At 35.0% G+C, this 144,179-nt stretch overlaps 10 protein-coding genes, 1 non-coding gene and 2 pseudogenes across 35 annotated transcripts in view; 8 read left to right on the plus strand and 5 right to left on the minus strand.

Moving 5' to 3' along the window:
* The window catches only part of LOC114288649 (Met-10+ like family protein), a 7,200-nt gene extending 6,428 nt beyond the window's left edge, over window positions 1-772 (plus strand). Inside the window, exons 8-9 of the mRNA XM_082879983.1 lie at window positions 286-398; window positions 533-772. Coding sequence (XP_082736109.1) covers window positions 286-398; window positions 533-676 — 257 coding nt within the window. The 3' untranslated portion in view covers window positions 677-772. The remainder of the gene's footprint in view (window positions 1-285; window positions 399-532) is intronic.
* A 12,312-nt stretch (window positions 773-13,084) lies between these two features.
* LOC114288675 (uncharacterized) lies at window positions 13,085-15,163 on the plus strand. Its single transcript, XM_028232230.2, has 3 exons — window positions 13,085-13,732; window positions 13,806-13,961; window positions 14,644-15,163. Exons 1-3 carry the CDS (start codon window positions 13,232-13,234, stop codon window positions 14,914-14,916), a joined length of 930 nt encoding a protein of 309 aa, XP_028088031.2. The 5' UTR covers window positions 13,085-13,231; the 3' UTR covers window positions 14,917-15,163.
* Window positions 15,164-20,002: 4,839 nt separating this feature from the next.
* TRNAS-AGA (transfer RNA serine (anticodon AGA)) lies at window positions 20,003-20,084 on the minus strand. The gene has a single exon. It is a non-coding gene; the product is annotated as a tRNA-Ser (tRNA).
* Window positions 20,085-22,044: 1,960 nt separating this feature from the next.
* Window positions 22,045-28,030, plus strand: LOC114288651 (universal stress protein PHOS32). Of its 6 annotated transcripts, none has more exons than XR_003638348.2 (4): window positions 22,158-23,020; window positions 26,168-26,277; window positions 26,663-26,709; window positions 27,701-28,030. XR_003638348.2 is itself a non-coding variant. In XM_028232207.2 (3 exons), exons 1-2 carry the CDS (start codon window positions 22,324-22,326, stop codon window positions 26,668-26,670), a joined length of 705 nt encoding a protein of 234 aa, XP_028088008.2. In that variant the 5' UTR covers window positions 22,045-22,323; the 3' UTR covers window positions 26,671-26,709; window positions 27,765-28,030. The 6 variants fall into 6 exon arrangements, 3 of the variants coding, with proteins under 3 accessions (XP_028088008.2, XP_028088009.2, XP_028088010.2); XR_003638349.2 differs by having other exon boundaries at window positions 27,704-28,030; XR_003638347.2 differs by having other exon boundaries at window positions 27,765-28,030.
* A 3,926-nt stretch (window positions 28,031-31,956) lies between these two features.
* On the minus strand, window positions 31,957-32,316 carry LOC114288677 (calcium-binding protein KRP1). Its single transcript, XM_028232232.2, has one exon. The coding sequence runs from the start codon at window positions 32,314-32,316 to the stop codon at window positions 31,957-31,959; it is 360 nt and encodes a 119-aa protein (XP_028088033.1).
* Window positions 32,317-49,693: 17,377 nt separating this feature from the next.
* Window positions 49,694-65,294, plus strand: LOC114268622 (G-type lectin S-receptor-like serine/threonine-protein kinase At2g19130). 4 transcript variants are annotated; one of them, XM_082879985.1, is made up of 8 exons: window positions 49,847-49,965; window positions 50,091-50,952; window positions 51,739-51,873; window positions 52,141-52,338; window positions 63,163-63,373; window positions 63,490-63,724; window positions 63,826-63,971; window positions 64,733-65,294. In XM_082879985.1, exons 2-4 carry the CDS (start codon window positions 50,091-50,093, stop codon window positions 52,197-52,199), a joined length of 1,056 nt encoding a protein of 351 aa, XP_082736111.1. In that variant the 5' UTR covers window positions 49,847-49,965; the 3' UTR covers window positions 52,200-52,338; window positions 63,163-63,373; window positions 63,490-63,724; window positions 63,826-63,971; window positions 64,733-65,294. The 4 variants fall into 4 exon arrangements, with proteins under 4 accessions (XP_082736113.1, XP_082736111.1, XP_082736110.1 ...); XM_082879987.1 differs by lacking the exon at window positions 52,141-52,338 and having other exon boundaries at window positions 49,694-49,965; XM_082879984.1 differs by having other exon boundaries at window positions 49,953-50,952.
* Window positions 63,250-65,038, plus strand: LOC114268982 (G-type lectin S-receptor-like serine/threonine-protein kinase At1g11300 pseudogene; annotated as a pseudogene).
* A 1,874-nt stretch (window positions 65,295-67,168) lies between the features above and the next one.
* Window positions 67,169-70,725, plus strand: LOC114276991 (receptor-like serine/threonine-protein kinase SD1-8). The gene is made up of 7 exons (XM_082879988.1): window positions 67,169-68,603; window positions 68,709-68,813; window positions 68,987-69,165; window positions 69,381-69,591; window positions 69,700-69,934; window positions 70,039-70,186; window positions 70,297-70,725. The coding sequence occupies exons 1-7, from the start codon at window positions 67,295-67,297 to the stop codon at window positions 70,600-70,602; spliced, it is 2,493 nt and encodes an 830-aa protein (XP_082736114.1). The 5' UTR covers window positions 67,169-67,294; the 3' UTR covers window positions 70,603-70,725.
* A 25,059-nt stretch (window positions 70,726-95,784) lies between these two features.
* On the plus strand, window positions 95,785-97,156 carry LOC145796321 (G-type lectin S-receptor-like serine/threonine-protein kinase At4g27290 pseudogene; annotated as a pseudogene).
* A 101-nt stretch (window positions 97,157-97,257) lies between these two features.
* LOC145796322 (G-type lectin S-receptor-like serine/threonine-protein kinase SD1-1) lies at window positions 97,258-101,436 on the plus strand. The gene is made up of 6 exons (XM_082881408.1): window positions 97,258-97,298; window positions 97,416-97,566; window positions 97,668-97,857; window positions 97,971-98,208; window positions 98,284-98,434; window positions 101,128-101,436. The coding sequence occupies exons 1-6, from the start codon at window positions 97,258-97,260 to the stop codon at window positions 101,434-101,436; spliced, it is 1,080 nt and encodes a 359-aa protein (XP_082737534.1).
* Window positions 101,437-103,518: 2,082 nt separating this feature from the next.
* Window positions 103,519-104,530, minus strand: LOC145795479 (G-type lectin S-receptor-like serine/threonine-protein kinase SD1-1). Its single transcript, XM_082880006.1, has 3 exons — window positions 104,329-104,530; window positions 104,097-104,247; window positions 103,519-104,015 (listed from the first exon to the last, which is right to left on the minus strand). The coding sequence occupies exons 1-3, from the start codon at window positions 104,415-104,417 to the stop codon at window positions 103,710-103,712; spliced, it is 546 nt and encodes a 181-aa protein (XP_082736132.1). The 5' UTR covers window positions 104,418-104,530; the 3' UTR covers window positions 103,519-103,709.
* A 1,170-nt stretch (window positions 104,531-105,700) lies between these two features.
* Window positions 105,701-118,285, minus strand: LOC114295618 (uncharacterized). Of its 16 annotated transcripts, none has more exons than XM_082880001.1 (14): window positions 118,074-118,285; window positions 117,708-117,866; window positions 114,783-114,836; window positions 114,297-114,352; window positions 114,114-114,207; window positions 113,936-114,018; window positions 112,886-113,509; window positions 110,776-110,989; window positions 110,510-110,567; window positions 109,937-109,998; window positions 109,283-109,311; window positions 108,606-108,868; window positions 106,237-106,400; window positions 105,702-106,065 (listed from the first exon to the last, which is right to left on the minus strand). In XM_082880001.1, exons 12-14 carry the CDS (start codon window positions 108,760-108,762, stop codon window positions 105,910-105,912), a joined length of 477 nt encoding a protein of 158 aa, XP_082736127.1. In that variant the 5' UTR covers window positions 108,763-108,868; window positions 109,283-109,311; window positions 109,937-109,998; window positions 110,510-110,567; window positions 110,776-110,989; window positions 112,886-113,509; window positions 113,936-114,018; window positions 114,114-114,207; window positions 114,297-114,352; window positions 114,783-114,836; window positions 117,708-117,866; window positions 118,074-118,285; the 3' UTR covers window positions 105,702-105,909. The 16 variants fall into 16 exon arrangements, with proteins under 16 accessions (XP_082736117.1, XP_082736121.1, XP_082736120.1 ...); XM_082880000.1 differs by having other exon boundaries at window positions 105,704-106,065; window positions 108,606-108,854; XM_082879999.1 differs by having other exon boundaries at window positions 105,704-106,065; window positions 108,606-108,854; window positions 109,937-110,132.
* Window positions 118,286-120,486: 2,201 nt separating this feature from the next.
* Window positions 120,487-134,908, minus strand: LOC145788703 (G-type lectin S-receptor-like serine/threonine-protein kinase At4g27290). 2 transcript variants are annotated; one of them, XR_014336479.1, is made up of 3 exons: window positions 134,060-134,908; window positions 133,790-133,903; window positions 120,487-120,624 (listed from the first exon to the last, which is right to left on the minus strand). XR_014336479.1 is itself a non-coding variant. In XM_082879989.1 (2 exons), exons 1-2 carry the CDS (start codon window positions 123,695-123,697, stop codon window positions 120,497-120,499), a joined length of 1,386 nt encoding a protein of 461 aa, XP_082736115.1. In that variant the 5' UTR covers window positions 123,698-123,839; the 3' UTR covers window positions 120,491-120,496. The 2 variants fall into 2 exon arrangements, 1 of the variants encoding a protein (XP_082736115.1); XM_082879989.1 differs by lacking the exons at window positions 133,790-133,903; window positions 134,060-134,908 and adding an exon at window positions 122,440-123,839 and having other exon boundaries at window positions 120,491-120,624.
* Window positions 134,909-144,179: the final 9,271 nt, after the last annotated feature.

A 144,179-nucleotide genomic window follows, 5' to 3' on the forward strand; every position in this document is an offset into this window, starting at 1 on the left:
CAGTCTTCATCATGCATTTCTCTTAGGATTGTAAAAAGTTCAGTTCCATCAGCATGTGGCCCTTGGATGGCAACAGTTTAAAGATTCAAAGAAATCGCTATGATCAGTAATTTAGTCATTCAAAATTATTACCTGAATGTCATATAGAAAAGAGTGGAGAAGGTGTTGGAGTTATACAAGGAATGGAGTAGATAATGGAAACCACAGAATATGTTGTGATTTTCAAAATTGCAGACATTAGCATTCAATTGTTCTCTCTCTCAATATTTTGCCCAATTATTGCAGATGTATTCAGGGGAATATTTAGGACAAAGCCCAAGCAGAGAGAAATTACCTTGCCAAAGATCCATGTTTATGGATTCTCGAAAGCCCAAGATCCGGAGTTCGATTTTCATGAGGTATGTTTCCTCTCACAATATCATCATTAACTTTGGCCTTTCCCTGTGGACTTAGATATAGGGCTCAGATTTTGTCTCTTTCTTTCCCTCCTGATGGTGTACCATTTCATTCTGTGTTGGAACTCGTAATGCAGCGGATAAGAATTGCATTATCAGAAGTGGCATTTGAGGTAGAAATGCATAGAGTCCGTCTTGTTGCTCCGGGAAAGTGGATGTTGTGTGCATCATTCATTCTCCCCGAGAGTGTGGCATTCGCAAAAGCAACGTCAAATGTGTAAGTTACTTGGATTTGAAAGATGGAAGTGATCCTGAATTTTGTTATATAACATTTTCAATTTATAAATTAAAATTATATTCTTTCAATTTTTATTAAGGTGACAATGTAGCAATTTTTATGAAGTTTTTCATTGTGAAATCTGATTAAAAAATGAAAAATGTAAAATAAACAACAATGATGATGAGTACTAATAGCTGGAAAAACAATAGAGCCTTTGTTCAATTGCTGACCAGAAAGCTATAAAACCTTTAGCTCAAATTATCTTATCAGTTTCTTCAGACATTCGTGTTTCATGTTTGATCAATCCCCAATGCCCAAGTGAGTACAAATCTATAATTGGTGTATGTATATAATCATAAATGATCTTGGCCAGCAAAGAAGCTTGAGGTTGATTACCCTCCCAAAAAAAATAAAAAAATTAAGATTTGGGTCGTCTTACATTGTAAAAAAATCAAAACATGAGTAGTTTACCCATAGGTCATGCTCGCAAATAGGATAAGATGAGATAAGTCATTCAGCAACAAGACATGATGCGATGTTTGGAGACAAAAAAAACTAGCCATTTTGTGATGAAAGTCTTATTTTGGGATAACTTACCTGGAAGATGTTAATCTTACATGTGCGGGACAAACGAGCCCCGAAATAACTTATCCTGAGTCGTTAATTGTGAACCAAAAATGCCTGATAATTTCTATCTCAAAATAATCTTATCCCACTATTTATCATATGTGAAACATGGTAGAATTTTTAGCTTGTAGATAATATAGGCCTCTCTCATGTTAATGCCAAATGTTCACCAATTAAAAAAATGAAGTAGCAGAAACCCCTGTAGGCTGTGATCCCCAGAGAGGGGCCAGACATCTGTGGGACATATATCTTTGCTTTTGCAGGGGCAGAGGGACCTCTGAGGTTTTGTTATTTTCCATTTTTTTGGTGGTACAAACACATAAAGGATCAGTCTGACAGAGACTCCTTTTTGTTTGTTTGTATACATCCATAGTAGAAGAAGAAGAAGAAGGAGAAGAAGCAGCCAAATGTACGATCTTATAGAAACAAATAGTAGTAAATAGTAAATTGTTATTAAAGAAACCACTTGGATATACATGTGATAATAGTTCTCTCTGAATTCTCTGAAAGGCGTAGATTTATTCTGGGCGCTGCCTTATTTGATATTGTTTGCCCATAAAATGTTTGCTTGGGGTGTGTAGAACTTGTACGAGATAGTGGTCCAGAAGGTGTGAATGCTAAGATGTGTGTGTGTGTGTGTGTGTGTGTGAGAGAGAGAGAGAGAGAGAGAGAGAGAGGCATCAATGCAGTAGTGCCTGGAGGAGATTACTGTATAGATATGAATCTGAACTGAGATATGCTCTCTCTCTCTAAATCTGTATGTAGGTAGAAGAACAGACAAGAGGGGAAGAGGGGGTTGGGTGATATTTGGCAAGTTTGCTAGAAGTAGATAAGGTTTCACAGAAGTTGCATAAAGCCGAACTAACAGTTCCTCACATACCCTGGCTTCCTTTTAGCAACCACTAGGAGCCAACTATCTATTTTTTTTTATTTTTTTTTATTTTGTAAGGAAAATGATATTTTACTATTGGATAAATTTTGTTATCTTTTGTTATTGTATCTCATTTATAAATTCATATGATAAATGTCATGTGTATACATGACATTTTCTTGTGTGAATTTACAAAGGTGGAAAAAAAATAAAAATAAATAGTAAAGCTGACCTTGCGGTTTATAGCAACCTGTAGATTAATTTTGGTGGGCTTGATGACTTTGTGATTGCAATTGTGAAAGCATTTAGCATTATTGGGGCTAATTTCATTTGTTTGTTTCAGTATAACACTTATGGTGTGTTTGGTTGGGGGATTTAGGGAGGGATTTGGAAAAGGAAAGGGAAAAGGTGTGTGAAACTATGTGAAATATATACATATTTTATTCACATTTCACCTATCTTTTCCATTTCTCTTTCCAAATCCCTCCCCAAATCCCCCAACCAAACACAACATTAATGTTGTATTTGGTTGGAAAATTTGGAAAGAGAAAGGGTAAAAATAGGTGAAATGTAAATAAAATATATTTACATTTCATATAGTTTTACACATATTTTTCCTTTTTCATTTTAAAACCTTCTTCAAATTTATCAACCAAACACGACGTGAAAGAATGTACTTTTTTTTGTGTGTGTCCATTATGAAATATATTTTTCGTTAACTTTATTTTTTTTATTGTACCAAATACTAAAAAGAATGTAATTTTCTTTCCCTTTTTTTTTGTTCATGGAAACAATTAGAGCATGATACAGTATAATCCTGTAGACCATTTTGGTTAGACCCATGGTGTTGCTGTGTCTATGGCGCGAGAAAACTATTCAAGACCAGACAACACAAGGCATGGAGAGTATATCTACTAGCACTTGTGAAATGGTCCCCAACCCCTTATCTCTCTCTCTCTCTTACCGATAGGAATCAAAACACTTTCTAGGTGGTGGAGGTGGATGAGAGAGAGAGAGAGAGAGAGAGAGAGAGAATCAATGGGAAGGAGATCATCAATTTTGTATTTGCACAAATCCCAATCATTCTTCTGTAGGGCATGATCTCCCTCCCCAGCAACCCAGTATCTACCCATGTCTGCCTATAACCAGCACCCACACAAAACACCCATCTCTCCTCTCGAAAAATTTGAGACTCGTAGCTATGCTTGGTTGAGAGTTTTAAAAAATTAAAAATAAAAAGTAAATAAAATATGAATAAAATATATCTATATTTTATTTAGTTTCACACATTTTTTTTTCTTTCTATTTTCAAATCTTTTTCTAAATCTACTAACCAACACAATGAAAAAGATTTATTAAATGTTTCACAATAGAATTAACGTGCCAATAATATAGTGGAAAAATTTTAAGATTGAAACAATTTGTATCCATCTTTGTTAAGTAGTTAAAAAAAAAAAAAAAAAATGCTCACGGAAAATGTTTTGTAATTTTTCAATATGTCAACATAGTATATATAATTTTATGAGATTGCTTAATAATTTGAAATACTTACGCTCGTAATTTTTATAATTTGTCCATTTTGTCATTTGGGTCCCTGTATAATTCTAATTGCATCAATTTTATGTTTAAATTTTTATTATATAATTTTAATTTAGCCTAATTGGTGTGTTTTTCTACAATTTAAATTAAAATCAAAAGGTAAAAATAGTCTACTAACGCTCTTCAATGTGATTTAGTCGTCCGGGTTCAATTTGAATAGATTATTTTATGTTTAATTTGTGTCATATTTCTTAACAATGTTATCAATTTTGCGTAAGTAGGCACATTATGAAAAACAAAATTCATGAAATTATAATTATGAAGACAAAATTAGAAAACGAAAATGACAGTCAAATTATCAAGATCATATCAATTTTACCAGAGATCTTATGGTGTGCATACCATATATACCCTATCACAAAAAATTATAATTTTATTATAAAATTTCATAATATTAACTACAAAATGCATAATTTCGCTACAAATTAACATAATAAAACGTTTAAAATTTTGTAATTGCTATTGTAAAAATTTGTGATTTAGTTACAATATTTTTTATTACATCAATTTGTGAGAAAATTATACATTTTGTGATTAATATTATAAAATTTTGTAATAAAATTATATATTTTGTAATAGGATGAATATGGTATGCACCCCTAAAGGATGCAAATCATAATATTTTCCCAATTTTACCCTAGTAATTTTTCTTTACCAAAAAGCATATCACACGTAACACTCTGGTGTTTCAGAAAATTGAGTTAACTTTTTATAAAATTGAGTTTTATTTATTTATTTTATTTGTAGTCAAAAAATTATTATATTTTTTAGATTTACCTAATTTAGATAAACTTAAAAAGTATAATCTTTATAGAAATTTTTTTAAAAATTCATCAAATACAAAAAAAATATAAAAATTCAGTATATTTTTGTATTGTTGTGTATTTTTTAAAATTTTAAAATATTTTTCACAAATATTTTATTTTTTAAATGTATCTAAGTTATGTATATCTATAAAATAAAAATATTTATTTAAAATATTAAAAAAATTATTTAAAACAAAAAAATACAAAAAGTAAAAAACTTAAGGATGTGTTTGGAAGAGTTTTGGAACTTTAGTTTCACCCTTTATTTTGCATATGACGTTTGTTTGTAACTTTCAAAAGAAAAATGCTTGAGAGCACTAATTAGTGCTCCCACTAATTAGGTGGCAGTGAGTCCCGTCATTAATGATGTGATGTTTTGGTCTTGGAGTTGTGTTTTTTTTTTTTTTTTTTTACTTTTTTAATGCATTAGTGCTATTAGTGATGGTGTTTTTAGTGGGATGAATCATTGTTGCTTTCAAAAATTAATCCAAACTCACTTTTGAAAACTTGGTCGAATGCGAGAAAATTTGGGCTAATCGGTCGTCCGGCTAGTTGAACGGAACAGTACAAATTTTTTTTTTTTTTACAATTGACACATGTTAATTTTTAAATATTCGAAAAAATTATTTTCTGAAATTTTTAAATTTTTTTATGAGTTTTAATAGAATTTTGAGTTGTGTGTTTGGTTATGAGTTGTAAGTTTTTGTATCAAATATCATATGTCATATCAAAAATTTCTTACTCAATTCAAAACTTTTTCACCAAACAAATTTTTCACACTCAAATCATAATTTCAAAATTCATAAACTCAAAATACAACTCTTACTCTTAAATCATATTTAGAAAACTCAACCAAACACTATCTAAATTTTTTAAAAAATCAATTAAAATCAAACAAAAATACCATCCACGTCGATATTTAACCCCTGCCGCCTTATTTACAAACAATAGTGATTGGTACCACTAATTTGATACCACTAAACCACCACTAATGAGGTGGAAAAAAAAAAAAAAAAAAAAGGCACAACAAACACTGTGAGTTGATTAGTGACACCATTAGTGACACCACTAATTAGTGATCTTAAATATTATTGATTTACAAAACAGAGCAAAAACCCAATGTGGATCCCAAAGAATCACCACTAAGCCTTCATTTGAAATGTGAGTTGATTTTTTAATTTTTTTAATTTACAGTTAAAAATTTTGTTTGAGATGAATTTTTTTAACTTTTATGAATTTTGTGAGAAAAAAAATAAAATAATTATATTTTAGATATAACATTTTATCTTATTAACTTTTTAATTTATTTTAATTTTTTTACGACTAAAATAGCCAAAAAAAAATTTATGCCAAACATAGCCTTAATCCTATTTTAAGAAGTAGATTAAAAACTAAATTTTAAGTTTTTTTTTAAAAAAATATGCAAAAAAATGAAATAATATAATTCAAAAAAATCAAAACGTTAAAAAGCTAATTTCAATCCAGTTAACAAAATGAATAATATTACTAATTATGAAAAAATATCATAAAATATTTTATAAAAATTTTATTATTTTAATAAATGTATAATATTTTATTATATTTATAATTTAAAAATAAAAAATCTATCTTGATATTTTTTTCAAAATTCATAACGTTACTCTAGCAAAATAGGCCTTAAGATGGTCCCCAACATAAAAACATACCCCAGATGACGACGTCGTACGCGTCGTCCCCACACTTCCCTCTCATACACACTAACAAACAAGACATATATATGGAAAAGGTCTAGCCGAAACAATTTACGTGGCGGTTTACTAGTGGCTGGGATCGTCATGATCTTCATGCCTTCCAACCCAGGACGGCGCGATTACCGTACACCCTGGGCTCCATATTATGTTTGTTTCTCTCTCTCTATACGTATATCTGTTTCTCTCTCTCTCTCTCTCTCTCTAAAAAGATTATGGAGATGATTGTTGAGATCTTATAATCTTCGGTCTTTCTTCTTCTTCTTCTTCACCCAAATCGTATCGACAAAGGTGTTGTGTGTTGGGTGGATCACGCGGTTTTAATTATGTGCATTTATACGTTCGACTAATGAAATATTAATTTTGTTGGTATCATAAAATATTTTTATTATTAGTATTATTATTGTTATTATTTTTAGAACACGTTGCATCCTCTTATTCATTTAAAAGTTAAAAAAAGTTATGGAAATGATGGATAACATGAAGGACAAAGTGAATGAGTGGAAGGACATATGATAAGACAATGATGAAGATGGGAGAAATGGATAATTACTAAGTAGTTATTGCTGTATTTTTTCCTCTATAAAAAGCCATCAACGACTACATTGTAAAAGATTCAGAACTCAAATAAAAAATAATTGATTTCTATTTTTCTTATCATTTATATTTTCTGTATTTTATTTTATACACCCCATTTTCGAAGTATAGGAGTAGAGGTAAATTAATGGTTAGTTTAATTGTTCATTCAATCACCCGATTGTTCACTCAATCATCATTTTCCGTCTCCTTCATTATTCTTTTAATTTTTCTTTTCTCTACACTTGATAATTTTGAAGTCCTCTTCATTGAAGCAAAAGAACTGTCAACACAATCGCTTAATAATTGACTTGACTTTAATTTGTAAGGTTTTTTCAATCTTTACTGGCATGCTCACATTTATAGCATTTTCTTTCGTAGGAAAAATAAGCCAACAAATTTATTTAATATTTAGTAAAATTTTTAGAAGATAAAGCTAATTACCCGAAAAAGTCAAATTCACAAAATTCCTTCTTCAACATGTAGAAGATATGTTTAACAGTCATGCCAATACTTAACTGTTAAAAATGTATGTCTTCAAAGAAAAACAAAAAACAAAAAAAAAAAAAAACTGTTAAAAATGTAATAACAGTTGCAAATTTACATAAAATTTTTACAATTAATGACCAGCTCTTAAATTGCCCAGTCTATTTCAAAGCTGATTCACATCTTAATGACCAAATCTTACGCTATATGATTGCTATGCATATGTAACACTGTCCCATAATTTAATAAAATAAATTGACACATAATGGACTCAACCCTCCCATGATCAAGAAGGTGAGAATTATTTGTGGACTGTTATGTATTGATGTGCAATAATAATAAAGACACAGATTTAATTACACAACTTACTACAAAAAATATAAATTAATAATACTAAATGCATAAAATTAGGACTCATAATGTCCACAAAAAAATGAGTCGTAATTGAGAGGGTAATTTTTGGGAAAAATTGGGCCGAGCTGTGAGTTGGGCTTTGTGGCCCAAAGTACGAAGGACTGAGTAAAAAGGCCGTAATGATTACTCTGGCCCAATAAAAATGTAAAAGTTTACTCCGGCCCAGGAGAGGCAAGGTTACTCCGGCCCAGGAGAGGCAAAGTTACTCCGGCCAGGGAGGTAAAGTTACTTCGGCTCAGGGACTGTAAAGATACTTCGGTCCAGAACGATTTGGAGTTATGCCGGTCTTGGAGTCATACCGGCCGAAAATCATTGGTTCGGTCTAAGCCCGTACCATGGGTTCTACACGGAAAGCCGAGATAAGAAAGGGTAAACGTAAGAACCGAACTAAGAATAGTTCGGCCTACTCAGTGGCTTTGCATGGCCAAGCTTATTTCGGTCATATCGTAGTTCGGCCAAAGTAAAAATCATCCCACTTGGTTTAAGCAGTGGAGGTGTAAAAGGATAAGCATTATCCTTAGGAGTATGAATCCTAGGAGGACTCTGCATGGAGGAATAGAAGTCCTACTAGGATTGTGCCATTCGAAACATATAAAAGCTCACAAACATCACCTTGGAAGAGGTAACAGAACATAATTTTGCTTTCTGAGAACATTGAGTTTTGTGTATCTGTCAAGTTTTCTGACTTAGGCATCGGAGAGGTTTCCGGCACACACCCGCCGGCTAGCTCACGTTTGTGTTTTCAGGTGATAAAGCGACGTCGTACGGAGGAGCGTGGACTTGGTCAACAGGATTATACGAGAAGATATATTTCTTTCCCGTACAATCGTATAGTTAAAATTTATTTTGAATATCTAAGCGATATTTAAATAAATCTTAACCACACAGAAATTTTCCGTACACATTATGTATTCTAATTCTATGTCCCTAACACTGCTTAATATGTATTGAACAATGTCAATGAAACAAATTTTTTTGTGACTGATTGTATATAGTTTTTATTTGTATGATAAGCATTATTTATTAGAGACATAATAAATATCTTTAAAATAAGACCTTATTATTTATGATGTGACAGGAGGTGGAGGCTTATGTAGTTTGATTTTTAGAAATTTTAAGTTTTTTTTTTTTTTTTGTTCTTATTTTTTATGATCAATTTTGAGTTTATGTCTATAAAATTATTAATATATGCACAACTAACCATTTTGTTATATATAAAAAAAAAAAAATTGCATTAATTTAGAACTAATGATTTGTTACTAATTTTGCTACAGCTGACAGTGGGGCTACAATACGCCTACTTGCTTATTTTAGCAAAAATATATTTGATGAAAAATATGATTATTATTTTTTTTTTTTTGTAAATTTGAAAATTGTATAGGAGGACCATTTTCAAATATGAAAGACAAATGGAAAATTTGTATTAGCGAATAAATATATTTTACTATTTTATTTTGGGAAATTTTTTTTAAGGTCTTTCGTATTAAGATTATATAATATAAATGACATACAATATTTTCATAATGGTTGGGATCCCTCAACATTTTTCCAGAGAAATTTCGATTCAGAGAAATTTCTTTGGTTTGCTAAATTTCTCTGAGTTGAATTTTCTTTGATTTGCTCACAAATTTCTCTGTAGTTTGCTCACAATTTTCTCTGTGTATTTGACTAATTTTCTCTGATTTGCTCATAATTTTCTTTGTGTTTCAACCAAATTAGAGAAAATTGTGTCTTGTGACAGAGAAATTTCAGGCAACTTTCAACAAAAACATGCACAAAAAGAGATTGAGGATTGAAAATGCTCTTACTCAAATTTATGCTTGAATATGAGTTTATCCACTGGAGTAGTTAAATTGAGTATAATAAGCAAACTCATATGAACAAATATACATATATGACATAACTTTGGCAGTTGTGTGTGTGCGCGCGTGTATGCGTGTGCGTGTGCGAAATTTTCTTTGGCATTTGAAATTTCTCTTATCACATTAGACTCCAAAATTTGTATACGATAGCCAGAGAAATTTGTAAAAATGAAATTTTTCTAGCATGTTGATTTTCTCTGCAATTTATCTGGCATTAAGATATTTCTTTGAGATATGAAATTCTCTAGAATTTCCCTGTGCCTATTATAATTTTCTTTGGAATTTACTTACTGCTCCTCCTTTGAGTTTCTTCTTCAAGCTAGTCGTGTGTATATAATTTTCTCTAGTATATTGATTTTATTTGTCATGGAATTTCTTTTTTTTTTTTATAGTCAACATTTTGAAAGATTGAGATAAATTTCTATGTGATAACAAGAGAAATTTGATTTTTTCCCTTTGTTATGTTGATTTTCTTTAGCCAAGTCACACACTGTCACTTATAATTTTCTCTGGCTCAACTCAAAATCAATAAATAAGGAACACATCTGCTACAAATCAATTTGAAATCTATGTATATAATTTTCTTTGGCATATTGATTTTCTTTGTCATGAGATTTCTCTACCATTAGAATGAACATTTTAAAAAATTGGACTCAATTTCTCTGTGTGATGGCCAAAGAAGTTTGTTGATTTTTTCTGGCCAAATCATATACTCCTCTCTATGATTTTCTTTGGCTAAATCAACTCGAAATCAATGAACAACGAACATGTCTATTGCAAATCAACTCGAATAATGTTCCAAAAACAAAAATCTCAACAAGATTACAAGAACGTAATTTCCAAATCACAAATTAAAATAAAAAACCTAATGAGAACCACAAATCAGAATCAAAAATCTAATACGAAATCAGAATCTTTACACAAATCAAATCGAAATCAAAGAATCACTACAAGAAAAAATACTTTCCGTGACCAACATTTTGGTCGCCAAAAGTACCATATTTGGTCGCTAAAACCTTTTCGCGACCAAAATATGTTGGTCGCTAAAGCCTCGTCACAGATACTTTTCTGCGACCAAAAAAGCCTTTGGTCGCCAAAAGTCAGCGCCTTGACCCAAAAAAATTAATTCTTTTGTGCTCCTTAGGACTTGAACTCCTAACCAAGGAGTCACCATGCATCTAATCCACTCTGCCAATAACATACTTATTGTTCATATTTGGCAAAAAAAATATATAACCCATAAAAATTGGGTTATATATTATTTTATAAAACTTTTAATGCCTAAATAGAAAAATAGCATGTAATTACTGTAGTATCATTTTTTTTAAAATTTATCCCGCCATAGCTTTCCGCGACCAACTTTTTTTTTTTGGTCGCCAAAGGGTAATCTTCCGCGACAAAAAAAGCCTCTGGTCGCCAATAGTATACTTTCCGCGACCAACTTTTTTTTTTAGTCGCCAAAAGGTGATCTTCCGCGACCAAAAAAGCCTTTGGTCGCCAATAGCATACTTTCCGTGACCAACTTTTTTTTTTGGTCGCCAAAGGGTAATCTTCCGCGACCAAAAAAGCCTTTGGTCGCCAATAGTATACTTTCCGCAACCAACTTTTTTTTTGGTCGCCAAAGGGTATACTTTCAGTGACCAACTTTTTTTTTGGTCGCCAAAAGGTGATCTTCCGCGACCAAAAAAGCCTTTGGTCGCCAATAGTATACTTTCCGCGACCAACTTTTTTTTTTGGTCGCCAAAAGGTGATTTTCCGGGCCAAAAAATTGTGGTCGCCAAAAGTTAAATTTTAGTCGCAGAAAGTGAACAATTTGCGACAAAAAAAAATAGGTGGTCGCCAAAAGTATTTTTTCTTGTAGTGAATAAAGAACAAATGACAACTTGAAATCAACTCTACTAGAACAACAAACAACGAAATCATAGAAGCATGGCAATCTTGTTTTCGGTCAGAGGTTCTGAACCTTTGTCCATCCATAGAGCTATTGCTGCTTTGATTTTTTGCTTTGCTCTACAGAGAGAGAGAGAGAGAGAGAGAGAGAGAGAGAGTGAGTGTGTGTGTGTGTGTGTGTGTGTGTGTGTGTGTGTGTGTGTGTGTAGGTTTAGAAGAAATTTGATGTTTGTAATTACGGGTGATGGATCTGAGGCCCTTACACTATACAAAATATATTGTGGATCTCTCTTATTAGCAAAAGTTTGGGGTACTTACGTGTAGGTCCTCATAAGTGGACTTATTGTCTAATAGGACCTATGAGAAAAAATTGTCATAAAAAAAGTCACTAATTGTGAGTTTTAGCGACGATTTATAAAAATCATGATATAAAAAAGTCATTAATTGTTAATTTTTAGCGACATACATAAAAAATTATCACAAAAATTATTTTTAGCTACAATTTTACCAAGACTTATTTTCAATAGGATTTGATGGGAATTAAGTCTAACTATTAAGACTTATTTATAGTTTATTTTAAAAGTTAGAAAGGGATGTTAGACTAATTTTTATTTTTATTTTTATTTTTATATAGTGTGTATTCACACTATAATTTGCATATTTTTAGTCTTTAAAATATGTATCCTGTGTAATTTTCATCATAACATTTTGTTGTGTCAATTTTGTTTTCATTTAGGGTTTCACACTTTTTATAGGAGGTTAAAACATAAAAGGAGGATCTCTTCTGCCCAAAATTTGGATTGAAAGGTGTTACTTAAGCCTATAGAGTTCAACATGAGTCTCGTTTTGATAAATTGAATTATTCATTTATCGGATACTTTGTATATTTCATCCACAAAAAAATTTAAATCGATTCGATAATTTTAATTTGTTTAATTTATTGCGTTTGTCATAAAAAAAATATAGGATTTATTTTTAAAAAATAATTGTCATCCATTTATTTGGTAACAAAGATGGTAAAATGAATATGTTACGATTATCGAATCGATTTAATTTTTTTTGTGAATAAAATATACCAAATACCGGACAAAATGAATGATTTGAATCATTAAAATAATACCCGTGATGGGCTTCAAGGGTCCAAACAATACCCTCCCGTCTAGATTTTGGACCGGAGGAGATTTGCCTCCAAAATAAAAATAACTTAAAATAAAGAAAAATGTTATGAATCTCAAATAATTTATTAAATTTTTTACGAAATCTCTCACATAGGTGTGAGACTCATACAATCTCACATATGTGTGAGTCTCATACTCATATGATAAATTTGATAAAAATTTTAATAAAACATTTAGGTCTCTGGCACAACCTTAAAATAAAAAAATGTAAATGTCACTGTTTCAGAGTAACCCTCTAGACAAATAATCTCTCTTCGAGATTAGTCAAAAAAGGTGAGCAAATATCAATCAATGAATAATATTTAAAAAAACAAAAAAACAAAAATTTACTAATAATATATATATATATATATATATCAACTTGGAATAACACAAGCAGAGCTGCAGAGCACAGGCATAAGCCATGACTGGTATTTCTAGTTGGTTCTCAGCATAAACATACACTCCCTCTCTCTCTCTCTCTCTCTACATAATCAAACCCATTTTGCTCTCTCTAAAACCTATCTCTGCCTCTGAATGCATGGCTACCTCAGTTCTCATGGCTTCCGAGAAGAACTTGGCTGAGTTGGAAGACTTCTCTAGATCCGAGAACACGAAACAGAGTGGAAGAAGAAAGTCGAAATCTAACGAGTCAGTCCCAAAGAAGAAGAAACAACCACAGCGAGGAATGGGTGTGGCTCAGCTCGAGCGTCTCAGATTGCAAGACCAAGACCGCTGGAAGAAGATAACCCAAACAACAACAGCAAACCCACTTCCACAATCTCTCAATCCCTTCTTTCCACCATCTTCTTCGTTCCCCAATCCGATTTCATCCAATGGGTTAGCACAGTTGGGTCTCAACCAGGCTTTGATGCGTCAGAGGATTCGAAATGGATGCTTCTCTGGGACTGATTCGTATGGATTTGGAGGTCTGAATCTGGGTTTACAGAGTGGGTTCAATGTGGAAGAGCTCTCTTCAATCCCAAACTTAAGGTCATATAATTATTACTCTGATGATCAACACTGTGGTCTCTGCCACAAGGTAATGTTTCAAAATCAAAACCCATTTTTTTATTTTTTATTTTTTTTCCTAATCTTTTTGGGATTTGTTGCAGAAGAAGCGCGTTAATGGCGAAAACTTTGGGCTATCTCCCCCGATCAATGGCTGTGATTTTCTAGGATTGAATCTACGAAACAAGCGAATTGTCGATGGAGAGAATCAGGATCTTGGCATGGGAGCTCTGGGTTATGGCGGTGGCAATGTTGATCAGGTGAAGAAGAGGCCTTAAGCAGATGCAAGAGACTCAATATAGTGTTTTTTTTTGGATCAAGTTTAATTACTGAAAGTTGTGTAATGTGTTTGTTATGGAGAATTGTGATTGAAAAAAAAAATGATTTGAAAACTAAAATTTCATAGAGAAAAAAACCCACTAAAATGATGATGTAAAAACTTGATTTTATACAAAATTTTCATATTAATATTTTTGACAGGAATGATATGTTATTATGATAATAGCATTTTTAAAACTACACAGCATAATGATTTTGTTTTTGTTCTAAAGAAATAGAATCAAATTTTCAATATATTTTTGCACTTTAAAACTACAATGATCATGGTTATGGTTTTGTCCTAAACTGAAAGCTCCATACAAAAACATATTGTTTTGTGTGAAAGTTCTACTTACATAGTATTATCTTTTGAAATAATAAGAAATTTTGATGGGCTTTTTAATTTAAAATGGATGAATACAAAGTTAACACCATATCATTTTGTATAATTTTTGTGTCTTTAATTTATACATCATTACTATAAAAAAAAATACAAGCATAACAATTGATCACAAAATTAATCAAGGTCCTATGACATAATGTGAAACTCACCCTTTTTAAATATTTTATGATTAAATTGTGTGAGTTGATTTTGATTAGGTTTTTGTTTGATGAGTATTGTAGGAAGTGGAGGTTGTGGCTGTTCATAGGAAGGGAAGCTCAGGAGGAGGAGGTGGAAATGTATTCATGGAGTTTGAGTTCTTTCCAGGGAAAGATGGTGTCAGAGGCACTTCTTCCAAGGACTACATGGACTTAACAGGTGGCTCTTCTTCATCAGAAGCTTCAGTTGTTGTTGCTGCAGATCAAGGTTCTTGTTTCACTGCCCCAACAACAACATTCACTGGTTTTGATTCCTCCTCTACTTCTGTTGATTTGTCTCTCAAGCTTTCTTATTAGCAGCAATACACATGGGTCTTGTTTGTTTTTGTTTTTTGTCTTTTCACATTTGTGTGTAATGCATGTGATCCAAGCACCCAAACACAGCCTTTTCATTACCCTTTTCTTGTCAAACTACTTTCTACTTCCAAAATAGAGCAATACATGTTTTTGATTCTTGCCAATTCTCTCTCTCTCTCTCTCTCTCTCTCTCAGAATGTGTGTCAGTGATCTCTTGCTTTAATTTTCACTCAGATTTTGTGATCATGCAATTGGTTCTCATTTGATCTTCATTGTTTTGAAAGACTTGTGGTGGGTTTGGTAATACTTGTTTTATTATTCTATGATGAATCCATGATGCTAGTTTACTTGCCACACAAATATGTAGAAAGAAAGTAGTCCAAGAAAATAGAAAAAACTGCTGGGACAAGTAGACCATGGTCTAGATTAAAATTTAATATGGTATGTACTACATTTAAAATTAGTTTTGTATATACATTTTAAATTTGAGTACTTTCATGAGACATTGTTGTATTAATGAATGTGTTCATTGAATTTTTCACTATTGTGTTATTCACATTGATGTATTGTTATCACATTATTGAAGTAAAGCGAATTATGTTTAAATTTCAATTTTTTTTCTTTATTGCATGACGTAAATAAAAAAATTATAAAATTTATTAGTTTGTATAACATTTTCCATACGAATCATTGTAAAAGAAAATGTTTTAAGAGTTAAGTAGCTAGGATACATCAAATTAATTGTGTTTGTTTAGGTAACATGTTTTTCTCATAAGCTTTAATATATTATTTTTTTTCAAGAAACACTATCAACTGAAATGTCACAATAATATACCAGAATTGTATAATTTTAAAGATGCCCAACATGGTTAGCTCAAAAGTATATTAAGAACGTAATGCAAATATTTTCATATAGAATGATGTCGTGTTCACTCCTATACCTCATACTTTTCCAAATTTCTAAAACACCACCACCACATAATTTCAAATGAGTTTTCTATAAAAATTATGTTAGTGAATAACTTTACATTTATTATGCAGATTAGTATATTTATTTGGTATACTGAATTCTTTTTTTAAAAAAAAAGAAGCTACAAGGCAGAAATATATGTATAAATTAACATATTTGAAGAGAAAAAAGAGATCCGGCAGAAGAACTGGTAATACAGGTTGTGCAGTAGGAGCTTTTTCTGCAACCCTCATAACTCCATCTCTCTCTAGAATTTGTTTTTATTTGTTTCTGTTTTTGTTTTTATGTTTTTGCTTTGAAATTATAATAGAGAGAGAGAGAGAGAGAGAGAGAGAGAGAGAGAGAGAGATTACTGTTATAATGAAGCAGTTTACTCTGTTATGTTATGTGTGTGTGCTGAAACACAGGGAATGCCTTTGTGGGCTTTCTGTTTATGGGAGTCATCAAAACCCTTTTTGGACTACTGGTAAAGGGAAACCCTATACAAAATTACGTTAGGTTAAATACAAATATACAATACGTATTGACTAATTTTTAATTACATATAATTCTTCAATAACATATACATTAGCTAATTGAATAATGTTTTAGAGCACTAAATTGGGAGCTCTAGAGCATCACTAATGATGTGGCACAGTGGCCCCCACCAAAGTGATGTGATGTTTTGGCTTGAGTTTGTTTTTTTTTTTTTTGTTTTAAACTCAGTAGAGCTATTAGTGGTCCAAAAATTAGTGGGATGAATCACCACTCTTAGCTAATTATCGGGTAAAAAATAGCGCTGCTATATCACTGAGTATATGATAAAATGTTATTTTTGTAGCAATTTTATATCACTGAGTATATGATAAAATGTTATTTATTGTTTTCATTAATATCTTAATATTTATTTCTAAATAAAAGAACTAATTATAAAAGTCCATGTAATTGGTAATACAAAATAGCGATAAAAACCAGGTAACATACTTTGGCAATGGCTTTTTTTAGCTTTTTAGGTTAAAATTTACAAAATGACAAAATAAGATAAAATAGTTGATAAGATAAAATGTCATATCAAATGCATAATCATTTCATTTTTTTTTCTCACAAACATAGCATCCAACTTTAAAAATATCCAATTATTTTTCTAAACACAAAAATTTTAACTTATTAAAATAGTCAAAAATTAAAATAACTTACTAAAATAATAACTTCCCAAACACTTACACAGTATTTCTTGGTCAAAAACTCTTGGGTGGCTTAAAAAGGAGTGACACTTCTCATGTCTTACATATATTATAATTATCGAGCTAAACCCATCATCGCCTCAAAAGGAAACAAGGAATGTAATATTTACCATTAATTCACCCTTTGAACTTTGACTTGTAAGTCCTGATGAAACCTAGTTGGTTGCTTTTGAATTATTAATCACCAACTTATTTAAACATTTAAATTTTAATGTTATGTTTTGTTCATGAAATAGAATGATCATTTTATTAAAATGTTCATTTTCACATTTTAAACAGAATCGTGTTCACTAGTATAAGGAAATGGCCATTCTAAAATGAGGTTAAGAATGATCATTCAATTCTAATATATTTTTATTTCAATAAATCAAACATTACCTAAGAGAGAGAGAGGGATAACTTTATTATTTATATTATCAAAAAGTCTAGACATACTCTTCTCTATAAACTAGCAAAATACATGTAAATGGTGAGATTTAAAAACAAAATCTATTGCTAGTCCTAATATTAAATTGTTAACCGTCAAGTTATTAAAAAAATTAATCAGTGTGTTTGGTTTGAGTTTTTTGGATTAAATTTTTAAAAATTCAATTTTTTGGTTTTTGTTTTTTTTTTGTTTTTAGTGAATATTTTTAAAATTTTAAACATTTTTTTTTACTTTTTTAGATGCACCTTACATAAAAATATAAAAAATGTACTGAATTCTTGTATTTTTTTATATTTTTGGTATTTGATGAATTTTTAAAAGGTTTTATTCACAAATTTTTTATTTTTTAGATATATTTATGTTAGGTATGTCTAAAAAATAAAAAAAAATTACTTAAAATATTAAAAAAAATTAGTAAAAACAAGAAAAACAAGAAAATAAAATTTTCTGAAAAGTGTTTTTGAAAAAACACAACCAACCAAGCTGAATAAGGTTATTATTTATATTTCAACAGTAATGAACATAAAAAGAAGAGAGAGAGGGAGTCTATGGATCACTGCTTATTAGTTAGGAAGCTGCTAGTGGTTCCCAATTCACAGTTGCCACAGGCTGCTCTCAGCTAGCAGGCAACAGCAGCAGCACACAGTACAAAAATATGAGAGGAGAGAGCTTCCACTCTCCGCTTTTATCAACTCTCTTTCCATTGGGTGCTCAGTTTCTTCTTCTTTTTCATTATTGACTACCCTTCTATTTCTTCTAATTATATTGGATGGAGAATTCATATAGTTTAACATAAAGGCTAGAAATCATTCGTGTGTGTTTTCTAAGGAGAATGTTTAAGGATAACTCGCATTTCAAATGGATAGAAAAGAAAAAAAAAATCACTATGTTTGTTTTCAGTTTTTTGAAAATATTTATCAAAAAAATTTATTTTCTTGTTTTTAGTAATTTTTTTTTGTTTTTACTGAATTTTTTTTTTTTGTATTTTTAGACGCACTTAACATAAATATACTTAAAAAGTATAATTTTCATGAATTTTTTTTAAAAAAATTCATTAAATAACAAAAATATAAAAAAATATAAAAATTTAGTATATTTTTCGTATTTTTGTGTATTTATTAATTTTTTAAAATGTTTTTCACAAATATTTTACTTTTTAGATACATCTAAGTAAGCTACATCTAAAAAAGTAAAAAAAAATGCTTAAAATTTTAAAAATATTTACTAGAAACAAAAAAATAAAAAAAACAAAAAATTCAATTTTCAAAAAACTGAATTCAGAAAACTGAAACCAAACACATTGAATCTCATTTTCACGAGGTGTAGGTACTTTTTTATGTGTCAGATTTGTTCATATAATGTAATTATTTTGACATTGTTCCACAAAAATATTCAGTGTGTTTGGTTTGAATTTTTTGAATTAAGTTTTTTGAAAATTGAGTTTTTTAATTTTCGTGTTTTTTTATTTTTAATGAATATTTTTAAAATTTTAAACATTTTTATTTTTATTTTTTTAGATGCACATTACTTAGATGTATCTAAAAAGTAAAAAAATTATGAAAAAATATTTTAAAAAATTAATAAATACATAAAAATATAAAAAATGTACTGAATTCTTGTATTTTTGGTATTTAGTGAATTTTTAAAAGATTTTTTTTTACATTTTTTTTTTACATTTTAGGTATATTTATGTTAGGTGTGTTCAAAAAGTAAAAAAATTGCTTAAAATATTAAAAAAATTCAGTAAAAACAAAAAAATACGGAAAATAAAAAAGTAAAATTTTCTGAAAAGTGTTTTTGAAAAAATGGAACTAAGCAAGCTGATTATTTTTCTAATGTTTAATGGACTAGTTATGATCCAATAAAAAGTTAGAGATATCAAATGTATCATTGAAATATAGGCCTTGTTTGGCAAAGGCTAGAATAGCCAATTTTAGGCTAAAATTTATAAAAAGGTAAAATAAGCTAAAATAATTAAAAAGACAAAATATCACATCAAACTCATAATTATTTCTTTTTTTTTCTCACAAACATCACATGCAATTATAAAAAAATCCAACCGTCTTTCCAAACACATAAATTTTACCTTACTTTAGCCAACTTTCTAAACAAGGCCATAATATTAAAGTCTCACGCTAAAGTCTTAGAATATATGCGTAAATGTTTTTGTTTTTTGTTAATGAAAATGTGATTCTATATCATTTTTATTTATAAAAATTTATATGTTTAAAATTTTTAATTTTCCAAACACATAAATTTTAGTTTACTTTAACCAACTTTCTAAACAAGGCCATAATATTAAAGTCTCACGCTAAAGTCTTAGAATATATGCGGAAATGTTTTTGTTTTTTGTTAATGAAAATGTGATTCTATATCATTTTTATTTATGAAAATTTATATGTTTAAAATTTTTAATTTATTAATGAATGTAACATTTTTGAAAAAAGTAAAATAAAAACAGAGGAGCGTGGACGGCAGGATTCGAACCTGCGCGGGCAGAGCCCACATGATTTCTAGTCATGCCCGATAACCACTCCGGCACGTCCACTTGTTATGGAAGATTTTCAACAGTAATATTATTTAATATATATTAATCCAATATTGAAAAATAGGTTTCATATCATATGGTCTTCTTGCAAAGCCCAAGCCTCGCTTTTGAAGTAAAGGTTGTGGGTCAGCACATGATTTACCTAGCCCCAACTAATTTGGTTAATCAGGCCTCGTTTGAGAACATATTTTTTTAATAATTTTTTAATTTTTTGATTAAAATATAATATAAAAAAAATTAGTATGTTTGGGATGACTTTTTGATTTTTTACGAAAAGATGTGCAAAACGTAAAGAGAAAAGAGAATCTTTGACATTTTAGTATGAATTGTTAGCTTTTTTAGTTTTTTTAGTAATTTTTTGACTTTTTGACTAAAAAAGACAGTTGCCAAACGAGGCCTCAGTGTTAACAATCTTTAAAGTGGACAATTATTATTATTATTATTTTGTTGGTTTGACTATTATTATTATTATTATTATTATTATTATTATTATTATTATTTTATTTTAATCTAGAATCGGGTCTAAACCATAATCTTTTAGACTCACTTTAAAAATGTAAAGTTGAGGATAATAACACTCCTTTAATTGTATGGTTCGGACAACAGAAAGATCAATAAGAGTTAAATCTGAGTTGCATATGTGATGAATATATCCACTGACCAACTAAAGAATTGTTGGTTTGATTAATATATAAAATACAAACTTTTAAGAGTAAATCACTTAAAAATTGAATCCTCATAGTGACACTCATTTAATTGTATGATTCGGACAACAGAAAGATCAATAAGAGTTAAATCTGAGTTTGACATGTGATGATCAGATGAATATATCCACTGACCAATTAGAAAATTGTTGGTTTGATTAGTATATAATGAAATTTAATACAAACTTTTAAGAGTAAACCACTTAAAAATTGAATCCTCTAACTTCATGAGGCACCGCTAAAAAAAAATCAACAAAAAAATTAGATTATAAAAGAAATTAATAATTCTTACAATCCGAAGGCCAAGTTTGGCAACCCAAAAATAATCCATCTTTTTATCTTTTTTCTATCACATTACCTCTCTACTTTTCTGTATATCTTTTTATAAAAAGATAAAAAATACACTTATTTAAGTCATTCCAAACAATCTCGAAGTACCTTGATAATGAAGATCCTCTCAAGAGTCTGAAAAGCATAAAGTGTGCCTAAGTGCTTGAACACCTCAGTGCCTTTGTGTGGGGGAATTATGCATGTTCGTGAGAGGATGGTGGCTAAGAATTCATGTCTCAATTGTAACGCTTGCAGATTTTTTTTCTTCTATTCTCTTCCTTTAACTATTTAATTTTGTCTTCACATTTAAACATACCGAAATAAAAGTCATGCAGAAAAAGCATGTGTGTGCTTCCAATTATGATATTACTGTTGAACACGTTACTAAATCTTCATGAATCATAATATTTTCCTGATGTCTCTATTGATAAGAAACTTTATTCAATAATTTATAGAAGTTTTATTCAACCCTTCCATTTTCTTCTTTAAAATAAACATTAGTATAAGAGAGAAGAAAAAATAAAAAAGTTATTTACATAGAAACCTCTTAAATTATTAAAAAAGATTATTTTGACCTCTTAAATTATAAAATTTAATAAATAGACCCCTAAACTATTAAGAAGTATCACTTTGATCTCCTAAACTGTAAAAGCTTATGAATAGACCCCCCTAAATTGTACCAATTGGACTTCCTAATGAAGGGGTCAAAAGAAAACACGTCAATAGTTCAGAGAGTTTATTTGTATGATTTTATAATTTAGAGGGTGAAACGATACTTTACAATAGTTTAGGAGATCCATTTATATATTTTTTTATAGTTCAAGAGATCAAATAATATTTTAAAATAATTTGTGAGGTCTCCATGTAAATAACAAAAAATAAAAAGAAAACAACACAAAAGATAATGGGCTTTTACTTTAATTTACAATCCTCTTATCCAATCCACCAATTTCCTTAACCCATTCCACACATAGAAAGAAAAAGCCCAAACCAAGAAAACAAAAGGAATATAAAACCACTTCTTCTTTTGCCTACAAAAGGAAAAATTCCTCATTTTCTCAGTCACTTTTCACCGTCCTCCATCAAAGAAAACAAAGAAAAGTCCCCCCAAAACTCACACCACTGTCAACGATCAAACTCCCAAACACCAAAAAAAAAAAAAAAAAAAACCCTAATTTTCTCTCTCCTCCACCACCACCACCACCATGCAGCCGCCGCCGCCGCCGGATTCCGACCTCCCACTCCTCGCCGCCATCAAAGTCAAATCCTCCTCCCCACGCTTCACTCCCTCCGCCACCAACACCCCCACCGCCGGCGCCCAACGTCGCATCGGAATCGCCGTCGATCTCAGCGACGAGAGCGCCTTCGCTGTCAAATGGGCCGTCCACCACTATCTCCGCCCCGGCGACGCCGTGATCCTCCTCCACGTCCGCCCTACCTCCGTTCTATACGGCGCCGATTGGGGCTCCGTCGATCTCTCCATCGTCGACAACTCTAACGAAGCGTCTCAGCAGAAGCTCGAAGACGATTTCGATATGTTTACGAACACCAAAATTTCTGACCTAGCTCAGCCGATTGTTGAGGCTCAGATACCGTTTAAGATCCATATTGTGAAGGATCATGATATGAAGGAGAGGCTGTGTTTGGAGGTTGAGAGGCTAGGGCTGAGTACTGTGATTATGGGGAGCCGAGGGTTTGGTGCGACGAAGAGAGGGAACAATGGGAGGCTTGGGAGTGTTAGCGATTACTGTGTGAGGCACTGTGTTTGTCCGGTGGTGGTTGTTAGGTATCCGGATGAGAAAGATGGTGGGAATGACGGTGCTGAGCCTGTGGTTTCTGTGGCTTCTGCGGCGGAGGATGAGGATGAGCCCGAGTATCATGATGCTACCGATGATCGGAAAGGTTTGGTTTTTTTTTTTTTTTTTTTTTTTTTTTTTTTTTTCCTTTGCTTGGTTGTTTTAAGTGGTTGAATATGAAATTGAGCTGTTTAATTGCTTTGATTGAATGCTGCAATTGGCAATTGGGATTTGGAGTTTTGCCTCTCATGTTATCTATAACAGGTTTATTAAGAGAAAAGATGTTGCTTTGTTTATTCGGAGGTGATTAGTGCATTATACATAATTTCATAATAATTGTATGTTCTGAAAGATATCATATGTTCATTGTGAGAATGTTTTAGACATTTTCATATGAGAAGTTTGTGTTGATGTATGTTAGAATTCTATATTGCTTGAGTAAGAAAATCCACATATTGATCTGTGCATGAACCAATAAACAAAATCAAATGTATGACACATAGAAGCTTGAAAAAAATAACTGTTTAGCAGAATTGAGCATCTAGATTGGTGTGTACTTGTAGATCTATGGTGCTAAGTTCATTGTGATTTAGCGTGTTCGATGTAAATAAAGAAAGACACATTCTTTAAAATATCTTCGATTGACCCGAGTTAGTAGTGGCTTAGAGACTAAGGCAAGCTGTGCCCTTTCTTCCTATGGTTGTTGTTTTCCTAAAATCTGGAAGGGAAGATTGCAAAGGAAAGAAAGCCCTGCATTTATACTCAATGCAGAGCATCTGTTGTCTTGTTATTATGTAAATTTGCATTGAATTTCCCTAGATCTTAAAACTTTTGTGATAGAGATGTGGCTTTTTTCTCTAAAAATCTTTTTGTAGTAGTGAAGAATGTGCTTGATAATTTTGAAATTGGTTGTTGTATCATGCTTGACTTTGACTGGCTTGGTCAGAGGCAATATCAATCCTGGTCATTGAGGAATGTTGGTGACAACCACCTACAATGAGTGATAATTAAAAAATGACGTTAGTATTTTAATAAGCCTAGAATTTGAAGGTCAGGCCTAGTAGTTGTTTGTGTGCTTGTATCTTGATAGTTGTTGTAGTTCTACTGACTATTAGGTTTGAGTGAGAAGGGCAGCCCAAATAGTGGTGAGGTGTATTTCTATATTGAGAAAATAGTGCAAATTGTGCTGGTTTGGGTGAATTGATTCTAAGACGAGGGATGGTACTAACAACATCACCAGTCAATGTAGTCTGCATATGATTATTCAATGTTTAGACATAGAGGAGTACAATGAGTAACACGGTTAAATTTGCAATACTGCAAAGAGTAACTAGGTGTTGTCAAATAGCAATTGGATCGAATAACCTAAGTTCGTAGAGTGTATTGAGGTAGTGAAAATGACGCAGGGGCAACCTAGTATTTTTTGTATTCTGGAGTTGTGTTGCATTTCAAGGGAAAGTGGTGGGTTTAGTGAGAATAAGAATAGGGTTTGTAAATCTATGGATGGCAAGCTTTTGGTTCAGATTTTGAATATCAAAGTAATGCAAACGGATTTAAATTGGCAAGAATTTAGCAAATAATAAAGATAAATACAGAGATAATTACTTTACTCCACAAGGGCTATTTGAGGTTCACTCTGGAATTGCGAGAAGAGTTCAACACTCTATTCTTTAATCAAGGATTTTTTAATATTTTTTAAGCAACTCTAAATTTGAAATATAGCAAAGGCCCCTCCTTATAGAGGCTAGAAACCGCTAAAAACAATAAAAAAATCCTAAAAGTTGTCCCATCCAATATAAAAACCATACAGACTCAAAATTCAACAAAATAAGTAGTTTCTAAACCAAACCAAATGAAAACTAGACAACATAGAAATTATTAAGAATAAAAATTTCTAGGAAACATTGCTTTTTAAACTCTATAGCAACTTAACTAATCCAAAGTAAAAATAAGAATTAAATGACCCACAACCAAACAAGGAGCCCTAAGAGGAAATTAACTAAAATACCCCTATTCTAAAAACTAATTCATTTTGAACATGTTTCTCCTCGTTCGTGGATAATGTGGCTGCGAATGATGGTCTAATGATTTTAATGAAGTCGGGGTCAACTTTGTTGTGTATACACATACTTTGCATGTTTTAGCACTCTTATTGGTCTTTTGGTCCAAAATTCTTGTTGCAATTCATCATATTAGTAGAGACGTTTTCAGAAAACACAAACCATGTATAACCAATTACATGAGGGTTCGTTTTTTATTTGTTATTTATTATTTTTTTCATAGCACCTTGAAAATTAGCATGTTTGTTGGCTAGAGCAGGCTATTTAAATTTTGAGCTTAATTGGTGAAGCATTATGAGAAAGGCTAACCTAAGTGGTTAAATATCATGGAAAGGTTAAACCTGCCATCGCTAGTGTGTCCAATGATTTGATGCATGGATGTAACTTGTGAAGTTGAATGAGGTATTTGCATGGAAGGGCAGTAGCATTTTAAATTTCAGGCATCACTAGCTGGTAATGCATGTAAGGAGCAGCATATTGTTGGTAGGGTATGTGTTGATGAATATTAAGGGACTCTGCATTTGTGGTTATGGATTAGGATATGAGATACCCATTACTTAGGCATTTAATAGGCTGTACTTTCCAAAATATGAGGATACTAGTTCAGTATTTTCCTTGAGCAATCAGATCAACGACAGCATTTAAATGCATGGGGCACAGCATAGTTCAATAAGTTCAGACACTCACTTTGAAGCACTCCTGGGAATGTTGCTACACCTCTTGGATATGCGCACTGCTTAAAGATAAATTTCACAATTTTAATCCCTTGTCTAATATTTCTTTGACACTCCCATAGATATGATTGTTGATCAGTCAGCCCTCAAGAATTAATGACTCCTTTTCTTGTAGCACAAAATAAGAGTACTGTGTATAGTTCACTTTGTTGCAAATTGCATCATGAGATAAACTCTAGACTCGAGGTTACGGCATGATATCTTTCAGAAAATTTGTACTTTCAGTTATATAGGTTGAGTGACCATCATGTTCAAAGTAGAAGTTTGAGGGAATGGAGATGTGGGGAGTATCCATTGTTGAAATTAATGAAGTTCTTTTTCTATGTGTTGAAGAGTTCTTGAATTGCCAATATGAATCTTATTTATTTCTTTCAAAAATACAAATCTATACAAATCTACTTCTTGTTATTTACTGAATGTGCCATTTTACTAAGGATATTTTGCATCTTGGAATATTAGTTGTGAAAAGGTCTCCTTGCAATTATGCTTAACTGGAAGTCTGGGACTAAGGAGTGAAGACGAATCCACAGGAGTAACATATTTGCATGAATGCTAATGTATAATTAAAGGTTATTCTGCAAAACCCTGTTATTCTGTGTGGTTAACAGTTGTAGTAGTTTCATTTAATGTTTCCAAATGTTGACTAATTTGGGCAATTGAATTACTAAAACCAGAGGGTGGTTATTAGCCTAGTTTGGAGACCCTCCTTCTAGAGTGATCTGGGTGGCATGTTATATGAATATATATCATTATGGTATACAAATATATATACTCGAAGGAATATTCTTATCTCAAGTTGCATCGAATTAATATTTATAATATTACCAATAATTTACTCAGTTTGATATACCACTTTCTTCTTATACGGATTTTCATTTTGGAAGTAGATTTGGTCATTTTCTATTGGGTTTACCTGAAGTTGATTATTGAATAAATTGCATCTTTTAATGGCAGATACCTAGCTGGAACTAGGAGTCAGGGCTGGATTCCATTAACTGTCGGTATGATTCCCTTTCTTTCTTTTTTTTTATTTTTTGTAAATGCAATATGAGTTTTAATGTCACAAATTTCTTCTTGGCAAATTTCTTGTGCTTGTAACCATAGTTGTCAAATTGGGATTTGAATCGGGAATCGAAATGGTATTGTTCCAAATTGAGAATTGAATCAAATCGTAAATTGCAAAGATTCGGTCACCTTTTTTTAAAGTTACGTAGAAAAATATATCTACACACTTAGGTATTAAATGTATCTAATAAATATGAAATATTTAGACTTAATCAATGAAAATATTATTTTAAATGATGATCATGTGGTCTAGGTAAGAAGTTAACATGGGTTCCCATATTTACCACTTCACATTTTCCCCTTTAGATACCATTTCTTATCAATCATTTTTATTAAAAAAAGCAAATAAATACAAACTTTCAATTTTCAAGTAACAATAACTCAACAACAATGTTTTTTAACTTTTTACTAAGTTAAAAAATCAAAATCTTCAATTTTTTTTTTCTCTAAAATCTCACTTGATTCATTCAAAAAATTTATTTTGTAAATGCAAGTACTTGTATGAAATTGAATATGTAAGCTTATAATATTGTGGAGAGAGAGAGTTCATTTTTTTCGGCTAAGATTTGAGTATTTGAGAGTAAATAGGGAGAAAGTCAAAAGATGGCATATAGTAATCCTAAAGACCTTAAAAAGGTTGTGTGAACCCTTTTACAACAATAAAAAATTAAAAAAGAAAGTCAAATATCGATTTTAGTAATTCACGATTATTGATTCGGTTCACCGATTCATTTACGATTTATAGCTATTTGCTATTCACACAACCTGTTTGTATTGATTACCCATTGAATTGAATCGGACGATTCTAATAACAGAGCTTGTAATTGATCCAATGTTTAAGACATGCATGCATCCCTATGCTTACAACATTTTGTAGCCGCCTTCTTTTGTTTTTGTTTTGATTGATATACTTTCTTCTCCATGCAGCAGTTGTTTCTGTTGTTTCAGTGAATTTCTGACGTTTCTTCTTGCTTTTCTTTTGGTGATGTAGAAAGTGTAAAAGGCGTCTGAGTGACAAACTTAAGCTGAGTGGTTTGAGAATTAATTAGATGTTATTGATGGGTGGATCATGAGCCACGTAATTTGAATAGTGATTGTTCACTATGTCTCTCCTTCCCAACTAATTCTCATTTGTTAACTGAATTGTTGTATGGTTTGATGAGATTCTGGGTTTAGGACTACAAGAAACTATTATGTTCCGCACTTTCTGATGTATAAAAATTCAGCTTTTGCATGGTTGTAGGAAAATAAAAATCTGTTGCTCCTATATTTTTTGCTTTTAATTTGTTTTACATATGCATGATCAAGGATGTCTAATTGGTATGTCTGCTTTTCCTTTTATTTTTTTCCTTGGTAATCAATAGAAATGTGCATATCCTCGATGAGATTTTGGGTTTAGTTCTGATGTATAAAAATTCATTTTGCATGGTTGTAGGAAAATAAAAATCTGTTGCTCCTCTATTTTTTGCTTTTAATTTGTTTTACATAAGCATGATCAAGGATGTCTAATTGTTATGCTTTTCCTTTTATTTTTTTCCTTGGTAATTAATAGAAATGTTCATACACTCTTAGGTTTAGAGACCTTTAAGTAAATTTAGGTTTTCTGCCATGTTGCAGTAGTCTGACCTCCCCCTGCAACAGTATGGAACTCGTGAATGTTGTAACCAAACAAGGTTATAACTCTTTGCTGTCAAATGGTGAGAGCAAAGATTAAGGTCCAACCCATTCAACCTTACAGGTAACTATCAAGTTAAAGAGTCATCAATAGGAATTCAACACAAAGACTACTGAGTTTACGATTAGTAGATCTCAAGGGTTGGTCCCGGGTAACAAAAATGGTATCCAAGCTCGCTTAGCGAACTAAGCCCAGCAGGCTGCTTTTTCCAACTGGGTCGGGCTACACTGTTGGACAAAACTTTAGATGGACTCACAGGTAGGTGGCCGAGACAATGAGGCAGCACTTCAGGGATCAACAAGCCATCCCCACAGTTAGTGCCCGGACTTAGCCCAAATGGACCAAGATTTAAGTCATATATATATCCGTTTGTGTGTGCGTATGTATGAGGGCTGAGGTGGAGAAAGGGGTTGGGGTTTTTTTCTGTGGAGGCATGCGGTGGCAGAGAGGCAGGGATTTGCAGTGTAGAAGAGGCTGGGTGGAGAGGGCTTCAGTGGAGGTGGGGCCTGCTATGGAAACTGTGGTGGAGGGGCTGAGCTAAGGAGATGGGTAGTGGAGGCAGGGATAGAGAAAGATTATTTAAATAAGAAGAAAGAGAACATAGAACACGCTTGACCCTCACTCCAAAATTGAGAACCCACTTTTTTTAGGTAACTTTTAAAAAAATAAAAATCAGAGAGTATTGTCGGGGATATTCTTAATAGGTTGAACTAGAATACCGCATAGAGCTACTACCATAAAAGAAAACTTAAAAAAAAAAAAAAAACTGAATAGTGCATTAAATTTCTAATGTTTAGACAGACCACACACAAAAAAAAAAAAACAAAAAAAACTTTTAAGACGACTATTGATTAGCAGAGAATTAGTAGGGGAAAAGAAGAGGGAATTTGGTTAAAATCTCCCTACAATAAAATTTTCATGCATTTAGGACAAGTACAGAAAGTCTCTCTTGAAAAATTTAACACATATTATTATTATTAAAATATTAAATTTTAAAATAATATAGCTTTTGATGTAAATGTCAGTTTTTAATAAAATTAGTATTTTTAAAATTTTCTCATCAGGTTCTATCAAATTAGATTTATGTTGACTATGAAATTGTTAAAAAAAAGAAGTTATTACCATCGAAATTGATATAAACAGTAACATGTTACTTTGTTTAATAATTATTTTGCTTGACAGTAACATGTTATTCTGTATCACATTAGCATGTTACTTTATTTGATAATAATATGTTACTCTGACAATATTGCCTAAGAAAAAAAAAAAAAGAAGATATTTTATTTTGTCTTTATTCAGTTATGTGTTTTTTCCTTAAGAAGTTTATGAAGCAAAATAAATTGGATTGTCATTTTCACCAAATAAGAGTTTAATGGAGGGATTTTGGCTAAATTTCTAAAAAAAAAAAAAAAAAAAAAAAAAAAAAAAAACAACGAGCACCCACCAAATAAGCTATAAGAGAATACATGGAATATTAGTAGCGGGCAATCTATCCCAAGTTATTATCATTGTTTTGGAGGTAAACCACATTCTTACTTACATTACATGTATGCATTGTTTCTTTTTTATTTTTTTATTTTTTGATCGGCAAAAAAAAAAACTTTATCGATGTAATAGTAAAGAACAAGATGTAGAACAAATATATCAATAAAGAAAGAAAGTCCAAAAGTATCACGATGAGCTAATTCTTTTCTATTGATATGTAAATGTTGTAGGTCATGAAAAATTCACAAAATTAGAATACCACTGGTGACTTGTAATACCTACGTTATGAAATGATGATCTTAGTACAGATTTTAGAGTAAATGCACCAACAAAATATTGCAACTTTCATAAATACTTTATTTGATGGAGAGGTGACAAAATTCAATTTAATTCCTTAACACTGCATCATGAATTTGTGAAATAATTAATCAAAAAGAAGTTAATATTACTCCTCTTTATTTTTTTTTTTAATAATGAATCCCCACATTTTTTTCCTCCACAAATTAATCCGTCTATAAATATAGGTCTTGAACACAAGATAAATGTTTAATTTCAAATTGATTTGTTTTTGCAGAAGACAAAAATAAGAAAATAGTTTTATTCATTCTAAAGACCATTGTGGATCATAACCTCATCCCATGTTACAACAATGCTACTTTATAAATTTTATACAATAAAGAATGAATATCAAACAAAAAATATATATATACATAATTAGACGTATGGTTAGATCACATATTATGAAAAACTAATATGTGATCTAACTATGTGTCTCACGCCCTAAAATGGCACTTCCAACTAAAATGGCACTTCCAATTTCGGAACGTGAACGGTCCCAATTGAAGTTAGATTACATATTATGAAAGAATTAAAATGTTATATCTGTAAGTTTCTTCTCAAACAGGCCATATAAAGCCTTTTATATATGTAGTTCTTCAAAATGCAATATATAACATGAGTGAACAAAATAATAATCTTATATACAAGTATGTAACAACACAAATATAATGACCAATAAAACATTGTGACAATCCAATAATACTTACTTCAATTAGGCCAAAAAAAAAAGGGTGTTAAAAATTTTAACTCCAAACTGAATTATAATTGCTCGATAATAATTTGAATTAAACAATTGAAACTAATACTTAATTAAATTAAACAATTAAAATTGTAAAAGTTTTGAAACTCCTGAAAATGATTCCAACATTGCCTGCAACTAAATTTCGTGCTTAATGACTTCTAGGAAAATCTGAAATTGCAATGGCTATTCTTTGTAGGCATGTACAAAAAAAAAAAAAAAACATAAAAATCAAATTTATATAACTAAGATTTCTTTATAAGCACAAACATAATTATTTTAGTTTAAATTTACATTTTACGAGTATTATTGTCCTCAATTTATACAACCAAATTTATGTTCTAATCAATTAAATCCAAGTTGTTGCTATGTTTTGTTAGAATTAATTGAACTTTAATTGATTGATAATTAGAATTTTTTTTAAAATAGAAAAATCATAAAATGAAACTAAACCAAATTGATTTCTATAGTTTGGTTATATAACTTAAATGATTCAAATCTAGTTTCAAAGGTTCTAAGATCATAAAAATTAGTTCGGTCTCAGATCTAACTTAAAATCAGACCAATATATGATTTATGAACGCTATTAGTTCGTAGCTAAAAAGACATCTAAATAAATAAATACATCCATCTTTATTGAAATTTGTTGCATATAAAGAAAAGTTTTAGGGCGTTACAAAATCCAATAAGGACATTCTTATTAGATAAAAATCATGAAAGTAGACAAGAGATTTATCTAGTTTTATTTTCAGAATCTATTTTTTTTTTAAAAAGTACTAAAAATTAATTTAGTGACAAAATAATGAAAAATTTAAAACATTCATTATTATTATTATTTGATTTTTGTGGGAAAATAATTTTTAAAAATTCAAAAACATGTTTTTTCACTAAATTAATTTTTAAAACTTTTTAAGACACACATACTGAAAACCAAACCAAACAGAATTAATTTACGCCCATCTCTTCCATCCATCGCTTGGATCCATCCATCAAACCAGGACTCAATCTGAACATGAGAATGCAAAACTCCATCTGATTGAGAGCTCCATCACCATCCAAATCTCCTTCTGTCAACATGCATACGAGTTCATCGTCTCTCATGTCCTGCAGACCTAGCAGAAGAGTGTTTCTCTTCAAGCTCTCAAACGTTATGAGTCCCTTTTCCACGTCCATCAACAGCCGGAACCCATTACACAGCTCCCCCATGAACCCGTCCTCGCCCAACCGCTCAATCATCGATGGAAAATAATCTTCAAATAGAAATGGATCATCAGTTGCTAATTCCATTGTGGAGAGTAATGACATCTCTAAAGGGTTATTATTAGAGAGAGAGAGAGAGAGAGAGAGAGAGAGAGAGAGAGAGAGAGAGATAGAGATTAGACAATGAGAGATCAACTTAAGGGGTAGAGAGATATATAAAGAGAGAATTATTATGGTTGATATGAGCTTCATCTCTCTCTCTCTCTCTCTCTGAGTTTTAACTTTGAACTGGGGGAAAGTTCTCCTTCCTGGAAGTTGCATGGGATCAAAGGAGTGTTTTTTAGGTCTGTGTATACATATAATAAACCAGGTTTAGGGGGAGAATTACAATAAAACCAATGAGGATTACAGTGACAGTAATTAAAGGGCTGCTAAGGTTGAGTTTCTCTTGTGTTCATATTTAAGCTTGGGAGAATTTGAGGTGTCTATTTTGATAATTTAAATTATTCTTTTCGTAAAGTTTTTTTGTATATATAATTTATTAACAAAATTAAATTAATATGATAATTGTAATATTTTTATTTTATGGTACCTATCTAAAAACATAGTCTATTTTCATCAGTTCTTTTTCACCTTTTAAGTGAATTCATTAAAAAAACAAAAAAAATGGTTATAAGATGTTCATATATAACCTGTTGCTGAGAAACAAAAATGTATTTTTATTAGGTGAGTTTATTTATTTATTTTTTGTTAGTTGTTAGATTAGCTCGTAGAGAAGTTGAACTCCTAATTTCTCTTTTGCAAGTACCCAAGTGTTGTTTCCATGATATTTGAAAAATCTTGAAATCTCCTAAATATTGATTTGGGATTATGTATCAATTTTAATCAATAAATAACAATCTCAATCAAACAATCAAAGACAAATCAACACACCGACTTTACGTGAAAAAATCACAATTGGAGTGCCTCCAATTGTAATAAAAAACTATGGGCAAAAGCCACAAAATAATCTACTAAAAGACATAAAGAAATTACACAGGTATACTCTTAATTACTTAGCGAATCCACGCCCAAATTGAACCAACCCCTATATATCCCTTCTAGCCCCGTCTTCACCTTGGAATTGTCTTGCCCAACGTTGAATCCACAACGCCGATGTCGAATCACGAAGATGAGCTACTCCAGAATCCACTAAAGTTTCAGGCTCGAATTCTTCAGAATCTACTAAAGAACAATACTTTCTTTTGTATTTAATAAACGAACAATCTTTTGATGTATACTTCTTAAACCATGAGTTAAATACTCAATTAAACATCAAAGAAAACTAGTAAAATAGCCCAAGATATAAACCCTAATATCCAAGAAGAAGATCTAGAAGCGTTAACCCTAAAATCTGACTGAAACACATATTTATAGCAATCTGTTCTACGATCTCCGCTCTAGTGCCGGAATGGCCGCTCGAGCGGACCGATGCTCGAGCGCAGGAAATTCTGCTTGAGCGGGAAAAAACATCTCCCAGTATTTTTGCAGGCAATCAAACTTTTGGAACCAAGGATTCTCCGCTCGAGCGGACAAGCAACTTCGAATGCATTTTTACATTTTGTTTTGGGGCGCTGCCCCTCAACCCCGCCGTGGCGCTGCCTTGGACCCGCCAAGGGGTGTTGCCCCTTGGACTCCCGCGAGCTGACTGGGCAGCTCGATCCCCGTCATAGTTAGCGAAGTGGCAAACATGAAAAAATTATCTTCTGAAACTTCTCTGCAAGGCACAATTCAGATTGGATTCGCATCTAAGTATTCATAATCTTATTGAAATAAAAGAGCGCATAAAAATACAACTGAAAAAAGTTTTGTCAAACGAAATTGCTAAGAATAAAAACCTAACAATATTAAACCACAAGGCCATGAGATTGTCGCGTCATTTATTGAAAGCATAATGTATATAATGCAGATCTATCTAATACTCCAAAATTATTTATCAATAAAAACTCTAATACTCCAAAATTACGTAATGATTTTTCACGAAATGGAAACTATGGACAAGAGTAATAACTGTTCACTAATTGCAAGTAAAGAATTGGATCATCTTTCATCTTGTCATTATCCAGCACATGATCCAAAAGTCATGATTTAACGACTAATTATTATATTTTATTGCATTTAGATCAAGTAATGAATGATAACTGGACAAAAAATAAAATAAAATAAAATGTTGTGGAGGATCCTCACCCTTAAAATAGTGGTGAAACTTGGGTGTCAGTCCAAAAACCCTAAAATGAATAGGGTTGAATTTTGAAGTATTCATTTTTGGTGAATCAAATAAACAGTAGATATTTTGGCAAGTAATGGTTAAGTATCCTATGTTCATCTTCCTTGAAAAATTGTTGGCATCAACTCTCAGATAATAAGGAGATCAACGATGGTGCACTCTTCTTCTGACTTTAAAAGTGATGAACAAATCAATGGTTTTAGGAACCTTTTCATAGTTATGTTTTGTTGCTTACTGAAGAGTAGTGTAAATCTTGACAATTACTAGACATTAACGACTCGATTGTGGATATCAAATTGACAAGTCAGTTTTGGTATAAGGATATTTTTGTATTTTGTGTATTTGTAACTTGTAAGCCTAATATATGTAGGTGGGGTGACTATTTTTGTTTCTCTCGTTTGTAACGTTTCAAATTATAGTGAGTCATAGTAATTGTGAATGTAACCATAATTTTAAGATTAATCACATAAATTTCATTTTCATGTGTCGCAAGGGATGATTTTGAGGTAGGTTTCTACCAATATTCCAAATATCGGCTGATATATATGTTGAAATTTTGAACTGTCACTATTAATATTTATTGATATAGTTTAGTATTTTTTGATATTAGTCTATATATGACTTTATTATTGATAGAGATACATTTTTTTGACACCGTTACTCTTACAACTATCCACTAAACTTGCACATAAAATTTTCACATAAATTTGAACAAAAGAGAGACAATGGGTGAGGTGAATTGAGAAAAGGATGTGACCTGCACTCAAGAAAAAGTATATTGTATAACAAGTATACGATACTAGTTGCACATAAAATTAATTTTCAACAAAAACTTACACAAAAGATAGACAAGGTGTCCCATCCCTTAGCTCTGTTTGTTTGTTTGTTTGTTTTTGTTTTTTCAACAATGATAGAGGACCCTAATTTTTGTGGCTCAAATGGCTCGAATTTGTCAAAACGACGTTGTTTTGAGTACAAAACAACATCAAATTTGCCAAAACGACATCGTTTTGGCAAATTTGAGCCATTTGAGCCACAGAAATTAGGGCCCTCAAACATTTTCCTTATTTTTTTTTGTTTTTTTTGTGGTCAACATTGTAGGAAATTAGATTTGTTAGTTTGTTAATAAAAATAGTATACTAAAATGTACTACTTAAAGAGATCTCTACTGGTTTATCAGCTTGAACCCTTGACATTTTCCTTACTGCAATTACAAATCAACTTGCCACAAGGGTGTTGGCTTCCCTTATCTCTATCATGTGGTAGTTTCTATGGAAAATGTTTTTTTTGCAAATAGTACTATTACTCTGACTTGCCACAAGCGTGTTGGCATCCTTATCTCTATTATGTGGTAGTTTCTATGGAAAATGCTTTTTTTTGCAAATAGTACTATTACTCTAACAACACGGTGCATCTATGATACAAAGAAAATGTTAATGCCAGTCCTTTGCGCAGTCAATAACATTGATAAATGTGTAAAAAAATATATAAAAATTGTATATAATGTATAAAAGTAATTAAAATGCACAGTAAATAACATTGATAGATGTATAAAAAATACATTAAAATATATAAAAATTGTACATAATGTATAAAAGTTATTATAGTTTTAATTTTTTTACATTTTTTTCTTCTTATTGATAGTCCACCACTAGACAACATTTTCTCATGAGTATGGAAGATTGAGAAAAAAGTACGGAAATCCAAACCATTTATATTTTCCTTTACTATGAAAGTACTGTGAGAAATACTCTGTGATACACATTTTGAGGATAATGAAATGGAATGGACAGCATTGAAAGCCATGTGTGGATTTGTGGCTGTTTCTTCATTATATTCTCTTGTAAGGTCAAGTACACAATTAAAGGATATAGACAGTACATAACATTTCCTTTTGTTTTTTTTTCTTTGTGAATTCTAGTAGAAAACGATGTGATGGTGAAACATATGAGAACATTTTTCTTTGGATTTTGTTGCAGCTCTTTAAGAGAAGGAAATTTCATTGCACTTTCCTTGGTCAATTTATACTAATCACATTTTCACACAACCTTTTGCACTCCAATCCAACAAATGTTGAAAATCTTGTATCCCAAATTATTTTTTTAATTGAATATATAGTTGTAAGAAAAAAAAAAATTGATTAATTTGTATAATGTGATATTTTAATTTTTTATTTTGATTTTTTTTTTAAACCTTAAAACTATTTTAACTAAAAAATTACAAACGAGATGGGGCCTTAAGTTGTGCTAGGGGAGAGAGAGAGTGACATTGGGTAGTTTCAGCTAAATTTGAACGGTTCAATCACAGAAATTGACCTAAAATAGGCCCAAAAAGCACTAAACTAAACCTTCCAATCTAATTAGTGGACAGAAGTTTGTCATTTTATTTTGGTACAACACTTGGTTCATTTTTAATGGTTCTCATTAGCTCATTTTGATTTATTTTAGTTAATGGTATGGATAAACTGCAACGAGCCAGCCAATCTTACGCTTGTTTTGTGTAGTTTTATAGGATTTTTACTAACCGGTCTCAATAATTGAATTTATTATCCATTAGGTGTTAAGTTTCTATCTTATGCACCAAGAAGTCTTGTAATATTTTTTTTTATCCTGATTTTGCCCCTATTACTAGCTGGTAAAAATCCCTATTTAAATCATCTCAAACACTTTCTAAATCTTTAATTGTTATGATATTTATTACTCATTAATTTTTTCAATTTGTATTAACTTTTCTCTTGATCATTTTTTCAAAACTTTTCTTCTTTCTCATCTCTCTCTCTCTCTAGAAAATATCACCATTGTAGCTATGGCCATGGTCATGGCCATCCACTTACAACCACTATCGTCGTCCGTCATTAACCACCGCCACCTCCACTAGTCACCATTACCACCTTCGCCGGCCACTACCACCATCATTGTTCACCAACCATTTCCACCGTCGCCAATCTATACTTCACCATCTCTCAATCATTTGACTCGTTCGCCTAACATTGTCGTCTTCCTTTCTCTTTGCCATTACTGTCGCTCTTCCTCCATCCTTCATCTGCCATCACCGTCATTTTTCTTCAATCATTGATCTACCATCTTCAACGTCGAACTTCGCCAATGACTTCAAATCTAGTTGTTTTCAATGCCGATCTACCATCTTCGGCTCCAATCTGGTACTTTACATGGTCGCCGATGAGATCGACACTCTTTCTACAGTGTGTTGGTGAAGATCTATATTTGTAAAACATGTTGAACTAATTTGATGAATTTCTCACTTAATTCAGTGATAAATTTATCACTGATTTATTTAATAGGTTGTGGATTGCTACTGCTGGAATTTTGATATTAATACAATGATAAATTTATCACGGATTTCTGTTCATGTTATATTTATCACCTCTCTTTTCCTCACTCCATCTCTCTCTTTTTCTCTTAAACCAAATCTGCTGTATGAGTGATAAATGTATCACTGATAGATTTCTTTGAATCTTATGTTGATTTGTGAAGATGATGACGAGATTTTTTTATTTTATTTATAATCTTTTAACAAACAACTAGTAAGAAATTTATCAGTGAATGTGTTTATCACTGCTAAATTTATTACTGAATATGTCTTTGAATCTTGTATTAATTTGTGACGATGATGATGAGATTTTCTTTTTGTAAATTTCCAACAAATAGTCAGTAATAAATTTATCATTTTTGTCACTAGAAAGAGATGAATATGCTGTATGATTAATCTATTAGTGATAAATTTATCGTTGATTTGTTGAATATGTTGTATATTGTCGCTAATTTTTTATATTTATACAGTAATGAATTTATCACTGATTTGTCGTTGTAGATGTGAATATGTTGGATAGGTCAATCTATCAGTGATAAATTTATCAATGGAAAGAGGAGAAAGATTAGATGGTAAAGGCATCATTATGTTGATCTACGACATGGAGGCTAACAATTTTCTACTGAGGCATTTCCTTTTTCTTTTCCTCTTCATCCTCTCTCTCTCTCTCTCTCTCTCTCTCTCTCATTCTTCTTCTTCCTCTTCTTTTGTCGCCATCAAATCTTAGGAGATAATGACAGTAGTGAGCGCCGAAGGTTTTCAGAGGTGATCGTCGGCGGTTAAAAGTAGTCGTCTATGGCTAGAAGTGGGAAGTGGTAGGTCATGGCAGTGATTTGATGATTGAGTTGTTGAAGGAGGTGTATGAAGGGTATTTTGGCGATATTGAGAGGTGAAAAAATGAGCAAGATTTACAGGTAAATAAATCTGGTCAATAGGACTGACTCGTAAGTCCCCCTAGGTTTTTGTAAGGTAAAAATTGATACAAACCAAAATTACATTGGATTGTTTGCCATAGAATTTCAAAATAATAATAATAATAATAATAATCATAAAATTTGACCTTATAACAAATCAAATGTTTAAATTTTAATTTCTTCATATTAAAACCTAACTTTTAAATTAGGCATAATTCTAATAATTTAGAGTGATTCTATTTACACACCAGACTTTGTCTTAGTACACATCATTTATTTTGTTCGAATATTAATTTTAACAAAATATAAATGTTCAACTATTTACTGTCGAATAAAATATAAATGTTTGGATATCAATTATCGAATCAATTTTTTGTTTGAACAATTAATTTTTATTTAGAGGTGGATATTTGAATATTTTATTAATTTTTGTTAATGAAAACAAACATAAGACCATCTCCAATGGTTATTCAGACTTGTCATCAAATTTGAATTTGGTGAAAAATGACTATTTTTTCTACTCCAACGGTTTCATCAAATTGGTATCAAATCCAGTATTTCACTTTTCTTTCATCAAACTGAGGACCAATGTGACTTTCATCAAATCACTGTTCATATTCGTTTGATTTTCACTATCGATTGTCTCCCGAATAACTATTTCAAGGCAAAAATTTGTGAAAAAATTACATTGGCCGGTCGAATCCTCGATTGCCCCCCAGTCATCTATCTAGTTGACCCTCCGGATGACTACCTGAAGGCAAAATTTTGAGAAAACTTCACACTGGCCAGTCAACCGGCCGGACATCCGCTCGGTCAATCGGTGTTTTAATGAAATTTCAAAAACCTTCGTTATAGCACTTGATATCAAATAAAATTTTTACTCAAATTTGATGAAAATTTTGATGCACCGTTGGAGATGCTCTAGGAGAGATATTTTTGTAAATTCATCTACCTCTCTCTCTCTCCATCTTTTCATTCGCTCTCTAACTCGGATCAATCTAGCTCCTCTCATGGAGTCGATGAGCAATTCTTCCTAGCCCAAATCGATGGAGTTAATTTATAGCGGAGAGTACACTGCAATCAAGAGGAAATTGAAACAAAGAACATCTTTGAACTCAGAAGAATTCCATCTCCATTATCTTCATTAACCTCTGTCATCAAACCCATCTTTCCGTTTTCCAAACAAGCCCTAGTATTTCTATTTGCATGTTGATTATTTGAATGAAATCTCATCTGGATCTTTGCTACTAAGATGTTCATTTTGTATTTTTGCTTCATCATGGTAACAATTTGGTAGTAAACAAACACACTAGGAATGGAGGAAGAGAACAACAAATGGAGAGTGGCTGTGGAGATGGTGTAAAACCCAAGTTATGTGTTGAATTATTTTTTTGGATAGATTAATAATTAAAATAAATTGTATGGGTAATTTAGTAATTTTAAGAATTGGGTTATTAACCCTAAAATAAATATAAAAAGGGGGAGGGGTTTCACGTTATGTTGTGTCATAATTTTACACAGGGTTCAAGGGAGGCTACGATAGGAATTGAGGGTTACACGTTGGAGATATTCTGATACAACCATTGACTGGGGTAAGATTCTTCTTGTATCACCAGTTATTAAATTTCTATTGATAAATAATAAAAAAACAATCAAAGCTTTATGTAAACCTGTATGTGCCTAATTGGTTTTAAGAGCTTGGTGAATGGTCCCACGTGTGGAGTGTAGTCTAGGTAAAGAGTAGAAACAATGGAGCAGTTTGGGTGAGTGTGGTTTGACTTTTGAGTTTTACACATTGGGTAAGGTGTGTTTGGTTATTAAATTGGGTGGATTGATTTGGTGTCTCTTGGATTGTAAGCACTGCATATATATAATGGGTTCTTGTTGATGTGTGAAAGACATCGAAATATTAATTTATTTGAGGTTCTATTTATTAGGTTTGTTTGATTGAATTGGTGGAGCTGGGTGTTTGGAGTTAGTGTGGTGGAATATTATTTTAAGCGTTTGAGGTAAGTAACTCTCTATTACCGTTGGTTCATTTTTATTCCTATTGAATCGTTTGAAATTATAAATATTTATTTATAGTCTTCCTGTTCTCTTAAAATAAAATATGGGTCAAGTATAAAACAACATCAGATATTATTATGAAAATTATTTGAATATTTTGTGAAACAATTTTGAAAATTGTACAAAATGTTTATTCTGAAAATATCAAATATTTTATTTAAAAGTTGTGTACTGTTTGAATTTTGAACATCACTCTTGTCTGACTATTATTTGGACCCTAGCCAATGGGGGTTATTTATTGGCACAAAAGCTAGTTTCTTTTGGGGCTTTACTGCCGGCTTAGGTGTGCTTCTGGGCTTTGTCACGGGCTAAGTGACTGTAGTTACCAAGACTTAAGTTTTGCGAATCGAATCATTGAACCATCAATTTGAACAACGAAATTTCATCAAATTACCTCAGTGTCTTTTCTATTAAAATGTATTGCTATACTGTTTATTTTCAGCTATGAAACCATCTTACAAAATAATTGTTCATTTATTGAATTGTAGCAAAAATATATTTATTGGTTATCGACTATTTTTTTGTTTTATTTTATTTTTTTGTATACTTTATCTAACTAGCAGTGATGGTTGGTTGTTTGTTGGACTGTCTAGCTTACCCTTATTTTATTTTATTTTTAGATTCTAAGGAATAGAGCTGTATGGGTCTTGTACTTGTGGGAGTGCCGAGAGTAGGACTATGATTTGAAGTTACTTTTTTGTTAGTGGATTATATTAATGGACTTGGTGGACAATTTCATACGATAAGAATTATTTATTTTTATGGATTTTGGTTTTATGATAATTAAAGATTTAAATTGAGTATTTTATATTGTTGGTTTATTTGATTGGACTCTTAGCCTTGCATGCTCACTTGGATGAGTGTGCAGCGTTGTCACGGGGCTTGGGGCATGACAATTTTGTGGTATCAGATCCAGGTTGTAATTTTAAAGGCTAGTATAGAATAATGGTGAGGTTGGGTAGATGTAGGATTGGGAACGCTTATATTGTTAATTTTATTTATATGTTATAGGGATTTGAGAATGGAATAAGATGATGTTTTATTATTGATGCATATAGGTTGCAACGGAACATGAGGAGACATTGGCAAATATGGCTAGGAATACATGCTAGGGTCAAATGAATCGACGGACTAGTAATAACAACCGGTGAGGGAATGTGACTAATAATGGTAGTGGTTCTCAAGCAGTTGGATGAAATCAGGGGCAAGAGCTGGGACAACAAGAACAAGCTGCAATCCCCAATCCAGATGGGATGGTTCAAGTGCTTCAGACTTTGGATGGAGTGGTGCAACAACACACTACCATAGGGAATAACTTGACCTGACTTATGGAGCAACAACAACAGTTGCAGCCGGGAGTGCAGCCGGGAGTTGGGCCACAACTGAGGCCACGTTGTAACATTATTGAGTTTAAGAAGATAGCCTTGGCATTTGAGGGAGCCACAAACCCTTTGGAGGCTGAAAAATGGTTGACAGAAATGGAAAAGTTGTTTCTCATTTTTGAGTGTACGGATGATCAAAAGGTGACCTATGCCGTGTTTATGCTACAAGGGATAGCTAATGATTGGTGGCAAATGGAGAAGCGCATACATGAGCATGATGCCAATCCATATCTATGGGAAAGGTTTAAGAATGCATTCAATGAGAAATACTTCCCTAGGAGTGTTCGTTTACAAAAAAAAGAGGGAATTTTTTAAGTTGGAGCAAGGGAATAAGACGGTTGCAGAATATGAAGCTTAGTTTACGAAGTTGTCTAAATTTGCACCAACATTTGTAGCAGACGAGGATAGCAGAGCACAAAAGTTTGAAAGTGGGCTAAGAACGAACATTATGCAACATGAGGTTCTTTTCGAGTTACCTACTTTTGAAGCAGTGTTGAATAAGGCATTGTGGGTTAAGAGTGGCCTCACTAGAGCCTAAGAAGAGAAAGAAGAGAATTATAAGAAGAGACCTAGTTCTTCCAACTTCCAAACTAACAACAGCTTGAAGGGCAATGCTAAGAGACATCGGTTGGGAGTTGAGAAAGTCCAACTGTGGGTGGTAGTGTTGACAAGCAGAATATCGGGTATGGTGCACTAGATGTAATGGGTTCCATTGGGATAGTGAGTGTCGTTGGAATACTGGGGCTTGCTTTTCCTGCGGGCAACAGGGGCACAAGATAGCTGATTGCCTTAGCTAGAAGGGGCATGAGACTGAACATAAAGTATGGACAAAGAAATGAGTTTCAACAGAAAAAGTGTTTTCAGGAAATCAAAAGAAAAATGGAGGCCATAAGCCAAAGACTTAGGGTCGAGTGTACGCACTCACACAATAAGATGTTCAGACTTCCAACACGGTGGTGTTAGGTACTGTTTTAGCGTCTTCTGTCTATGTACATGTGTTATTTGATTCTGGAGCTACAAATTTATTTGTGTCTATGGGATTGTTAAGAAACATGGATGAAAATGTGTCTCTATAGAGATTGACTTATGTATTGAAACCCCAATAGGAGGTGTTATGGTTGCTGACTTAATTTGCAAATCTCGTGTGGTTAGTATAGATGGCAAAAAATTGCTTGTAGACTTGATTGTTTTAGATATGCGGGACTTTGATATAATTCTTGGAATGGATTGGTTGGCAACCAATTATGCTTTTATTCATTGCCAAGGCAAAAGGTAGTATTTCAGATTCCTGATCAACCAGAATTTTGTTTGGTGGGTAGTGGAGTTAACACTCATCCTCTGGTAATCTTAGCTTTGCAAGCTAGACGATTGTTGAGGAATGGTTGCACGGGTTATTTTTTTCTGTGAGAGATACCGGTAAAACTGAACTGAAGTTAGAGGATATTCTAGTTATGAAGGAATTTCCCGATGTTTTTCCTTAAGACTTACCGGGGTTGCCACCAGACAGAGAGATTGAGTTTGTTATCGAATTGATACCAGACACGAGTCCTATCTCCAAGGCTCCGTATCGGATGACCCCAGTAGAGTTGAAAGAGTAAGGAACAATTACAAGAGTTACTAGATAAGGGCTTTATTAGGCCTGGTGTTTCTCCTTGGGGTGTGCCCATTTTATTTATGAAAAAGAAGGATGGCAGTTTTCGCCTTTGCATTAATTATCGAGAGTTAAACAAGGTGACAATTCGAAATAAATATCCTTTGCCTAGAATAGATGACTTATTTGATCAGTTGCAAAGGAGCACAAGTCTTTTCTAAGATTGATTTTTGTTCTGGTTATCATCAGTTGGAGGTTAAGGCACAGGATATACCTAAGACAGCCTTCTGAACCAGGTATGGGCCTTATGAATTTTTAATGATGCCGTTTGGGTTGACCAATGTGCCTGCAACTTTTATGGATTTAATGAATAGAGTATTTAAACCCTTCTTAGATTAGTTTGTGGTAGTTTTTATTGATGACATTCTTGTGTACTCGAAGAGTAAAGAGCAGCACGAAGAGCATCTGAGAATAGTCTTGCAGATATTAAGGGAGAAGAAATTGTTTGCTAAATTAAAGACGTGTGAATTTTGGCTAGAGAGTGTATCATTTTTAGGTCATGTGATATCTAAAGATGGGGTGTCTGTTGACCCCAAGAAGTAGAGGTTGTGGTAGAGTGGAATAAGCCTACTAGTGTCACTGAAATTCATAGTTTTTTGGATTTAGCAGGTTATTATAGAAGGTTTGTTGAGAGATTTTCTCAAATTTCTATGCCTTTAACTCATTTAACACAGAAAGGGGTTAAATTTGTGTGGTCTGATGATTGTGAGAAGAGTTTGCAAGATCTAAAAAGTCGATTGGTGTCTACTCTAGTACTTATAGTTCCGTCTAGGGATGAAGGTTTTACCATCTGTAATGATGCATCGAAGATGGGCTTGGGTTATGTCCTGATGCAGAATGATAAGGTAGTGGCATATACATCTAGGCAGTTGAAGTCATATGAGTAGAATTATTCCACGCATGATTTGGCGTTGGTACAGTGATGTTTGTATTGAAAATCTGGAGGCACTATTTGTATGGGGTAAAATGTGAGATATTCACTGATCATAAAAGTTTGAAGTTTATTTTCACCCAAAAAGAATTGAATATAAGGCAAATACGATGGTTGGAGCTACTAAAGGACTATGATTTGACTATCAATTATCATCCGAGAAAAACCAATGCAGTGGCAGATGCCTTGAGTAGAAAGACCCCGAGTAATTCGGCTACCTTGATCATTGACCAAAAGAATATCTTGGAGGACTTGCGAAGGTTGAATATCGAGATTAGATGGAACAACCATAGAGTGCAGTTGGCAAACCTTAGAGTTCAACCCACGTTGATTGAAAGAATTAAAGATGCTCAGGGAAGAGATCCTCAGTTGTAAAAACTTAAGGCTGAAATGGAAATAGGGTCACAGATGGAATTTTGTATACATGAAGGTGAAACCTTGAGATTTGGAGAAAGGTTGTGTGCGCCTAATGATTTAGAGCTCAAGAGAGAAATCCTGAGAGAAGCTCACAGTTCAGGGTATATTGTATATCTAGGAAGCACTAAAATGTATAAAGACTGGAAGATGAACTTTTGGTGGAATCATATGAAGAGGGAAATTGCTCAGTATGTTGCTTAATGTTTGGTATGTCAACAAGTGAAAGTTGAACATCCGAGACCTACAGGTAAGTTACAACCCCTCCCTAATCCCGAGTGGAAGTGGGAGCATATTGCTATAGATTTTGTGACAGGGTTGCCTAGAACCCAAGGTGGTAACAATGCCATTTGGGTTATCGTTGATCGATTGACCAAATCTGTTCACTTTCTAGCTTTTAAGGTGGGGTTCTCCTTCGAGAGGTTTGCAAAATTGTATATCAAGGAGATTGTGAGGTTTGCATGGTATTCAAATGACCATAGTGTCTAACAGAGATAGCAGATTTGTATCTATGTTTTAGAGGAGTTTGCATGCAACTTTGGGTACTAAGTTGAATTTTAGCACTGCCTTTCATCCTTAGACTGATGAATAGTCAGAGAGAACTATTCAGACCCTTGAAGACATGTTGAGGGCTTGTGTTATTGATCTTGGAGGTTCTTGGGATAAGCATTTGGCCTTAATGGAATTCTCTTATAATAACAGTTATCATGTGAGCATTCAGATGGCACCATATGAGGCTTTGTATGGACGAAAGTGTAGATTACCTATTTGTTGGGATGATGTGGGCGAAAGGAAATTGTTAGGGCTTGAGATTGTGCAACAAACAGAGGACAAGATCAATCTTATTAGAGAGCAACTTCGCACTGCGCAGAGTAGACAGAAAAGTTATGCAGATAACAGGAGACGCGATTTGATGTTTAGGGTTGGAGACCATGTGTTCCTTAAGGTGTCTCCTATGAAAGGAGTAGTGAGGTATAGTGTTCGTGGTAAATTGAGTCCTAGATTTGTTGGGCCATTTGAGGTTTTAGATCGAATTGGAGAAGTAGCTTATAGACTACCACCTTTACTAGCTAGAGTTCATAATGTTTTTTATGTCTCAATGTTAAGGAAGTATATACCGGATCCTTGTCATGTGATTGATCATGCACCGTTGCATTTTAAGGAGGATTTGACATATGAGGAACACAATATACAAATTGTTGATAAGAAGGAACATGTTTTGAGGCATCGAGTCATCCACTACGTTAAGGTTCAATGGAGTAATCACTTGGAAATAGAAGCTACTTGGGAACTTGAGGATGAAATGAGACAAAAATATCCATAACTTTTGGAGACTCTAGGTATGTCAAATTTCGAGGACAAAATTTCTTTTAAGGAGGGGAGAATGTAAGACCCAAGTTATGTGTTGAATTATTTTTTTGGATAGATTAATAATTAAAATAAATTGTATGGGTAATTTAATAATTTTAAGAATTAGGCTAAAATAAAAAAAAGGGAGGGGGGGTTTCACGTTATGTTGTATCATAATTTTACAGAGGGTTCAAGGGAGGCTACAATAAGAATTGAGGGCAGCACGTTGGGGATATTCTGATACAACCATTGACTGGGGTAAGATTCTTCTTGTATCACCAGTTATTAATTTTCTATTGATAAATAATAATAAAAAACAGGTGAAGCTTTATGTAAACTTGAATGTGCCTACTTGGTTTTGAGAGCTTGGTGAATGGTCCCACGTGTGGAGTGTAGTCTAGGTAAAGAGTAGAAACAGTGGAGCAGTTTGGGTGGGTGTGGTTTGACATTTGAGATTTGTACATTTGGTAAGGAATGTTTGGCTATTAAATTGGGTGGATTGATTTGGTGTCTCTTGGATTTTAAGCACTGCATATATATAATGGGTTTTTGTTGATGTGTGAGAGACATCAAAATATTAATTTATTTGAGGATTTATTTATTAGGTTTGTGTGATTGAATTGGTGGAGGTGGGCGTTTGGAGTTAGTGTAATGGAATATTATTTTAAGCGTTTGAGGTAAGTAACCCTCTATTATTGTTGGTTCATTTTTTATTCCTATTGAATCGTTTGAAATTATAAATGTTTATTTATAGCCTTCCTGTTCTCTTAAAATAAAATATGGGTCAAGTATAAAACAACATCGGATATTATTATGAAAATTATTTGAATATTTTGTGAAACAATTTTGAAAATTGTACCAAATGTTTATTTTGAAAATATCGAATATTTTATTTAAAAGTTGTGTACTGTTTGAATTTTGAACATCACTCTAGTCTGACTATGATTTGGACCCTAGCTAATGGGGGTTATTTATTGGCACAGAAGCTAGTTTCTTTTGGGGTTTCACCACTGGCTTAGGTGTGGTTTTGGGCTTTGTCACGGGCTAAGTGACCGTAGTCACCAAGACTTGAGTTTTGTGAATCGAGTCATTGAACCATATGAATATTAAACCATCAATTTGAACAACGAATTACCTCATTGTCTTTTATATTAAAATGTATTGCTATACTGTTTATTTTCAGCTATGAAACCGTCTTACAAAATAATTGTTCATTTATTGAATTGTAGCAAAAATATATTTATTGGTTATCGACTATTTTTTTTTTTTTTTGTATACTTGATCCAACTAGTAATGATGGTTGATTATTTGCTAGGCTGTCTAACTTACCCTTATTTTTATTTTTTTTAAGATTATGAGGAGTAGAGCTGCGTGGGTTTTGTACTTATGTGAGTGTCGAGAGTAGGACTATGATTTTAAGTTACTATTTTGTAAGTGGATTATATTAGTGGACTTGGTGGACGATTTCATACGATAAGAATTATTTATTTTTATGGATTTTGGCTTTATGATAATTAAAGATTTAAATTGAGTATTTTATATTGTTAATTAATTTGATTGGACTCTTAGCCTTGCATGCTCACTTGGATGATTGTGCAGCGTTGTCACCGGGCTTGGGGCGTGACAGATGGAGAAGGGGAGGGGTCTTATCCACCATTGAAGTTGAGATAAGATTGAGATCAATAGCTTTTTCTCAATTAAGGTCTGCAATATATATGATTTTTAGGGTTTAGTTCATAAGAGTCTATTGTAGAAGGTTGGATTTAGCGATTAAAAAAGGTTTTTTTTTTTTTTTTTTTTTTTTTTTTTTTTTTTTTTTTAAGAAAAAAAGTTTAATATGTAATGAAAATTCCTCCATACAATCAAGAATTTTTAATTATTTTATAATGCTTTTATTTCGATAGGATGTATAATATGTGATATCTTAATCTGTTTGGTTGACTAGAAAATTGATGGTAAGAAGAAAAAAAGAAAGAGAGATTATAAAAATCTCCTAATCTAGTTTGTTTCCTGCTGTTTTTGTCTAAAATGGAGGAGGAGAAATCACCTAAGCCATTATAAATTGTTTTCAATAGACTCTTCTTTTGACTGGACTAATTATCTATTTCCTTTGGTTTTCTTGAGTACTTGTAATAGAAAAGATCTAAAATCTCTATGTTTTTGTTAGAAATTTGCCAATGTTTTCTCTGTATCCGATGAGGAGGGTTAAGGTCTCCAATATATTCATATCTGGATTGATTCCATGTTAATTCCTAAATTTTTTAGAATGTATGGTCTGCTTCTGCTCTCCATGACGCAAGCTTCTCAAACTGACAATTAGGGTTAATTATACTTTTAATCCTTTTAGTTTGACTCAATTTTTATTTTGGTCCATATAGTTTCAAATTAAACAATTTGATTCATACACTTTAAATTTAGTTTCAATTTGGTCCTTTTGTTCAAGTTGAAGGTTAAAGTTAACGATTTTAGGATTTTAGGACACTAATCAATCTCCTAAGGTGTCCTAGGAAAAATTAATGGAAATTTGGATGAAAGGACTAAATCAAAACTGGATTTAAAGTGCAGGGACCATATTATTCAATTTGAAATTATAGGGACCAAAGTGAAATTTTGGTCAAAATATAGGGGTTAAAAGTGTAATTAAACTCTAGGGGGCCTACATGTAGGTCCTAATAGATGAATTTATTATCCAATAAGTCCTGTGAGAATTAATGGCATTTTTTATTAAACATTATTAAAAAACGTCACTAATTGTTAATTTTTAGCGACAGTTTGAAAATTGCCACAAAAAATACACTAATCATAACTTTTAGTGATAGTTTAAAAAAGTTGTTACAAAAACAAAATCACTAATTTTCAACTTTCAGCAAAAGTTTAAAAAATTCGTTAAGTTTTAGTGACAATTTATAAAAACTATAATAAAAAGTAATTTTTAGCGACATACAAAAAATTGTCACAAAAAATTATTTTTAGCAATAATTTTATTATGACTTATTTTTAATAAGCCTTGATGGAGATTAAGTCAAACTATTAGGATCTATTTGTAGTTTTCTCCAAACTTCTATACTATTATATTCAAAGGAAAAGTTATGTGTAATACGTTTAAGTTAAGTTGGGTATATGTGGACTTACAAGGCAGAACATACTTTGTAGAAAAGTATTGACTATTATTATTCTACATTTTTTATTTTATTTTATAATTTGGATGTAGGCTTGTTCTGAGGAAAACTTACCTGGAGGAAAGGGTATCTGAAGGTCAAGATGACAGTAACGGTGTAGGAAAAATGACCATTAATAATTTTTTTGTTGTTGATAAATACCATTAACGACTTTAAATTGGAAGTCATTGAATTCCACTCATTGATTCAGCATTGTCAGGCTACCGGTTGTTTCAAAAGATTAAGCAATTAGAAAATGAGTTCACCATTGTATATCAAGAGCTAAAAAGTGTATGCTATTTATTTTATTCATTATGGAGTGCACGCTGAAAATCTAATGGTTAACATCAATAATTCTAGGATGAAAGTATTTACTCTTGTTTTCCTGTTGATTTCTTCATGTTCATTGTATGCAGATGCCTCAGAGCTTTGACTACCCTTCACATACTCTCTTGCCTGGAATGAAGCTTGGTTATGATAGGAGCAATGGAAAAATCTGGTCTTTGATATCCTGGAAAAGCAGGGAAGACCCTGGCCCTGGAGTTTTCTCTCCGGAACTTGATCCTCAAGGCACGAGCCAGTGCTTCATCATAAAGGGATATCAGAAGTATTGGACTAGTGGGGAATGGAATGGACAAAATTTCTCAACGGTCCCTGATTTGAATGCGCTCAATTTATTAGACATCGCCTATTTTTCCAGATCGAGTGGGAACTATTTCACTTATTCTGTTACTGATGCTTCCGTGACCAGTAGATTTGTGTTGGAAATATCAGGTAAACTCGAGCAGCTGTTATGGTCTGAAACTACCCATCGATGGGATTTGTTTTGGTATCAACCAAGCCAGCAGTGTGAGGTTTATGCCTACTGTGGGGTTTTTAGCAATTGCAGTCAAAAGGCCCGTCCATTTTGCCAATGTTTGCCAGGTTTTGAACCCCTTTCTGTAGGAAGTTGGAATGCAGGTGACATATCAGGAGGGTGTGCAAGGAAAGTCCCTTTGCAGTGTGGCAATGATAGTCAAGCCAATGGGCAGAATGACCAGTTTCTTTGGATATCCAAAGTAAGACTGCCTGCCAATCCTATAGTTTTGCAAGTTAGAAGTGCTGTTGACTCTGAGTCAGCTTGCTTTGGTAACTGCTCTTGCTCTGCTTATGTGTATGGCAGTGATGGGTGTTCAATATGGAGCGAAGATCTCTTTAATGTGGAGCAGCTGACAAATGATGACACTGATGGGAGAGATTTCTATCTAAAACTTGCTGCTTCTGAGTTTCTTAGTAATGGTAAGAATAATGGAATTGCCGCAGTTGTTTTGGTGGCATGGTGACAACAATTAGTTACATTGTTTTTGATGAAAAGTCTATTGTCAGAATCGTACGATTCGCAATTCATGCATAGATCAATACAAATTTATGAGTGAGTCTAATTTGGAATATAATCTATGGTAAATTGCACGATCACAATTGATTGATGCAATTCTTGAACTATCGTGTCCTAGAAATTGACTATGTTTATATTTTTTGTTTTTGTCTAAAAAAAAATGTTATAATATATCTTCTCAGCATGTTTAAAGTTAAAAGTAAAATAATTATGATTTAATGTAACATGGGTCAGGTCAGTCCCACAAGTGTCTCCTTTTTTTTTTTTTTTTTTTTTTTAAACTTCTTTTTTTTGAATAATAAGCATATAGTTTTTAAATTGTTTTTACGTTTTAAAATAAATAATTCCACTTAATTCTTTCTTCTTATTATAGGGTTTCTAAGTTCATTTTTCGAATATCAAGACAAATTATATTGTTTTTGAATAATTTTATAGTTAGTGGGATTTGAACCCACATTGCTTAATTAGATGGTGTAGTTATGTCCTTATATGACAAACTATTTTATAACATATGCCAAAATCAATCTTATTTCAGTTTTTTTTTTCATATATATGAGTGTATAGCATAATCTTTTATTAGTTTGTACTAAATCTTAGCAATTCTTCATTCAATTTACAATTCACATAATTAAGATTTCAATTCATGATGCAATTCTTAATTTGACAACTATGGAAAATCTTGAATTCAGTCCACCCAACTCTTTCTGCAAATTCAAGAAGCAAGAGGTGGAAATGGATTTTTCTAGCACTAGTAGTTTCTATGACTCTGTCGACTACAGCCTTGTTTTATTGTATGTGGAGGAGGAGAAAGCTACAAAAGAAAGGTATGGATTTCACTGTTGGAACATAAAACAAAAGAAAGCTATTTTTGTTCCTTTGTTTGTGATAGCAAGTTCATTTTGTTTGCATAGCATGCTGATTTTTAGTTTATATGGACATGTGTGCCAACTAAGTTTATTTTGGCAAATTTTATGTGCATGCGTGTGAGTGTATTATATTTAAACTCAAAATTAGCCATTGTGCTTCTATATAGTCCCAAATGCTCAAATATTATTCAAAAATCATAAGGACGTATATCTTTTACTAAACAGGGGAGGATTTGTTAAAATTAGAAATTGGCACGAGTGTTGGACCTGCCAACTGCACATGAAATGAAGCCAGTAAGAGTCTTATTGGTGGAAATAAGGAAGTTGATTTACTGTTGTTCAGTTTCACTAGTGTATCTGCTGCTACCGATAACTTCTCTAATGCAAATAAGCTCGGAGAGGGTGGCTTGACCTGTTTACAAGGTAACATTCAGCATCACACTTTTGGGATGTTGAACGCTATACAGAAATCATTCTGATCTAACCTGAAAATCCTACGTGATTTGTGATTAGATCAAGATTAACTAATTCCAAAACCCAATAAATTCAAAACACTTAACCTAAAATCATCAAACACTTACGAGAGTGATTTTAGTTTGTTTGTTTTTGAGAATAAACAATAAATCAACACAAACGATTTTTTACGTGGAAAAAACCACAATTGAAGAACCTTCAATTGTAATAAAAAACCACGGGCGAACCGCCACTATCAATCCACTACTGAAGAACGAAAAGATTACAAAGAAATCATACAAATTACCCAACCCTAGTCAATTTGTCTCTAAATCTTCTGTAACTCTTTTCACCACACCTTCATCACGGAATTGATCCTGAAGTTGATTCCACACCACAACTTCACTTGTCGAATTAACGACTACGTAGACTCAAACGCCTTTTGAATCCTACGCTTTGATCTTCGGAATCCACCGAAGAGAACTCACTTGAAACTTAAGAAGCAACCTCCTTGATGTATGAATCTCAATGCATAAGTTCAGAACACTCTCAAGAACATCAAGGAACACTATGAAAAATCTCCAAAGAAAACTTTAAACACAACCCTAGTTTGTTTAGATCAGATCTAGGAAAACATCCTTCACAGAAACACCCTTAACAGCTTTAAATAGGAATCTGGGTCCGCGATCTCCGCTCGAGCTCACCACATCCCGCTCGAGCGGACTGACCAAAACTGCGTGCGAAACAAACTGAGATGCGCTCGAGCGTAGGATAATCCGCTCGAGCGTAAAATCAGATCCACCAGTATATGTTGCTTACCCTGAAAAACTACTGAGACCTGCGAATCTACGCTCGAGCTCACAAGTATACGCTCGAGCGGACAGAACAAAAACACAAAAAATTACATTTGAACCAACACAATGTTTTGTCTCCGGATTTGACAACATAGGGACCTAACAATCTCCCCCTTTGTCAATTCCCGGACAAAACAGTTCTAAACAAATGTCCTTAAACACATGCACTAGACAAGATTAAAAACAAATACTAAAAACACTCAAAACAACTCTATAATCCAATCTTGCCATATATCGGTCCATCAATCCAATTCTTCATCCAACATTCACCTGTGAAAAGACTAGCAACATACCAGAAAAACCAAAACTTGTGGAACTATATAAGAATATATCAAAATGTATCCATCCAATAGAACCAAAGGAACAAAATATTCAAATGAACAAAATATCAAAATATCCATGTGTCATAACCAAGAGAACAAAACAAAATATAATCACCAGAGTACCATCAATACAATATACCATCAAGATCACAGCATCAATACAATATACCATCAAGATCACAGCAGGAACCAAACTCTCCCCCTTTTTGACCGGGAATGAGGAAAGCAAGAAATCACGCACCAGATGGAGGAGGGGGCGGCTGAAGCGTCAGTAAGGAAATGATGTGGTCCAGCTGCGAAGTAGTGTGAGCGGCAGTCTGCTCCAGCTGACCAAGACGACGATCAAAGGCATCAAAACGCGCATCGAGAAAGTCTAACCGCCGAGTCATAGCCTCCTCAAAATGCCGAAGCTGATCAGGAAAAGAGCGAGGTGGAACAGGTGGAGTAGGATCCGCCTCACCCCCGGCGGCAGCAGCATCATATTCAGCCTCCTCAGCAAGGCCAGTAGTGGTACCTGCAGAAGGATCAGCCCGAGAGGACTCCCCCTTAACATGAGCCCGACTCTGTGAGACAGTTTTCTTAGTGAAAGGGCGAGAAGGAGAGGCAAACTCATCATCGTCTAGAATAGGGGTCCCAAGGTCAGTCAAAATTCGGTTGATCAAGTAACCGTAGGGAAGACCAAGCTTTTTATGCCCATGAGCACCAATCATCTTTCTTATAATAAGAGAGGCGAGATCAATAGACCGGTGATTGGCAATACAGGACAAAATGAATCCTTGGTCTTGTTTGACCTCGGATGAGTGTGTGGTGACGATGATGTTGGCGCAGACAATCAGATTAAGCAATCTGAACTCCGGAAGAAGTTCAAACTGTTTAATCAAACCTCCTTTAGGCCAATGACGGGCAGCACCACACAGTTCCAAAGCCACATCATCAAAGTCACAAGTAGGACGGTCAGGAACAGGGAAATGATAGTATTGGGGAAAGACTTGCTCAATCTGAAGAAGTTGGCGAATCAAAGCAGGGGTGACGGAAATGGATTTTGACCGAACCCATGTAGTGAAAGATGGCTCATAATCACGAATACCCTCCATATTACAATAGAATTCTCGAACCCAATCGAGATTCTGACGTCCAGAAAACAATAAAACACGATCACCACCTAGAGGGTCGAACAAAGGGCGAATGTGGATGGACTCAAAAGTATCAGGTTGAACATTCCGTTCTAAATGAACGGTACGAGTCACAAAAGATTTGTGGAAGGACTTGGATTGTGTGGCCGACTGAAACCGATCAGGGTTATAGAGAGGGCGAGAGACGGTGGCCTTTCGGCGTTTAGAAGCAGGAGCAGACATGACGAAAAAGACACTATAACACCCAACAAACCAACAAACCCAAAACCCAAACCACACCAAACCAAAACAAAGCAAAGCATTAGCGCAATAACCAAATTAAAAAACAGGGCATGAAACCCTCAATGTACAATGCAAAAGATCAATCATGAACAATGTGAGCATGGTATAGAAAAACACATAACTATGAAGCATAAGAAAATCAAAGCAATATATTCACCACCAGACTCAGACGCACGCACAGAGACATCAACAGCCCATAAAGACATGAAGGAGGGAACACAGATAAACCCTAATACACTAGACTCACTAAAGAAACCACACAAAAAAGAATCAGACAATAGGACGAGGACAAGGTGTGAGAGAGAGAGAATCACAAAAAAAAACGAGACACAAACCCCACAAAATCACAAACCCAACACCTACTAAAACAAAAAAGAACAAAAAATCAATGAAAATAAAAGAGGGTAAAACTTACCAAAGAACAAATCGGTGGGCAGGACGGTGAAGGTGAGGGAAAATCGACCACAATGCAGCCACAAACCAAACCCTAGATCGAGAGAATGAAACAGAAAAAAAAGAACTGACTCGAAGAGACGAGAGAGGGAGTTAAGTATGAAACAGGTACGCTCGAGCGTACATATTACCGCTCGAGCGTAAAACAATGCTAGCAGACTCCCGCGCGAGTGTGCAAAGGGCCGCTCGAGCTCAAAAATCCATCTCTCAGAACTGTCAAAACACGAACAAACTGCTGCAAGAGTGAAAAACGCGCTCGCGCGTAAAACATGCCGCTCGAGCGTAAAGAACTTTTTTTTTTTTTTTTTTTAAAAAAAAAAAAAATAGCAAAACATACCTAGAAAGTCCTGTAACAAGCAAGGAGAGCAAGTGAGACTAAACCACACAGACAAGAAAATCCATCAAATGATGAGTCCTGCAAATTTTGAGAAAAGAGACGAAACACCAGTTCATGAACAACACAGATAGTATTAGATCAAAGCCACACGCATCATGAGAATGCATAACTCAAAAACACATATGAGAGCTCATGTAAAAATGTGTGTGTGTGCAATCCTTGAGAGCCACAAAGCTAGAGTTAATCCTAGTAGTGATCGGATGGCTGGACCTCCGACACGAGTAACTAACTATCACAGAGAAAAGTCAAACCACTAGGAATCACGGGGTATTTGTTAAATAAATGCGGAAGCTCCCCCTCAGACATATTTTTTTTTTTCTTTGTGGGCACTCACTGGTGGCATGCACGCTCAAGAGTATGGATTCCAACTAGAGAAGAATGAACTTAAAATGATGGCCTGGTTGGTGCCTCTGAGGTAGCCTTTTCCTAATTCCCGGAGATCATGTACTGAGGGAGAAACCATGGAAGTAAACTAAGGCGGTAGATGGTTAAGAGACTTAACATCACCCATGATATACTAGTATAGGTCAATTTCTCCGCAAAAGTACACGAAACACTATCAGTGGTCCATAGAGAACTTTGATCACTTATGCGGAAACCCCTGCAACAGTTTAGCTCAAGAATGTGTACAGAATGAGATCACGAAGTAAATGAGTATGGGCATTCAGAATGAGCTATGAACAAAGATGTAAAACAAATCTTGTACGAAACATGAGCAGTGTTCATTTGAATATTTTTGGAGCAAAAGATACCAGGACTCAAACACAATGAGATTAACATATCTAAGAATAGTAAGTCAGACACTCACACTCACCTCACGAATACAGGAAACAATCTAGTTACTGAGCATTACACCCAAGGTCTTTCTAAGAAACTCAAATCGAAGAAGATCAAGGGGTTTTGTAAAAATATCAGCTTTTTGATGCTCAGTAGGGATATGTTCCAAAACAACAAGGCCTTCATCCACTAACTCTCGAATAAAATGATGACGGATGTCAATATGTTTGGTGCGAGAGTGTTGGACAGGATTTTTTGAAATGTTTATGGCACTTGTGTTATCACAAAAAAGAGTGAGGGTATTCTGTTCTATTCCATAATCATGAAGCATTTGCTTCATCCACAACATTTGTGCACAACAACTCCCTGCAGCAATGTACTCAGCCTCAGCAGTGGAAAGAGAGATGGCATTCTGCTTTTTACTGTGCCAAGAGACCAAATTATTCCCAAGGTAAAAACACCCCCCGGAGGTACTTTTCCTATCATCAGCACACCCTGCCCAGTCGGCATCAGAAAAACCAGTAATTTTGGCTGTAGTATCAGTGGAAAACCAAACCCCATATCCTAAGGTCCCATTAACATATTTAATGATGCGTTTGACAGCAAGTAGATGAGACTCTTTAGGACTAGCTTGGTAACGGGCACAAACACCTACACTGAAAGCTATATCGGGACGACTAGCTGTGAGGTACAAAAGACTCCATATCATACTCCTATAAAGGGTAGGATCAACATCAATACCAGAGGAATCTTTGGAGAGGTGAAGACTGGTGCTCATGGGAGTGCGTGCATATTTGGCAGACTCAAGACCAAACTTAGACACAAGATTTTTCGCATATTTAGACTGAGATACAAATATACCTGATGGAGACTGTTTAATTTGAAGACCCAAAAAATAAGACAACTCTCCCATCATGCTCATCTCAAACTCATGTGTCATGCAATCCGAAAAATATTTCACAAGATGTTCAGCAGTGGATCCAAACACAATATCATCAACATAAATCTGAGCAACAAGAATATGAGACTTAGTATGTTTCACAAATAAAGTCTTATCCACACTACCCCTTTGAAAATCATTGTCAAGAAGAAATGTAGTAAGCCTATCATACCAAGCTCGAGGGGCTTGTTTCAATCCATACAAAGCCTTGTCTAACTTGTAGACATGATTAGGACATTTAGGGTCCTCAAACCCTTTTGGTTGCTCAACATATGCCTCTTCTCTCAAGTACCCATTCAAAAAGGCACTTTTCACATCCATTTGAAACAATTTAAAGCCAAGAAAACATGCAACACCAAGCAAAATACGAATAGATTCGAGACGTGCAACTGGGGCAAACGTCTCATCATAGTCAACACCCTCTACTTGTGTGTAGCCTTGAGCAACCAACCTAGCTTTGTTCCTAACAACTGTACCATTCTCATCAGATTTATTTTTAAAGATCCACTTGGTACCTATCACATTCATGTCTCTAGGTCTGGGAACTAGAGTCCAAACTTTGTTACGTTCAAATTGACCTAATTCTTCATGCATAGCATTGACCCAACTATCATCTAGCAAGGCCTCTTTAAAATTTTTAGGTTCAATTAATGAAACATAACACATATGTGATACCTCATCCCGAATCTGTCTTCGGGTTTTCATTCGATCCGAGACACTTCCAATCACCTGTTGAGCTGGATGATTTAGTTTCACCCTAGCTGATGGTTTAAGCTCAGGACTTGCGGTGATAGGGGCAACAGGAGTGATGTCCCTTGGAGCACTCTTTGAACTTGACCTTACCTGTGAAGATGGTTCTGTAACCATTTCTTGTGATGGGTCCGCACCTTCTTCTTGATTTTGTGAATCCGTATCCAAGATTGGAGACTCATCATTATCATTCTCATTTGTTGCTGGAGTAGGTGCACCTGTGTCATCTATAACCACATTGATAGATTCCATTAAAGATGAAGTTCGCAGGTTATAGACTCTAAAAGCCCTACTAGTGGTTGAATACCCTAGAAAAATATCTTCATCACTTCGGGAGTCAAATTTGCCCAAAGGCTCTCTATCTTTGAAGATGTAACACTTACTCCCAAAAGTTTTGAAGTATTTTACATTAGGTTTCAAACCCTTCCACAATTCATATGGAGTTTGTAAAGTGCCGGGCCTTAAATACACGCGATTTATGACATACACAGTAGTATTTAAGGCTTCAGCCCAAAACTTAGGAGGAATGTTCTTACTAAGGAGCATGACCCTAGCCATTTCTTGAACAACCCTGTTCTTCCTCTCAACAACTCCATTTTGTTGTGGAGTAATAGGAGCAGAAAATTCATGCTTGATTCCATGCATATCACAAAAATCCGAAAACGAACTATTTTCAAATTCACGACCATGATCAGTTCGGATTCTTGTGATACGCCCAATGGAAACACCCTGTTCATTTTGGATTTTAAGGACTAAGGCCTGGAAAGCATCAAACGTATCAGATTTTTCCCTTAAAAAATTTACCCACGAAAATCGAGTAAAATCATCAACAGTTAAAAAAATGTATCTTTTACCTCCGATGCTTTCAGTGCGAGTAGGACCCATTAAATCCATGTGAACCAATTCAAGAGGACGTTTGGTTGTAAAGTTGTTCACCTTTTTATGAGGAGCACGGGTTTGTTTACCAAGCTGACATGGTCCACACACATGGCTCAAATTCTTACCTAGTTTAGGTATTCCCCTCACAAGCTCTTTGTTGGCTATCTTAGTTTGGTCATTGAAATTCATGTGACCTAATCTTTGCTGCCACAAGTCAATGTTACTAATGATGGCAGAGTGACAAGTGAGATCATTAGTAGTAACAATCCCATAGCAGTTATCAGATGTGCGAACCCCATGTAAGACAGTATTTCCCTTTTTATCCAAAATTTCACATTTATTTTTTGAAAACAATACTTCATGATGGGAATCACACATTTGACTAATGCTTAAAAGATTTGCTTTAAGACCATCAACTAGTAGAACATTATCTAGCTTGGGAAGACCAACAACACTTATAGAGCCCTTACCAATGACTCTCGAAGTGCCGCCATCTCCAAAGGTAACAATTCTTCCTTCATATTTTTCAAGGGAGGTGAAGTAGGATTTGTTACCGGACATATGACGAGAACACGCACTATCAAGATACCACATGTGTGAATCACGTGCTTTTAGAGCAGTGTGAGCAACAAAACAAGTCAAATCCTCTTTTCTAATCCAAATCTTTTTAGTCTTGGTGTTCAGCCTAGACATGTAAGGTTGTCTCCTAACCCAAAAAGTATTAGAATTTCTACCCTTTTGAGACACCTTACCAAACAGTTCAAAACAGTAAGGACGAATGTGGCCATACCTACCACAGTGATGACAAATAAAAACCGGTTTTACCTCCTTTTTGTTGATTTTACCAGCTTTAGGTAGACGGAGAGAGAGATCAACCTGGTCTACCTTCAATTTTCCCTTTGCTTGAGTCTTCTTGTTATGTGAAGTAGAGGCCTGACCCTTGTGAGCTGTTGCACCATAGCCTAACCCGCTTTTGTCGCAACCCATTTGTTGAGACCCGAGGATGTCTTCTAAAGATTTGGAACCTTTGTTCCACATGGCAATAGTGGCTCTAGCAACCCGAAGCTCTTCATCCTTTTGACAGACTATCTCTTCCAATCTGACTTATGACAGCTCAAGACTTTCAAGCTTTTCTTCATATGTGGAATACACCTTCAGAAGTTCATTCCTTTCAGTTTCACAGGATAGTAATTTTCTACATAAGTCTTGCCTGTCACTCGAGATCTTGACGATATTCTGCTTTGCTGCTACAAGTTCTCCTTTCAGCCTGACATTCTCACTCTCACATGTCTTGAGCTTGAGAGAGAGTTTGTCATTGAGTTTGGACAAATTCAAAGATTCCTCGTACAGCTTTTCGTAGGCTTGTTGTAGTTCATCGCCATTGATCTCATCATTATCCTCAAATGTTTCATCATCCTCTTTTTGCTCTTCATTCTCCTTGACCTCATCCAGTCTAGCAACTAAGACAGGAAGGTTGCTGGATGGTAGTGAAGGCGAATTTTCTCTTTCATGGAATTGGCTCAAAATTTCCCATGCCTCTTTAGCCTTTGTGCAATGAACAACCCGTTGCTGTTCTTCAGGAGAAATTGCCCCACGAATAGTGATCAGGGCTCTCTGATTGCTCGGATTGTCAGCACTGTCTGTATCTTCTTCAATGGCCTGCCAGCCTTCTGGATCAAAAGCTCTCAGAAAAGCTCTCATTCTGATTTTCCAAAACAGGTAGTTACTCCCATCAAAAGTAGGAGCAAGATGCAAGTTCTGACCACGAGCTAGCTCTGCTGGCTTAGGAGGAGGCGGTGTGAAAGTAGACCAAAATGCCATGAAAGCACTATCCCCGTCTTCTCCAGATTCAGGTTCTTCGGGTTCTTGCTCCGACCCGCTTTCATCATCCCAAGTTACAGTGTAGACTTTCTTTCGATTCTTTTTCGAAGGGCATTCAAGGGCAATGTGACCAAAACCTTGACATTCATAGCACTTGACCCCTGATCCCCTTACAATTTTTTTCTCAGTAGTTTGAGCAAATTTTGGTGGAACAGTTTTGAGTTTGTCATTACTCTTATCTTTTGAAATAGGGGCTTTGAAATTCGGCTTCTTTTTCAAAAAATTTTTAAACTGTTTTGTAAGCATAGCCGTCATCTCAGACTCTAAATCAAATTCAGTCTCCGGAGGTTTTGCAGTCTCATGGGCACTCGTGAAAGCCATATTTTCTTTTTGCTTTTTCTTAGAAATTTGGTGGGCTTCATAAGTCTGCAAATTTCCAACCAATTGATCGAGCTTGAGGGTATCAACATTCTGAGCCTCCTCAATGGCTGTCACCTTTGGTTGGAACCTCTCGGGAAGGGACCTCAAAATTTTTCCAACAACTTTTGCTTCCGGGATTTTTTCACCGAGAGTGAAACAGGAATTCACGATGTCACTGAGTTTTGCATAAAATTCATCGAACGTCTCATCGTCGCGCATAAAAAGGGTTTCAAAGGCGGACGTGAGACGTTGAAGTTTTGACCTTTTAACAGAGGTAGTACCTTCGTGAATCGTTTCAAGAATATCCCACGCCTCTTTTGCTATTTCACACGTGCAAATTCGACGGAATTCTTCAGGTGTGACAGAGCAGAAGAGGGAGTTGAGAGCTTTGCTGTTCCAACTCGAATTCTGGTAATCGGTTGTGTCCCATTTATCAAGGGGTTTAGGAATATCAATCCCATCAATGGTGATTGTAGGTTCACTCCACCCAAAGATTACGGAGTGCCAAACTTTCTTATCGATGGATTTTAAAAATGCTCTCATACGAGCTTTCCAATAAGAATAGTTTGTACCGTCAAGTAAAGGGGGTCTATGAGTGGAGTTACCTTCACGAATAGAATCCATGAAACTAATCACACGAAATCACACTCCTATAGTTTTGAAAAAACAAAGAGTGACCCGCTCTGATACCAATTGAAAATCCTACGTGATTTGTGATTAGATCAAGATTAACTAATTCCAAAACCCAATAAATTCAAAACACTCAACCTAAAATCATCAAACACTTACGAGAGTGATTTTAGTTTGTTTGTTTTTGAGAATAAACAATAAATCAACACAAACGATTTTTTACGTGGAAAAAACCACAATTGAAGAACCTTCAATTGTAATAAAAAACCACGGGCGAACCGCCACTATCAATCCACTACTGAAGAACGAAAAGATTACAAAGAAATCATACAAATTACCCAACCCTAGTCAATTTGTCTCTGAATCTTCTGTAACTCTTTTCACCACACCTTCGTCACGAAATTGATCCTGAAGTTGATTCCACACCACAACTTCACTTGTCGAATTAACGACTACGTAGACTCAAACGCCTTTTGAATCCTACGCTTTGATCTTCGGAATCCACCGAAGAGAACTCACTTGAAACTTAAGAAGCAACCTCCTTGATGTATGAATCTCAATGCATAAGTTCAGAACTCTCTCAAGAACATCAAGGAACACTATGAAAAATCTCCAAAGAAAACTTTAAACACAACCCTAGTTTGTTTAGATCAGATCTAGGAAAACATCCTTCACAGAAACACCCTTAACAACTTTAAATAGGAATCTGGGTCCGCGATCTCCGCTCGAGCTCACCACATCCCGCTCGAGCGGACTGACCAAAACTGCGTGCGAAACAAACTGAGATGCGCTCGAGCGTAGGATAATCCGCTCGAGCGTAAAATCAGATCCACCAGTATATGTTGCTTACCCTGAAAAACTACTGAGACCTGCGAATCTACGCTCGAGCTCACAAGTATACGCTCGAGCGGACAGAACAAAAACACAAAAAATTACATTTGAACCAACACAATGTTTTGTCTCCGGATTTGACAACATAGGGACCTAACATAACCAAGTAGTGGAGTCCCAGTCGAGGCATAGAGTTTTATTTTTCTTTGTTCCAGTCTGTGTTTACTTAACATATTACTTTCAGATAGTATTTGATGTTAGTTTTCCATAGAATAAAAATAAAGTGAATAAGGTTCCATATCAGGGAATGCTACTAAAGGGATATGAGGTGGCTGTGAAAAGGCTTTCAAGAAAACCTGGACAAGGATTGGAGGAATTACAGAATGAGGCAATGCTCATAGCGAAATTTCAACACAAGAATCTTGTGAGACTGCTGGGCTGTTGCATTGAAGGAGATGAAAAGATTTTGGTCTATGAGTATATGCCCAAAAAAAGCTTGGATTTCTTCCTTTTTGGTTTGTGCCTTAGCAAACTTGAACATATTAAATATATATATTTTTTTCTGTTATTATGTCTATTCATGCTTATGTACTATCATTTAATTTATTAATTTGGTGTGAAATTGAGACAGATCCAATCAAACACAGGATACTAAATTGGGAGTTATGCGTTGATATCATTGAAGGAATTGCTCAGGGGCTTCTCTATCTTCATCATTATTCAAGGTTACGAATTATTCACAGAAATTTGAAAGCTAGCAACATTCTGTTGGATAAAGATATGAACCCAAAAATTTCTGATTTTGGGCTGGCAAGAATTTTTGGGGGAAATGGATCACAAGCAACAAATTGAATTGTTGGCATTTAGTGAGTAAAACATAATTTGTGCGCCTTTCCTCCAAAACATCTTATTTTTGCATACATTCATATCTTTGAGGATACTGATTCGATTTAATACTTGAATTCAGCGGTTACATGTCACCTGAGTATGCTTGGAAAGGCCTCTTCCATCAAATCCGACATTTTTAGTTTTGGAGTCTTGTTGTTGGAAATTTTGAGTGGCAAAAAGAATACTGGCTTTTATCATATTGAATCTCTTAATCTTCTTGGATATGTGAGTACTAGAATGCTACTACATTTATTTATTTATTTTTCTTCCCTTTTCCCTTTTCCCTTTTTCTTTTGAAATCTTAGACCTTTATACCATAGAAACAACCTCTTCGCATGCGGGCATAAAGACTGCGTGCATCTGACCCTTCCCAAACCTTCTAGTGATGGGAGCCTAGAACTGCCTTGAAAATCTTAGGTAGTGTTTGGTAGAGTTTTAGAATTATGATTTGAGAATAGAGTTATATTTTGAGTTTGTGAGTTTTGAAATTATGATTTAGTGTGGAAAATTTGTTTGGTTATGAGTTTTGAAAAAAGTTTTAAATTGAGTTTGAATTGAGTAATGTGACATATAATATTTGATATAAAAATTTACAACTCATAACCAAACACACAACCCAATATTCTATTCAAAGCTTATAAAAAATTTTAAAAAAATTTCACAATTTTTTTTTTGTAATATAAAAATAACAGTGCAAAAAAAAAAAAAAGAAAAAAAAAAACCCAACACTGTTCTGGCTAGACGACTAGTGGGACATCCGGTAGGACATCTGGTGGGATGATCGGTTAGCCTAAATTTTCCTGCCTTGGAAAAAGTTTTCAAAAGTGAGTGTGGAATTAATTTTTGAAAACGCTAAACAAACACCACACTCAAAAGTGAGTGTGTAACTATATTTTGAAAAGCTCCACCAAACCGAGCCTTAATTCTTCGTATAATTCGTCTTTGAAGGATTCACAATGAGATATACTTGTTGCCTTATTTTTCAGTCATGGGACTTGTGGAAGAGTGGCATTGGACAGGACCTGAAGGACCCAATACTAGAAGATGTATCTTCTACACATATGCTGTTGAGGTACATAAATAGAGGGCTTCTTTGTGTTCAAGAAATTGCAGCCGACAGGCCTACCATGTCTAGTGTTGTGTCAATGCTTAGCAATGAACTTGTGTTTCCACCCTCTCCAAAACAACCTGCATTTTCAATTATGACAAGTGTGCCTGATCGGACTTCATGCAGAAGCCCAGAAATATGTTCACTGAACAATGTGACAAATTCAATTCTGAAACCCCTGTAACAGTTCAGTCTTCCATGTCAATTCATCTATCGTCTTTGTTTTTTCTTTGTAAACTCACTTTTTTTTTTCGCTTCCCCAATAAAAGAAGTGTGCCTGGAATGTACTAAATAGTGTTAACAATGAAGAGTGACAATTAGGTTGTGTGATTTAGTCTGTAGACAAGTTTGCAACCCATATGTTGGAAGAAGGGAGATTCAACTCATTTAGACTGTAAATGAAGTTTAGTGACTTGGTTTATTGATACAATACTGCGGTATCAACAAATACAACACAATATTGTCGACAAAATTAGGAACTATTGGTGAACTCTATCAAAATGTTGATGTTGATTTGGATAAGTTGTGTAATAATTTTAAATTTCGAAAACAACTCGACTAACAGGGCAAGTTTCTCGGTTATGCTCGTGAAAGACCTGACTCAAAGATCAAACACAGAGGAAACAAATTCTGTCATTGCCGTCCAAAAAAGAAGCTGATGAAAGATTAAAAAAACACCTGTGTTTGAGTTTCGTATGTGTTTTTGGTTTTCGTTTTATATTTTCATTTTTCACGGAAGCAATTGTCCTTGTCTGATAACATTTTTGTTTTTATTTTCTAATTTCCTTTTTTGTTTTCATTTTATTTGGAAATTGGTAACAAAAACTTGGTGTATTGTTTTGTTTTGAGAAAAATGTAGATGGTTAAATTTTCAAAACCTAGGGTTAAAGAAAGAGTAATTCTAGGGACGATCCAGTGTTGTTGCTACTCTTATGATTGTCCAACAATGTCGCTATCAGCATTGAGATAGACATTGCTAGCGGCATCAAGATATGAGTTATGTCACCAACATCGCCTTTTTCACCTTTGACACTAACAATATTTTCTTCCGTCTTGTTGCTCTTCCATCTCATTTGCCGGTCCGAATCTATGTATAATGTTTTCTATTTTTCTGATTGTTTTTTTAAAAAAAAAGTTATGTCAATTTTTTAAAATTTTTCTTTCCATCTTAGGTATTTAAAAAGGAACAAAAATTTGAAAAAAAAAATTAAAGAAAAAATAAAAAAAAGTCCACTATTTTTTTGGTCATTTCTTGACTTATTTTTTTAAAAAATTTAATGGTCCGTCTAGTGGGTAGAACTTGGAAAATTAAATATTTTTGAAATTAAAAAAAATCATTAAATTAAAAATAGATGAAAAATATTATAAATATTAATAATTAATATTATAAAATTTACCATAAATTTGTAATAATTTTTTATAATTTACCAATAAATGGTAACTTTCTCTTCTTCTTTTTTTTTTTTTTTCCGAATTTTTTTTTTCTGAACAATCCTCAATTTTAAAATTAATAAAAAAAAACATTTATAATATTCATCAAACATAAATTGGGCTCCCAAATTCAATTGTGTTGCATCATTGGCGATGCACAGTGAGCGCAATCAAAAGTCCGGCGAGATGGCGAGTGTGAATCAGAGAAAGCTTCTACTCGGTGAAAAACTGCAACTACATAATCCAATTATATATTAGCCTTTCACCAACTACATAATCCAATTATATATTAGCCTTTCACCAACTACATAATCCAATTATATATTAGCCGTGTGTTTTAAACAAGTAAAAATAAAAGGATAGGTAAAAATACCCACAACAAAACCAACAATTTTTAATATTTTATAATGCTAAGAAGAAAGAACACAAAAACTCCTAATCTATATTCATATCTGAAATTGATTATTCCATGTAAATTACCAAAAATTTGGGAATGTATGTGCTGCTTCTGCTCTCATTGTTAATTATATAATGAATAAATCATCGTTGTTTGTTTCATTAGGCCTTTGAAATGAACATGAAAATAGCAGCCTCATTGTCGACATTATAAAACAAATTTGGTCTGGTTAAAAGTGATCAAGGCGATGAATTATATGCAAAACATCGCCTGTCAGGATCAATAAATCTATTTGATGAATGTTCTGCTGTACAAAATATGTTATTATAAAGAAAATCATGGTGATTCCTAGGTGGGTTTGTGGAGTGGACATATATGGCAGAACAATTGTGGAACTATATTAATTATTTTTCTACATGTTTTAATTCAGATGTTGGCTTGTTTTGAGGGAAACTTACAAGCAGGAAGGGGTGAGTGAAGGTCATATTAACCCTTTCAAAAATTGTCTCCAAAAAATTTAAGCTGTCAGAAATGCGTCCACCATTGTATATTAAGCGCTAACAAGCATATGTTATCGACTTTATTTATTATGAGCTCGACCCTCAAAATCTAATGGCTAACACCAATAATCCAAGGATGAGAACATTTGCTCATCTTGTTTTCCTGTTAATTTCTTCATGCTTGCTGTTTGTTGATGCCTCAACAGATACAATCTTACACGGACAGTGGATCACAGCCTCCAATACCATCGTATCTACTGGCAATGTCTTCGAGTTGGGATTCTTCAGTCCTGGGAATGGGAGCTCGACAATGAATTACTACCTGGGTATATGGTACAAAAATATTTCAGAACAACCTGTTGTTTGGGTAGCCAACCGAGACTACCCATTCACAGATTCCTCTGTGGCTCTTCTCATCAGCGCTGATGGAAACCTCGTGATAGTGAAGGGAAAAATTTCATACACGTTGACTAACATATCATCAAATGGTAACACTAGTGCTACCCTTTTGGATTCAGGAAATCTTGTTTTGAGAGACGAGACATCTGGTGACTTACTATGGGAGAGTTTTGACTACCCTTCACATACTCTCTTGCCTGGAATGAAGCTTGGTCGTTTTGATAATTGGATCAGTTGGAAGCCCTGGTCTTTGATATCCTGGAAAAGCAGGGAAGACCCTAGCCCCGGAGTTTTCTCTCTGGAAAGTGATCCTCCAGGCATGCAACAGTTCTTCATCAGAAAGGGATATCAAAAGTATTGGACTAGTGGGGTATGGAATGGAAAAAGTTTCCCAATGATCCCTGATATGACAGCTCACAATATAAACATCACCTTTAGTTTCAACCTGTCGGGGGCCTATTTCACTTACTCTGTTACTGATGCTTCTGCGACTATTATATTTGTGCTGGATGTATCAGGGGAACTTCAGCTGCTGTCGTGGTCTGAAACTAATCATCAATGGGATCTGTTTTGGTTTCAACCAAGCCAGCAGTGCGAGGTTTATGCCTACTGTGGGACTTTTAGCAGTTGCAGTCAAAAGGCCCGTCCATATTGCCAATGCTTGCCTGGTTTTGAACCATTTTCTATAAAAAATTGGAATGCAGGGGACATGTCAGAAGGGTGTGTGAGGAAAGCCCCATTGCAGTGCAGCAATAAAAGTGAAGCCAATGGGAAAAAAGACCAGTTTCTTTGGATATCTAAAGTAAGACTCCCTGTTAATCCAGTAATTTTGCAACATAGAGGTGCTTCAGACTGCAAGTCAGCTTGCTTGAGTAACTGCTCTTGCTCTGCTTATGCTTATGGCAGTGATGGGTGTTCAATATGGAGTGAAGATCTCTTTAATGTGGAACAGCTGACAAATGATGACCCTGATGGGAGAGATTTCTATCTAAAACTTGCTGATTCTGAGTTTCTTAGTAGAGGTAAGAATAATGGAATTGCCTCAATTGTTTTGGTGGCATGGTGACAGAAATTAATTACTTTGTTTTGGATAAAACTGAATTCAGTCCACCTAACTCATTTTTCAGATTCAAGAAGAAAGTGGTGGAAATGGTTAATTCTGGCACTAGCAGTTTCTATGACTCTATCAGCCTTGGTTTATTGTATGTGGAGGAGAACGTTACGGAAAAGAGGTATGCATTTCACTCTTTGGAACACAATACTAAACCAATCCACGGGAGTTTTTTTTTTTAAAAATAAATATAGTAAAACTTAGTCCTTGTGCTTCTATATAAGTTCAAATGCCCAAATATAATTCCCCAAAAAAAATAAATAATAATAAGCCCCTATATTTTTTTTTGTCAAGTGGGGGAGGATTTGATGCTATTGGATATTGGTACAAGCATTGGAACCAGGAAGAGTCTTATTGGTGGAAAGAAGGAAGTTGATTTACCGTTGTTCAGTTTCGCTAGTGTTTCTCTTGCTACTGATAACTTTTCTGATACAAATAAGCTCGGAGAGGGTGGTTTTGGACCTGTTTACAAGGTAACATTCAACATCAGTGACCATGATTCTTTAGGGATGTTGAACACTAAACAGAAATCATTTTGATCCTATCAAGTAGTTCAGTCCCAATTGATGCATAGAGCTATGTTTTATTTTTTGAGAGTCCATGTTTACTTAATAATATGTTATTTTCGGATAGTGTTTGATGTTAGTTTTCCATAGATCATAAACAAGCTAAGAAGGTTCTATATCAGGGAAAGTTGCTAAAAGAATATGAGGTGGCTGTGAAAAGGCTTTCAAGAAAATCTGGACAAGGATTAGAAGAATTACAGAATGAGGCTATGCTCATAGTAAAACTTCAACACAAGAATCTTGTGAGACTACTGGGCTGCTGCATTGAAAGAGATGAAAAGATTTTAATCTATGAGTATATGCCCAACAAAAGCTTGGATTTCTTGCTTTTTGGTTTGTGCCTTCGCATTCTTGAATATATTTGATCGTTTATGTTTGTATGTTTATCCATACTTATGTACTACCATTTAAATTTATTAATTTGATGTGAAATCGCGACAGATCCAATCAAACATGGGACACTAAATTGGGAGTTACGAGTTAACATCATTGAAGGAATTGCTCAAGGGCTTCTTTATCTTCATCAGTATTCAAGGTTACAAATCATCCATAGAGATTTGAAAGCTAGTAACATTTTGTTGGACAAAGATATGAACCCAAAAATTTCTGATTTTGGGATGGCAAGAATTTTCGGTGGAAATGGATCACAAGCAACAAATCGAATTGTTGGCACTTAGTGAGTAAAACATAGTTTATGCACCTTTGCACCAAAACATCTTATTTTTTCGTACATTGGTATTTTAAGGCTACTAAACAATTCAATTTAATACTTGAATCCAGCGGCTATATGTCACCTGAGTATGCTTTGTATGGCCTATTCTCAATCAAATCTGATGTCTTCAGCTTTGGAGTCTTGTTGTTAGAGATTTTGAGTGGCAAAAAGAATACAAGCTTTTATCTAACTGACTCTGTTAATCTTCTTGGATATGTGAGTACCAGAATGCTATTACATTTATCATGCCCTTCTTTTACCTTTCCACTTTATTCGTCTTTGAAGGATTCACAAGGAGATATACTTTACTGCCTTATATTCTTTAGGCATGGGACTCGTGGAAGAGTGGCATGGGACAGAACCTGAAGGACCCAATATTGGGAGACATACCTTCTACACATATGCTGTTGAGGTACATAAACATTGGACTTCTTTGTGTTCAAGAAAGTGCAGCTGATAGGCCTACCATGTCCAGTGTTGTGTCAATGCTTAGCAATGAACTTGTGCTTCTACCCTCTCCAAAACAACCTGCATTTTCAACTATTAAAAGTGTGCCAGATCGGAATTTATGCAAAAGCCCAGAAAGATGTTCACTGAACAATGTGACGGTTTCAATTTTGGAACCCCGGTAACAGTTCAGTCTTCCATGTCGATTCATTGTATTGTCTTTACTTGTTCTTTCTTATTGAACTTACATTTTGTTATTGTTTTTTTTTTTTTTATTTTTTATTTTTCATAAGAGAAGTTTGCCTGAAATGAACCAAAAAGTTGTTAATTTTGTTTTTTTATTTTTCTCTATATATTCTGTGTACACTTTGCAACTCCTATACTGGAAGAGGGGAGGTTCAACTCTTTTAAAATGTCAAATAGGTTTAGTGAGTTGGTTTGTTGATACAATAAAAAAAATTGTCAACCAATTTCAGGATCCATTCCAAAAGATCAATAAAACACTGGAGTTTAAGTTTCTGTTCGGTTGTCTTATTTATTTATTTTTTAAGAACAATTGTTTGGCCTCGTTTGTTAAAATTTTGATTCCTCGTTGAGTAGATGTCTGTATGAGCTAGAGTTCAATTTTTTATTTTTTATTTTAACTTTCTTTTAATTTGCCCTTTTGGAATCCAACAACTAGAACCAAAGTGAAAACAAAAGGTGACTGTCTGCAATCCATTCATCTACACAACCTCTCAATTCTCACGCCCCAAAACAATTTGATTGCATTGTCTCACAATGAATTTTCACCGTGTGATTTTTCACTATGATAGTAAGTGAAATTTCACTTAAAATTGATCATTTTGGAACTCTCAATTTGAACCTTTTAGTGATAAATTTGGAATTATGGGCCTAATTTTTATAATTAGTCACCAATTTAAGAAATTTTTAGTGCTGAAATAGAAATTCTATTGACTTCTAATAGAGTCCGTAAAATTTCACCGTGCAAAATCAACAAAACTTAGCAATTCCGAATTCAAACAAATTATTATATATTAACAACATATATGTCTCAATATTGGGCCTAATCTAACCCTTCCAAATTTAACTCTTAAAAAAAGGTTAAAAATATGAATTGAACTGAACATATGAACTTACAAAGAAATCATTTGACAAATGATAATTTTATTAAAAAAATAAAAATAAAATTAGTTGATACAAAAAAAAGTGAAAAATTTCTTTCCATTCACCTTTACAAGTCCCATTCATTATAATTTTTGCATGCTTGTTTATAAAAAAAGAAAAAAATAATAACAAACATATTTCGCCTCATTTTAACAAGAAAAGTTTAAAAAAACTAAAAAAACTCAATATTTACATTAATAAAAAAAAAAATTTAAATATATTTATCAAATGTAAATTGGGCTCCCAAATTCAATCATGCTTCGTCGCCCGTGACACACAATAATAGCTATCGAAAGTCCGGCGAGACGGCAAGTGCGAGTGAGAGAAGTTTCTATTCAGTTCAGGTCTGCCGAACCAATTTTATATGTACTATAGGATGACATAATTTTATATTTTCTAAATTATAATTAAAAAAAAATATATTGTAACCAAATAACATGAAGTATAATAAAAGATTTCTCATAAATAAATAAGGTCATAATTAAAAAAAAAGAAGACATAGTTTAGGGATGCATATGGTAGGAGGTGTGTATACAAGAATTTCCTCTATCTATATATTTATATGGGTTTAGGGAGAAAATGAACTAAAATCTGTTTGGTTTGGAATTTTTTTTTTTATATTTATTTTTAATCAAAATAGAAAATATGTGTAAAATAATTTCAAAAAATTCATTGAATGCATATACATTTTTTTTTGGGGGGGGTACATTTTCATAATTTGTTGTATTTTAATGAATGTTATTAAAGATTTTTGTATAAATGCTAAAAATCCCCTATCTATATATTTATATGGGTTTAGGGAGAAAATGAATTAAAATTTGTTTGGTTTGGAGGTTTTTTTTTTTTTTTTTTCAATTCATATTTTTTTATTTATTTATAATCAAAATAGAAAATTTGTAAAATCTTTTAAAAAATTCATTGAATACGACAAATCTTTTTTTTTGTGTATATTTTCATATTTTGTTGTATTTTAATGATTTTTTTAAAAGATTTTTGTATAAATATTATATATATATATTAACTGTATCTAAATTAAGTGGATTTAAAAAAAAAATGATTAAAATGTTAAATTTTTTTTACTAAAAAAAAAAAATATATGGGTTGAAAATTCGGTTTTAGAAAATTCCAAACCAGACAGATTGTGTTAGGCCAATAAATAAAAGAAAAATTCTAGTATCTAATGAAAATTCCCTTAAACACAACCAAGAATTTTTAATTATTTTATAATGCTTTTATTTCAGTTGGAATTTGGATGTATAATCTGTGATCATACTCTGTTTGGTTGATTAGAATACTGATGATGCTTAAAAAAAAAAAAAATACAAAAACTCCTAATCTGATTTGTCTAAATGGAGGAGGAACAGAAATCACCTAATTATTAGAAATTGTTTGTAGCAGACTCAGTTGACTGGACTTATTTACCTATTTCCTTTGGTTTTCTTTTCTCAAGTCTTGGTCATAGAAAAGATCTGAAATTAATTATGTTTTGGTTAGAAATTTGCCCATGTTTTCTCTGTTTCGGATGAGGGTTAAGGTTTTCTCTAGTCATATCCCAAAATTTTGAGAATATATATGCGCTGCTTCTGCTCTCAATGTTGATTATATAATGTATGCTTTGCTTACCAAATTGGCAATTATGAATAAATCATGGTTGATTCATTAGCCCTTTGAAATATATGCAAAACATTGCCTGTCAGGATGAATAAATCTATTCGATGACGGTCCAGCAATACAAAATATGTTATTCTAAAGAAAAGTTAAGGTGATTCCTAGGTGGGTTTGTGGATTTATAAGGCAGAACATGTCTGGAATTATATTAATTATATTATTCCACATCTTTTAATTCTAATGTTGGCTTGTACTGACGGAAACTTGATCCTTTTAAAAATTGTCCCAAAAATTTTAATCTGTTATGAAATGCGTCCACCATTGTATATGAATGAGCTAACAAGCATATGCTATGAACTTTATATATTATGGAGTCGACCATGAAAATCCAATGGCTAACACCAATAATACAAGGATGACAACATATGCTCATTTTGTTTTCCTGTTAATTTCTTCATGTTCGTGGTTTGCAGGAAATGTCTTTGAGTTGGGATTCTTGAGTCCTTGGAATGGGAGCTCTACAATGAATTACTATGTGGGTATATGGTACAAAAGAATTTCGGTACAAACTGTTGTTTGGGTAGCCAACCGAGATTACCCACTCACAGATCCTTCTGCGGCTCTTAGCATCAGCGCTGATGGAAACCTCGCGGTAGTGAAGGGAAAATTTTTGTACATGTTGACTAACATATCATCAAATGGCAACACTAGTGCTGCCCTTTTGGATTCAGGAAATCTTGTTTTGAGAGACAGGACATCTGGTGAGTTACTATGGCAGAGCTTTGACTACCCCTTCACATACTCTCTTGCCTGGAATTGAGCTTGATTATAGTGTGATCAATAGAAAAACCTGGTCTTTGATATCCTGGAAATGCAGGGAAGACCCTGGCCCTGGAGTTTTCTCTCTGGAATTTGATCCTCAAGGCACGCCCCGGTTCTTCATCGTGAAGGGATCTCAAAAGTATTGGACTAGTGGGTTATGGACTGGACAAAGTTTCCCAATGATCCCTAATATGAGAGCTCGCAATATACACATCACCTATGTTTTCGGCCCGTGGTGGGCTGTTAGTATATACTTGTTAATTAGAATAGCTTTAGCTTTATAATTATTAATTGTATAGCTTTACTTTATGCTTTCGGTGTAATTGTTAATTGTATAGCTTCACTTTATGCTTTCGGTGGTAGTGGGTTTTTTGGTATCCAATGCCCATATTTCTCTCTATAAAGAGAGACTTCATTCTCTTTGTAAATTATAACGAATATACAAACATTTCAGAGTCTCTCTCTCGCTCTCTAGCTTCTCTCACTCTCTCAAACTAATCTTTCATGGTATCAGAGCCCAGTATTACATTTCTGGCAATTTTTTAGTCCCGTATACAGTGGCACACTACATCAAACTGTTCGAAATTTTCTCCTGATTCCAACGGCACCAAGCCCGTTCTCAGAAAGCCTAACACGCGCCCCCACGCGCCGCCCTTATCCTCTGCGCGTCAACACTTCCGCCACCACTCTCACACGCGCCCACACGCGCCATCTGCTGTCGCTCACTTCCGCTACGCGCCCACACGCGCCCACACGTCCGCGGCTCCCATACGCCGCGCCTGCTACCGTACGCGTCTCGTGCGCCACTTCGCTAGTGTGCACCCGCGTGCGCCAAACCAGCTAACGTGCGCCGCGCCTGCGCCTGTCTGCTACCGTGCGCCGTCGCCTACCTGCTAACGTGCTCCTCCCTGCACTCTGCTAACGTGCGCCGCTGACATCACTGCTGACATCATCTCTGTCCAGCATACCTTTCCTTGCTATTTTCGACCTTCCGGACTCACTGGTACACTCTGTTTTACCTAATTTTGCTCCTACGGGTCTATTCCTATTACTTTAACCCTACTCAACTAGTATTATGGATCGTCATGATGCCTCCCATCCCATTTCTGTCATTTTAAATGGTTCAAACTATGTTTTGTGGGCCCAAGCCATGTCCTCTTTCCTCAAAGGCAAGAAGGTCTGGCGAATTGTCACCGGGGATGTGGCTAAACCAGTAAAAGACAGTGCCACTACTGAAACTCCTGTTCATACTGCTACATATGAAGACCGACTTGAGGAATGGGACAGTAAGAATTACCAAATCATTACCTGGTTTCGTAATACCTCTGTTACCTCTATCAGTCTTCAATTTGGCCGCTTTCAGCTTGACTCTGTAACTACTCCTGCGAAAGACATCTGCGATTTTTTGAAAGAACGATACCAGACTACTGGTCTTGCCCATCAATATCAACTTCAGAACCAACTTCACCGCATGCGCCAAGAATCCACTCAGTCCATTAATGACTTCCTTTCTCAAATATACTCTGTTTGGGATCAGCTTGCTCTTTCAGAACCAGCCTGGCATGACCCTGAAGATGCCGTTTTATTTACAATCCATCGCAACCAGCAAAGGTTAGTGCAATTTCTCATGGCTCTTACCCCCTCTTTTGAGCCCGTACGTGCCTCTCTGCTTCATCGCCATCCCTTGCCCACTCTTGAACAAGCCATTTCTGAGTTGCTATCAGAGGAGACTCGTTTAGGTACTCTTCAAACTCATCATGTGGACTCTGTTCTTGCCACTCCTCCGTCCCGGCCATCATTTACCCAGCGGACCACTGATTGCCTCTATTGTCAGAATCGGGGCCTTCCTTCAACCCATCTCCTGGTCAATTGCCCCGTCAGATCCTGCCGCTACTGCAACAAACTTGGTCCTGGTCATCTGCAACAGGATTGTTTTCGCAATCCATCCCGCTCATCCTCCAATAGCCACTTCTCTCGCGGTGGCTCTTCCCGGGGAAGCTTTCATCGTTCCGGCAACCAGTCTCATCACACTGCTACTTCTGCTTCCGGGAATCAGTCTTATCACACTGCTGCTGCTGCTTCCGGGAATCAGTCTCATCACACTGACACTGCCACCTCTGCAGGGTTCTCTGAGTCACCTGCTCCATCTACCCCTTACTTTTCTCCAACGGATGTAGAGGCCATGCTCAAACAACTTCTCTCCTCATCTGGTATACCTCCTCCTACTGCTTTGTCTGTAATCCCAAGTAACTCTTCTTGGTATTTTGACTCTGCCTGTTGTAATCATATGACCTCCAGTTCTACTATCTTTTCTTCCTTATCTTCATCTCCTCATATTCCCTCAATACATACTGCTGATGGTTCCCTCATGTCTGTTCGTCATGTTGGTACTGTTTCCACCTCTTCTTTATCTATACCTCACGTTTATCATATCCCTGCTCTTACCTTAAACCTTATTTCCATTGGTCAATTATGTGAACTTGGTCTAACTGTCACATTTTCTGCTACTGATTGTTTGGTACAGGACCCTCAGACGGGGCAGACTATTGGGATCGGCCGTAAGCGTGGACGTCTCTATGAACTCATTCACCTTCATGTTCCTGCCTCTCCTCAGATTGCTGCTCCTACATCTACTTCCTCATTATCTCCCTTTCATCTTTGGCATTGTCGCTTAGGGCATATTTCTGTTACTCGCTTAAGGTCTTTGGTTTCTAGTGGACAGTTGGGTCATGTAATTCCCGATAATTTCGATTGTATACCCTGTCAACTTGCCAAACAACCTGCTTTATCATTTAATAAGAGTACTTCTGTTTCTCTTGCCCCTTTTGATCTTATACATTCGGATATTTGGGGGCCCTCCCCTACTACTACTATGGGGGGATCCCGCTATTTTGTTGTTTTTATTGATGATTTTTCCCGGTTTACTTGGCTTTTTCTCATGAAAAATAGGTCTGAACTTAAACACATTTATTATCGATTTGCACAAATGGTTCACACCCAATTCTCCAAAACCATCAAAATTTTTCGCTCTGACAATGCTATGGAATATCGGGATTCAGATTTCTTTTCCTTTCTTCAGCATCATGGTACACTGCCTCATCGTTCCTGTGCTGGCACATCCCAGCAAAATGGCCGCGCTGAACGGAAACATAGGCATATTCTTGACACTACTCGCGCTCTCCTTCTCTCTTCTTCCTGCCCTGAAAACTTTTGGGGAGAAGCTGCCCTCACTGCTGTTTACACTATCAACTGTGCTCCTACCCCTGTCATCCATAATCAAACTCCCTTTGAACGTCTGCATGGCACTCCCCCTCCTTACGCCAATCTCCGGGTTTTTGGCTCTGCCTGTTTTGTTCTACTTCAATCCCATGAACACACCAAGCTTGAACCTCGCTCTCGTCTTTGTTGCTTTCTTGGGTATGGCATTGAACATAAAGGCTTTCGTTGTTGGGATCCTCTCTCTAAACGTCTTCGTATCTCCCGCCATGTCGTTTTCTGGGAACACCAAATGTTTTCCTCGCTATCCTCCTTTCACTTACCCGGACTTTCCACTACTGCACTGTTTACTAATCCTTCTATCGATCTTTTCTCTGCTGATTTTGATACAGGTTCCTCCTCCATCGAGACGCCCTTGCTCACCCCTGATCTTGTCCAGCCTGCTCTACCTGAAGGTCTACCTCTTGTTGCCACACCTCCTTCTCCACCGGCTCTTCCTCCCACCGATCCTCCTACGGGTCGACCACGCCGGGTAACTTAACCTCCTATCCATCTTCGTGATTATATTGTTGGATCTGCTGCCTTCTCTACTTATGAACCTACCTCCTATCGTGAGGCTTGTACTAATCCTCTTTGGCAGCAAGCTATGACTGATGAACTCCATGCTTTGGACAAAGCTCATACTTGGGATCTTGTTGATCTTCCTCCTGGCAAGACTGTGATTGGCTGCAAATGGGTTTACAAAATCAAAACACATTCTGATGGCTCTATTGAACGCTACAAAGCTCGTCTTGTTGCCAAGGGTTTCAACCAAGAATATGGCATTGATTATGAGGAGACATTCTCTCCTGTTGCTCGGCTTACCTCTGTTCGCAGTTTACTTGCTGTTGCTACTGCTCGCCACTGGGGGCTCTTTCAGATGGATGTCAAAAATGCTTTCCTCAATGGTCATCTTCTTGAGGAGGTCTACATGCAACCTCCACCTGGGTCCACTTTTCAACCTCATCAGGTTTGCAAACTACAGCGTGCTCTCTATGGTCTCAAGCAAGCGCCTCGTGCTTGGTTTGCTAAGTTCAGTTCTACCATTCATGACTTTAGATTCACCTCTAGCTCCTATGACTCTGCTCTTTTTATACGGACTACTTCTCATGGTACTACTCTTCTTCTTCTGTATGTGGATGATATGATTATCACTGGTGATGATAAAGCTGGTATTCTCCACCTCAAACAATTTCTCCACCAACAGTTTGAGATGAAGGACCTTGGTACTCTTAACTACTTCTTAGGCCTTGAAGTCTCTCATGATTCTACTGGTTCCTATTTGTCCCAGGACAAATATGCATCCGATCTTCTGGCTCGTGCTGGTCTTGCTGATTGCAAAACTGCCTCTACTCCGGTTGATCCTCAGATTCGTCTCACTCCTCTCGATGGGACTCTTCTCTCTGATGCTACTCTTTATCGCCAGCTCGTCGGCAGTCTTGTCTATCTCACAGTCACTCGTATGCTGTTCATATTGTCAGTCAGTACATGTCGGCTCCTCGCACTCCCCACTATACTGCTCTACTCCGCATCCTTCGCTACCTCAAAGGCACTATGTTCCATGGTCTTCACTTCTCGGCTTCTTCCTCTCTTGACCTACGTGCCTTTTCCGATGCTGATTGGGCTGGGGATCCTACGGATCGACGCTCCACCACGGGATTCTGTTTCTTCTTAGGGGATTCTCTTCTTGCTTGGCGTAGCAAAAAACAATCCCTCACTGCCCGCTCTAGCACCGAAGCTGAATACCGAGCTCTTGCTGATACTACTCAGGAACTTCTCTGGCTTCGCTGGCTCCTTGCTGATATGGGTGTTTCTTCATTTGCTCCTACCCCTCTCTACTGTGACAATCAGAGTGCCATTCAGATTGCTCACAATGATGTTTTTCATGATCGCACCAAACATATTGAGATTGATTGTCATTTCATTCGCCAGCATGTTACCTGTGGAACTGTTCATCTTCTTCCTATTGCTTCAGTCGATCAACCCGCTGATATCTTCACTAAGGCTCATCCTCCTGGTCGCTTCAATGATCTTGTTTCCAAACTCAACTTGGTTGATGCTTTCCCTCCTTGAGTTTGCGGGGGGCTGTTAGTATATACTTGTTAATTAGAATAGCTTTAGCTTTATAATTATTAATTGTATAGCTTTACTTTATGCTTTCGGTGTAATTGTTAATTGTATAGCTTCACTTTATGCTTTCGGTGGTAGTGGGTTTTTTGGTATCCAATGCCCATATTTCTCTCTATAAAGAGAGACTTCATTCTCTTTGTAAATTATAACGAATATACAAACATTTCAGAGTCTCTCTCTCGCTCTCTAACTTCTCTCACTCTCTCAAACTAATCTTTCATGGGCAATTTCACTTACTCTATTACTGACGCTTCCGTGACGAGTATATTTGTGTTGGATGTATCAGGGAAACTTTAGCTGCTGTCGTGGTCTGAAACTACTCATAAATGGGGTTTGATTGGTCTCAACCGATCCTGCAGTGCAAGGTTTATGCCCATTGTGGGGCCTTTAGCCTTTGCAGTCAACAGGCCCTTCCATTTTGCCAATGTTTGCCGGGTTTTGAACCCCGTTCTGTACGAAATTGGATTGCAGGAGACGTGTCGAGAGGGTGCGTGAGGAAAGCCCCTTTACAATGTGGCAATGATAGTCAAGCCAATGGATAGAGTGACCAATTTATTTGGATACCTAGAGTAAGACTCCCTTTCAATCCGATAGTTTTGCAAGATAGAGGTGCTTTTCAATATCTGCTCTTGCTCTGCTTTTGCTTATGGCAGTGATGGGTGTTCAATATGGAGTGAAGATCTCTTTAACATTGAACAGCTGAAAGATGATGACCCTGATAGGAGTGATTTCTGTCTAAAACTTTCTGCTTCTGCATTTCTTAGTGAAGGTAAGAATAATGGAATTGTTGCAATTGTTTTGGTGGCATGGGGACAACATTTAATTACATTGTTTTTGGAACTCTTTTTGCAGATTCAAGAAGGAAGAGGTGGAAATGGTTTATTCTAGCACTTGCAGTTTCTATGACACTGTTGACTTCAGCCTTGTTTTATTGTATGTTGAGGAGGATAAAGTCACAAAACAAAGGTGTGAATTTCACTCTTGGAACATAAAACTAAACCAATTCAAGGGACTGCATTTTTATTAGTAACTAAAAATTAGTCATTGTGCTTCTATATAGGTTCAAATGCCCTAATATAATTCAAAAATAAAAAAAAATTAGCCCCTGTATTTTTTGCCAAGTAGGGGAGGATTTACTGTTATTCGATGTTGGCACAAGCATTGGGGCTGCCAACTGCACACTAAATGATGCCAGTAAGGATCTTATTGGTGGGAAGAAGGAAGTTGCTTTACCATTGTTCAGTTTTTTTTAGTGCATCTTCTGCTACCGATAACTTCTCTGACGCAAATAAGCTTGGGGAGGCTGGTTTTGGACCTGTTTACAAGGTGACATTCAACATCACTGACTGTGATGCTTTTGGGATGTTGAACTATTAGATTCAATGTATAAAGAGAGAAATACAGAGAATGAATTGTGTATTGATCGATATATTGAATGTGTTATTACAATGTTCAGAGAAGACTCTCCTTTATAGGGGAGAGTGTGTACAGGGGGGCCAAAAGTGGCCGAAAGAGGCAATGCACTAAGGAACAACATTATGAAAGCTGGTTGGTAGACAGCTCATATACAACTAGGTAATATACTACTAATATATTCTAACATCCTCCTCTCAAACTCAAGGAGGATGGTTACAAACCAACTTGAGTTTGGAAAGAGTAACAAAAAAGACAAAATAAATTGACAAATAAGGTAAAATAGGATATGAGACACTGTATGGTCGTGTCAGACCGTTGTAGGAGACACTGTATGGTCGTGTCAGATCGTTGTTGAAGATAATGTCTGGACAGTTTACGAGGTCACACCGGACCGATGTAGAAGCTAACCGGAATCAATGTCGGGACAGTTTATGGGGTCATGCAGGACCGTTGTAAAAGCTAACCGGAATCAATGTCGGGACAGTTTATGGGGTCATGCCGGACCGATGTAGAATACACTGTATGATTGTGTATATAGGCTACCCAAATATATATACATGGATATATATATCGAGCCCTCAAAAGTCGCGCCCTCAAAAGGCGCGCCCACTTCATCAAAAGCCGTGCCCGACAGAAATCGTCGAGCGGCGAGCCATCAAATGTCGCGCCGGACACGTGGCGAGGCACGTGATCGACAGAGCGTCGTGTCGTCCTCTTCGGCATTGTCTATATAAACCAAAGCGAAGCCTGAGGCTTGGAAGCAGAACAAACCAGTTGAAACCTCTTCGTTCTCTGAGAGCTTTTCTCTAAGAGCTGCAAACCCTGAAACACTCTGTAACATCTGAAACACTCAGCAACCCATAACATGGCCTCTTCTTCCCGTTCAGCTACCCAGAACATGGCCTTTTCTTCCCGTGGTCTGCTCACTCTCTTTCCCGACCTCAACGAGTCCACAAGAGAGATAACCAGTGCGGTGGCCCTTGAGCTTCAACCAAGCGCCCCTGGTTTTGCGCCGTTGACCTTTCCTATGCGGTCTGTGGAGCAAATAATGGCAGCGCAATCGGATATTGAGGCCAATCAGTATACATTGAAGTCATGTGTGGAGACCATGACTACAGTCACAAACTTGTCATACCGGTTTCAGAGTAGGACAAATGAGGTGCAGCAGTTAAACGCCCAACTGGCTCTGCTCCAGCGCATGTATAAGGATGCGCGAGCAGAAATATGTGTACTAAAGGCGGAAAACAAGGAGCTGAAGCGGAAGGCCACCGTTATGTTCCGATTTGGAGGTCCGCCATATGCTGCAGTGGAGGAGCAGGGGGGAGTGAACGTGTTCAGTGGATTAGGAAGTTTTGAGACCGGGCTGTCACGGGACACCCAAGATAAAAGTAAGAAGAAGAGAATAGTGGAAGAGGCAAAAAAGTAAGGCCGGTGTTTGGGATGAGATTTTTTGTTTGTTTGTTTGTGTTTGTGTTTGTGTTTGTGTTTTTTTTTTTTTTTTTTATGTGTGTGTGTGTGTTGGTGTAGAAATGTAATCGGGGTTGATCCCTGTCATGAATAAAATGAGTTTTTTTTTTTTTTTTTTTTGCAAATCGTATGGCAGGAATGACAGAATACGAAGCAGAAATAATAAAGGAAAAAAGATTAAAAAATAAGGTGAAAGAAAAATAAAGAAAGAAAGAAATAATAATAATATATTTGAAATCAAAATGAGAGAGTGTAGGAAAAAATAGATTGGTTCACATGGGTTTCTTGGCCCACGGTTTTGTTAAAACCTGCTTCTTTTTTTTTTTAATAATAATAATATATTAATGGCGAAAGCATGTGCGCTGGTGGGTTGGAAAGTGTTTGGTGGTGTAAAATGGATGAAAAGAAAAAAATAAAGAAATAAAAGAAGAAAAGGAAAATGGGTTTGAAAAACTAGAGAGAGAGAGAGAGAGAGAGAGAGAGAACGTCCATTGTGAGAGAGATGTCTCTGTGTGTCTGTTTTGCTCAGATCAAACGCCCTCTTCTGTCCATGCACCGAAAGAGAGAGAGAGAGATCATGGTGTTGATGAGGACTGCAAACCAGCTAGCAAAACGATGATGTAGCAGCGGTTGGAGCAGGGATGTTGTATCGGGTGTCTCTGTCCATGTCAATGGCGGGGCAGATGGCGGTGTATGTGGGTCAGAAAGACGGCGGAGATTTCCACAGGGTTTTGGTTCCGGTGATGTATTTCAACCACCTGTTGTTTGGGAAGCTGTTAAGGGAGGCGGAGGAGGAATACGGGTTTGATCACCCCGGTGGGATTACCATCGCTTGTCGGATCTCCGAGTTTGAGAGCGTCCAGACCCGGATCACTGCCGGCCGTGGCCGCGGGAAATTGATGACGAGGAAGATGACTTCGATTCGGAGAGGGAAGCTATTGGTGACCCCCTTGATGTTGGATGATAGCATGTTGTGGGTTAGCAGCCTCATCTCTGTATGTGTGTCATGCCCATCATTGTTGCAGACATGGTGTTCGACGAAATGTCCCGGAGGGATTTTGGGTTTGCTTCGGCGAGGTGGTGAAGAAGAGGGAAGGTATGTGTAGAAAATTCTAGCGGACTAGGTTGAGGTCCGGCGGGCGGCCAAGGCGAGGTTGCCGCCCGCCGGTGAAGCGAAAAATACTAAGTTCTTAACTTTGCTCTGATACCATATTAGATTCAATGTATAAAGAGAGAAATACAGAGAATGAATTGTGTATTGATCGATATATTGAATGTGTTATTACAATGTTCAGAGAAGACTCTCCTTTATAGGGGAGAGTGTGTACAGGGGGGCCAAAAGTAGCCAAAAGAGGCAATGCACTAAGGAACAACATTATGAAAGCTGGTTGGTAGACAGCTCATATACAACTAGCTAATATACTACTAATATATTCTAACATGAACACTACTAAGTAGTGGAGTCCCAATAGGTGCATAGAGTTTTTTATACGTAAAATATTACTTTCAAATAGTATTTGATGTTAGTTTTCCAATCAAACATGGGATACTAAATTGAGAGTTATGCGTTAACATCATTGAAGGAATTGCTCAAGGGGTTCTCTATCTTCATCAGTATTCAAGGTTACAAATCATCCATAGAGATTTGAAAACTAGCAACATTTGGTTGGATAAAGATATGAACCCAAAAATTTCCGATTTTGGGATGGCAAGAATTTTCAGTGGAAATAGATCACAAGCAACAAATCGAATTGTTGGCACTTAGTGAGTAAAACATAATTTATGTGCCTTTGCACCAAAACATCTTTTTTGTTGTTGTTGGATGCATCGATATCTTTAGGGTTATTAAATGATTCAATTTAATATCTGAATCCGGTGGTTATATGTCACCTGAGTATGCTTTGGATGGCCTCTTCTCAGTCAAATCTGGTGTCTTCAGTTTTGGAGTCTTGTTGTTAGAGATTTTGAGTGGCAAAACGAATACATGCTTTTATCTAATTAACTTCGTTAATCTTCTTGGATATGTGAGCACCAGAATACTATTGCATTTATCATGACCTTTTTTTGCCTTTCCATTCTTTTTTTTTTTTTTTTTTCGTTTTTGAAGGATTCACAATGAGATATACCTTACTGTCTAATATTCTCCAGGCATGGGACTTGTGGAAGAGTGGCATGGGACAGGACATGAAGGACCCAATATTGGGAGACATACCTTCTACACATATGCTGTTAAGATACATAAACATTGGACTTCTTTGTGTTCAAGAAAGTGTGGCTGATAGGCGTATCATGTCTAGTGTTGTATCAATGCTTAGCAATGAGCTTGTGCTTCTACCTTCTCCAAAACAATCTGCATTTTCAACTATTACTAGTGTGCCTGATTGGACATTATGCAAAATCCCAGAAATATGTCAGTCTTCCATGTCGATTTGTTGATTTGGTGTATTGATACAATGCAAAAAATTGTCAACAATTTCAAGATCGATTCCAAAAGATCAGGAAAACACCTAAGTTTGAGTAAGTTCTTGTTTGGTTGTGTTTTTGTGTTTTTGTTTTCTATTTTTATTTTTTAGAAAAACAAGACTTTGTTTGGTTTGATTATTTAAAAACTTTTTTTAGACTATTTTCTTTTGTCTTTAGTAATTTTTTATTATTACTTATATATTGCAGTTATTGTTATTATTATTATTATTATTATTATTAATATTACTTTTTAGTTAATTTATATGTTTTTTAAAAATTAAAAAAAAAGAGAGACAAAAATATGAAAAAAGTTTGTTGAAGACCAAAGAAAAACTCCTCTAAAACACACAAACAAGTTTTTGTTCGAATTTTCTTTTATTTGTACCATTTTTTTTCTCTCCATATTTTAGTCAATTTCCAATGCATACCCTCAATTACTTTGCATAATATTGGAAGTTAAATTTATGCCTTAATCACATTGTGTCATAATTCCAATATAACTCTTGATGTGATTACTGTGATAACTTTAACCATATTGCATCATCACAAAAATTACATCATATCATGGCAAAAAGTGTGCGTGCATAATTATGGATGGAGAAAACTGAATTTGTTTACACATTTTTTGAATGTGGATCTCATATCTAAAATGTGTAATTATTCCATTCAAAATTGATCAAAAAAATTAGTATTTTAATCATTATATTCAATGTAAATATATGTATAATGTCTAAAATATCATTTTCATTCAGTTTAATGAGTAAATACTATTTTTTTTATTTGTTTTACTTAACAAAATAGACAAATAATTTAGATTGAAAACAAATTAAAAAATTAGGACTTAAGTTGACAAAATTAAAAAATTAAGATTTATTTTGTTACAAGACTCAAATTTTGAGGTTTTTTTTTTTTTTTTTAAATTATCTACGATAGACTTGACATCAAAAGCTCAAAAAATGTGATTTTTTTTAAAAAAAAATTATCTTACTAATTACTATGAAAATATTTTAAACAATTCCCTGAAGAACCCTTATTGTGATTGCACGTGATAACACTTGTCAAAGGCCGATAAGAACAATTGAAGACTTTTTAGGTTCTAACATTAAAGCTTAGTTTGGGAAGATTAAATAAGTGTATTTTTTGATTTTTTTTTGTATTATGTGTAGAAAAAATAGAGAGAAGATGTTGATTAATGTGACCCAAAAAAGATAAAAAGATGAAATAAGTACACTTTTTTTCTTTGTAGCCAAACTTGGCCTAAACAGAGATTTCTTATAAAATTTTGTTAACACAATCATATAGTCTCAGGAAATAACAAACATGTAGACTTTTTTGAGCTTTCTTTATTATTGCATCAAAGCCAAGCCCACCCATTATGACTTGGCCATCCACTCTCTTTTTTTTATTCTTTTAAGAATATTTTTTTTTTCCAATTATTTCTACATACAAAAAAAGAAAAGAAAAAATACTAGGTACTTTTGAAGGATTATGTGATATTATTTATGTGATATTTCTAATAAATAAGAAATTGTAACATATATTAATGTTGTATTTGAATCGTAAATTTGGATAGGAATTTAAAAAATATGAATGAAATATAAGTTATTTTTTCTCTATTTTTTTTTTCTTTCAAAATTCATATCTAAATCTGTGATTCAAAGTGAATTATTCTTTGTCTGTCAACTAACCAACAAAAACAAGTTAACATATTGTAAAATATTAGATTTTTTCTTTTTGATTTTTCTCTTTATTTTTAAATTTAAGGTCTAAACTGAAGTACAATATTTGTTATGTATTCAATTATAGTCCCTTTCAACAAAGGCAAGTTGAATTTGATAACCAACTTACACCTTTAATTGGGCACCAAAAGTGGACTGAGTTTTCGTGGAAAATAACAATTCAGGATATAAAAAATTAGTAAAATATAGGAGGTGCAATTTTTTTTTTTTTTTTTTTATATGACGAGGACAACCACAAACACTAGCACACTAGGAGAAATTATCGTATATGAGTCCGAAAATGCCGATCATATATTTGTTTAATAGTATTTTGTGATTTTTCTACCTTTTTCTTATTTATCAGATTATAAAATCATTTAACCCTTAATATTAAGTAACACATAATTAACATGAAATTCTAAAAAGACTTAGAAAAATTACTTGCAGACTATACAGCAACTCAAACAAATGAATAATAGAGGGCAAAATTTCCAATGCACACCCTCAATTACTTTGCAAATGTGTTTGAAGTTACAGCATAATGTGTTTAAGGTTACGACTTAATCATGTTATGTTGTAATTTTAATAATTTATTGACACATTACTCTTGATGTGTTTAGTGTCAATAACTTTAATCACAATGTATCGTAATAAACATCGCATCATAGTGAAAAGAGTGTGTATCACACAAACTAATTATAGATGGAGGAATATGATTTTTTTTTTGGCTATACAATAGGATATTAGAGAGTTTAGTAAGTTAGATTATAATGAATTTGTTTGTATATTTTTAAACCAATAATACACAAAAGATGATTGGTCCAAATTTGTGAATCCTATATTTGAAAAGTATAATGAATTAGTAGTGCAACATACACCAATTATTATACTAATAATTAGTATATTAACACATGTTATAGCATTGCAACTTCAAAATTATAGACCCCATTCATTATATAAATGACAAAGACTCAAAACCAATAAAACTATGCCATATCATCCGTTAGTACACTAATTGATGTACTAATTAGTGCGTATAATTTTATTCATAATGACCAATGGTGCTATATACACCAATTACTATACTAATTAGTGTACCAACACATGTTATAACATTACAATTTCAAAACTATGAACCGTATTTATCATACAAATTAAAAGGATTCAAAGCCAATAAAAATATGTCACATCATCTTTTAGTATACTAATTGATCCACAGGTGTTGCTTTTCTCCGACCAGTCAAAATGTATGTATTAATACTAAAAAAATGTGTGAACAAAATTAGACACACGGATGGAGAACAGTCAGCAAACTGTACAACTCTTTAAACCAGATGCTATTTCTCCTATCTAGTCTAGTTCATTGACATTGTCTTAGGGTTCGTTTGGGATGTAGGTTAGTTTTTTAGCTTTTAATTTTTTTAGTCTGGGGCTAAAAAACCTCATTTGGAATAGGCTTTTTGACTTTTCTGACAGAAAAAATAAAATAATTATGAATTAGATGTGACATTTTATCCTATTTAATTAAAATAATCTATTTTATCTTATATCACCATTTTAGTCCAAATGGACAACGGGGCTTTAATCATAGAGTTGTAGAATTAGCAGTTTTTCTTAGGTGAAAAAACTTTTATGTTATGATATGTTTGGTTGACAAAAATAAAAGAAAAATAATATGAATTCCAATATTATAAACCTTATTGTTAGTAAAACAAATTGCAATTCAAATTAACCTATCGCAATTTTATTGTTGGTAATAAAATTTTAAAAATAATGAAAGTTGATTTCAACTTAGTTCCAAATTAAGCAAAAAATTTAATTCGTAATGTGAGGCCCACGTGCTCAAATTGTGATTGGTTTTTTCCTCAGATTTTTTTACCTGTAAATCTTGTTTGGTGTAATTTATTGAGCTATTTATAATTTTTTTATAATAAAAAAAAACAAAGAAGCATGTGTTAGAGATTGATGTAGGTTTTGCCGGTAACTTATGAGATAAAATAACTTAAATAAATTTAAAAAATAATTATTTAGAAACTAAAAAATAGTATTTTTATTTTTTATTTTCTAATTATTAACTTTTCAATTTAAACAACCACCACCCCCACCACTCCAGTGGATAGACTGGGTCCTTGGAAAAAAATAAAAAAAAATAAAAAAATTGACTAATCACTGTCTACTGGGTCCTTGGGGGTCTCCTTAGTGGGAGTCCCAAGCTTTGTTCTTGAAAAATTTAAAAATCTCTTAAATGTTGATTTGTGATTATGTATCAATTTTAAGTAATAAAATAATTCTAATCAAACAATCAAGACAAATCGACAAAACGATTTTAACGTGGAAAAATCACAATTGAAGCACCTCCAATTGTGATAAAAAAAACCATGGGCAACAGTCACAAAACAATCCACTAAGAAGATATAAAGGAATTACACAGGTATACTCTCAATTACCTAGCAATCCATGCCCGAATTGAACCAACCCCTATGTACCTCTTTCAGCCCCGTCGTCATCTTGGAATTGTCTTGATGATGAGCCACTCCATAATCCATTAAAGCTTCAGGCTTGAAAGCTTCAGGCTTGAATTTTTCAGAATCCACCGAAGAACAACTCTCTCTTTTGTATAGAACGAATAAACAATCCTTTGATGTATCCTCCTTAAACCATGAGTCGAATACTCAAAAATATCAAAGAAAACTAGCAAAATAGCCCTAGATATAAACTCTAGAACCCAAGAAGAAGATCTGGAGGCGTAATCCTAGATTTGAACTGAAACACGTATTTATAGAAAACTGTCTCGCGATCTTCGCTCGAGTGCCGGAATGGCCGCTCGAGCGGGCCGACGCTTGAGCGCTGAAAGTTCCGCTTGAGCAGGAAAAAACATAACGTAGTATTTTTGCCAGTGATCAAAGTTCTGGAACCAAGGATTCTCCGCTCGAGTGAGGGAATGTCCGCTCGAGTAGACAAGCAACTTCGAAGGCAATTTTCCAGTTTGCTTCGGGGGCGCTGCCCCCTGGACCCCCGCAAGCTGACCGGATAGCTCAATCCCCGTCATAATCAGCGAAGTGGCAATCTTGAAAGAATTAACATCACAAACTTCTCTGCAAGGCACAATTTGGGTTGGATTCGCATCTAAAAACTTATAGCCTCATTGAAATAAAAAGTGCGAAAATAAGTATAACTGAAAGGAGTTTTATCAAACGGGATTGCCAAGAATAAAAACCTAACAATCTCTCCCTTTGGCAATGCCGTGACAAAACACACTTAACAAACAAAATCCTAATTACCCCAACCCATTACAACCAACAAATACAAACTTCTTTCTCAAGGTTAAGATCTGGAAAACAACTATTAGTGCCACAATCTCCAAAACAACTATTAGTCTCACAAGAGTATATGAAAAAGCAATAAACATATGACTAGATTATCTTGAAGCATTAGATGAAAAACATGACTACATATAAGTTGGAGATTTTAAGAACATGTAGCGTGAATAGATGACAATCCTAACACAAATGCACCCGCCATGAAATCCTAAGACACATGAAAAACGATGATGTAAATACCTGGAGCATGCAAGAAGGAAATAATGAACAAACAGTGCATAGCAACATGCAAAATAACTATAGCCAATCTCCATTTCCAAACAAATCAAAGTGTTCATGCTAACAATCTCTTGTAAAGATAAACCAAACTCCCCCTCACAAAAAACAATGAACAAGAAGGAAATGACAAAAAGTAATATGGTGGAGCAAGCAAGGAATTTCAGATTTATACCTTGAAACACGCAAGATTATCCAAGAAGCACAATTACTTGAAACACAATGCGCACAGCCTCTAGAAGATTCCTCATAAAAGAAAGTGATGCATTATGTAAAAAGCATAGATCCCATGAAAAAAGTGTGTGTGTGACTCTTGGGGTTCGACAAACACTAGATTCAAATCCTAGTAGTGATGAGAAAGCTGGACCTTTGACAAGAGAATCTAAGCACAACTAAGGAAAGTTAAACCAGTAGGAATCAAGGGGTATTTGTTGAGTAATAGCGGAGGCTCCTCTTCAATCAATGAATACCTTTTTTTTTTATTTTTTTTTTGCACATTTTTTTTCTTTCTTTTTCACACTTTTTTTTTTCACACTCATTGGCAGCTGACACGCTCAAGAGTATGGAAACCGAACCAGAGAAGCATGGATATAATAAGGATGGCCTAGTTGGTGACTCTGAGGTAGCCTTTTCCTCATGCCTGGACTACAAAGAACAGAGGGGAAAGCCGTGGAGATACAAAAAGATGGAAGGTGGTTAAGAGACTCAACATCACCCACGATATGCTAGTATAGGTCAATTCCTCTAGAAAAGCAAAAGATACAATGCCAGAAGTCCATAGAAAAAAAATAATCACTAAGGCAGAAGACTCCGATATTTGCTAATCCAAGAGTGTGTACAGAATGAGACATACTAATCAAAGAATACACACTCCGAAATGAGTAATGACCACAAAAAGCACACACATATTAACATGTAATGGATATTCTCATCAATTCCAATATGCGCCAAGGACCACTCAAAAATTTCAAGCTTGCAAAACCATACTAAGAAAATCTTTTTGGGATTTTTTTTTCTTCTAAACAAAGCAAGACATAAAACAAACATGCACACATTTTTTTTTTCTAAACAATGCGAGTCAGAGAACGAACACACACACACACTAAATAACTCAAAAAAAAAAAAAAAAAAATACAGAAACCCAAAAACTAAAACTAATAAACAAATTAATACAAGTCAAGTTTTCTCACCCAACCCGTTTTAGTATGAATAAAGTTGTGAGAATGGCGGTTCTTGGGTGGTGTCTTGACATTATGGTTCCCTTCTCTTTCAATGGGAACTTGTCTCGACATGGTTTCCAACTTCCTATTTCTAGGTCTAGGCAAATACAAACTCACTCCATGTTTGGTCTCAAGCAAATCAAAATAACGAGGTCTAATATGACCCTTAACCTCATTACCACCAATGGAGTGTCTCCTATCCCACGAGATGTTGGAATTTCTTCCATCTCTATGAGACATTCTCCCATGCAACTCATAACAATAAGGGCGAATATGACCATGCATATCACAATGATGACAAATAAAAACAGGGTGTACAGGATGTACCTTCTTTTCTTTTACCTTACCAACTCTAGGAAGTTTGAGAAGTCCATCCTTATGTTGAATTTGTTATTCTCCCTTTCCTTGAGTTCTTCTATCATGAGATGTAGATGCAACTTGTTTTTGCTCTTTGTTATTACCAAAGCCAAGCCACTCTTGTCACAAGATATTTGTTTAGACCTAATGATGTCCTCTAAAGTCTTTGATCCTTTGTTCCAAAGATTAATGGTAGCCATAACACACTTGAGCTCTTCCTCTTTCTTGATCATTAGTTCTTCCAAGGCAACTTGAGACATCTCAAGGGATTCAATCTTTTCTTCATACATTGCATAGATTTGCTGTAGCTCATTCCTCTCTGTCTTACAAGTCAAGAGTTTTGCATAAAGAGCTTGTCGATCATTAGCTATCTTGATGGCATCAATCCTAGCCTCGGAAATCTCCTCCTTTAGTTTGACATTCTCACTTTCACATGCTTTGAGTTTCATAGTGAGTTTGTCATTCAGTTTGGATAAGTTAAGAGATTTCTTATACAACTTTTCATAAGTTTGCTCAAGCTCTTCATCATCACTTCCCGAGGATTCATCATCAGTGGCATTCTCAACCGACCTCATCGGATACTCTGTTCGTCCTTCAGTTTCGGAAGCCGCCATGAAAGTAAGGAATTGTTTATGACCCTCTTCACCTTGATCTTCGTTGTTACTTTCATCTTCATCATATTCTGATTCATCATCCCTAGTGATGGCGAGGGCTTTCTTCTTCTTCAAACGAGTGGGGCATTTTGAAGCAAAGTGGCCAAATCCTTGGCATTCATAGCATTGGACTCTTTCAGAGTTCCCCTGTATTTTTCCTTTCTCCTTTTTGGCTATAGAATTAATTTTGAGTTTATCTTTGCCTTTAGATTTATGAGTATGAGTAGATTCCAAAAGATTAGGATTCTTTTTCAAATTTTTTTTTTAAATTGTTTAACAAAAGCAGCCCTAATCTTGGAATCTATCTCACAATTCTCAGCAAAATCCTCTCCAACTCTATGAGAACTACTAAAAGCAATAGCATCTTTTTGTTTCTTTTTGAAATTCCTATGTGCCTCATAAGTTTGGAGATTTCCAACCAAGCGATCTAGTTTGAGGTTGTCAACATCTTGAGCCTCCTCAATAGTCGTAACTTTTGGTTGGAACCGATCGGGCAAGGATCTCAAAATTTTTTCCATAACTTTGGATTCTAGTATTTTTTCACCTAAATTGAAGCTAGAATTTACAATGTCACTCAATTTCGCATAAAATTCATCAAAGGTCTCACTATCTTTCATTGAAAGGTTTTTGAAACTAGATATGAGCCTTTGAAGTTTTGAGCGTTTAACAGAAAAAGTGCCTTCATGAATAGTTTGTAAGATATCCCAAGCCTCTTTTGCGACTTCACAATTGCAAATTCGACTAAACTCTTCAGGTGTGACAGCGTAAAGAGAAAATTGATAGTTTTACTATTCCAGCTACTATTTTGGTAATCAATTGTGTCTCACTTATCAATTGGTTTGGGGAAAGTTACTCCATCAACGGTAATCGTCAGTTCAGTCCACCCATACACGACAGATTATCAAACTTTTTCATCAATAGATTTTAAAAACGATCTCATCCGAGCTTTCCAAAACGAATAATTGGATCCGTCAAGTAGGGGTGGTCGAACCATAGAATTTCTCTTACGAATTGAATCCATTATCACAAATCAAATAAGATCTCATTCTAAAAGATTTTTTTTTTTAAAAAAAAATAGAATGACCCGTTTTGATACCAATTGAAAAATCTAAAAATTCCCTAGACATTAATTTGTGATTATGTATCAATTTTAAGCAATAAAACAATCCCAATGAAACAATCAAGACAAATCGACACAATGATTTTAACGTGAAAAACCCACAATTGAAGCACCTCCAATTGTGATAAAAAAAGCACGGGCAATAGTCACAAAACAATTTACTAAGAAGATATAAAGGAATTACACATGTATACTCTCAATTACCTACGCCCGAATTGAACCAACCTCTATGTGCCTCTTCCAGCCCCGTCTTCACCTCGGAATTGTCTTGATGATGAGCCACTCCAGAATCTACCAAAGCTTCAGGCTCGAATTCTTCAGAATCCACCGAAGAACAACTCTCTCTTTTGTATAGAACAAACAAACAATCCTTCCTTTGATGTATCCTCCTTAAACAATGAGTTGAATACTCAAAAACATCAAAGAAAACTAGCAAAATAGCTCCAGATATAAACCCTAGAACCCAAGAAGAAGATCTGCAGGTGTAATCATAGATTTGGACTGAAACACGTGTTTATAGAAAACTGTCCCGCAATCTCTGCTCGAGCGTCTGAATGGCCGCTCGAGCGGGCTGACGCTCGAGCCTGGAAAGTTTCGCTAGAGCGGGAAAAAACATATCGCAGTATTTTTGCCGGCGATCAAACTTCTGGAATCAAGGATTCTCCGCTTGAGCGAGGGAATGTCTGCTCGAGCGGACCAGCAACTTCGAAGGCAAATTTCCATTTTGTTTCGGGGGCACTGCCCCTCGACCCCGCCTGGGCGCTGCCTCAGACCCGCCAAGGGGCGCTGCCCCTTGGACCCCCGCGAGCTGACCGGGTAGCTCGATCCCCGTCATAATCAGCGAAGTGACAATCTTGAAAGAATTAACATCACAAACTTCTCTGCAAGGCACAATTTGGGTTGGATTCGCATCTAAAAACTTATAGCCTCACTGAAATAAAAAGTGCGAAAATAAGTACAATTGAAAGGAGTTTTGTCAAACGAGATTACCAAAAATAAAAACCTAACAGTTCTTTTATGAGTGTGGATAGACTTTCCAAACAAAGAAAGAAGTCAGTTGAGCAAGGCAACCCAAACACCTAACCAAATATATTCACATGATGACGAGGGCATTCAATCCAACACATCAATAATTATATATATAGTAATCATCATAAATTTGAATAATTTTACTTACAAATTTTGAACACCCCAACTCAGCTCCGAACTTTGTACACCCACCTTATAATAGAAAAAGGTCCATGATTAGTTAAAGTAATTATCAATATTCAATTAATTTAATTTTTTTATATAAATAATCTTTTCAACAAACTTTTTAATATAAACGGTTCAAATTGTTGAAGAGGGAGTAAGGTGGAGCCACCTAGGGGGCACAACCCGGACTCTTTCTTCCTTGTAATCCATTCACATTTTTTTTTTTTGATTTTGAATGTAGTACTCTCATACAAAAAAAAAAAAAAAAAAAAAAAAAAAAAAAAAAAAATTAAGTGTGTGGTATATATTTAAAGTTGATGCGATACTTTAAATATATACCATACACTTTATTTTCTAAATACTAACATAACAGTTGACTAAAAAAACTATCTTTACATGAAAGTAAAATAAAATAATATCCAAACTCTTTCAATAAATGTAACTTATGCTAAATTAGAATACAAAATTTTAAAAAAATAAATAAATAACAAATAAAAAATTGATTTCCAGCTCTATCGAGACTATGAGGATGTTATTGTCTTCTTCAAGAGAACACATGTGAAATATATAATTTTATATATAAATAATTATTACATAATATGCATATAAATATTTAATTTAAAAACAACAATTTTTAAACTCTATTGGAGAAAAATATGTGGAAATTTAAGTTTTTTTTTTATTATTTAAAAATCATTAATTTCAAGTTAATTTATTTAATACTTTTTTACATGTGTCTAAAAGATAGACACATCTTTTCCAAATGTCTAAAATGTGTTCAAATCAATTAAAAAAACCAAAATAAAATAAATAATAAATAAAATAGTTAGACATATTGCGGTCAGTTTCTCTTGTTTAAAAAACAAAGCCCAATTAGTACACGTTAATATGGACTTGGGAGAGGAAAGATTGAGTACATAACTAACCTTTGGCATATTAAAAAAAAAAATAAAATTTAAAAAATTGTGCATTTGTCAAATCTTATTTCTACCATTGAATCAAATGAATTAAACAACAATATCGGTTGTGGTACTAATGTTCATTTTTCAGACTGCACACATATACTAATACAACCTATTTTAAATATATAGAAGTAACATTTGACTGTAATTTAACCTTTCCAATACTAATGCCCAACATTAACATTCATCAGAAATCTCTTCTTTTGTCTTGAGAATGCAATGGAGAGCCAAGCTTTCTTCATCTTCTTCTTCTCCTTTGCGTCACTATTTTCCACAACCTTCTTGAAATTCTCCATTGCAGGTGATACCTTAGCTTCAAACCAATCTCTTCGGGACGGCGACACTTTAGTTTCCACCAGCCAAAGTTTTGAGCTCGGCTTCTTCTCTCCCGGCAGCTCCAAATTCCGGTACTTGGGAATATGGTACAAAGCCACCCCAGATACAGTTGTGTGGGTTGCCAACCGAAACAATCCAATAACAGGTTTACAAGGAGTCTTGACTATCAGTGGTAATAGATCACTGGTTCTTCTCAATGGAACACAGAGCATTGTCTGGTCATCTAACCTGTCAAGAGTTGAAGAAGGTCCTGTGGCACGGCTCTTAGATTCTGGAAATCTTGTTCTGTTTGGCAAGACAGAAACAAATTCTGATAGTTTCCTATGGCAGAGCTTTGATTTCCCGTGCAATATGCGGATACCTGACCTGAAGATGGGAGAGAACAACAGAACAAGTCTAGATCAGTACTTGACATCATGGAAAAGCGCTGACGATCCATCTCCGGGAGAGTTTACTTACAGAGTTGATAATCATGGGTTGCCTCAACTAGTACTTAGAATGGGATCAACAAAAAAGTACCGATCCGGGGTAAAACTCACATTCATTGATCTTCCCTTGTACAACAATCCGGCATTTAAAACAATGTTGGAGTTCAACAACAATAGATTGATATATATCTATGAACCATACAACAGCTCTGTCTTTACAAGATTAACACTAAACGAGTCGGGGTTGCTTCAACGCTATATACTGAACAAAAAGAACACTTGGGATCTTATGTTCACGGTTCCAGGTGACCTGTGTGACAGTTATGGATATTGTGGTCCTAATGGCATATGCAGAATCTACAAATCACCATTGTGCGAGTGTTTGAAGGGGTTCATTCCAAAATCCCAACAAGAATGGGATGTTCTTGATTGGTCCAGTGGATGCGTAAGAAGCGTGCCATTAGATTGCCAGAATGGAGAAGGGTATGTGAAGGTTGTACAGGTCAAGTTGCCTGACCTGTTGGAGTTTCGGTTAAACATAGGTATGAGCATCAAGGAATGTGAGGAGGAGTGTTTGAAGAACTGTTCTTGTATAGCTTATGCTAATTCAAACATTAGCGGAGGTGGCAGTGGTTGTTTGATGTGGTTTGGGGATCTGGTTGATACCCGGGAGAGCCTCCAAGACAATAGTGACCAAGATATCTACATACGCTTGCCAGCTTCAGCAATAGGTTAGTGCATGGCTATGATCTACCAGGTTTCTCTTAACCTTCTAAACTCCTCAATACTTCAGCCCTTTGTTACTTGGTGCACGAATTGTCTTGATATTCTCTGTTTCAGATTCAATTCATGATTCAAATAATAAGAAAAGACTTGTGAAAATCTTACTGCCATCAGCAACTTCAGGAATACTTACCTTGGGCACAGTATGTGGGTGCATAATAATGAAGATAAAAGCAAAGAGAAGAGGTAAGCGTTCTTATCCACTAAATATTCTTCTAATAATCGTTTCTGAGTTAAATCATAGATCCCAAGCATTAAACTATTACATAAAAATCATGTTTAAAGAATTTCCCAAAAAAAAAGGTTAACCCGACTAGCCCTGTTAACAGCTCTAAATGGGAAGAAAGAAAGCTTGGAATTACCTTTATTTGATTTCACAACTATTGCTGCTGCTACAAGCAACTTCTCTGACGCAAATATGATTGGAGAAGGTGGCTTTGGTCCTGTTTATAAGGTAAGATATGATATGTTCAGTCGTGTAGTTAAGAATAGATCATATTGTATTGTTGTGCACCTTATATATGACACCTACAGGGCAAATTGTCTACGGAACAGGAAATAGCAGTGAAAAGGCTGTCAAAAGGTTCGGGACAAGGTCTAGAAGAGTTCAAGAATGAAGTTACCTCAATTGCCAAACTTCAACATAGGAACCTTGTCAGGCTTCTTGGATGTTGCATTCAAGGAGAAGAAAGGATGTTAATCTATGAGTACATGTGCAACAAAAGTTTAAATTATTTTATTTATGGTTTGTGCCTCTAAACCCTTCATATTTTGGATTTGTTCGGTCACCTGCATATCACTTTCCTACATGGTCACTAATGCATCTTAAAATTTACCAAGGGTCAAAATGATGTGCAGATCAGAATAGAAGTGCATTACTGGCCTGGCAAAAGAGGTTTGACATTGTTATGGGGATTGCACGGGGACTTCTGTATCTCCACCAAGATTCTAGATTAAGAATAATTCACAGGGATCTCAAAGCAAGCAATATTCTGCTAGACGATGATCTGATTCCAAAAATTTCAGATTTTGGCTTGGCAAGAATTTTTGAAGGAGAACAAATTTGTGCAAAAACAAAAAGAGTCATTGGAACATAGTAAGTTGTATTTACTTAAAACTAAACCAAAATTTTCTATCATTCAGAAGACTTTATAGTTGCAAATTCTTGCAGTGGCTATATGTCTCCAGAGTACACAATTGACGGGAAATTCTCTGTGAAATCTGATGTATTCAGTTTGGGTGTGCTTTTGCTAGAGATAGTGAGTGGCAAAAGGAACAGAGGTTTTCATTATCCTGATCACCACCACAATCTTCTAGGGCATGTAAGTACTAGAAACAATAAAATAGTTATCTCTCTCTATAGATATATCTGTGTATATCAATCTATCTATCCCTGTGGCTATCTAACTTGATGCATATCTACTGTTTTTTGATAGGAATGGCAATGGGAGGCAATGGGGTGGATATTAATTCTCCATCCCCATTCCCTATAATAAATTTTCCCCATTCCCCATTCCCCATTTCCCCATTTCCCATGGGTACCACCCTCCCCATTTTTTAATGGGTATGGATTTTCCCAACCCACTTTAATCTTCATTTTTTATTTTTTATATTTAATGCTAACAACCACTTTTTTTTTTATTTATTTTTATTTATTTTTTATTTTTAAGGTTCACAACAAAAACTAAATATACCTTCAATCTTTTTTCTTTCTTTTTTAATATATTTAATGTTAACAATTTTTTTTTTTCTTCACAACAAAAGTTAAATATACCTTCAATCTTTTTTCTTTCTTTTTTAATATATTTAATGTTAACAATTTTATTTTATTTTATTTTTTTTTTCACAACAAAAGTTAAATATACCTTCAATCTTTTTTCTTTCTTTTTAATATATTTAATGTTAACAAATTTTTTTTTTTTTTCCACAACAAAAGTTAAATATACCTTCAATCTTTTTTCTTTCTTTTTTAATATATTTAATGTTAACAATTTTTTTTTTTTTTTTTCACAACAAAAGTTAAATATACCTTCAATCTTTTTTCTTTCTTTTTTAATATATTTAATGTTAACAATTTTTTTTTCTTTTTTTTTTTTATAAAGGTTTTAGCTAAATATACCTTCAATCTTTTTTCTTTCTTTTTTAATATATTTAATGTTAACAACTTATTTTTTTATTTATTTTTTATTTTTTTAACGTTCACAACAAAAGCTAAATATACATTCAATCTTATTTTATTTTATTTGGTTCAACAAAAAAATCAAATACACATTAATTAATTAATTAAAAAGTTTGTTTTATAATAATCAAATATATAATTTTGAGACAATCAAAAAGTTTGTTTGAAGAAAGTATTATAAGACTCATATTAAATTGCATCCGGGCATAAACAAGGAATTGTTTGTTGATCTCTTAGCCACGGACATTTTAGACATTAAATCATCTTTCTCTTAGCAAATTTGAACCATTCATTTTAATTTATCCAAAATCTAATTATACCTTTAACAAATCTGAATCACTCAATTTAAGATATCTATGCATTACCACATCCAATCCATCCTCCATCTTCTTCCTTTAGTCCCCCACGAATTTTGTTGTTTGTTACTTTTAAAAAACAAAAAATGTTTTTTCAATTAAATTTTTACTAATTTCACAACACCATCACCACTATTCTCACTTTCACTGTCACACTACCATCACCATAGCCACTACCATCATCACTGCCGCCATCACCCCACCACTATGTAACAATCTCTACTTTCACCTTCGTTCCATCACCACCACCACCAAATATAAAAAAATATATTTTTAATTTTTTTTTTATAAAAAATATTTTTCATTAAAAAATATTTTCTATCTAAATAAATGAAGCATAACATTGGGAAACAAGCTGATTTCAGTTAAATCTGTTCATAACTAAGAAAAATTCTTTTAATTTAAAAAAAATTATTTAGTAAGACTTTGTATCCCCTTTTTATTTTTCTAGCAAATAAATCTTTGTACCTATCATTTCTAACCAATCACGACTCATGCTTGTTTTGATTCTCTACAATTTTCTTATTTTCAAATACATTCATATATATATATATATATGTTGTATAAATTGTGTGATAACATAAAACAAATAGATTCATACTCGTTAATTGAAATTTCAGAACAAGCAAACCATTCTGAAAATTACAATACACAACAAAATAAAATAACATAGAAAAGCAAACCGAAACCTACACTAGACAGTGTCCTTAATTTTTTTAAATAAATTTAAAAAAATTTAGATATGCATAAAATTTGACAAGAATAATGTGACAATGTTAATTAATGTGTATTTGATTTTATTGTTGAGCCAAATAAAATAAAATAAGATTGAATGTATATTTAGCTTTGGTTGTGAATAAAAAAAAAAAAATGGTTGTGAACCTTACAAAAAAAATTTAAAAAAAAAGAAAAAAGAGTAAATGTATATTTAGCTTTGGTTGTGAATCTTAAAAAAAAAAAAAAAAAAAAAAAAAAATGGTTGTGAACCTTAAAAAAAAAAAGAAAAGAAAAAAGATTAAATGTATATTTAGCTTTGGTTGTGAATCTTAAAAATTAAAAAAAAATGGTTGTGAACCTTAAAAATAAAAAATAAAAAAAGATTGGAGGTATATTTAGCTTTGGTTGTGGATCTTAAAAAAAAAAAAAAAAAAAATGGTTGTGAACCTGAAAAAATAAATAAATAAATAAAAAAGAAAAAAGATTGAATGTATATTTAGTTTTGGTTGTGAATCTTAAAAAAAAAAAAAAAAACACATATGGGGAAATTAGTGGGTATCCATCCCCAACCCATCCCCTGTGGATATTTAAAGAATATCACTTACCTTACCCAATAGATAAGAAAAAGAGAAAAAACCCATGTATTTGGGTTGGGTCTCCATGGGTAGGTTATCCATTGCCATCCCTATTTCTTGAGGATGACAAAATATATGTTCTGTGAAGAAAATAAATAAACTAAGTGCATGGTTTGCAATTACTTTAGGCATGGTTGCTGTGGAATGAAGACAGAGCTTTGGAACTAATGGAAGCATGTTTGAAGGATTCATGTGTTGAATCTCAAGTACAGAGATGTATTCAAGTGGGCCTATTATGTGTTCAGAAACTCCCACAACACAGGCCGGCAATGTCATCTGTAGTGTTCATGTTGGGAAATGAGGAAGCAATATTGCCTCAGCCTAAACAACCCGGTTTCTTCATTGAAAGAAGTTCCATTGATACAGATACGGCAACAAGAAGTGAAGAATTTTATACGAATGGTGAAGTAACCATAACAATATTGGATGGTAGATAGAGTGTTCATCGCAGTTGTTAATATGATTTTAGAAATAGAAGTTATTTCAACTTCAGAATTTTTGTGGATTTCATTTTATTTCTTAAAACCACGGAGCTCAAAAATTTTCTATTTATTTATAATTTGGTTTCAAATATCAAAGCACTCTCCTCTATAATAAGATACAGTAAGTCCCATGGACTTTCTGCAAGTAAATTAAACACCAAAACATGATATGAGAAGCATCTAGATTTTCTGATGAGCCTAATTTACAACGTGACTGCGTCAATAACTAAAATGTAGGACAAAGACTGATCAAGTATTGGCCCAGCACAAGCATTTCCAGTACCCAACTTTACATAAAGACTGTTCCATGGAAAAAAGTTTGTCATTGTGATTGGTTTTTGGCTTGGTTTCAGTTCTTAAGTCCTGTAAAGTGGGCCAAAATCAAATCTAGACAAGCTTGTCAAGATAGCTCTTCGAGAAAATTCAAGGATAGTGTTCTACTAGTTCAAAAATGAAATTTTTAGGGAAGAAGATCCCCCAAGTATCATCAGAAAAATAAAAGAAAAGATTCCACTTCAACCAACCTCGAACAATCTTCATAGAAATTAACCAAGTTGTTACTAAAACAACATAATTCATAGCTCAAATCACCTGAACAAAGGCTTGATTCCAATTATTTGGGGGTTTAGAACTACATAAAACTAAAATGACAAAAAAAAAAAAAAATCGGGAGAACAAAGAGTTTCTTATAACCATATACCAAAACTAAGTAATATTTCAGTTTGAAATTAGTGGTATACCAATGTCACTTCCATCAGATATGAATACGTGGTTATGCTTCTGTAGTTAAAAACATCTTGACAAGTCACACTAATTTCCATTGCATACGAATATAAATACATATTCACAGTGATTTCTTGAACATCAATTTTATACCATGATATTTTTACAAACATCAATTGTGCAAAAGACAACTAAATATTTGATGACAATGCAGAGCTACAGGAATGAGGCTAATTAGCAATATCAACAGCAGGTTTCCAGAAATTAAAAAGGTCGAGAGAGAGAGTAGACAACATATGTATGTATATGTAAAAAACACACACATACACAAATGTCAACACATACATAAGCACATTATGAGAAATTATATTTGAGAGTTCAAGAAAAGGATGGCAAACCGTAATTGCAGAATCAAAGCGTCCACTTCTGCAATTTGCAGTCTGTTCGGTCAATCTACATTTTTCCTTTCAGTTTGGTTGCCGAGAAACTAGCAATAAAGGAAGGGTGGAAACCTTTCATTGGCAGGCCCAATGAATCCAACAAACGGTGTTGTGTCAACTGTGTTGCCAATGCAGGAACAACATCCTGTTTTGGGTTGGGCATTGCTATTTTAAGGAGATTTTTTTTTTTTTTTTTTTTTTTTGTAACCAAACCAAATCAAGCCTTAAGTCCCATCAAATGGAATCGGTTACATGAATTCTTCTTCTCCACTCGACTCTATCAAAGGCCATTTGGTTATTCAAATTAAAGAGATTCATATCTCTATTTACTATACTAACTCATGTCAATCTAGGTTTGCCCCTTCTCCTAACACTTCCCTCTGCCGTCGTTGTATCGCATCTCTTTACTACTGCTTTTGTTGGTCTCCGTTGTATATGACCAAACCATCTCAATCTATTTTCTCTCAGCTTATCTTTTATCAGTATTACTCCTATCCGTTCATGAATATACTCATTCCTAACTCTGTCTTTTCTAGTCTTGCCGTACATCCACCTTAGCATTCTCATTTCAGTAACACTCATCTTATCTAAATATTGCTTCTTAGTTGCCCAACTTTTTTTTTATTTTTTTTTGTTTTTTGTTTTTTGTAATTTCAGAAATAAAAATAATGAAATTTCATTATTGCCTATGATTTTTATTTTTTGCACAAACAAAGTTTCAAAAAATTTAGAAAAAATCTTTTATATGTATCACACAGAATTTTATTAACTATGATGATAACCAATGAAGGTTTGCAAGGCCAAGTAAACAAGAAACAATGACTAATCATAGCATCCATTTGGTAGATAGGTATAAAATCTAGGATAGGTATAAAATCTAACTAAATCCACCTAAACTCCAATGATTACAGGACTTTCCAAACTAATCCCAGATGTAATTCAAGTGAAAATTACAAAAAGGGGAACTGGTTTATACAACTTAAACTATCTTTGAATGCAGTAAAGATTTTCATTTTATTTAATAGGTTTTGGGGCATATAGTTTACATCAACACAATGTATGTTTCTATCGAGCATCTAACAGAGTAATGGTGATTTCATTGGCCAAAACTGTTGCATCCTTGCTTGACGAACAACCAACCTCATGAATATTCCTTTCAGTAAAGAAGCCAGGCTGTTTGACCTGAGGCAATGCACCTTCACTACCCAACATTAGAACCACAGATGACATGCTTGGCCTATCCTTTGGACATTGTTGCACACATAAAAGACCCACATGGATTGATCGCAACACTTCATTTAGGTAGCATGAGTCCCATAGAGCCTCATCAATTAATTCCAACGACCTACCTTCTTTATAGAGTCTCCATGCCTGAACAATCCATTACAATATTAATAGTACTTCTTGGAAAACATACATATGCAACGATAGCTTTAAGCTTCGTACACTTACATGCCCAAGTAGGTTGAGGCGGTGACCTGGATGATAGAAACCTCTGTTTATCTTCCTACTCACAATCTCCAGCACCAAAACACCAAAGCTGAATACATCAGATTTTACTGAAAATAGCCCATCTACTGCATACTCTGGAGCTATGTAGCCACTGTAGAGAAACGCTAAATGAAGAACCAGATTTTGAAGCAATATAAGTGGATTAGACGAAACATGTTATGGAGATTCTTACTGTGTTCCAACCACTATGTTTGTATTTGCTTGTGTCTCATTTCCTCCTAACCTTCTAGCCACTCTGAAGTCAGATATTTTTGGGTTCATTTCAAAATCCAACAAAATATTACTAGCTTTGAGATCTCTATGAACAATTCTCAGTCTGGAATCTTGACGAAGATATAAAAGTCCCCGAGCAGTCCCATTAATAATGTGGAAGCCCTTCGACCACTTTAGTAATGCGTTTCGGGTTCGATCTGTTTTTTTTGTGTCTGATTTAGTCCTTGCTCTTGCTAATTAGATGCATGAATTTTTTAAAAATCCCAATTTTTCTAGAAGACAAAGCTCATGAAAATGCACATGTAATAACAACCACATATAATTTTGGTCCCATTACCAAATAATTCAAAAGGTTTATATGGAACAAAAAGTATAAAAAAGAAAAAAAGAAAGAAAGAAAGATTGTTGGTTGGTCCAAGGGTGGAAGAGATGTGCTATACCAAAAATTGAAGTATTATAGTTTCAAGAAAGCCATACCAAAAATAAAGAAGTCCAGACTTTTGTTGGGCATGTATTCATGGATCAACATCTTTTCTTCTCCTTGAATGCAACATCCTAGAAGCTTCACGACATTTCGGTGCTGAAGTTTAGCAATACAGATGACTTCATTCTTAAACTCATCAAGTCCTTGGTTAGAATTCTTTGAGAGCCGCTTCACAGCTATTTCTTGTCCTCCTAGTATACCCACTACAAGAATTAACACTTTTGGCAACAAAAAAATTGGTCGCTAAAAGTCAATTTTTGGTCGGCAAAAGTTATTCACGACCAATTTTTTTGGTCGCTACTTTGGTCGCCAATTGAGGGTCGGCAAAAGTAATTCGCGACCAAAATTGTGGTTGGTTGGCAAAAGTTGGATTTCGCGACTAAATTTTTGGTCGCTAAATATTTAATTACCGCGACTAATTTATTTTGTCGGCAAAACACTTTGGTCGCGAAAAGTGATATTTTCCCGACTATAAAGTTTGGTCGCCAATTATCACATTCAACGACCAAAACGTTTGGTCGCCAATTGTGACATTTCGCGACCAGAAATTTTGGTCGCCAATCGTGACATTCCGTGACCAAAAAATTTTGGTCGCCAATCGTGACATTCCGCGATCAAAAATTTTGGTCGTCAATTGTGACATTCCACGACCAAAAAGGTTTTGGTCGCCATTTGTTACTTTTCGTGACCAAAACTTTTGGTCGGCAAAAGTGAGTTTCCACGACCAAGAGTTGTTTTGGTCGGCAATAGATGTATTTTTTGCGACCAAAACTCTTGGTCGGCAATTGTCATTTTTTGCGAAAAAAAAATAATTTATTTGTCGCGACTAATAAATTGGCCGCCAAAGCAGGAAAACAATACACCTGTAATTCCTAATAATTCATTCAATCCATAATAAACCTATAATTTTAAAGCATCATTCAAATTAACTGAATCATTAACATTCGACACAATACAACTATTCTAAGTTTTCATTCACAAGTCACATCCATCTAGCATAACAAATCGAAACATAACTATTTGTTATCCATGCGCAGCTATCAACAAATAAAACTACTAATATTTGTTATCCATACACATCCATCCAAAAATATTTAATCCTTCAACAACACAGCTTAATCCACTAAGTTGCCTTGATAGCCAATCAAAAAGATCCTTGCGCCCTTCCGTGCCAAGCTTCGTATCCATCAAAGCAGTAGTGATGTCAGGCACCTAATAAAGAAACATAATTGGAAAATTTATCAGAGAAGCATGATAAATATATAAAATTATTTACAAAATCTGACAGTATACCCTGCAAGAAACAACTACCCAATATTAAAGTCAAATTTAAAGGACATAGAATACAAAGTTAGAAGGAAATTTAGGTTTAGAGCAAACAACCTTGCTAGACTTCTCAACTGCAAGTCCCATTGCAGATGCAACAGCACCAATAGTAGAGAGAGTTGCCATTCCTGATCTAGAATGCATATCAACGTCAGGGCGAGCAAAACTACTTGATCCTCTGCGAGCTGTAGCTTCAGCTGAGTGAGAAGCATCATTACCTCCTGAAAGACAAGGCATGAACCCAAATGTTCAATTCACAGCACATCCTATTTGGTTTGCTCAATCAAACAATGTCACAATACTCCAATTTGAAAAGAAATAAAAATACTTCAGCTTTCTTCAAACAGAAAGTTAAAGCAATTTCAACAAATCACATAATTTCTATCTACTGTTATTGTTCTGCTGATTAAAAATGTTGATTCCAATTCTAAACTAACTTTTGTAATTGCATGCTCTATAAAGAATAATAGAACAATATCATATCAATGGGGCATCTAAATGCCCTTTCAAATTTATTTATTTTTAATTCACTAAACATGTTACAAACACAAAAACACAAACGAGATAAATCACAGAGTTTTCAACAATCTTCCACAGACATAGTCACTTGTTAAGTTGTTCATTTTCCAGGAAACATAGGACTTAGACATCAAATTCCTTAATAGAACTTGTAGATAAAATTACCAAGGCACTAAAACTGCACAACCAACTTACCTTGATGCTGAGCCAACAGAGCAACCTCCTCCAGATACAATAATTTGGCAAGTTTTTATAAAGGCTCAAAACATTAAGACTAACTAGACAAAATATAGTGTTGGTCAGGCTGTGAATATTAAAGGTTTAGTCATTTCATTGACTGCTTATTATAATTGTTCACAATTTTGACACTATAGCAGGATTCTTTGAAAAACTGAGGCCTTGTTTGGTTTGTGTTTCTCAAAAAATTTTGGGAAAAATTCTCTACAAATAAGTTTTCAAAAGTAATCAAACCAAACAAATTTTCCTAAATTTTTTTTCCAAAACTTGTTTGGTTTACAAATTTTCCAAACAAATCTCTCTCTCATACACATCAAATCAATCACTTTTTCCAAAACTCTCTCTCAAAATAATTTTTCAAAACATCTTTTGAAAAAAAAACCAAACCAAACAAATTTTCGTACTTTTTATCTCTAAACATGTTTCTCAAATACAAACCAAACAAGGCCTGAGTCGCTGACCTAAAAACAGGTACGCACTTTCAATGGAAGCAATCACAACTTAAGTATCAAGGACATAGAGCACACAATTTGGTTCATATTTACCTCGAGTAATCTTTATAAGTAAACCATCACTAAACACTCATAGTTTCAGAATTGACCATAACAGCTGTCACATTATTGTCTCCACAACTACTAAACAATAACTACTAAAGCAATAGAATAAAGGTACAAAACTCTAAAACTTAAAATACCAGATTTCACACTCACTAAACTACAATAAGAATAGAAATCAATCATTTAACTACATAAGCAGAATGCATCATAGAAACATTTAACTAAGGCAAAAGCAAAATTTTGGATATCAAGAAACCACGATGTAAATACAGCACAGTGAAACCAATCAAATCAAGGTTCAAGACTCCAAAAATCAAAGCACTAGGTTTCACACTGGCTAAACTACAATAAGAATAGAAATCAATCATTTAACTACATAAGCAGAACACACTGTTGAATGGTCAATTTGATTAGTAAGGCAAAATTTTACTGTCATGACTCAAGCTTTAATACAAAACAGTCAATGGAACTGGAGCTTTGATACATAACACTCATCATAAGGGCATCCATCCATCCTTGCAAGAACAGCCTCTTTACTTTCTCCAAAGTGCCTAGAATTATGTTACAGGGACACCTCAAAATGCATAATCAAACTCTGTTGAACACAACATGACACTGATACTATCGTAATATGTTCATTTTCCTGACATGTTGAGACTTTGAGATCAATGAGGTACTCATATTAAGTGCCTGTAAGCTAAGAACACAAGTTTTACCCTAGGGTATAGGAGAACAAAAGTTGGAAACTCTTGGATTTGTAGAGGAAAAAGAAAAAAGGGAAGGGAAAAGTGAATGAAATAGAAGCAAAATTTTTCCACAAATTTCTTCCCTTTCCTTTTCCCTTCACAAATCCAAGATCCAAACACAACATTAGTGTTATGTATCCTTGTGTCCAAAGGTTTATAAATTTGATGGATCCTTCACCAAGAGACCCCATTTCTGTCGAGTTCCATTAAACATACACCTATATCAACTAGAAAGATAGGAACCATGTAAGATGCACAAAGTGTGTCATGTAACAATGGATGTATTGATTTGTAAATGAAACTGAATAAAAATCCAAGTTATTCAGAATCATGCATCTAGAAGACAAGATGAAGAAAGGAAACATACTTAATATTCGAGTTACTCCTTGAGTTACATCTCCGTGTCCCTCTTGTGAAATTGTAGCCAAATCAACCTTTTGGATTTCCATGTTTCCAACAAAGCAGTGGAGAAGGCAAGAAGCAAGATACCTCTGGCCAGATCTGGGGCTTCCAGAAATCAGCATGCTGAATCCTAACTTCTTTGCTGATGCATAAGATATATTCTGCAACAAACTAGGTCGAGTACCTATTTGCTGATCTTTTGGATATTTTCTATCTGCTTGAAACTTGCTATAATGAGCCGGTAAATCAAAAAAGAAATTGACATAAGTATTACATGGATCTTATAGATACCACAATCGAAAAACAGTAACACCAGCAGAACATTCACTTCACTGTCATTTGCAGAGTAAATGACAAGGTTGCGCATAACAAACTTTTTAATATCGATCATGTCAGCTAAACGGTTGTGTAAGTGAAGCCCCATACATTCTTGGAGATAAAACAATTGCTAAAAATGAAGGTTTTTTGGATTTTTTGAAGAAATTTTTAAGAACCTCTCTAACTGTAGCTAGAATGAAGTTTGGTGGGACTTTAAGAACTACTAAGAACTGAGATTACCTTTAGGATCAACAGGAGTTATAGAAGAACAAAATACAAGGCTATTTTAGCAATTCCAATTATAGAGATGAAAGTAAGGCTTACTTGAACTGGCCCAGCTGCAATTAGAGATCCTGCAACAGCACCACCAAAAAATTAAGAGTGATATTGTTAACATTCCACATCTAGCTTCTCACACTCCCCTTGTGAAATGCTAAAAGACAAAAATTGGAGTGTGAGAAGTTTAAAGTAGAGTGACTATCAATTCTCAAAAATTATCCTCAGGCCATATGGACAAATCTATATTCTCTCAAGCAATCCTAGACAGTTGCACATATCCTATAAATAATGAACTTACTACATCTAGTTGCTCTAGATTATGTGCCACATAGCTAAGTATGTGATGATGTCCAAAAAAATGTCTACAAACTTGATAGACAGCATGACAGACAACAGAAAGCAAAAGGGGACATAACAGACTTTTTTTTTCATTGTGAAGTCTGCAGGAAGAGGCAGATCAAATTAGTTGTTACTGATCATAAGAAAAAATCAAATTAAACACAACCCAACACAGCACTTCTCAACCATTTAGGATTTTCTATGGATAGTGAACTAAATAGAAAAATAGTTCTTAACAAGAACATCCAGTGTTGTGAATGACCCACAAGTTTCTCCATAATCTACACCATAAAATTTCATAATGAGATGAACGAAAAAAAAAAAAAAAGAAACAGGAATTTGGAGGTCATAGGTACCTACCTCAGAAGGAACCTTCTTTAAACACGGAAACAAATTCTTTCATAGGATGAGTGCTCATCCAACTGCACAAGAAAAATTAAATAACACTAGACTGGTAAAAGACCGGTGCATTCCTCCAACATGTGAATAACAGCAGATTATGACGATGATATCAATCTTCCTTTCTCCTAGATCGACCACAGGAACACTCTTCATTCTATACTTAGTAGCAAAAGCATGGTCAAAAAGGAGTTAGATTTCAGACGCCATTAATTTAAAAAGATTGTTATTCGTAATATATGAAACTAAACATAGACAGAAGCATCTTCCCTATTACACCCATGTCCATCATTTAAAAGAAGCAATTCATTTATTTATAGTGTATCTTTAATATCTATATGTTTAGATATATTTTTATGTATCAAAAATTAAAACAGAATCTTTACGGTTTGCAACCCAAACCAATTCACAATTCAACAAAAAGGAAATTTTGATTCATAATTTGACAACTATGATTCAAATCACTTAGTAACTCGGATGAAAAAAATAAATAAATTAAAAAAAGAAGGAACTAACATAAAGAATAGAGAGTACTTGATCACAAACTATTACTGTGTGTGGACCAAATCCAGATTTTCCAAACTGATAACCTCTGCATAAAGCAGATTGAAAAACATCAACCTCTAGATAAACCAACAAATGAAGAACATTAAAAAAAATAAAATAAAATAAATAAAGGATGATATTAACTAAAGGTAAAGTTTAATATAAGCACAATGTCAGACTCAGAATGAATAGCAATAAAAATCATGAAGAAAATCTAAGGATCGACAATTAATCTTGCATAGCGTAACCAGTACCTGCACAAAACACATGCAATGACCTTAGCATCTTCTGGATTTTTGACAATTCGAATGCAGCGCTTGGTTATCTGTTCAATAAGATCAACTCCTAAAACTCTTCCAGCTGCTACAACATTAGCATTATGCTCCACAAACTTCTCCCTTTGGAACGTGTTCTGGCAATATTTACAATACCATTTACCACGAGGAATGCTCGACAATGATGTACATTCTGCATAGGTCAGTAAGAATGTACATCAAAATCACTCACGTTGATCACCACCATGGTACCAATTTAGAAAGGCAACTAGTACAGCACAGGAAAGCAGTATAAAAATAAAGTAAAAGAAGCAAACAGGAATGGCATTTTATTGCACAATTCTTAAATTCAGGTACAAAATGTCAGAAGTCTGGCATTTTCAACAGAGTACGTTCAGAGTGTTACTGTTTACATGAATCCCACTACTCTGATTTGTGATTTTAGAAGATAGTTTATTTGCTCCTCTTAATTCTAACTAGAGGCTTCACAGATATCAATTAATGAACAAAATTTAAATTTAATATGTTAAAAAAAGGCTTAGTTTGCTCTTCTAGTTATGTACTTCAATGTCTTGCTTTTAGCTTACACACCAATATAGAAATTCAAAAGGATATATAAAAGCATAATTTTGAGTAAAAGTATAGGCAAGGATTGGAAATGGACTAAGCAAAAATTTAAAGAATTTCAAAAACCAAAAAATAGAGCATCCAACATTAAAATACTAACATTAAGCAAACAAATATATATAATATGAACATCCAAGTTTCAAAAACAACAATTATCAAAGTAGGAAAAAAGAAAAAGCAAGACAATAAAGTGAAGAGGATGAAAAGCTTTGCCCTGGTCTGGTAAAAGAAGCAGAAGCAGAGAGAGACAAAGGAAGAGAGACAGAGAGAGAGAGAAGAAGAAGCAACAGCTGGGTGGGGGCAAGAGGAAGAGAGAGCATATTTTTTGTTATGAAAATCATATCCACCACACTTCATCCAAACACTCGAACCAAATCAAGGAAACACGAAATTCAACAAACCCACCAATGAAAATAATCAAAAAAACCACTAAAGCGGCACAACCACACATAGGCGCTAATAAATAAAAGGCACAAAACAAATTTAAAAGACAAAAATTGTGGAACTAACAAATTCTAGAAAACCACAAGACCTTAAAGGCGAACTTATATTTGTAAAAAAAAAAAAAGGTAAAATATCAATGCATCCCCTCAACATGAAATTGGAGTCTCATCCTTAGATTCAGCTGTCACTTTGGGAATATCATTATGTAAGCTTTAAACCAAAATTATAAATATTTAATTAATTGATGAGAGTTCATGAATTTTAGGGTTTGAAGCCATGCATGCATTCAAACAATAATCCTGTGCTATAATAAGAATTCATATGATTTTGAGATCTACAACAAAGGTTCAAGTGAAAGAATTAGCATAATAATCACCAGGAGAAAAGTAACTTTTTCCTTAACTAGAAGAAGAAAAATGAAGAATGATGAAGTTTGGGAATACTAAGTTTATGGTACCCTTTTCTTCTTGTCTCAAAACAATGATCAATTTCAATTGGTATATATAGTGAAGATAGCTATAGAATATCGTATTTAAGAAGCCTAATCATAAGAGGACAAATAGGCAAACGACCTTGAAGTATGAGCATTATACAAGCAACAGCTGCAACTATCATCAGATTTTAATCTTATATATATAATATTAATCATTTATGGTTGTGTTTTTTTGTCCTAGATTTTGTTTCTTAGGTACAAAACAAAGCAAGTTGAATTGGTTGGATGCATAGATGCAAATCTGTATTAGGAACATGCTGCATTTTAATTATTTTTAATAACAAATGAAAATCTTGGGACCAAACCATAACCCACAGATGATTGGGACCAAAACAGTTCAACTTTCAACAATCAAGGTGAAGCAAGGCAGCAAACTGCAAGGTTAAACCCAAGGAAAAGACTCAACACAAGCAACCTCCAACTCAAGAGCAACACAGCAACAGTAGTTTGTTTCAAAAAAAAAAAAAAAAAAAAATTTAAGTGCTTTTAGTGATTTGAAAATTAAATTATGAAAAACATACTTACATAGCAAGTTGTGTGATTATCTGTTTTATCTCTCAACAATGCTCTTTACCTGGTTTTCACCCATGAGACATTTAGATATTTAATACAGGAAATCATAATAGGGGTGCACTTCAAGATTAGCAAAGCTAGGTAGAAATACTTTACATTCAATTCATTGAGAACAAAGAATTAAAAGAATAGTAAAGCTCCCGCAACTGGAGGCCCTTAAAGCACATCAAGAAAAAAAAAAAAAAATTTACATTCAAAACACTAAAAAAGATGAAGATACTAAAAAATTATACTCACCTCTCAATGTAATCCGACTAGATGAAGCAATATCAGAGCAATGTAAAATATTTTCGAAACAAGTATCTCTTGCATTATATTTTGGCACAATAGTATAATGAACTCCATCTAAGCATTAAGAGGGAAAGATAGAACTCCAGCTTTTAGAGGAAAAGAGAGAGAAAAGTTTTAGGGAGAATAACAAATGGGCTGCCCTGAAGCAAGGCATAGCAATATCAAAACATAAGATGAAGCATACATTTGAATAAGTCAGTACTTGCTTTTTAAGCTTTGATCTCAAATTGTTCCAATTCTGGGTATAAATACATTTTCCACCACCAAGAATAAATTCCAAGATGCCTACAAGGAATGACATAAATCATAAGTAGATTGAAAGATTATCAAAACAAAGTAAAGAACCAAAATCCTTTTTTTTTCTCCAAACCAACACTGACAATATAATCATAAGATTGGGCCTGATGAGAGAATCTGAATTACAATATATATATATACACATGTCAAAAAAGAATTGATCTTATCACATGAAATCAATGATACATTGCACCCAAAAAATAAAAAAATCAATGATATAGATACAGACACACAAAAGTCATTAATTAAACAAAAAAACAAAACTAACTATGTGAACTATGAGGAATGTCCATCTATGAGTATATTGGTTTTCTTCAAAAAAGGAAAACAAACTAAGCTCATATAAACACCTTGTTTCCTTTATATAAATTATAATTAATAGAAGCAAAATATACCATGCAACACAGCACAAACCTGAAAATCGAGAATTATGGTATTCCCCAATCTGGTATTTTGGAATAACTCATAGTACTACCCCTTTCCATTTGTTTGCATTCCTGTATAAATAAAAGACAATATAATCAACATAATCACCCTTCAAGAAAAATAATCTCCAATTCATTAACTCTTAACAGAGAAAGTAAGCCACAACTTTATCTTGTAGTTCGCCTCATAAGGTGATGTTTTGATAATTCTTGTAATTTGTAGCTTTCCCTTGTTACATCAGACTTTTCCCAAAGAATGCCCTAAAATTCAAATAGACTAAAAATTCTCAATTTAGAGTATAGAAAAACAAGTAGTTCTTGTATGATGTTCCAATCTAAAATGAACAAACCAGTAGTTGAGTAGTCCCCAAGCTGCAACAATACAATTGAGCTTAATTAATATTACCTGAATGCATAGAAAATTGGTGTAAAACTCACAACAAACACCACTATCAGATCAAGATGCAAGAAAAGAAATGCAAGTATAAGTCCAAACAATGCTTGAAGAAACCCCACCTAAGACGCAATGTATCCCATCTCCTTCTAGTTAAATGTATTAAACCAGCCTTATGTATCCAAAAAATTTTAAAAATTACTCACATCATTGCACTTTTTTTTTCTCTCTACATATTCTACTAATTGCTCTTTTTATTAGGCAATGGCATTGTCAAATGAGAAAAAAGAACAAACCAAACGAAATAAGTACTTATATTCTGTTCCATTTTGATTGCGATCAGAAAAATGATACAAAGAAGCAATATAGAAATTCAACATCACAAAAGTCACTAAAAAATGAAAAAATTAGTTTGATATTATTGGCGATTAATTGATATTACCTTATGAAGATCCATTGGGCCCAGTGGCCTTCAATCATCATTATCTAATTACACCTAGAACAAAAAAAAAAAAGCTAAAATCAAAATTTACAAATAATTTTTTTTACAAGATTTAATACCTAATTTTTTTATTAAATAATGAAATCCCATTTTCTGATTTCCTGCATTTCTTATTCTACAAAATTAAAAGTGCCATTTTTCTTCAATCTCAATTAACCATAAGCAATTTCCATTAGTCTATTGCTTTTGGAAAATTAGACACAGCTCAATGGTTCAGGCCATCTCAAAACCCATGAAGGTCATAAGGAGAAAATAAAAACTATTGAAACTTGAAAGTGCAAGCCAATCATGTGGTTGGATGTCTCATGCAACATGATGCGAGACTTTATTGCTAAGAATAGGTTAGATAATATAGCGATCCCGGGTTTACCCTTGTTGTACAGTGATCCGGACATGTGTCCGTGAATGTTGGTAGTTGTTTATTTCCTAGTTTGCATCCTCTTTACTTTGTATTTTGAGTTATGGGATGTGTTGGGCAGGTTTGTTACAGGTTGGTTGTGCTTGGGAGCCTAGTGTTGCTGCCCAGATTTTTGGTCCTTCGCTCGAGCGAGGAGGTTGTCGCTCGAGCGAGAGTAGTGTTGCCCCGGTTCTGGACCTGAGAGTTGTAGTTTTTGGCTCGAGCGAGCTTTTCGTGGCTCGAGCGGTCTGGGTTTTTCTTCGCTCGATCGAGAACTTCTTGGCTCGAGCGAGAGTTTTCTGTGTCTGGTCGCTCGAGCGACCAATCCTTCGCTCGAGCGAGCGTGTTTTATATCAGCGGACAGCAGCGTCTAAAACATCACTTTTTCACCTCTTTTCTTTGATTAAACCCTAAATCCGACACCCTCTCACTCTAAACTTGCACTCTCTCTAAGATTTCATCTCCCTAGGGTGTGAATCTAGCCTAGGGCCTTTGTTAAAGAGATAGAGGGCGTTGAGAGCTTCAATTTAATCTGAAAAAGTGTGGATTTGGAGCAAGTTGATCTTGGAGTCTTCATCTCCTTTGTGGCTTAAACTTCGAGGTAGGGATAACCTACTCCTCTCTATGGGTTTTGTCTTTAAATTTTGGTATTTTGAGATGTTGGGCTTGGTTTGGTAATTTTGTGAAAGTTTGGGGCTTTTGTGCAATTATACAAAAGTTGGGGTTTTATTCATAATAAACCTAGATGCATGTTGGCATGGAAAATGGAATTAATGTTGAATCATTGATGAAAATGGGACCTAAGGGTTGAAATGTTAATTATGGGAGTTGGCCTAATTACATTGTTTAATTAATTGGGATAATTAATTGGTGAGAAATGAGGAAATGAAATGTTGATTGAATATCCATTTGTGCATTTATTTTCTGTGTAGGAATAACTGCTTTGGGCTATCGGTGGAGGATAGTCGTGATTGTTGTAGACAATGTATGTTGATTAGGCAAACTGAAACTAATCAATGAAATGTGTCATGGAACTTGACGGTTAATTGAATACATTAATTGTATGTATTGTGTGATTGTATATAGAACCAATGTGTTTATATATGTTGTGTGTAGAGGAGGAGATAGGGGATGTACTCCGCGGTTTAGGGGAAGATAGGGGATGTACCTCTAAACCGGATAGGTATTTGGAGGAGATAGGGGATGTACTCCGTAGACAGAGCTCATATGCTTGTCTAGAGAAGTGAAGATAGAGCTCATATGCTTATCTTTGTGAAGTGTGGATACAGCTTGTATGCTTATCTGTGGATATTGTTGATATACATATCTGTTGTAGAATGTGGATACAGCTTGTATGCTTATCTGTGGATACTGTTGATATACATATCTGTTGAGATTGTGGATATAGCTTTTATGCTTATCTGAATGTGAGATATAGTTTTTATACATATCTGTGGAAATGATGACAGAGCTAGCATGCTTATCTGTTGAAAAAGGGAAAATGAAAAGTAAATGGGACATGTAAGTCGTTGACATAAATATGTAATTTATGTGATTGTATCAGTGTTGACCTACTATCAATTGCTAATGTTTTAGTCATTGTCCATGGTTGGTTTAGTGTATTTCTACTGGGCTGTGGCTCACCCTATATGGGAACATCATTTTCAGGTGCAGGAAGCATGCCACCTCCAAGGACATAGCTGGGAGGCTAGTGGCGGGCATAGTTTTGTCGTTTTACTTTTGATGTATTACATGTAATTTCAAGCCAAGGGCTTAATGTGTAAACGAGTTAGAACTCTTTGTTGTAACCAAGTGTTAACTTGGAAAGCTGTAAGCCCGTAGGGCATTTTGTTATGAGATTAACATGTAATACTTATGTAATGGAATTCTAATGAATGATAGAAGATGGTTAGTTTATCTATCAACGCTCGTCTTATTTGTTGGGTTTAATGTTATTATTTTGAGGGCGTTACAGATAAGGGTTCCATTTCTCATCGATACATGGACACAAACAAAAATTGAAAAACCTAAACTTTACACAGTCCCAAATATACCAACAGTCAAAAATTTACAGAGAAGTGGCCATTTAAAACCTAAATTTAAAAATCACAACTCCTCAACCTAGAAACTCTCCAGATTAAATCTTCACCCCATATACCCAACAAATCATTCACAAAATGCCAACATAATGATAAACCCCATAGAAAAAATGAGGCACACAAGTGTCCCATTCAAAAACAACTAATCATCCCAAAGCATCAAGAAATCTCAAACTCAAACAAGTATCAGAAAATAAAAATGCTCCGAAAGATCTGAGAACCATAGCCCTAATGTGAAACCTCAGAAAACTCATATCATTCATTTCAACAACGAATCCCAAAAATGAACATCAAAACATTAAGCAGAGAGTGCACCTTCACTTCACAAAAACACCAAAACATCTAATTAATCAAAGTCGGAATACAAACCTTCGAATTCAAAGAAAACATTGGGTGGAGAATGCAATATCAAGAGAGATTGAAACCCTTCTCCTGCAATTTTGCTCATTCGAACCCTCTCTCTTCTCCATCTCTTCTCGGTTTTGCTCCCTTCATCTCTTCAGTCGAGAAAGTTATTGGAGATTGAATCTTTGAGATCCATAAAGGAAAAAGGAAAAAAAGGAATGTAAGCAAAGCAAAGGTTTGATGATGAAGAAGAACAAGAAGAAGATGAAGAATTAGGGATGTATAGGAATCAAAAAATTGGAGATTAATTGAAAGGAATAATAAAGAATGAAGACGAGAAGGCCAGCGATGAAGCGGCTGAGATTGGAAGAGCAGCGCAGCTTGTCAAACCTCATAATAAGAAAGTCGATTCGATTTCGATCTTATGCCGAATCGGTGATGTGCGATCTTCAACAATAATAATCAATCTACTCCGGAGAACAATCAATGAGCTTCGCGTCAATTGCATATATAGATCGAACCCCCTCCTCTTTCTTTCTCCTTCGTTTCGCTCTTTTCTCTCCAAAATAAACTGAGAACCAGAGATCCATTGTGTAAAGGGGTTTTTGTTTTGTTTTGTTTGTTTGTTTGTTTTTTTTTTTTTTTCATATTATGGTGTTTGGCGCTCAAAATTTTGGCGACCAAAAGACAATATTAGTCGCAGAAAAGGTACCTTCACCTACAAATTTTTTTAGTCGCCAAATCTTAATCAACGGCGACTAAAATATTAGTCGCTAAAAGTACTAATTTGGCGACTAATTTTTTTTGGTTGCTGAAAATAAGTTTTTGGCGACCAAATTTTTGGTCCCCAAAAAATATGTGACCTTCCGCGACCAAATTTGTAGTTGGTCGGCAAAAGCATACAACTTTTTGCGACCAACTCATTTTTTGGTCGCCAAAATATAACCTTCTGCGACCAATAATATTTGGTCACCAAAAATAATGATCATTCGCGACTAATTAATATTTGGTCGCCAAATGTCATTTTTTTGCGACCAAAATTTTTTTGGTCAGCAAAAGTAGTTGGCAATTATGTAAATTCTTGTAGTGACCCCGGGAATTACCAATATAATTTATAGACTGTTCTTCCCTTAGAACTTAAAAGAAACCACTTTTATTGCCATTTGCCATTCTTATTATTTATATCTTTTACATTTTTGTGTGTCGCTCTGGCTGACATTGGTTCAACAGGAACAGTCATGACCAGTGATTTATGTAACAACGTTACCAAACACATACTTGAAAGACATAATTACACAGATTTATAAAGTTTCTTATGTGAGAAAAGATGCATAAAACCAATTGTAAACTTAGAAAATTGAAGGAAAAATATACTATGTGATGCCAAATAACACCTAGGTTGTGTGATAAGGAAAGGGTAGATAATGTATTACTTTGCATGAGTGAGTGTGGACAGGTGGAGGGGAATTACAAAGTTAGAACTTCTCTACAAGATTTTAAAGGTCAGTCTCAATAATTTTTCACATATAAATATATAAATTATTATTTGCTACATAGAATATTCAACTAGAACAAACAATCATTTTTCCATATTTTTCATATAGAATACTTAACTAGATAATGACATTTTTGAAATAAATGCTCATCGATTGGTATTTCGATTTGAAATGATAAAATTCAAATCAACCACATCATTTGTAATCTTTTCAATATAATTTTTTTTCCTTTATGCCATTACTCAAAAAATAAAAAATAAAAAATTAAAAAAAATAGAAACAAGAAACAAAGTCCTAACCTATAACTGGATAGTCATTCAAGAAAGTGAAAAAAATGAAAGAGTAGCCAGCTAAATAAGCTTGTTGGTGAGCCAATTTCCTGCTTTTGAATAATGATGATGTTAGTTCGTTAAGAACAATACCTACTCAATTTCTTTCTTTTTTTTACTAGAACCTGTACTGGTATTTAATTATCTTATTTTATAAAGAGAAGCAATTAATTATTTACCCTTCTTATCTTATGCTACAATATTCAGAAGAGGGATTACTATTTCCCTTATTTGTGGACATATAGGTCGTTTAGAATCAGTAGCATGATAAGGTAGAATAGATTCTGAAGGAGTACAACAATTTAGGTTTTATTTAGGCTTCATTTGTGAGTGAATTTGAAATGAAAAATAATTAAGGTTAAAATTTATAAAATCATAGGCAAGTTAATTATTGGATGTAGATGATAATTATAAAGTGTAGGATTGATAAAGGATAACTTGGAAGAACTAAAAAGAAAGAAAGAACTCACTAAAAAGCAAGCTACTTTCGAAACCTTGAATTAATACCTGGTCCGAACCGGATAGAAAATTCCTTACTAATTTTATTAAGATCCTTGTTTGAGTAGAATAAAATAGGAGGATTTCAAATAACTATATTCAGTATCAAGTTGTTATAGATTGCACAAGTGCGTCTTTACATTGTTACCTTGTAAACAGGCAAATCCACCCTCTCCAAGCTTGTTGTCAATTGAAAAGTTATTTATGGAATTAGCTATTACAGCTAAGTCAAACAATGGTAACTCCAGATCTTCCTTCTGGCTTTTGTCATTGTAACCTTCTTCAGAGTTGAGCATCAGATTTCCTGTAATGCAGGGATGAAGCGGATGCAAATGAGATGAGTTGATCTAACAAAGTAATATACCATTACCAGGAAGAACACATCAGCACATAATACAGAATATATATATTTGTGTGCATATCTTTTCTTTTTGTCTTCTAAATTAAGTTTACCACATAATTACTCATCTCACATACTTTCTTTGTTCAGCTATAAATTCTTCTTCTTTTTTCGGAGATGCAAGGTTATGCTGATACCCAGCAGAAGAAGTCCAAATAATAATGCCAAGATCACTCCGACTATCTTTTTTTTCTTGCCACTGAAGCCAACTTGGTGAACTGTTGAATCCTCAATTCATTTAAAGCAATGGTTAATTCATTCAGGTAATACAACCATGAGAGTACAATCATATGTATAATGTCAATTACTATATATATAATTAGAAAATAAGTAACAAAATACATTCAACCAAGGCTAGTAACATAATGAGGCCAAGCCAGGCCTTAGTAGATTCTGTGATGCAGTCACTTTTAACCATGATTGGTATTAAGGGAAGCTGCATTTGAAGGAGAAACCTGCCTTTAATTTATGAACATTACTATACACTCGGTAGAAGAGGTTATCAATTTTTCAAAGTGCTAGGGGCTCTGCAAGTGGCCAAGCTGTAGTTGTTGCCTCTTGACTTTACAACTGCTTTGTCGGAAAGTTTGCAAGCCTGGTTTAATTTATACACTTCACAGTTAAACCAAAGGTACAACTTAGGAATAGAACTTTATCTCTGCTTCTGATTCTAGATTTTCCCCTATGAAGTCTTCTCCCAACTGCAGCTGAGTGCACTTTATATGGGTGGTGTCATGGTAAGGTGGTGTGTGTAGCGGCAAAAATTAACATGTGGGGCAGAAAATTCAGTGCAGTCATGTGTTCTAATGGTATGCGGTCATGTGGTTACTTTGTGATGTAGCTTGAAAACATCACACAAAGAAAACGATTTGCAGTCTATTTATTTCACTAAAACACAAATTTTAGATACAATAGATAATAACTTCAGGGATGAAGAGACACAAGAGGGGACAAACCGAAGAAGTGCACTAGGGGCCTTGAATTCACAAGGAGAATAGAGGGAAGAAAGAAAAAGGGAGAAACCCCACAGTCCACCAAGGGGCTTGAATCCACAAGCACAAGGGGAAAGAAGGGGGAAGGATACATGGAGCCACAACTCTAATAAACCCAAGGGTTACTCACATATTGACCCTGTCTCAATTGACTTAATTGAGCCATATTTATAAAGTCTTCACACCCTTAAAATGCAAAATTACCAAAATAGTGCCTCTTTGGTGCAGCTTAAAAGCTGCTTATTTCAGCTTTCAGCTTAATTTAAGCTATTTTGATGTGTTTGGTTTAGCTTAACAATGCAGCTTATAGCTTTTTGTAAGCCAGAAATCAGCTTATTCTTTGAGTGGGGCAGGAGATACTTAATTTATAAGTCAGAAATCAGCTTATGTTCATAGTTATAAGCTATAAGCACTTTCCCATAACTCTACCAAACAGGGCCATAATCCTCCCACAAAAAATACAATAACAAATAAGGCCATCATAATTTTCCCAATGGACCACATCACATCACTGCCTCTACTTTTCCTTAATAATGGTCACATGCCTTGCTATTATTAGATGGGCACATGGCCAAGTGGTGTTCCCAGTGCACCAAATAACTGCTCGTGTAGCAGGGATTGCAATAGAGAGTCTTGATATATTCTGTATATGTGGCAGCCAAAAGCTCTGGCACTTGTCAGTGAAGGAAGTGCCTGAAAGGTGCAAGAACCTATTTTGGGATAGAATTGATGATGGATCGCATGATTCACGATTTGATTCACATTTTACGATTCATGCGATTCTTAAAACTATAGGGTTTGATAGATTCTGACCCCTTCTTACCTCTTTTGACAAAAATGAAACTTAAAAAGATTAAAATGACATAAAACGCATACTAAAAGAACCATACATATATTTTGTCCTAAAATATAATCAAATTTTATAAGCATCAACGTTTGTATGCCTGTAAAATCACTAATGTATGTGTTTGGCAGTCAAAGGGAGCATCATTTAGTTATAATGTAAAACCACTAATCTATGTGTTTGGTATGAATTCTTACCCAACTCAGAGGAAGCCATCCTTATGTAAATGTCTTGCCCATTTTCACTGAACTCTCTCATGTCAATCAATTCATCAAACCAAAGCAAGCAGCCACTTCCACCTCCTCTTATGTCTAAATTTGTGTAAGCCGTACAAGAGCAGTTTTTCAAGCATACCATCTCGCATTCCCTTAAGGTCATGCTCTTGTTAAACCAGGAATATCTTGTGTCTGGCATTTTATAATGTGAATACTTGAGAAATCCATCTCCGTTACGGCAATCCAATGGTGTCCTCCGAACACACCCATCAGACCAATCTCCATTTTCCCATTGCTTCGGATATTTGGGCACAAAGTTACTCAAACAACTGCATACTGGTATGTTTTCAATGTTACAGTCACCATATGAACCACACCGTTTATAATAATCACAATTATCTGTCGGTGAACTCAGGTAAAGGACCCATTCCTGGGTTCGATCAATCCATGTGAAGCGCTGCATAATGCCATTATGACTCAGAGCAAACCTTGAAACAACTGAGTTGTTAATGAGTTCATAACCATAATACACCTCCTCCTCTGTGAAAACTAATCCATATTTGTAGATGGAATTTGGTTTAAGGTTTGGTCTCCCACTGAATCTGAGACCATTCCATGGTCGAGATCGATGCAGCTCAATGGAACCATTTCTCAGAATAAGTTGTGGATATCCTTGGGGATCACACCAAAAGGAAAAATCACCTTGAGCTGGATCATCACTGCTCTTCCATGAAGAGAGGTGCCGCTCTTGGCCCATTACAAAATTCTTTCCAAGCTTCATGCCTGGTAAAAGAGTATCACACGGATAATCAAAGCTTTGCCACAAAATATTGTCATTCACGTCTTTCACAACAAGATTTCCTGACTCCATAAGTTGGGCAACATGGTCCTGTGTGGATCTTGTCACATTGGGAGACCAAATGACACTGCTGGTACCATTGACAAGGGCAAGAATTCCAAGGTTGATTACCTTCAAGACACCTGATGAATCGATGAGTGGGGTTTCTCTGTTGGCAACCCATACAACAGTCTTAATAGATATTTTCTTGTACCATATTCCCAAGTATTGATTCTGCGAATTGTCAGGGCTGAAAAATCCCATCTCAAAGCTTCCACCAGATGAAACTATGGTCTGGCTGCCTGTAATGGAGTGGCTTTTAGTTATTGTGTCTACTGCTTTGGAGATTATTAAGATGGAAACTAAAGAGGAAAACAAGAAAGGTATTTTGAGGACTTCCATTGATGGTCTAATGTCCAATTCATGGAATTCCTCTGTTTTTCCATTTTTTATACCATTTATAAATGAACACTTTGCAGCACAGTGATTCTTCCGTTGGACTTGGTAGTGTCAATAAAGAAGACATGGAATTCCAGAGTCAGTCAATGCTAATTCCACAAAGTCGTCATTTACAGTAAGTCTTTCTTTCCCCTCACTGGGTCATTATTTGCAGTAAGTCTTCCTTCCCGCCTCGTTGGGGGCATTGTTTAGGAAAGGGTAAATTACAAATACATTCCCTGAGATTTACTTAAAATACAAATTGTCCCATGGTTTGAAAAATTACAAATATTTCCCTATTAGAATTTTTTATTTAACAGAATTAATTAAAAAAGTGAAATTTCTAACTGTTCTCCTATACAATAATAAAATTATCTAAATTATTAATTAAAATAAAATTTTAATATTATTAAAAACAGTTAATTAATTTGATGATTTATTAATAAAAAAACCTATTTATTATAAAATTAAAAACCTTAGAGGACATAATATAATTTTTAAAACTACTAAAAATAAATTGTAATTTAAATAAACCTCATAGGGGTGTGTTTCTAATTTACCTTTAGAAAAGCATACTTTCTAAATTTCAAATGTATCTTTTTTCAGTGGGAACTTGGAACAACCACGTATTGGGAATCTTTGATAATAAAATTCATAGATCAGCATAATTTTGTCCCCTTCTTTTGTTTGTCTATTTTTTATTGGGTAATTGACCTGATGTCTTCTCTGATGGGGCATGATAAAGCTGTTATCACTGAAACTGAGGAAGTTTCAACACATCAAGTCATACCCCTCAATGTAACTTTAGATATTGCCATTTTAATCTTCTGTTGCCTTTTTTTTTTTTTTTTTTGGGTAAGCATACAGATAACAAAAACTAATACCACTATGAGCCCAACAAACCCTTATTTTCTCTCTATTAGACATCAAATTTGGAGAGCAGACAGTTTTTTTCTTTTTGGGAGCCTTCTAAAACTTCCTTTCAATTAGTGGTCCAAAGGGTTGGAATCCCATGGAGTAAGAACAATCAGTCATGCTTATCACAATAGCCTAAACCAAATTAGCATTAAATTAAGACGATCAAATTCACAATCGATCTGGACATTTTGAGGAAAGTAAGGCATTTGAAACTTCATAAGACAGGGCAAGCAAGCTGGTAAATAGAAATTCTATTATAGAATGCAGTTTAGTCCAGCCACTCTTTCGTAGTCTAGCATGGAAGTAGCGAAACTTCTCCAGTGAACAACTCCATGCATACTACTAGAGGAAAATAACATGTTCAGAGTTTTTTTTTTTTTTGACAAATAAGATTTATTACCAAGAGCATCAAGAAGATGCTAAAAAATACAAAAGAAACACCCCCCAAAAAAAGGAAAACACCTAACAAATCAAATCATCTACAAAATCCACGAAAGCAAACAAATCTGGGTTCACCCTCCCCGACACCCAACTATACAAAACCTCAAACAACTTGTGCTCTAACCATGATAACGAACGAGCAACCTCCTGAAAGGTACAACGATTCCACTCTAACCAAACCAACCACATTAAGCAGAAAAAGGCCAAAGTCTAAGCCCAAGCCCTCTTATGCTGCTTCCCAACCAGACCCCCTCCCCAGATAAAGAGAACCTCCAGCACCCCCTTCTGCTGGACCCACACAACACCAAAAGTAGAAAAAATAAGCGCCACAACCGAGATGCTGCCGGACAATGAATAAACAAATGATCCACAGACTCTGCGTTACCACAACAAAAAAACACCAATTGACTTGAATATGATGACGGTGAACCAAATTATCAATAGTAAGGATCCTGCCAAAAACAGTTGTCCACACACACACACACACAAAAAAAAAAAAAAAAAAACACCTTTAAAGGAGCAACTATCACCCAAACATGTCGTCAAGGTAACTCCTCCTTTACACACCCCCCACAAAACCCGATAGTAAGATGATTACCAAAAAAACCCTGTTGAACCCAACCCACAACCCCCCCTCCCCTACACCAAAACATCATCCCCCACCCCCCCAACCAACACCCCACATAGGAAACCCAACAAGTCCACCAATTGCCCAACCTTCCCGTTGTTCAGAGTTTGTTATCAGTGCACTGCAAACTTTTTCATTACCACAGATGTTCGGACATCTCATCATGTGCAACTTCAATTAGGGGCTTATGTATGAGATAAAGCAGAGCATCATTTGATTCTATTGATTTAACAAACCAAATTTTTGAAAGAGGCTTGCTATAAGTATTCCACCAAGAGTATTTTCACTGAATTTCTTCACCTTCTATGTGGCTCGCTCATGTAATATAGTGGGCCTATTATTTTCCCTTCACCATAAAATGAGAGAGAGAGAGAGAGAGAGAAGTTTTGAAGTCTATGATGGATAGGGTAAATTAAACTGACCTCCCTTGAGGTTTCTAACTAATACATTAGTTAGTACCCTGTTGTTCTGGAAATTGCATCCCCCTTCCTATGGTTTCCAGTCACATAATTTCCACCCTCTATCAGTCAACTGTTAGGTCAACTAACAGATAGGGCTGATGTCAACTATGGAAAATTTTATGTTAGAAATTGGGCGCCTATGTGGCATGACCTTTTGAACCTTTTGAACCTGAACCTTTTGAACCTTATCCATGTAAGTTTGGATTTGAATTCAAAACTTATTTGGATAACCATTCAGGATATCTATATCTATCATATCAATAGATATGGATAGATGGATAGATAGATATTGGTTGTTATTTATCTGATTATATATTTTAGATAATATATTGAAATCTCAGATACGTATATCAGATACGTTATGGGGTTTTTACCCATAACCCTTTTTTCCTAGACTCTCTCTCTAACTCTCTCCCTTTAAACAACGATCAAGCCATTTTGCACTGTGACTTGTGTGGGTGATACTCTTTAGTTGTAATATCACTCCACAGTTGGGTTCGTTGTTCAGATTTTGGAAGCACGTGATTTACCCGCGAGGTTCTATCACCTAAAGGTATGATCCAAATATTTTTCCCGCTGCGTTATAATTTCAGACTGATTTACATTGGTATCAGAGCCAATATTGGTATTTTCGTGCTTTTTTTTTATGTATTAAAATATGTGTATATTTTTATATAAATATATATACATGAATATTAATAAAGGAGGAAGATGTCAACTCTCATTAGATTAAGAGCGTAAAATACCTCATTTTTATGTTCATTAAATGTCATTTTTCATGCCATAAATGTATTTATTTTGGAAAATGGAGTCTGGCAGTACCGAAATTGGACCAAAAAACACCCTGGAAGGCGGAGCGTGGGCCTCACGCGGCACCTGACGCCGTGAGCGGCTTCCACGCACTTTCATGCATTGACACACTCTCTCACGCGCTTCCACGTGCTGCCACACACGTGTCCGCGCTGCGCACGCGCAAATCGAGTGCGGAGCCACGCGCGGAGCCGCGCCGTTTTTCCTTCGCGGCTTGGCTGCTGGTACTAAGGCGCTGTTTGTTTTGTTTTAAATTCTTAATCGCGTTAAATAGTCATAAGTAATTCGTTATAGCTTTGTTTTAAGCGTGGTTGGGACCGTTAGACTCATAATTAAATTTTCTATCTTCTGTAAAATTTTCAAAATTTTATGAAAATAAAAAATATTTTTCCTGAAATAATAATTCATTATTTCTTCTTTAAAATGCATCTGGTGTTGCATGATTAAGTTTCTGGGGCTGAATTTTTTATTGTAGACTACTGTTGTAGTTTAATATTTACTGGTATTGTTATTGCATTTTACCAGATTCTAGAATATTTATTTCTAATTTTATGTGTGTATTTCAGTTATTTAAAATTCCAAAAAATTTCAAAAAATTTCAGAAGTGATATACTTTCTGTTATGGCATAATTTGAATATTAAATACAGCATATTGTTGTTTTTTGCCTAGAATTTCTAATATGTTGTAATTAGGATAGCATGATTAATTGTTTTTTATTTTAATTCCGTCATTAAATGTTACATAGCATGTATTGATTGTGTATCTACATTATGATGCTATTGTATGGAATTAGAATATTTTATCATGTTTTTTAGACATGCCATAATCAGTGGGAGGTTGTTCGGTTGATAGAAATCTTTGCAGATTTACTCCCGAAAACTAATATTTTGCGTATGAATTAAATTAAATTTTGGATAATTGTCACCTGTGACGCAAGAGATGATTACGAGCATAGCGGATTTTCGATCTTGCGACTTGTGTAATATTGTCACTATTTAATTTAGATTTTTGTGGCAAAATTATATTTTACTTATCAAATTAATCCCAATGCGAATTTCTCTCTAAATTGATTTAGCTTATGGAAGTTAATTTGGTTGACCTAGACTTAGTAGAGATGTTCAAATGTGAACAATGTAATCCTATTCTTTAGATGAGCAAAAGTCTTGGAGACTTTAGGCTAGACTTTAATTGAGCCAAAGTAAAGAAACATGACTTAAAGTCGCCGTGTTTTTGGTTGCCTTGTTTGGCACAATAAAAACTAATGTGTGCGCTATGGTTAGCGGCACACTACGTAGTTTTGGTTGGCGAGTTTTGGAGTTATGAAATTAGTAAGCCCTCAATAGATCTGTATATGATCTTGACTATTGAGTTGCGCGAATTGACTTTGTAATTTGACTTGTAATGATGTTGCATCATTGGATGAAGTAACATTCAAGAGTCACGTCATCCAAGAAATGCGAGCTTAAATGAATTAGTCATTGTGTAAGATAAGTAGCCAGTATGAGCAGTGTTTTGCTCTTTATCCAATTGTTGGGAGTGGATGGAGCAAAATTTCATGCATTATAATAGTGTGCATTGAAGTATTACTTGAAGTTAAAAGATTAGCGCTTAGTAGCAGCAAAATCTATTAACACTAAGTGAAAAGATTAGCACCAAGTGGCTGGAAAATCTATTAGCATTGACTATAATAGTGTGCATTGAAATATCACTTGAAGTTAAAAGATTAACGCTTAGTAGCAGCAAAATTTATTAACACTAAGTGAAAAGATTAGCGCCAAGTGGCTGGAAAATCTATTAACATTGCCAACTTGTCCAAGTCTGGACACTTACTGTTTCCACAGTTATGTGTGAGACATGAGGAGGTGCTTCTTTGTATGATTCCTTAGCTAGGCTAACATTTTTTGAATAACGTTTACCACTAAGCGCAAATGTTGCAACATAGTAATGAAAAGATCAAGGCCGACATGGTTGTTATAACTCTAAGAATTTGATGCATCGCTTGTGAGAGCATTGTGTTGAATTAGACTCTTTAGCCTAATTCGTGCTTAAGTTACTTCAGGAGCTGTCATAATTGATAGCTTATTCTCTCTTTCTTGTGGATAGTAGAATTAATTGCAAGTAATTATGAAGCGAGAAATAGATATGGCAAGAGGAGTATCGTCATCTTTCAATTAGATGCATTAAAGTGTATGGAGAATAAAATTGACTTGAAGGTGCAGGGGATTAGCACTTACTAGTTAAATTTGCGACTTAGGCGCACTTGATATCTCCATGACATCCTTTTATGATCTAGTGAATATGAATTAGTCATGAGTCATTACCTAGTTGGGCCTAAACCTTTAAAACTTGTCTTCAAGAACTCACACATTAGGAGGATTGGAATTAGTTTATGACATTGGTCATGAACCGGTGGCTTATTATACTTAATCACATTAATGAGATGATGACAACATGGTTTGAGTAGGCCCTCTTGGGCCCACTCGCTTGTGACATCATGCTCTCATGTGAATGTATAACTTTGTTCGCAATGGTTGCGCACAAGTAAGTAGGAAAGCCGCAGAAGGTCATTTGTATTGGCGCATTTAGTCCACTATGATATTTGTGACTAGATATGTGTAAGGGTATGATAGCTAAGCCTCAATCTCGACACATTTATAGATTATGATACGCATCTGAGTCAAGACTATTTGATCTCCCATAAGTCAAAAGTTTTGAGATGATTTTTGACATTGCACATATGAGGTCGATATCAATTAGATAAGAGCTTTTGTGCTTTTAGTTTTGACCAAGGTGGCGAGTATCTATTTGAGTTATTTTTTAGGAAGCTCTGTGAAGAGAAATGGATGCTTAGAAAATTGATTATTCCTAGTACTCTACAACACAATGGTGTAGTAGAGATAAGGAATTAAGTATTGTTAATGTTAGGTGGATGATGGCGCAATATGTTTCCTAATTGGGAATTGCACTTTAGTTTGTTGCCTATATCCCTAACTAAGTGCCCTTCATATTAGATTTTACACTCCATTTAAGTAATGGGTTAGCAGAGAGCCATTTGTGGGCGAACTGCAACCATCAAAGCAGCTTATCCTTATTTTACTTCTCATAAGGTTGCGAAGTTAAGACCTAGGGTTCTATAGCGCATTATTGTATGTTGTCTTATAAACACATAGGGTCGTGTGGCGCATTATTGTATGCGGTCATGTAAACCCTCCGGATCATGTGCATATAGGTAAGCAGCTTTGTGGTAGTGTAACTAAGTCACATAAATTTTTCTTAGTAAAGGTGACGTGAATAGAGTTTTTGGAACTCTATAAGATAGAATTCTAAGCATAGCGCTCTATGTAGCCTAGTTGAGAATGGAAAGAAATTTCCAATATCCTAGGGACAGTGGGAGCTATGTGCCTACTAATGGATTACTCCATTAGAGAAGAATACTCTACATTCTTAGTTGTGTGGTAGCGAATGTGAAAATTTTCCACATCATCACTGGGTGATTGAGAAGAAAACATTCATGATTGCTCCGCAAGATGATAAAGAGCCTAGGATAATGCCAAAGGCTCTAGTCCCCTATTTTTAAAAAGTGGATCAATATTGCGCAGTTTAAGACAAAGTCTTTGAGGATTAACCATTTCTATAATTTGGTTGACTTTCCATTATGACACGAAACTGTTCTAAAGTTATGCGTAATTTGGATAGTCATTGTTAAGGCATAAGGCTCGCTAGATACCGAAAAGTCGTACCATTGAGGAAAGTGTAGACCATGAGAAGACTTCCTCCTGGGAAGTGAAGTTATTTCAACTTAGGCTATGATTGACATAAGTTCGGAACATTGATTTATGGACGTTGTGACCTAACTTCTCGTTGGAGAATTGGATAAGTAGATCCGTTGGGATTTACCTTCTGTTTTTATGGGGAAAAGTTAGGAGCACAAAAAGGTTGCTAGTTCCAATAAATTTTTTACAGCCTAAAACAGTTATCCAAATTGTGGTTCTTAGATTTTGTCAAGCCATGATAGGCCAACGATGATCGATGAAGACTACTGAGGCATGATCAATGGTCCAAAAGAAGTTTTTCCTTACTTAGTCATTATGAGCCAGTAATTTATAAGGTTGTCACCACCTAGGGTGGGTAGTCCTCTGTTTTAGATATGATGGACATGGGTGATATAATTTATATGCTCGGATGTACGATCCTTAGGGATTGTTTTGGGAGAATTCCCGATTTGTCTTTGACGACTCACATAAGGAATATCTTAGAATGATTCTAGATGCAAAATTGCAAACCCATTGACTCACCTATCGGTAAAAGTTAGAGCCTTAGCTATTGAGTGAATCCTCAGATTGTCTTTGGGAGAAACAGATGACCTATATTCCTTGATCTTTTCTCTATTGTGGGAGCCTAAAGTACGCTATGTGGGCGTATTCGGCATGATAAGTGTTATCTTTGGTAAATGGTCAACTGAGTAGTTTAGACATTGACCTTGCTCATTGGATTGTGGATAGAATGCTTTACTAGTAGTATATAAATTTGCCCCTTGTAAGATTCAATGCGCTAGTTGGGCGCATCCAGAATGAACGCAAATTGGTCACCAAAATATCTTTAGAGAGGTTATTGCGCAAGAGGTAATGATCTTGAATCACTTCACATGTTGCGCATATGGTGGATTCCGTTGTATATACTTATCGCAAGAGGTGCTGATAAGGCTTATGTCTCGAATCTAGAATTGCGCAAGCTGTGGTCATGTTGCGCATATGGTGGATTCCGTTGTATATACTTATCGCAAGAGGTGCTGATAAGGCTTATGTTTGGAATCTAGAATTGCGCAAGTTGTGGTCTTATTTTTTTTAGATCAATCACTTATTTGTTGTGAGATGATGGGATGTTGACACCATTTTGGTTTTATGTCATAATGATTAGCAGATGATGATGTCAGCAGGCAAGATTGGCTCACTCACACGAGCAATCGCCCTTGGCACTTGGGAGCGAGCAAGGATGAGACTAGTGGTTTATTTTTATTTTTTTGGAGCCAAGAGAGACTAAAATTATCCACTATGCATGTCGCCTTGGTTACAACCAAGATGAGGTCGTGTTAAGGACCAAACATGGATGTTAGTACCCACTTTCCATGTTGTGCCTGTTATGATTAGCTAGATGCGAGATCTCATTTGGCGTCTAGAAGGCAAGCAAATAGAGAATTCGGGTTAGGCGCTAGAAAATGACTAGACTAATATCTGTACGGTGTATCGAGCATGACGTCACTCTTTATGGAAGAGTTACTCCACCGTAGCATGTATTCATACTATATGTGCTTGGCGACCGAGTAATGAGGTGAGAGAATGGATCCCTATTTCCTCACCGTGTGAGTCTTATATGTCATTATTGATATGCTTTCATTTATGTACCCTTTTGTGACTTTTGACTATGTCATAAGGTAAGGGGTTGATGTTCTGCTACTTTGGTATGTTGCCTGCGGTCATGTATGATTCGGCCTTAAGGGACATTACTGGGAAAGCGATCAATCCTAAACTAAATGGCATGAGGGCAAAGGAAAGATCATCTAGTATTACACCACTATTTTATATTCATTGCCGGCAACTTACATTGCTCTATACGAGAGGCGGATTGAGTGTGAATATATTGCAAGAATTGAGAGGGTCAAACATGCTCTTTTGAGGGATTAGAGATGTTTTTTTTGGACCAGTGTAATTAGATGGGTCTGGGGTATATGAGACACTATTTCTATTCTTTTTGGGTTGATGTCTCTATGCTGGCTCATTTTGAGTTTCTAGTATAGAGCTCGCACATGCAGGTGTTCTCAGCAGTCGCACGGTGCATTGGCTAGTATGTGATTGTTTCATTTTTGAGGAGATTGAGATAGAGATGTGGCAGTGTCATGCCAACTCATGTGCGAGTGGGAGATGTTACAAATTGGGCGCCCATGTGGCATGACCCTTTGAACCTTTTGAACCTGAACCTTTTGAACCTTATACATATAAATTTGAATTTGAATTCAAAACTTATTTGGATAACCATTCAGGGTATCTATATCTATCATATCAATAGATATGGATAGATAGATATTGGTTGTTATTTATCTGATTATATATTTTAGATAATATATTGAAAAATCAGATACGTATATCAGATACGTTATGGGGTTTTTACCCATAACCCTTTTTTCCCAGACTCTCTTTCTGACTCTCTCCCATTAAACAACGATCAAGCCATTTGCACTGTGACTTGTGTGGGTGATACTCTTTAGTTGTAGTATCACTCCACTACTGAGTTCGTTGTTTAGATTCTGGAAGCACGTGATTTACCCACGAGGTTCTATCACCTAAAGGTATGATCAAAATGTTTTTCCCGCTGCGTTATAATTTCAGAATGATTTACATTTTAAAATACCATTTTTAACCCTAGTAACAATTTCCCTCGTGTTCTCTCTGATCTCTCTCTCCATTTCCTTGAACCAAACTAACGATAGCCATAAAAGTAGAAGAAAAGAATGTTTCTCCCAAAAGCTAATCACACAACAATCTAAAGCCACTCAATTTTATACAAAGAATCAAAGACTTGAAATCCAAATTTACCAAATAAGACCATAAAACCAATCCATTAACACTGACTGATGATTACAGGTTACAAGCCATAAAAACTTGAAGCACAACCCATTAATGTACCCATCACCAATTGCACAAAACAGTAGAAACCCATTACCAGAATTGTTGTAAAACACACAATATAACAAGAAAATTATACAAGTCAAAGGAAAAGGAGACAAAGCTGAGAAAGCTTACAATAAACATGGTTATTATAGCTTGGCCTCTGGTGCAGAATGAAAAATGCTTGCTCATTGTGAGACAATTGGAATAGTAGAGACCAGACTCACTGTCAGAACGCGAGTCTAGAAGCTGTGCAATTCTTGAAAGTTAGTACAATTACCAAGAAGAAAGTGAAACTTTACATATATATAGATAATAGATATTGATATATGTATGTAAAGTAATTTATAAGTGCATCTATGGAGAGAGAGAGAGAGAGAGAGAGAGAGAGAGAGAGAGAGGAACCTGGTAATTGCCACTAGAGCAAGTAGTGCCAATGATGACGAAAATTGATAAAATGAGAAGCAGCTACATTTGGCTTATTTGAGGTGAGTTATTCTTCTTTAGATCACTAACTAGTATGCAAACATTTTGCACAAGTTTCAGATTTTCTTTTCGAGTAATGCTAGGAGTACAGAATGGTCCAAAAAAATGCAACGGATGGCTAGGAATAAACCAGCTATGGCGTGGCCCACATTCAAAATAAATCATTGACTCTGAATACACTTTCTGTGATTCATTTTGTGTTCGCAGCATTAGTGTTTTTTTTTTTTTCATTAATTTTCTAGGCATCAAAACTGATCCCAGATTTAATTCAAGTGGAAAGTAGAAAATGGGGAACTGGTTTATACAACTTAAACGGTCTGTGACTGTAGTAAAGATTTCGTTTTATTTAATAGGTTTTGGGGCATATAGTTTACATCAACACAATGCATGTTTCTATCGAGCATTTAACAAAGTATTGGTGATTTCATTGGCTGAAGCTGTTACATCCTTGCTTGACGAACAACCAGCCTCAAGAACATTACTTTCAGTGAAGAACCCAGGCTGTTTAGCCCAGGGCAATGCACCTTCACTACCCAACATCAGAACCACAGATGACATGCTTGGCCTATCCTCTAGACATTGTTGCACACATAAAGGACCGATATGGATTGATCACAACACTTCATTTAGGTAGCATGAGTCCCATAGAGCCTCATCAATCAACTCCAACGACCTATCTTCTTTATAGAGTCTCCAGGCCTGAACAATCTATTACAATATTAACAGTACTTCTTGGAAAACATACATATACAACAATAGCTTTAAACTTCGTACACTTACATGCCCAAGGAGGTTGATGTGGTGATCTGGATGATAGAAACCTCTATTTCTCTTCCCACTCACAATCTCTAGCACCAAAACACCAAAGCTGAATCCATCTGATTTTACTGAAAATAGACCACCCACTACATACTCCGAAGCTATGTAGCCGCTACAGAGAAACACTTAATGAAAAACCAGATTTTGAAGCAATATAAGTGGAATAGACAAAACATGTTATGGAGATTCTTACTATGTTCCAACCACTCTGTTTGTATTTGCTTGTGTCTCATTTTCTCCAAAACTTCTAGCCACTCCAAAGTCTGATATTTTTGGATTCATGTCAATATCCAACAAAATATTGCTAGCTTTGAGATCTCTATGAATAATTCTCAGTATGGAATCTTGATGAAGATAAAAAAGGCCCCGAGAATTCCATTAATAATGTGGAAGCACTTCGGCCACTCTAGTAATGCACTCTAGGTTCGATCTGGAAATTTTTGTCTGATTTAGTCCTTGCTCCTGCTAATTGGATGCATGAATTTTTAACAGTATTCCTCAATGGAAAATCCCAAATTTTTCTAGAAGACAAAGTTCGTGCAAGTGAACATGTAATAACAACCTTTTTGGCCTCATTATCAAATAATTCAAAAGATTTATATGGAACCGAAAAGAATAAAAAAAGAATGAAAGACTACTGGCTGGTGTGAGAGCGGAATAGTTGTGCTATACATATAGTATTATAGTTTCAAGAGATTCAAACCAAAAATAAAGTAGTCCAGACTTTTGTTGGGCATGTATTCATAGATCAAAATCTTTTCTTCTCCTTCAATGCAGTATCCTAGAAGCTTCACAAGGTTTCGGTGTTGAAGTTTGGCAATACATATTACTTCATTCTTAAACTCATCAATTCCTTGGCTAGTTTTCTTTGAGAGCCGATTCACAGCTATTTCTTGTCCTCCTTCCAGCATATCCTGGGCATTACTATTATAATTGATAGAATGTTCTTCTATTAGAACTTAAAATAAACTACTCTATTTTTTTTTCCCCATTCATTATTTATATTTACTTGCTTTTTTCTTGTCGCTCCGGCTAACACTGTTCAAACAGCTGCAGTCATGACCAGTGATTTATGTAACAACATTATCAGACACATACTTAAAAGACATAATTACACAGATTTATGAAGTTTCAGAGGCGTAGTTAGTTAAGTTTTGATTTGTAAGTTATTTAATATAAAGGGCCAGCCCTGGCCTAAGGCTAGTAAGGCCTGTGCCTTACGCCCCAAAATTTTGGCCCAAAAATAGGGCCCCCAAATTTAGTAAAATGTTATAGGCTCAATGCTCTTTTTTTTTTTTTTTTTTTTTTTAGGATCAATTTAAAGGGCCCCAAAATATTTTATTGGGTCCATATATGGTTTAACCCATATTTATTTATAAGTGTAGTTTGGCCCATATTTATTAAAATGAAAATATATATTAAAAAAAAAGTGTTTGGGCCCAAGAAGAACAATACATACAATATATGGGCCCTATTTTTAATTTTTTTTTTACCTTCTTTATCTATTAGATTTTAGTGGAATAAATAATTTTGCCCTAATTTTTTTACCTAGGTCTTTATTAGTTTTAATTGAATAATTTTTTCGTATTTTTTTTGTCCTAATTTTGTTTCATTAAATTGTTTTGTTTATAATTTTAATGATTATATGTGCAAATAAATTTTTTTGTAGCTACAAACAAATAAAAAAAAATTGTAACTTATCGTTTTATCCATGAACTCTTATTTTTTTCAATGTAAGTGGGGCTCCTATTTTCGAAATTCGCCTTAGGCCCCCTAAATCTCAGGGCCGGCCCTGTTAATATAGTGATATTTAATTTTGATTTATAACTTACTTTTGATATAAAATATGAATTATAGGTTAGATTTTAACCAATTAACTATTTAATTAAATTTTGCATTATTTTAAATTAAAAATAAACATATTTTTATGAGCGTACATAGCTGTACTCATACCTTATTTTTTTAAAATTCTACTTGAGAGGGTAATTTATATGAAAATTGGGCCGAGTTGGGCCGTTATGGGCCTCAGTGCGAAGGGCTGAGTAAAAAGGGCATAAAGTTACTCCGGTCTTGAAGAGGTTTAAAGTTACTCCGGTCCCAAGGAGGTTAGCTCGGTTACCATACTAAAACTTATACCGGTTATGGCGCAGTATGGTTAGCTCGGTCTAAACCTTGCTAAAAGTTAGCTCGGTTTAGACTTACCACGGTTTGTACAGGAGGAACTGAGGTAAGGGCAGTAAAAGGACGAACCGAACTAAGGATAGTTCGGTCTGTTCTATGGCTAAGCATAGCCATGCGTAGCTCGGTCATGTTGACGTCTGACCATGGTAGAATCATCTCACTTGGTTTATGCAGTGAGGGGGGTGTTGAAGGATAAGCATTATCTTTCAGGAGTATGAATCCTAGAGGACTCTATATGGAGAAGTAAAAGTCCTATAAGGATTGTGCCACGCGGAACCTATAAAAGCTTACAACATCACCTATGGAGAGGTAACACAACTTTGATTCCTGAATACACAGAGCTTTTGTCTACTTGTCTATTCTGCTGACTTAGGCATCAGAGAGGTTTCCGGCACACACCCACCGGCTAGCTCACGTTTGTGTTTTCAGGGAGTAAAGCAACGACGTTTGGAGTAGCGTAGACTTGATCAACAGGATTATACGAGAAGATTTATTTCTTTCCTGTACAATTGGCGCCGTCTGTGGGAGGGAAAGTCAGACTAGAACAAAACCTCTTGATCAAGCTTTTCCTCTTTAGAAGCAATGGCACACAACGAAGATTTGCCGCAGTTCGCCATCGACGGACAAACACCAGGGGGGGTGCAAGGCGTGAAGGCCTACCTTCTATCCCTCCCATGGCAGACTTGGAGCCACAGCGGCAAAATCCCAGGAGGGATGCAAGGGGGAGGAGGCGAACTAACAGCCCCCATCACTCTCGTTCACGAAGTCCTGACAGACAAAGGCGGAGGATTGATCCTCAAGTTCTGGAGGACCGTGTGAAGGAGCAAGACGAATTAATAAGGAAGATGGCGGTGGACATGGAGGCCATGAAGTGCCAGATCAAGGGAAAGGAGGTGGCGACAGGAGAGGGGCGCAAAGGCAATGCGCCTCCTCGCCACTCAGAAGATCGTAGTAGGCATACCACGGCATCGCAAGCAGAGAGTAGAAGCCTCAGGACGAGCGACACTCAATCAAGGACTTCCAGAACTCGTTACTCCAGGTCTGAGAGAACGAGATCATTAAGGTCTTACACAGAAAGAAGTACCTATCGGCCCTCATACACGCATCATACATCATCCAGGCAAACGGAGTTGCCTAGATCGTCCGACTTACGGACTATGCTTGAAGAAAGGGCGCGACAGAAGGAGCATGCTAGGGCACGCGATCCACATAGAGTTCGGACGCATGGAAGCATCGAGGTTGGAATACCAGCACCACCCCTTGCCTACGAACCAACGGATAAAGCGTTGGCAAGACTACATAGCTCGCCGTTCGTTCCGGCGATAGAGAACGCATCATTACCCTCAGGCTTCATCCAGCCTAAATTTACCACGTACGAAGGGAAGACAGACCCTTACATGCACCTAAGCCACTTCTACCTGGTTATGGCGGTATATCGACGAAACGAGGCTTTGATGTGCATCCTCTTCCCATCAAGCCTTGGCGACCTAGGCTTGACTTGGTTCGAAAAACTTCCAGAAGGTAGCATAGCCTCCTGGACGCAATTGGCAGAGGCATTCGTAACAAGGTTCAGAACAAACACCAAAATCCCGGTGGAAATTGATCAACTGCTCTCCATTGACATGGGTGAAAAAGAGTCGTTAAAATCCTACAATAGCCGCTACTGGGAGACCTTCAACCAGATTGGGGACTGCCCCACCAATCTCGCTATCGCACAATACAAAAGAGGCCTTCCAGTCGGGAACAGACTAAGGGACTTAATCACTATGACACCACCACTCACGATGGAGGCCTTAATGGAAAGAGTGCACCAACACATTCGGGTAGAAGAAGATGGCGCTCGTGCTAAGGCAAAGTCTAGCACGACCGCAGTACTAGATAAAAAGACCGCGACAAAGGTCAACGCAGTAGAACGTCCGAACAAAAACGGACGAGGCAGGCGGGACAACGGAGAAGACCAGGATAAAAGATGGTTGAGAATCCGCACTGCCATAACCACGGTATTCAAGAAACCGATCTATCGGATTCTGAGCGAAATACGGGATGAGCCTTTCGTCAGATGGCCAGTTAAGCTAGGAGAAGCACAGAAAGACTACGACGAAAGATCGCGATGCACCTTCCACAAAGAAAAGGGGCACCTCACTGAAATTGTATGCCATTAAGACAGCATCTGGAGGAGTTAGTGGCAGCCGGTCACCTGGATAAATACATTGAAGGAGGGATACAACCAGCCCCCCAGGACCACAATAACCCCAATGGAATGCCAATTGACGCCCCACCTCAAGGTGTGATCAATGTGATACATGGAGTATTCGAACCTGAGCGTGTATGCGAGCTCAGAGGATCGATCAAGAAGGCTGAGCACTTAAGAGAAGTACTAAGCGCTCAACCTACCATCAAAAAGGGGAGAACAGACCCTATAAACGTCATGTCTTTTTCAAACAAGGACTTGGAAAGAATATAACTTAGAAAATATGAGGAAGAAGAACTCCGAAAATATGAGGAAGAAGGAATATATTTCTGTTATATTCAAAACTTCTTATTTTACAAGACCAAATGACACTCCTTATATAGGAGATATTACAAACATCATTATAACCCATTATATGCCACTTACATATTATATATTACCACTATCTACCACTATCATATTATATACATGCCACTATCTGCCACCAACACCACTATCATATTATATACATGCCACTATCTTATTATATACATTAAGACAAATTTCTAGCACTCCCCCTCAAGCTGGTTTGAAGATATCTTCCATAGCCAGCTTGCTAGTCAGCTTATCAAATTGCTTCTTGTGTAGTCCCTTCGTTAACACATCAGCTAATTGTTCACCTGTTGGAAGGTAGGTCATACAGATTATGCCAGCATTGATTTTCTCCTTGATGAAATGTTTATCCACTTCTATATGTTTTGTGCGATCATGTAGAACTGGATTATGAGCTATAGATATAGCTGCTTTGTTGTCACAATAGACCTTCATAGGTGTCGGGTGAGAAAGCTTTAATTCTTCAAGAATTCTTTTAATCCACATTACTTCACAGATTCCATGGGCAACAGCTCTGAACTCTGCTTCTGCACTACTTCTAGCTACCACATTCTGTTTTTTACTCCGCCATGTAACTAGGTTCCCACCTACAAAGGAGCAGTATCCGGATGTTGATCTCCTGTCTGTAACACTTCCTGCCCAGTCTGCATCTGTGTATACTTCAACTTGAAGATGTCCATGTTTCTTGAACAGTAAGCCTCTCCCTGGAGTTCCTTTCAAATATCTTAAGATCTTATAAACGGCCTCAAAGTGCTCTGCCCCTGGTGAGTGCATGAACTGACTTACCATGCTGACTGTAAAGGCAATATCAGGCCGCGTATGAGACAAGTAAATCAATTTCCCTACAAGTTGCTGATATTGTTCCCTCTCTTTGACTTCTTCAGCCTTAGCAGCTTGTAACTTCAAGTTAGGCTTAATCGGAGTCTCCACCATCTTATAACCAAGCATACCTGTTTCTCCAAGGAGATCAAGAACATATTTTCTCTAATTAACGAATATACCTTCCTTGGATCTTGCAAATTCCATTCCGAGGAAATATTTGAGGGCTCCCAGATCCTTAATGTGAAATTCTTTTGCGAGTTTCTCTTTGAGGGCTGCTAACTCTGCTTCATCATTACCAGTTAAAATGATGTCATCAACATAAACAATCAAAATTGCAATTTTACTGTCTTTTGAATGTTTATAAAATATTGTGTGATCTGCTTGACTCTGCGAGAAGCCACAACTGATAACTGCTTTCCCAAAGCGTTCAAACCACGCTCTTGGTGATTGTTTGAGTCCGTATAATGACTTGTTCAATCTGCATACTCTGTCACTTCCAAGTCTCTGCTCAAATCCCGGCGGTAGGCTCATGAACACCTCCTCTTCAAGATCACCATTGAGAAATGCATTTTTAATGTCAAGTTGATGTAGAGGCTAATCTGAATTTACTGCAAGAGATAACAGTACTCTGATGGAATTTATTTTAGCAACAGGAGCAAACGTCTCCTGATAGTCGATCCCATAAGTTTGAGTGAAGCCTTTAGCCACCAGTCTCACCTTGTATCTCTCAACGTTTCCATCTGCGTTACATTTTATCGTAAACACCAATTTACACCCAACTGTTTTCTTGTCTTTGGGTAGATCAACTATCTCCCAAGTACCACTTCTCCTTAAAGCATTCATCTCTTCCATGACTGCTAATTTCCAATTCGGATCATCCAATGCTTCCTGTATATTCCTTGGAACAAACAAGTGTGAAATCCTAGATGTAAAAGCTCTATGGTTTTTAGACAGTCTTTGATAGGAGAGGTAATTTGCAATAGGATGTTTAATGCAATTTCGGACACCTTTCCTAATTGCTATAGGAACATCAAGGTCGGAAATAGAAGGAATAGGATTACCTAAAATTTCGATGCCAGAACTCGGGTGGACATTCGGGTCATTATTCCTCAGATGAAATCGCTTCCTAGTATAAACCTGAAGCTCAGGATTTAGATCATTTTGTAGTACTTCTCCCCCTAAACAAGAATCTTCTTGACTAGGCACCATAGAACTTGGTTCTCCTAAGTGATCATTATCAGACAGATGTGGTTTTTGTGTAGGATAAATGACATTGGGGAGCGGGATAGAAATATCCCAAAAACGGTCTTCTACTCCACTTGTCTCCCCCTGAAGAGAAGTGTTGGGGAAATAGGATTTTGTTTCCACAAATGACACATCCATACTCACATGAAATTTCTTGGTTTGAGGATCGAAACACTTATACCCCTTTTTGTTTGAGGAATAACCCAAAAAAACACATTTTATAGCACGGGGGTCAAGTTTTGAACGAAATTGACTGGGAACATGAACATAGGCAGTACATCCAAAAACTTTGGCGGGTAAATCAGAAAACAACCTCGTGTCAGGAAAAAAAGTTTTGAGACAATCAAAAGGTGTTTTGTATGTTAACACCTTTGTAGGCATCCTGTTTATCAAATAAGAGGCTGTTAAAATTGCTTCACCCCATAAATATTTAGGAACATGCATGTAAAACATTATAGCACGTGCTACTTCAAGTAGATGTTTATTTTTTCGTTCTGCAATGCCATTTTGTTGAGGGGTATCCCGACATGTAGATTGATGAAAAATCCCCTTTTTTTTCCAAAAACTCACCCAACTGCTCATTGAAATATTCTGTTCCATTATCAGAATGTAAAATACCAATTTTGGTTTGAAATTGGTTTTCAATCATATTGTAAAAATTTGTGAATAAATTTTTCACGTCAGATTTTTTATTCATCAAATAAATTCAACATAAGCGGGTATGGTCATCAATAAATGTAACAAACCATCTTTTACCAGAAAGAGTAGTGATTTTAGAAGGGCCCCAAACATCACTATGAATCAAATAAAAAGGTTTGGAAGCCTGGTAAGGTTTTGGCAAATAAGTAGAGCGATGAAATTTTGCAAAAATGCAACTTTCACAATGAAAAGAAGAACAATCAATCCCTTTAAATAATTCTGGAAATAAATGTTTCAGATAAAGAAAACTAGGATGTCCTAGCCTATAGTGCCATAGCATTATTTTTTCTCGAACAGAGATTGCACTAGTACTATTAAAGCTCTGGGCTTTTTTATTACTGACAGGTACTTCATCAAAGTAGTAAAGACCTTCAAGCATCCTAGCACGCCCAATCATCATCCCAGAGTTCTGGTCCTGAAATTCACAATGGGATTCAGAAAATGTAACACGACAATTAGAATCCTTAGATAGTTTACTGATAGACAAAAGGTTACAGGCTAAGTTGGGGACGTGAAGAACAGCATTGAGATTAATTTTCTCAGTTAGTTTAATAAATCCTTTTCCTGCAATAGGTGAAAAACTATCATCGGCTATTCTGATTTTGTCATGACCAGAACAAGGGAAATAGGTACTAAATAAATGGGAAAAACTCATGTGATCGGAGGCACCGGAATCTATGATCCACGGAGAGAAGTTTAGGCAAGAGAAGGCTTTAGGATTTCTACCTGTTTGTGCCAACAAAACACTAGGAGTACCGGATGAGGAGTTGGATTTTATCAGCTTTAAGAGTTGATCAATCTGCTCTTTGTTGAAGGGACCTGAATCGGCTTCATTAGCGGTAGGAAAGCCACGATTCTTCTCTCATTGTTTGCTGCTTTTCCAGTTGACAGGTTTGCCATGGGTCTTCCAACACGTTTCGCGTGTATGGCGAGGCTTGTTGCAAAAATCACCCCAGACCCGTGGCTTATCATCAAACCTGCGCTGGTAATTTGCAGCCTTGTTGGCCGCAGCATCGCTAATTGAAGCAGAAATTTCAATTGATTCACCAGTACCTTTTTTCTTGAGCATGACGCTCCTTCGGCTCTCTTCCCTTCTGACTTCGGCAAATACTTCGCCAATGGATGGGAGAGGAGGTCTGCCAATAATTCTTCCTCGCACTTCATCGAACTCAATGTTGAGGCCGGCAAGAAACTTGTAAATACGGCTGTCTTCCACAGTTTTCTTGTGGTGGTTGCAGTCGTCAACCGATTTCCATTCGTATGTGTTGAAGATGTCAAGATCCTGCCACAACCTTTTCAACGAATTGAAATATTTGGTGACGGAATCATCTCCTTGACGAATCTCTCCCAACTTCAAAGTTAATTCGAAAACTTGAGATTGATTTCCTAGGTCAGAATACATCTGACTAACATTATCCCACAACCCTTGTGCAGTAGTATATCACATGTAATTAGAGCTTATATCCTCCTCCATGGAATTGACCAACCATGTCATAACCATGGAGTTTTCAGCGTCCCAACTGTCGAACAGCGGATCATTAATAGCAGGAGCCTTCTTGTCACCAGTGATGTAACCGATCTTTCCTTGCCCACGGATATACATCCAGACAGATTGTGACCAGCGGAGAAAATTATCACTATTTAGGCGGATGGTGGTGATTTGGACAGAGTGAGAGTTGGACGTTTTCACCGGAATGGCAGCGGCAGGGG

Source organism: Camellia sinensis, chromosome 7 (assembly GCF_055761805.1).
Source record: "Camellia sinensis isolate YWXY chromosome 7, ASM5576180v1, whole genome shotgun sequence".
NCBI classification, from domain to species: Eukaryota; Viridiplantae; Streptophyta; class Magnoliopsida; order Ericales; family Theaceae; genus Camellia; species Camellia sinensis.

Bases quoted from the DNA above. Each gene is read 5' to 3' on its own strand.
- LOC114268622 (XM_082879984.1), top strand. From the start codon at position 50,085: ATGCAGATGCCTCAGAGCTTTGACTACCCTTCACATACTCTCTTGCCT. The intron at 50,953-51,738 runs GTAAGAATAATG...TCTTGAATTCAG, and splicing joins TTCTGAGTTTCTTAGTAATG to TCCACCCAACTCTTTCTGCA. The intron at 51,874-52,140 runs GTATGGATTTCA...TTTACTAAACAG, and splicing joins GAGAAAGCTACAAAAGAAAG to GGGAGGATTTGTTAAAATTA.
- LOC114288651 (XM_028232207.2), top strand. From the start codon at position 22,324: ATGCAGCCGCCGCCGCCGCCGGATTCCGACCTCCCACTCCTCGCCGCC.
- LOC114288675 (XM_028232230.2), top strand. From the start codon at position 13,232: ATGGCTACCTCAGTTCTCATGGCTTCCGAGAAGAACTTGGCTGAGTTG. The intron at 13,733-13,805 runs GTAATGTTTCAA...GATTTGTTGCAG, and splicing joins ACTGTGGTCTCTGCCACAAG to AAGAAGCGCGTTAATGGCGA. The intron at 13,962-14,643 runs GTGAAGAAGAGG...TGAGTATTGTAG, and splicing joins GCGGTGGCAATGTTGATCAG to GAAGTGGAGGTTGTGGCTGT.
- LOC114295618 (XM_082879993.1), bottom strand. From the start codon at position 109,355: ATGTTAACAATATCACTCTTAATTTTTTGGTGGTGCTGTTGCAGGATC. The intron at 108,855-109,282 runs GTAAGCCTTACT...AGTTTCAAGCAG, and splicing joins TTGCAGCTGGGCCAGTTCAA to ATAGAAAATATCCAAAAGAT. The intron at 106,401-108,605 runs GTATGTTTCCTT...CTTGTCTTTCAG, and splicing joins AGGAGTAACTCGAATATTAA to GAGGTAATGATGCTTCTCAC.
- LOC114288677 (XM_028232232.2), bottom strand. From the start codon at position 32,316: ATGTCATTACTCTCCACAATGGAATTAGCAACTGATGATCCATTTCTA.
- LOC145788703 (XM_082879989.1), bottom strand. From the start codon at position 123,697: ATGGAAGTCCTCAAAATACCTTTCTTGTTTTCCTCTTTAGTTTCCATC. The intron at 120,625-122,439 runs GTAAGAATTCAT...AGGATTCAACAG, and splicing joins GATGGCTTCCTCTGAGTTGG to TTCACCAAGTTGGCTTCAGT.
- LOC145795479 (XM_082880006.1), bottom strand. From the start codon at position 104,417: ATGAACCCAAAAATATCTGACTTCAGAGTGGCTAGAAGGTTAGGAGGA. The intron at 104,248-104,328 runs GTAAGAATCTCC...GTTTCTCTACAG, and splicing joins AACATAGTGGTTGGAACACA to TGGCTACATAGCTCCAGAGT. The intron at 104,016-104,096 runs GTAAGTGTACGA...TGGATTGTTCAG, and splicing joins GCCTCAACCTACTTGGGCAT to GCATGGAGACTCTATAAAGA.
- LOC145796322 (XM_082881408.1), top strand. From the start codon at position 97,258: ATGTGGGTGCATAATAATGAAGATAAAAGCAAAGAGAAGAG. The intron at 97,858-97,970 runs GTTTGTGCCTCT...AATGATGTGCAG, and splicing joins TTTAAATTATTTTATTTATG to ATCAGAATAGAAGTGCATTA. The intron at 98,209-98,283 runs GTAAGTTGTATT...AAATTCTTGCAG, and splicing joins AAAAGAGTCATTGGAACATA to TGGCTATATGTCTCCAGAGT.
- LOC114276991 (XM_082879988.1), top strand. From the start codon at position 67,295: ATGGCTAACACCAATAATCCAAGGATGAGAACATTTGCTCATCTTGTT. The intron at 69,166-69,380 runs GTAACATTCAAC...GTTCTATATCAG, and splicing joins GTTTTGGACCTGTTTACAAG to GGAAAGTTGCTAAAAGAATA. The intron at 69,592-69,699 runs GTTTGTGCCTTC...AAATCGCGACAG, and splicing joins CTTGGATTTCTTGCTTTTTG to ATCCAATCAAACATGGGACA.